The sequence below is a fragment of the Scophthalmus maximus genome, chromosome 1 (assembly GCF_022379125.1).
Source record: "Scophthalmus maximus strain ysfricsl-2021 chromosome 1, ASM2237912v1, whole genome shotgun sequence".
Taxonomy (NCBI): domain Eukaryota; kingdom Metazoa; phylum Chordata; class Actinopteri; order Pleuronectiformes; family Scophthalmidae; genus Scophthalmus; species Scophthalmus maximus.
This window is the reverse complement of record NC_061515.1, coordinates 19,263,455-19,407,633: the sequence shown is the minus strand read 5'-3', so window position 1 is coordinate 19,407,633 and position 144,179 is coordinate 19,263,455. Positions and strand designations below refer to the sequence as shown.

The following is a 144,179-nucleotide window of genomic DNA, read 5'->3' as shown; positions in this document are numbered from 1 at the left end:
ATACTGTGTCAAAACTAGCGTAACTCAATGAGAAAACGCTAGTTTTGACACAATAGGTGATACTGTGTCAAAACCAACGTAACTCAATGAGAAAACGCTGGTTTTGACACAATAGGTTCAAAACTGTGATACTGTGTCAAAACTAGCGTAACTCAATGAGAAAACGCTAGTTTTGACACAATAGGTGATACTGTGTCAAAACCAGCGTAACTCAATGAGAAAACGCTAGTTTTGACACAATAGGTGATACTGTGTCAAAACTAGCGTAACTCAATGAGAAAACGCTAGTTTTGACACAATAGGTTCAAAACTGTGATACTGTGTCAAAACTAGCGTAACTCAATGAGAAAACGCTAGTTTTGACACAATAGGTGATACTGTGTCAAAACTAGCGTAACTCAATGAGAAAACGCTAGTTTTGACACAATAGGTGATACTGTGTCAAAACCAACGTAACTCAATGAGAAAACGCTGGTTTTGACACAATAGGTTCAAACTGTGATACTGTGTCAAAACTAGCGTAACTCAATGAGAAAACGCTAGTTTTGACACAATAGGTGATACTGTGTCAAAACCAGCGTAACTCAATGAGAAAACGCTGGTTTTGACACAATAGGTTCAAACTGTGATACTGTGTCAAAACTAGCGTAACTCAATGAGAAAACGCTAGTTTTGACACAATAGGTGATACTGTGTCAAAACCAGCGTAACTCAATGAGAAAACGCTGGTTTTGACACAATAGGTTCAAAACTGTGATACTGTGTCAAAACTAGCGTAACTCAATGAGAAAACGCTAGTTTTGACACAATAGGTGATACTGTGTCAAAACCAACGTAACTCAATGAGAAAACGCTGGTTTTGACACAATAGGTGATACTGTGTCAAAACTGTCGTATTTCAATGAGAAAACGCTAGTTTTGACACAATAGGTGATACTGTGTCAAAACGAGCGTAACTCAATGAGAAAACGCTAGTTTTGACACAATAGGTGATACTGTGTCAAAACCAACGTAACTCAATGAGAAAACGCTGGTTTTGACACAATAGCTTCAAACTGTGATACTGTGTCAAAACGAGCGTAACTCAATGAGAAAACGCTAGTTTTGACACAATAGGTGATACTGTGTCAAAACCAACGTAACTCAATGAGAAAACGCTGGTTTTGACACAATAGGTTCAAAACTGTGATACTGTGTCAAAACTAGCGTAACTCAATGAGAAAACGCTAGTTTTGACACAATAGGTGATACTGTGTCAAAACTAGCGTAACTCAATGAGAAAACGCTGGTTTTGACACAATAGGTTCAAAACTGTGATACTGTGTCAAAACTAGCGTAACTCAATGAGAAAACGCTAGTTTTGACACAATAGGTGATACTGTGTCAAAACGAGCGTAACTCAATGAGAAAACGCTAGTTTTGACACAATAGGTTCAAACTGTGATACTGTGTCAAAACTAGCGTAACTCAATGAGAAAACGCTAGTTTTGACACAATAGGTGATACTGTGTCAAAACCAGCGTAACTCAATGAGAAAACGCTGGTTTTGACACAATAGGTTCAAACTGTGATACTGTGTCAAAACTAGCGTAACTCAATGAGAAAACGCTAGTTTTGACACAATAGGTGATACTGTGTCAAAACTAGCGTAACTCAATGAGAAAACGCTGGTTTTGACACAATAGGTTCAAAACTGTGATACTGTGTCAAAACTAGCGTAACTCAATGAGAAAACGCTAGTTTTGACACAATAGGTGATACTGTGTCAAAACCAACGTAACTCAATGAGAAAACGCTGGTTTTGACACAATAGGTTCAAACTGTGATACTGTGTCAAAACTAGCGTAACTCAATGAGAAAACGCTAGTTTTGACACAATAGGTGATACTGTGTCAAAACCAACGTAACTCAATGAGAAAACGCTGGTTTTGACACAATAGGTTCAAAACTGTGATACTGTGTCAAAACTAGCGTAACTCAATGAGAAAACGCTAGTTTTGACACAATAGGTGATACTGTGTCAAAACTAGCGTAACTCAATGAGAAAACGCTAGTTTTGACACAATAGGTGATACTGTGTCAAAACGAGCGTAACTCAATGAGAAAACGCTGGTTTTGACACAATAGGTTCAAATCTGTGATACTGTGTCAAAACAAGCGTAACTCAATGAGAAAACGCTAGTTTTGACACAATAGGTGATACTGTGTCAAAACTAGCGTAACTCAATGAGAAAACGCTAGTTTTGACACAATAGGTCAAACGTGATACTGTGTCAAAACTAGCGTAACTCAATGAGAAAACGCTAGTTTTGACACAATAGGTGATACTGTGTCAAAACCAACGTAACTCAATGAGAAAACGCTGGTTTTGACACAATAGGTTCAAACTGTGATACTGTGTCAAAACTAGCGTAACTCAATGAGAAAACGCTAGTTTTGACACAATAGGTGATACTGTGTCAAAACAGCGTAACTCAATGAGAAAACGCTGGTTTTGACACAATAGGTTCAAAACTGTGATACTGTGTCAAAACTAGCGTAACTCAATGAGAAAACGCTAGTTTTGACACAATAGGTGATACTGTGTCAAAACAAGCGTAACTCAATGAGAAAACGCTGGTTTTGACACAATAGGTTCAAAACTGTGATACTGTGTCAAAACTAGCGTAACTCAATGAGAAAACGCTAGTTTTGACACAATAGGTGATACTGTGTCAAAACCAGCGTAACTCAATGAGAAAACGCTAGTTTTGACACAATAGGTTCAAACTGTGATACTGTGTCAAAACTAGCGTAACTCAATGAGAAAACGCTAGTTTTGACACAATAGGTGATACTGTGTCAAAACAGCGTAACTCAATGAGAAAACGCTAGTTTTGACACAATAGCTGTGATACTGTGTCAAAACAGCGTAACTCAATGAGAAAACGCTAGTTTTGACACAATAGGTGATACTGTGTCAAAACTAGCGTAACTCAATGAGAAAACGCTAGTTTTGACACAATAGGTGATACTGTGTCAAAACTAGCGTAACTCAATGAGAAAACGCTAGTTTTGACACAATAGGTTCAAACTGTGATACTGTGTCAAAACTAGCGTAACTCAATGAGAAAACGCTAGTTTTGACACAATAGGTGATACTGTGTCAAAACAAGCGTAACTCAATGAGAAAACGCTAGTTTTGACACAATAGGTTCAATGTGATACTGTGTCAAAACTAGCGTAACTCAATGAGAAAACGCTAGTTTTGACACAATAGGTGATACTGTGTCAAAACCAGCGTAACTCAATGAGAAAACGCTGGTTTTGACACAATAGGTTCAAATGTGATACTGTGTCAAAACTAGCGTAACTCAATGAGAAAACGCTAGTTTTGACACAATAGGTGATACTGTGTCAAAACCAGCGTAACTCAATGAGAAAACGCTAGTTTTGACACAATAGGTTCAAACTGTGATACTGTGTCAAAACTAGCGTAACTCAATGAGAAAACGCTAGTTTTGACACAATAGGTGATACTGTGTCAAAACTAGCGTAACTCAATGAGAAAACGCTGGTTTTGACACAATAGGTTCAAACTGTGATACTGTGTCAAAACTAGCGTAACTCAATGAGAAAACGCTAGTTTTGACACAATAGGTGATACTGTGTCAAAACTAGCGTAACTCAATGAGAAAACGCTAGTTTTGACACAATAGGTGATACTGTGTCAAAACGAGCGTAACTCAATGAGAAAACGCTGGTTTTGACACAATAGGTTCAAAACTGTGATACTGTGTCAAAACTAGCGTAACTCAATGAGAAAACGCTAGTTTTGACACAATAGGTGATACTGTGTCAAAACTAGCGTAACTCAATGAGAAAACGCTAGTTTTGACACAATAGGTGATACTGTGTCAAAACAGCGTAACTCAATGAGAAAACGCTGGTTTTGACACAATAGGTGATACTGTGTCAAAACTAGCGTAACTCAATGAGAAAACGCTAGTTTTGACACAATAGGTGATACTGTGTCAAAACCAGCGTAACTCAATGAGAAAACGCTAGTTTTGACACAATAGGTGATACTGTGTCAAAACTGCGTAACTCAATGAGAAAACGCTAGTTTTGACACAATAGGTGATACTGTGTCAAAACAGCGTAACTCAATGAGAAAACGCTAGTTTTGACACAATAGGTTCAAATGATACTGTGTCAAAACTAGCGTAACTCAATGAGAAAACGCTAGTTTTGACACAATAGGTGATACTGTGTCAAAACCAGCGTAACTCAATGAGAAAACGCTGGTTTTGACACAATAGGTTCAAACTGTGATACTGTGTCAAAACTAGCGTAACTCAATGAGAAAACGCTAGTTTTGACACAATAGGTGATACTGTGTCAAAACCAGCGTAACTCAATGAGAAAACGCTAGTTTTGACACAATAGGTTCAAAACTGTGATACTGTGTCAAAACTAGCGTAACTCAATGAGAAAACGCTAGTTTTGACACAATAGGTGATACTGTGTCAAAACTAGCGTAACTCAATGAGAAAACGCTAGTTTTGACACAATAGGTGATACTGTGTCAAAACCAGCGTAACTCAATGAGAAAACGCTGGTTTTGACACAATAGGTTCAAAACTGTGATACTGTGTCAAAACTAGCGTAACTCAATGAGAAAACGCTAGTTTTGACACAATAGGTGATACTGTGTCAAAACAGCGTAACTCAATGAGAAAACGCTAGTTTTGACACAATAGGTGATACTGTGTCAAAACAGCGTAACTCAATGAGAAAACGCTAGTTTTGACACAATAGGTGATACTGTGTCAAAACCAGCGTAACTCAATGAGAAAACGCTAGTTTTGACACAATAGGTCAATGTGATACTGTGTCAAAACTAGCGTAACTCAATGAGAAAACGCTAGTTTTGACACAATAGGTGATACTGTGTCAAAACCAACGTAACTCAATGAGAAAACGCTAGTTTTGACACAATAGGTTCAAACTGTGATACTGTGTCAAAACTAGCGTAACTCAATGAGAAAACGCTAGTTTTGACACAATAGGTGATACTGTGTCAAAACAGCGTAACTCAATGAGAAAACGCTGGTTTTGACACAATAGGTTCAAACTGTGATACTGTGTCGAAAACTAGCGTAACTCATTGAAAAAACGCTGGTTTTGACACAATAGGTGATACTGTGTAAAAACCAGCGTAACTCAATGAGAAAACGCTGGTTTTGACACAATAGGTTCAAAACTGTGATACTGTGTCAAAACTAGCGTAACTCAATGAGAAAACGCTAGTTTTGACACAATAGGTGATACTGTGTCAAAACTAGCGTAACTCAATGAGAAAACGCTAGTTTTGACACAATAGGTGATACTGTGTCAAAACCAGCGTAACTCAATGAGAAAACGCTAGTTTTGACACAATAGGTTCAAACTGTGATACTGTGTCAAAACTAGCGTAACTCAATGAGAAAACGCTAGTTTTGACACAATAGGTGATACTGTGTCAAAACTAGCGTAACTCAATGAGAAAACGCTAGTTTTGACACAATAGGTTCAAACTGTGATACTGTGTCAAAACTAGCGTAACTCAATGAGAAAACGCTAGTTTTGACACAATAGGTGATACTGTGTCAAAACCAGCGTAACTCAATGAGAAAACGCTAGTTTTGACACAATAGGTTCAAACTGTGATACTGTGTCAAAACTAGCGTAACTCAATGAGAAAACGCTAGTTTTGACACAATAGGTGATACTGTGTCAAAACCAGCGTAACTCAATGAGAAAACGCTGGTTTTGACACAATAGGTTCAAACTGTGATACTGTGTCAAAACTAGCGTAACTCAATGAGAAAACGCTAGTTTTGACACAATAGGTGATACTGTGTCAAAACTAGCGTAACTCAATGAGAAAACGCTAGTTTTGACACAATAGGTGATACTGTGTCAAAACAGCGTAACTCAATGAGAAAACGCTAGTTTTGACACAATAGGTGATACTGTGTCAAAACAAGCGTAACTCAATGAGAAAACGCTAGTTTTGACACAATAGGTTCAAAACTGTGATACTGTGTCAAAACTAGCGTAACTCAATGAGAAAACGCTAGTTTTGACACAATAGGTGATACTGTGTCAAAACCAGCGTAACTCAATGAGAAAACGCTGGTTTTGACACAATAGTGATACTTTGTCAAAACTGTCATATTCAATGAGAAAACGCTAGTTTTGAAACAGTAGGTGATACTGTGTCAAAACCAACGTAACTCAATGAGAAAACGCTGGTTTTGACACAATAGGTTCAAAACTGTGATACTGTGTCAAAACTAGCGTAACTCAATGAGAAAACGCTGGTTTGACACAATAGGTCAAAACTGTGATACTGTGTCAAAACTAGCGTAACTCAATGAAAAACGCTAGTTTTGACACAATAGGTGATACTGTGTAAACAAGAGCGTAACTCAATGAGAAAACGCTGGTTTTGACACAATAGGTCAAATGTGATACTGTGTCAAAACAAGCGTAACTCAATGAGAAAACGCTAGTTTTGACACAATAGGTTCAAAATTGTGATACTGTGTCAAAACGAGCGTAACTCAATGAGAAAACGCTAGTTTTGACACAATAGGTCAAATGTGATACTGTGTCAAAACTGACGTATTTCAATGAGAAAACGCTAGTTTTGACACAATAGGTGATACTGTGTCAAAACAAGCGTAACTCAATGAGAAAACGCTAGTTTTGACACAATAGGTTCAAAATGTGATACTGTGTCAAAACGAGCGTAACTCAATGAGAAAACGCTAGTTTTGACACAATAGGTGATACTGTGTCAAAACGAGCGTAACTCAATGAGAAAACGCTAGTTTTGACACAATAGGTTCAAACCTGTGATACTGTGTCAAAACGAGCGTAACTCAATGAGAAAACGCTAGTTTTGACACAATAGGTGATACTGTGTCAAAACAGCGTAACTCAATGAGAAAACGCTAGTTTTGACACAATAGGTCAAATGTGATACTGTGTCAAAACGAGCGTAACTCAATGAGAAAACGCTAGTTTTGACACAATAGGTTCAAATGTGATACTGTGTCAAAACGAGCGTAACTCAATGAGAAAACGCTAGTTTTGACACAATAGGTCAAAGTGATACTGTGTCAAAACTAGCGTAACTCAATGAGAAAACGCTAGTTTTGACACAATAGGTTCAAATGTGATACTGTGTCAAAACGAGCGTAACTCAATGAGAAAACGCTAGTTTTGACACAATAGGTTCAAAATTGTGATACTGTGTCAAAACGAGCGTAACTCAATGAGAAAACGCTAGTTTTGACACAATAGGTGATACTGTGTCAAAACAGCGTAACTCAATGAGAAAACGCTAGTTTTGACACAATAGGTCAAATGTGATACTGTGTCAAAACAGCGTAACTCAATGAGAAAACGCTAGTTTTGACACAATAGGTTCAAATGTGATACTGTGTCAAAACGAGCGTAACTCAATGAGAAAACGCTAGTTTTGACACAATAGCAAATGTGATACTGTGTCAAAACAGCGTAACTCAATGAGAAAACGCTAGTTTTGACACAATAGGTCAAATGTGATACTGTGTCAAAACGAGCGTAACTCAATGAGAAAACGCTAGTTTTGACACAATAGGTGATACTGTGTCAAAACAAGCGTAACTCAATGAGAAAACGCTAGTTTTGACACAATAGGTCAAATGTGATACTGTGTCAAAACGAGCGTAACTCAATGAGAAAACGCTAGTTTTGACACAATAGGTCAAATGTGATACTGTGTCAAAACGAGCGTAACTCAATGAGAAAACGCTAGTTTTGACACAATAGGTGATACTGTGTCAAAACAGCGTAACTCAATGAGAAAACGCTAGTTTTGACACAATAGGTTCAAATGTGATACTGTGTCAAAACGAGCGTAACTCAATGAGAAAACGCTAGTTTTGACACAATAGGTAAATGTGATACTGTGTCAAAACGAGCGTAACTCAATGAGAAAACGCTAGTTTTGACACAATAGGTCAATGATACTGTGTCAAAACGAGCGTAACTCAATGAGAAAACGCTAGTTTTGACACAATAGGTCAAATGTGATACTGTGTCAAAACAGCGTAACTCAATGAGAAAACGCTAGTTTTGACACAATAGGTTCAAATGTGATACTGTGTCAAAACGAGCGTAACTCAATGAGAAAACGCTAGTTTTGACACAATAGGTGATACTGTGTCAAAACAAGCGTAACTCAATGAGAAAACGCTAGTTTTGACACAATAGGTTCAAACTGTGATACTGTGTCAAAACGAGCGTAACTCAATGAGAAAACGCTAGTTTTGACACAATAGGTTCAAATGTGATACTGTGTCAAAACGAGCGTAACTCAATGAGAAAACGCTAGTTTTGACACAATAGGTCAAATTGATACTGTGTCAAAACGAGCGTAACTCAATGAGAAAACGCTAGTTTTGACACAATAGGTTCAAATGTGATACTGTGTCAAAACGAGCGTAACTCAATGAGAAAACGCTAGTTTTGACACAATAGGTGATACTGTGTCAAAACAAGCGTAACTCAATGAGAAAACGCTAGTTTTGACACAATAGGTCAAATGTGATACTGTGTCAAAACGAGCGTAACTCAATGAGAAAACGCTAGTTTTGACACAATAGGTGATACTGTGTCAAAACCAACGTAACTCAATGAGAAAACGCTAGTTTTGACACAATAGGTGATACTGTGTCAAAACGAGCGTAACTCAATGAGAAAACGCTAGTTTTGACACAATAGGTGATACTGTGTCAAAACAGCGTAACTCAATGAGAAAACGCTAGTTTTGACACAATAGGTCAAATTGATACTGTGTCAAAACGAGCGTAACTCAATGAGAAAACGCTAGTTTTGACACAATAGGTGATACTGTGTCAAAACGAGCGTAACTCAATGAGAAAACGCTAGTTTTGACACAATAGGTCAATGTGATACTGTGTCAAAACGAGCGTAACTCAATGAGAAAACGCTAGTTTTGACACAATAGGTCAAAGTGATACTGTGTCAAAACGAGCGTAACTCAATGAGAAAACGCTAGTTTTGACACAATAGGTGATACTGTGTCAAAACGAGCGTAACTCAATGAGAAAACGCTAGTTTTGACACAATAGGTGATACTGTGTCAAAACAGCGTAACTCAATGAGAAAACGCTAGTTTTGTCACAATAGGTTCAAAATTGTGATACTGTGTCAAAACGAGCGTAACTCAATGAGAAAACGCTAGTTTTGACACAATAGGTGATACTGTGTCAAAACGAGCGTAACTCAATGAGAAAACGCTAGTTTTGACACAATAGGTGATACTGTGTCAAAACAGCGTAACTCAATGAGAAAACGCTAGTTTTGTCACAATAGGTTCAAATTGTGATACTGTGTCAAAACGAGCGTAACTCAATGAGAAAACGCTAGTTTTGACACAATAGGTTCAAATGTGATACTGTGTCAAAACGAGCGTAACTCAATGAGAAAACGCTAGTTTTGACACAATAGGTGATACTGTGTCAAAACAGCGTAACTCAATGAGAAAACGCTAGTTTTGACACAATAGGTCAAACTGTGATACTGTGTCAAAACAGCGTAACTCAATGAGAAAACGCTAGTTTTGACACAATAGGTTCAAATGTGATACTGTGTCAAAACGAGCGTAACTCAATGAGAAAACGCTAGTTTTGACACAATAGTATGTGATACTGTGTCAAAACGAGCGTAACTCAATGAGAAAACGCTAGTTTTGACACAATAGGTGATACTGTGTCAAAACAGCGTAACTCAATGAGAAAACGCTAGTTTTGACACAATAGGTTCAAATGTGATACTGTGTCAAAACGAGCGTAACTCAATGAGAAAACGCTAGTTTTGACACAATAGGTGATACTGTGTCAAAACAGCGTAACTCAATGAGAAAACGCTAGTTTTGACACAATAGGTGATACTGTGTCAAAACGACGTAACTCAATGAGAAAACGCTAGTTTTGACACAATAGGTTCAAATGTGATACTGTGTCAAAACGAGCGTAACTCAATGAGAAAACGCTAGTTTTGACACAATAGGTGATACTGTGTCAAAACGAGCGTAACTCAATGAGAAAACGCTAGTTTTGACACAATAGGTGATACTGTGTCAAAACAGCGTAACTCAATGAGAAAACGCTAGTTTTGACACAATAGGTCAAAGTGATACTGTGTCAAAACGAGCGTAACTCAATGAGAAAACGCTAGTTTTGACACAATAGGTGATACTGTGTCAAAACGAGCGTAACTCAATGAGAAAACGCTAGTTTTGACACAATAGGTTCAAATGTGATACTGTGTCAAAACGAGCGTAACTCAATGAGAAAACGCTAGTTTTGACACAATAGGTCAAATGGATACTGTGTCAAAACGACGTAACTCAATGAGAAAACGCTAGTTTTGACACAATAGGTCAAATGTGATACTGTGTCAAAACGAGCGTAACTCAATGAGAAAACGCTAGTTTTGACACAATAGGTGATACTGTGTCAAAACGAGCGTAACTCAATGAGAAAACGCTAGTTTTGACACAATAGGTCAAATGTGATACTGTGTCAAAACAGCGTAACTCAATGAGAAAACGCTAGTTTTGACACAATAGGTTCAAATGTGATACTGTGTCAAAACGAGCGTAACTCAATGAGAAAACGCTAGTTTTGACACAATAGGTGATACTGTGTCAAAACGACGTAACTCAATGAGAAAACGCTAGTTTTGACACAATAGGTTCAAATGTGATACTGTGTCAAAACGAGCGTAACTCAATGAGAAAACGCTAGTTTTGACACAATAGGTGATACTGTGTCAAAACAGCGTAACTCAATGAGAAAACGCTAGTTTTGACACAATAGGTAGATACTGTGTCAAAACGAGCGTAACTCAATGAGAAAACGCTAGTTTTGACACAATAGGTCAAATTGATACTGTGTCAAAACGACGTAACTCAATGAGAAAACGCTAGTTTTGACACAATAGGTGATACTGTGTCAAAACGAGCGTAACTCAATGAGAAAACGCTAGTTTTGACACAATAGGTGATACTGTGTCAAAACGAGCGTAACTCAATGAGAAAACGCTAGTTTTGACACAATAGGTTCAAACTGTGATACTGTGTCAAAACGAGCGTAACTCAATGAGAAAACGCTAGTTTTGACACAATAGGTGATACTGTGTCAAAACAGCGTAACTCAATGAGAAAACGCTAGTTTTGACACAATAGGTGATACTGTGTCAAAACTAGCGTAACTCAATGAGAAAACGCTAGTTTTGACACAATAGGTTCAAAACTGTGATACTGTGTCAAAACGAGCGTAACTCAATGAGAAAACGCTAGTTTTGACACAATAGGTGATACTGTGTCAAAACGACGTAACTCAATGAGAAAACGCTAGTTTTGACACAATAGGTGATACTGTGTCAAAACGAGCGTAACTCAATGAGAAAACGCTAGTTTTGACACAATAGGTGATACTGTGTCAAAACGAGCGTAACTCAATGAGAAAACGCTAGTTTTGACACAATAGGTGATACTGTGTCAAAACTGACGTAACTCAATGAGAAAACGCTAGTTTTGACACAATAGGTTCAAACTGTGATACTGTGTCAAAACGAGCGTAACTCAATGAGAAAACGCTAGTTTTGACACAATAGGTGATACTGTGTCAAAACTAGCGTAACTCAATGAGAAAACGCTAGTTTTGACACAATAGGTGATACTGTGTCAAAACGAGCGTAACTCAATGAGAAAACGCTAGTTTTGACACAATAGGTGATACTGTGTCAAAACGAGCGTAACTCAATGAGAAAACGCTAGTTTTGACACAATAGGTCAAATGTGATACTGTGTCAAAACGACGTAACTCAATGAGAAAACGCTAGTTTTGACACAATAGGTGATACTGTGTCAAAACAGCGTAACTCAATGAGAAAACGCTAGTTTTGACACAATAGGTGATACTGTGTCAAAACGACGTAACTCAATGAGAAAACGCTAGTTTTGACACAATAGGTTCAAAACTGTGATACTGTGTCAAAACTGACGTAACTCAATGAGAAAACGCTAGTTTTGACACAATAGGTTCAAAATTTTGATACTGTGTCAAAACGAGCGTAACTCAATGAGAAAACGCTAGTTTTGACACAATAGGTGATACTGTGTCAAAACTGACGTATTTCAATGAGAAAACGCTAGTTTTGACACAATAGCAAATGTGATACTGTGTCAAAACTGACGTAACTCAATGAGAAAACGCTAGTTTTGACACAATAGGTCAAGTATACTGTGTCAAAACTGACGTAACTCAATGAGAAAACGCTAGTTTTGACACAATAGGTTCAAATGTGATACTGTGTCAAAACGAGCGTAACTCAATGAGAAAACGCTAGTTTTGACACAATAGGTAAATGATACTGTGTCAAAACGACGTAACTCAATGAGAAAACGCTAGTTTTGACACAAGTTAAGATGTGATACTGTGTCAAAACCAACGTAACTCAATGAGAAAACGCTAGTTTTGACACAATAGGTGATACTGTGTCAAAACGAGCGTAACTCAATGAGAAAACGCTAGTTTTGACACAATAGGTGATACTCTGTCAAAACGACGTAACTCAATGAGAAAACGCTAGTTTTGACACAATAGGTCAAATTGATACTGTGTCAAAACGACGTAACTCAATGAGAAAACGCTAGTTTTGACACAATAGGTTCAAAACTGTGATACTGTGTCAAAACTAGCGTAACTCAATGAGAAAACGCTAGTTTTGACACAATAGTAAATGTGATACTGTGTCAAAACTGACGTAACTCAATGAGAAAACGCTAGTTTTGACACAATAGGTCAAATGTGATACTGTGTCAAAACGAGCGTAACTCAATGAGAAAACGCTAGTTTTGACACAATAGGTGATACTGTGTCAAAACTGACGTAACTCAATGAGAAAACGCTAGTTTTGACACAATAGGTGATACTGTGTCAAAACGAGCGTAACTCAATGAGAAAACGCTAGTTTTGACACAATAGGTTCAAACTTGATACTGTGTCAAAACTGACGTATTTCAATGAGAAAACGCTAGTTTTGACACAATAGGTTCAAAATTGTGATACTGTGTCAAAACGAGCGTAACTCAATGAGAAAACGCTAGTTTTGACACAATAGGTGATACTGTGTCAAAACTAGCGTAACTCAATGAGAAAACGCTAGTTTTGACACAATAGGTCAAACTTGATACTGTGTCAAAACGAGCGTAACTCAATGAGAAAACGCTAGTTTTGACACAATAGGTGATACTGTGTCAAAACGAGCGTAACTCAATGAGAAAACGCTAGTTTTGACACAATAGGTGATACTGTGTCAAAACTGACGTAACTCAATGAGAAAACGCTAGTTTTGACACAATAGGCAAGTGATACTGTGTCAAAACGAGCGTAACTCAATGAGAAAACGCTAGTTTTGACACAATAGGTTCAAACCTGTGATACTGTGTCAAAACTGACGTATTTCAATGAGAAAACGCTAGTTTTGACACAATAGGTGATACTGTGTCAAAACGAGCGTAACTCAATGAGAAAACGCTAGTTTTGACACAATAGGCAAACTTGATACTGTGTCAAAACTGACGTAACTCAATGAGAAAACGCTAGTTTTGACACAATAGTTCAAATGTGATACTGTGTCAAAACTGACGTAACTCAATGAGAAAACGCTAGTTTTGACACAATAGGTTCAAAACTGTGATACTGTGTCAAAACTGACGTAACTCAATGAGAAAACGCTAGTTTTGACACAATAGGTGATACTGTGTCAAAACTGACGTATTTCAATGAGAAAACGCTAGTTTTGACACAATAGGTGATACTGTGTCAAAACGAGCGTAACTCAATGAGAAAACGCTAGTTTTGACACAATAGGTAGATACTGTGTCAAAACTGACGTAACTCAATGAGAAAACGCTAGTTTTGACACAATAGGTTCAAAACTGTGATACTGTGTCAAAACTGATCGTAACTCAATGAGAAAACGCTAGTTTTGACACAATAGGCAACTTGATACTGTGTCAAAACTGACGTATTTCAATGAGAAAACGCTAGTTTTGACACAATAGGTTAAATTGATACTGTGTCAAAACTGACGTAACTCAATGAGAAAACGCTAGTTTTGACACAATAGGTGAATACTGTGTCAAAACTGTGTCAAAACGTAGTACTCAATGAGAAAACGCTAGTTTTGACACAATAGTTCAAATGTGATACTGTGTCAAAACTGACGTAACTCAATGAGAAAACGCTAGTTTTGACACAAGGTTCAAACTGTGATACTGTGTCAAAACTGACGTATTTCAATGAGAAAACGCTAGTTTTGACACAATAGGTGATACTGTGTCAAAACCGACGTAACTCAATGAGAAAACGCTAGTTTTGACACAATAGGTGATACTGTGTCAAAACTGACGTAACTCAATGAGAAAACGCTAGTTTTGACACAATAGGTTCAAACTGTGATACTGTGTCAAAACTGACGTATTTCAATGAGAAAACGCTAGGTTTTGACACAATAGGTAAGAAATGACTGTGTCAAAACTGTGTCAAAACGACGTAACTCAATGAGAAAACGCTAGTTTTGACACAATAGGTAGATACTGTGTCAAAACTGACGTATATCAATGAGAAAACGCTAGTTTTGACACAATAGGTTGAAAACTTGAACTGTGTCAAAACTGACGTATTTCAATGAGAAAACGCTAGTTTTGACACAATAGGAAAACTGATACTGTGTCAAAACTGACGTATTTCAATGAGAAAACGCTGGTTTTGACACAATAGGTTCAAAATGTGATACTGTGTCAAAACTGACGTAACTCAATGAGAAAACGCTAGTTTTGACACAATAGGTAAACTTGATACTGTGTCAAAACTGACGTATTTCAATGAGAAAACGCTAGTTTTGACACAATAGGTGATACTGTGTCAAAACTGACGTAACTCAATGAGAAAACGCTAGTTTTGACACAATAGGTTCAAACCTTTGATACTGTGTCAAAACTGACGTATTTCAATGAGAAAACGCTGGTTTTGACACAATAGGTTCAAACCTGTGATACTGTGTCAAAACTGACGTATTTCAATGAGAAAACGCTGGTTTTGACACAATAGGTTAAAACTTGATACTGTGTCAAAACTGACGTATTTCAATGAGAAAACGCTAGTTTTGACACAATAGTAAAGTGATACTGTGTCAAAACTGACGTATTTCAATGAGAAAACGCTAGGTTTTGACACAATAGGTTAAAATTGATACTGTGTCAAAACTGACGTAACTCAATGAGAAAACGCTAGTTTTGACACAATAGGCAATGATACTGTGTCAAAACTGACGTATTTCAATGAGAAAACGCTAGTTTTGACACAATAGGTTAAGACTATACTGTGTCAAAACTGACGTATTTCAATGAGAAAACGCTGGTTTTGACACAATAGGTTCAAAATGATCTCTGTAAGAACTGTGTTCAAGAACTGTGTCAAAACTGTTATTTCAATGAGAAAACGCTAGTTTTGACACAATAGGCAAGTGATACTGTGTCAAAACTGACGTAACTCAATGAGAAAACGCTAGTTTTGACACAATAAGCGTGATACTGTGTCAAAACTGACGTATTTCAATGAGAAAACGCTGGTTTTGACACAATAGGTTAGCAAAACTGTGATACTGTGTCAAAACTGATGTATTTCAATGAGAAAACGCTAGTTTTGACACATAGTCAAGATGTGATACTGTGTCAAAACTGACGTATTTCAATGAGAAAACGCTAGTTTTGACACAATAGGTTCAAACTTGATACTGTGTCAAAACGGACGTATTTCAATGAGAAAACGCTGGTTTTGACACAATAGGTTAAAATTTGATACTGTGTCAAAACTGACGTATTTCAATGAGAAAACGCTGGTTTTGACACAATCCGTTGCAAGAACTGTGTAAGAACTGTGTCAAAACTGATGTATTTCAATGAGAAAACGCTGTTTTTGACACAATAGGCAAGCTTGATACTGTGTCAAAACTGATGCGTATTTCAATGAGAAAACGCTGGTTTTGACACAATAGGTTAAAACTTGATACTGTGTCAAAACTGACGTATTTCAATGAGAAAACGCTGGTTTTGACACAATAGGTTAAGAACTAAGAACTGTGTAGAATGTGTCAAAACTGATGCGTATTTCAATGAGAAAACGCTAGTTTTGACACAATAGCAAGACTTAATACTGTGTCAAAACTGACGTATTTCAATGAGAAAACGCTGGTTTTGACACAATAGGTTCAAACTATGATACTCTGTCAAAACTGACGTATTTCAATGAGAAAACGCTGGTTTTGACACAATAGGTTAAGAACTAAGAACTGTGTTAAGAACTGTGTCAAAACTGATGTATTTCAATGAGAAAACGCTAGTTTTGACACAATAGGTGCAAACTTGAACTGTCAAAACTGACGTATTTCAATGAGAAAACGCTGTTTTTCACACAATAAGTTCAAAACTTGATACTGTGTCAAAACGGACGTATTTCAATGAGAAAACGCTGGTTTTGACACAATAGGTTAAAATTTGATACTGTGTCAAAACTGACGTATTTCAATGAGAAAACGCTGGTTTTGACACCGTAAGATAAGAACTGTGTTAAGAACTGTGTCAAAACTGATGTATTTCAATGAGAAAACGCTGTTTTTGACACAATAGTGCAAGGCTATGATACTGTGTCAAAACTGAGCGTATTTCAATGAGAAAACGCTGGTTTTGACACAATAGGTTAAAACTTGATACTGTGTCAAAACTGACGTATTTCAATGAGAAAACGCTGGTTTTGACACAATAGGTTGCAAGAACTGTGTGAAGTGTGTCAAAACTGAGTGTATTTCAATGAGAAAACGCTGTTTTGACACAATATGCAAGACTTAATACTGTGTCAAAACTGACGTATTTCAATGAGAAAACGCTAGGTTTTGACACAATAGGTTAAAACTTGATACTGTGTCAAAACTGACGTATTTCAATGAGAAAACGCTGGTTTTGACACAATCGGTTAAGAATATGATACTGTGTCAAAACTGACGTATTTCAATGAGAAAACGCTAGTTTTGACACAATACGTGATACTGTGTCAAAACTCGTATCAATGAGAAAACGCTAGTTTTGACACAATAGTTCAAACTGTGATACTGTGTCAAAACTGACGTATTTCAATGAGAAAACGCAGGTTTTGACAAAATCAGTTAAGAAATAAGAACTGTGTTAAGAACTGTGTCAAAACTGATCGTATTTCAATGAGAAAACGCTGGTTTTGACACAATAGGTTCAAAACTATGAACCTGTCAAAACTGACGTATTTCAATGAGAAAACGCTGTTTTGCACACAATAGTTGAAAACTATGAAACTGTGTCAAAACTGACGTATTTCAATGAGAAAACGCTAGTTTTGACACATAGCTGAACCAATGATACTGTGTCAAAACTGACGTATTTCAATGAGAAAACGCTGGTTTTGACACAATCGGTTAAGAACTATGATACTGTGTAGAAAACTGACGTATTTCAATGAGAAAACGCTGGTTTTGACACAATCGGTGAAGAACTATGATACTGTGTAAAAACTGACGTATTTCAATGAAAAAACGCTGGTGTAAAAACTGACGTATTTCAATGAGAAAACGCTGGTTTTGACGCAATATGTTCCAAACTATGATACTCTGTCAAAACTGACGTATTTCAATGAGAAAACGCTGGTTTTGACATAATAAGTTCAAAACTATGAAACTGTGCCAAAACTGACGTATTTCAATGAGAAAACGCTGGTTTTCAAGCAATAAGTTAAAAACTATGAAACTGTGTCAAAACTGACGTATTTCAATGAGAAAACGCTGGTTTTGACACAATAGGAAAAACATGATACTGTGTCAAAACTGACGTATTTCAATGAGAAAACGCTAGGTTTTGACACAATAGGTTAAGAACTATGATACTGTGTCAAAACTTACGTATTTCAATGAGAAAACGCTGTGTTTGCCACATGAGTTGAACCAACTGATACTGTGTCAAAACTGACGCATTTCTATGAGAAAACGCTGGTTTTGTTACAATAGGTTAAGAACTATACTGTGTAAAAACTGACGTATTTCAATGAGAAAACGCTGGTTTTGACACAATATGTTCCAAACTATGATCCTCTGTAAGAACTGTGTTAAGAACTGTGTCAAAACTGATTTATTTTTATGAGAAAACGCTGTTTTTACACAATAAGTGCAAGACTAAGATTCTGTGTCAAAACTGACTTATTTCAATGTGAAAACGCTGTTTTTTACACAATAAGTGCAAGACTATGATACTGTGTCAAAACTGACGCATTTCTATGAGAAAACGCTGGTTTTGACACAATCGGTTAAGAACTAAGAACTGTGTTAAGAACTGTGTCAAAACTGATGTATTTTCATGAGAAAACGCTGTTTTTACACAATAAGTGCAAGACTATGATTCTGTGTCAAAACTGACGTATTTCAATGAGAAAACGCAGGTTTTGACACAATCGGTTAAGAACTATGATACAGTGTCAAAACTGACGTATTTCAATGAGAAAACACTGGTTTTGACACAATAGTTCAAGCTATATACTGTGTCAAAACTGACGTATTTCAATGAGAAAACGCTGGTTTTGTCACAATCGGTTAAGAACTATGATACTGTGTAAAAACTGACGTATTTCAATGAGAAAACGCTGGTTTTGACACAATATATTCCAAACTATGATACTCTGTCAAAACTGACGTATTTCAATGAGAAAACGCTGGTTTTGACACAATCGGTTAAGAACTAAGAACTGTGTTAAGAACTGTGTCAAAACTGATGTATTTTTAATGAGAAAATGCTGTTTTTTACACAATAAGTGCAAAACTATGATACTGTGTCAAAACTGACGTATTTCAATGAGAAAACGCTGGTTTTGTCACAATCGGTTAAGAACTATGATACTGTGTAAAAACTGACGTATTTCAATGAGAAAACGCAGTTTTTTACACAATAAGTGCAAGACTATGATACTATGTCAAAACTGACGTATTTCAATGAGAAAATGCTAGTTTTCAAACAATAAGTTCAAAACTATGAAACTGTGTCAAAATTGACGTATTTCAATGAGAAAACGCTGGTTTTGACAAAATAAGTTAAAAAAAAAATTATACTGTGTCGAAACTTACGTATTTCAATGAGAATACAGCTGCTGGTTGCCACATGAGTTGAACCAACTTATACTGTGTCAAAACTGACGTATTTCAATGAGAAAACGCTGGTTTTGACACCATATGTTCCAAACTATGATACTCTGTCAAAACTGACGTATTTCAATGAGAAAACGCTGGTTTTGACACAATCGGTTAAGAACTAAGAACTGTGTTAAGAACTGTGTCAAAACTGATGTATTTTTATGAGAAAACGCTGTTTTTACACAATAAGTGCAAGACTATGATACTGTGTCAAAACTGACGTATTTCAATGAGAAAACGCTGGTTTTGACACAATCGGTTAAGAACTATGATACAGTGTCAAAACTGACGTATTTCAATGAGAAAACGCTGGTTTTGACACAATACGTTCAACACTATGATACTGTGACAAAACTGACGTATTTCAATGAGAAAACGCTGGTTTTGACACAATACGTTCAAAACTATGAACCTGTCTAAAGACTGACGTATTTCAAAGAGAAAATGCTGTTTTTCAAACAATAAGTTCAAAACTATGAAACTGTGTCAAAACTGACGTATTTCAATGAGAAAACGCAGGTTTTGACACAATCAGTTAAGAACTATGATACAGTGTCAAAACTGACGTATTTCAATGAGAAAACACTGGTTTTGACACAATACCTTCAAAACTATAATACTGTGTAGAAAACTGACGTATTTCAATGAGAAAACGCTGGTTTTGACACAATCGGTTAAGAACTATGATACTGTGTAAAAAACTGACGTATTTCAATGAGAAAACGCTGGTGTAAAAACTGACGTATTTCAATGAGAAAACGCTGGTTTTGACACAATATGTTCCAAACTATGATACTCTGTCAAAACTGACGTATTTCAATGAGAAAACGCTGGTTTTGACACAATATGTTAAAAACTATGAACTTGTCTCAAGACTGACGTATTTCAAAGAGAAAATGCTGTTTTTCAAACAATAAGTTCAAAACTATGAAACTGTGCCAAAACTGACGTATTTCAATGAGAAAACGCTGGTTTTCAAGCAATAACTAAAAAACTATGAAACTGTGTCAAAATTGACGTATTTCAATGAGAAAACACTGGTTTTGACAAAATAAGTAAGAAAAAACATGATATTGTGTCGAAACTGACGTATTTCAATGAGAAACCCCAGGTTTTGACACAATCGGTTAAGAACTATGATACAGTGTCAAAACTGACGTATTTCAATGAGAATACAGCTGCTGGTTGCCACATGAGTTGACCCAACTGATACTGTGTCAAAACTGACGCATTTCTATGAGAAAACGCTGGTTTTGTCACAATAGGTTAAGAACTATACTGTGTAAAAACTGACATATTTCAATGAGAAAACGCTGGTTTTGACACAATATGTTCCAAACTATGATACTCTGTCAAAACTGACGTATTTCAATGAGAAAATGCTGGTTTTGACACAATCGGTTAAGAACTAAGAACTGTGTTAAGAACTGTGTCAAAACTGATGTATTTTTATGAGAAAACGCTGTTTTTTACACAATAAGTTCAAGACTATGATTCTGTGTCAAAACTGACGTATTTCAATAAGAAAACGCAGGTTTTGACAAAATCGGTTAAGAACTATGATACTGTGTAAAAACTGACGTATTTCAATGAGAAAATGCTGGTTTTGACACAATCGGTTAAGAACTAAGAACTGTGTTAAGAACTGTGTCAAAACTGATGTATTTTTATGAGAAAACGCTGTTTTTACACAATAAGCGCAAGACTATGATTCTGTGTCAAAACTGACGTATTTCAATGAGAAAACGCAGGTTTTGACACAATCAGTTAAGAACTATGATACAGTGTCAAAACTGACGTATTTCAATGAGAAAACACTGGTTTTGACACTATACGTTCAAAACTACAATACTTTGTAGAAAACTGACGTATTCCAATGAGAAAACGCTGGTTTTGACACAATCGGTTAAGAACTATGATACTGTGTAAAAACTGATGTATTTCAATGAGAAAACGCTGGTGTAAAAACTGACGTATTTCAATGAGAAAACGCAGGTTTTGACACAATCAGTTAAGAACTATGATACTCTGTAAAAACTGACGTATTTCAATGAGAAAACGCTGGTTTTGACACAATATGTTCCAAACTATGATACTCTTTCAAAACTGACGTATTTCAATGAGAAAACGCTGGTTTTGACACAATCGGTTAAGAAATAAGAACTGTGTTAAGAACTGTGTCAAAACTGATGTATTTTTATGAGAAAATGCTGTTTTTTACACAATAAGTGCAAGACTATGATAATATGTCAAAACTGACGTATTTCAATGAGAAAACGCTGTTTTTCAAACAATAAGTTCAATACTATGAAACTGTGTCAAAATTGACGTATTTCAATGAGAAAACGCTGGTTTTGACAAAATAAGTTAAAAAAAACATGATATTGTGTCGAAACTGACGTATTTCAATGAGAATACAGCTGCTTGTTACCATATGAGTTGAACCAACTCATACTGTGTCAAAACTGACGCATTTCTATGAGAAAACGCTGGTTTTGTCACAATCGGTTAAGAACTATGATACTGTGTAAAAACTGACATATTTCAATGAGAAAACGCTGGTTTTGACACAATATGTTCCAAACTATGATACTCTGTCAAAACTGACGTATTTCAATGAGAAAATGCTGGTTTTGACACAATCGGTTAAGAACTAAGAACTGTGTTAAGAACTGTGTCAAAACTGATGTATTTTCATGAGAAAACGCTGTTTTTACACAATAAGCGCAAGACTATGATTCTGTGTCAAAACTGACGTATTTCAATGAGAAAACGCAGGTTTTGACACAATCAGTTAAGAACTATGATACAGTGTCAAAACTGACGTATTTCAATGAGAAAACACTGGTTTTGACACAATACGTTCAAAACTACAATACTTTGTAGAAAACTGACGTATTTCAATGAGAAAACGCTGGTTTTGACACAATCGGTGAAGAACTATGATACTGTGTAAAAACTGATGTATTTCAATGAGAAAACGCTGGTGTAAAAACTGACGTATTTCAATGAGAAAACGCAGGTTTTGACACAATCAGTTAAGAACTATGATACAGTGTCAAAACTGACGTATTTCAATGAGAAAACACTGGTTTTGACACAATACGTTCAAAACTATAATACTGTGTAGAAAACTGACGTATTTCAATGAGAAAACGCTGGTTTTGACACAATCGGTTAAGAACTATGATACTGTGTAAAAAACTAACGTATTTCAATGAGAAAACGCTGGTGTAAAAACTGACGTATTTCAATGAGAAAACTCTGGTTTTGACACAATATGTTCCAAACTATGATACTCTGTCAATACTGACGTATTTCAAAGAGAAAATGCTGGTTTTCAAGCAATAAGTTAAAAACTATGAAACTGTGTCAAAATTGACGTATTTCAATGAGAAAACCCAGGTTTTGACACAATAAGTGCAAGACTATGATACTATGTCAAAACTGACGTATTTCAATGAGAAAACGCTAGTTTTCAAACAATAAGTTCAAAACTATGAAACTGTGTCAAAATTTATGCATTTCTATGAGAAAACGCTGGTTTTGACAAAATAAGTTTAAAAAAAACATGATACTGTGTCAAAACTGACGCATTTCTATGAGAAAACGCTGGTTTTGTCACAACCGGTTAAGAACTATGATACTGTGTAAAAACTGACGTATTTCAATGAGAAAACGCTGGTTTTGACACAATATGTTCCAAACTATGATACTCTGTCAAAACTGACGTATTTCAATGAGAAAACGCTGGTTTTGACACAATCGGTTAAGAACTAAGAACTGTGTTAAGAACTGTGTCAAAACTGATGTATTTTTATGAGAAAATGCTGTTTTTTACACAATAAGTGCAAGACTATGATACTATGTCAAAACTGACGTATTTCAATGAGAAAATGCTAGTTTTCAAACAATAAGTTCAAAACTATGAAACTGTGTCAAAATTGACGTATTTCAATGAGAAAACGCTGGTTTTGACAAAATAAGTTAAAAAAAAAATTATATTGTGTCGAAACTTACGTATTTCAATGAGAATACAGCTGCTGGTTGCCACATGAGTTGAACCAACTTATACTGTGTCAAAACTGACGCATTTCTATGAGAAAACGCTGGTTTTGACACCATATGTTCCAAACTATGATACTCTGTCAAAACTGACGTATTTCAATGAGAAAACGCCGGTTTTGACACAATCGGTTAAGAACTAAGAACTGTGTTAAGAACTGTGTCAAAACTGATTTATTTTTATGAGAAAACGCTGTTTTTACACAATAAGTGCAAGACTAAGATTCTGTGTCAAAACTGACGTATTTCAATGAGAAAACGCTGGTTTTGACACAATCGGTTAAGAATTATGATACAGTGTCAAAACTGACGTATTTCAATGAGAAAACGCTGGTTTTGACACAATACGTTCAACACTATGATACTGTGACAAAACTGACGTATTTCAATGAGAAAACGCTGGTTTTGACACAATACGTTCAAAACTATGAACCTGTCTAAAGACTGACGTATTCCAAAGAGAAAATGCTGTTTTTCAAACAATAAGTTCAAAACTATGAAACTGTGTCAAAACTGACGTATTTCAATGAGAAAACGCAGGTTTTGACACAATCAGTTAAGAACTATGATACAGTGTCAAAACTGACGTATTTCAATGAGAAAACACTGGTTTTGACACAATACCTTCAAAACTATAATACTGTGTAGAAAACTGACGTATTTCAATGAGAAAACGCTGGTTTTGACACAATCGGTTAAGAACTATGATACTGTGTAAAAAACTGACGTATTTCAATGAGAAAACGCTGGTGTAAAAACTGACGTATTTCAATGAGAAAACGCTGGTTTTGACACAATATGTTCCAAACTATGATACTCTGTCAAAACTGACGTATTTCAATGAGAAAACGCTGGTTTTGACACAATATGTTAAAAACTATGAACTTGTCTCAAGACTGACGTATTTCAAAGAGAAAATGCTGTTTTTCAAACAATAAGTTCAAAACTATGAAACTGTGCCAAAACTGACGTATTTCAATGAGAAAACGCTGGTTTTCAAGCAATAACTAAAAAACTATGAAACTGTGTCAAAATTGACGTATTTCAATGAGAAAACACTGGTTTTGACAAAATAAGTAAGAAAAAACATGATATTGTGTCGAAACTGACGTATTTCAATGAGAAACCCCAGGTTTTGACACAATCGGTTAAGAACTATGATACAGTGTCAAAACTGACGTATTTCAATGAGAATACAGCTGCTGGTTGCCACATGAGTTGACCCAACTGATACTGTGTCAAAACTGACGCATTTCTATGAGAAAACGCTGGTTTTGTCACAATAGGTTAAGAACTATACTGTGTAAAAACTGACGTATTTCAATGAGAAAACGCTGGTTTTGACACAATCGGTTAAGAACTATGATACTCTGTCAAAACTGACGTATTTCAATGAGAAAACGCTGGTTTTGACACAACCGGTTAAGAACTAAGAACTGTGTTAAGAACTGTGTCAAAACTGATTTATTTTTATGAGAAAAAGCTGTTTTTACACAATACGTTCAAAACTATGAACCTGTCTAAAGACTGACGTATTTCAAAGAGAAAATGCTGTTTTTCAAACAATAAGTTCAATACTATGAAACTTTGTCAAAATTGACGTATTTCAATGAGAAAACGCTGGTTTTGACAAAATAAGTTAAAAAAAACATGATATTGTGTCAAAACTGATGTATTTCAATGAGAATACAGCTGCTTGTTGCCACATGAGTTGAACCAACTGATACTGTGTCAAAACTGACGCATTTCAATGAGAAAACGCAGGTTTTGACACAATCAGTTAAGAACTATGATACAGTGTCAAAACTGACGTATTTCAATGAGAAAACACTGGTTTTGACACAATACGTTCAAAACTATAATACTGTGTAGAAAACTGACGTATTTCAATGAGAAAACGCTGGTTTTGACACAATACGTTCAAAACTATGAACCTGTCTAAAGACTGACGTATTTCAAAGAGAAAATGCTGTTTTTCAAACAATAAGTTCAAAACTATGAAACTGTGTCAAAATTGACTTATTTCAATGAGAAAACGCTGGTTTTGACAAAATAAGTTAAAAAAAAACATGATATTGTGTCGAAACTGACGTATTTCAATGAGAATACAGCTGCTTGTTGCCACATGAATTGAACCAACTGATACTGTGTCAAAACTGACGCATTTCTATGAGAAAATGCAGATTTTGACAAAATCGGTTAAGAACTATGATACTCTGTAAAAACTGACGTATTTCCATGAGAAAACGCTGGTTTTGACACAATATGTTCCAAACTATGATACTCTTTCAAAACTGACGTATTTCAATGAGAAAACGCTGGTTTTGACACAATCGGTTAAGAACTAAGAACTGTGTTAAGAACTGTGTCAAAACTGATGTATTTTTATGAGAAAATGCTGTTTTTTACACAATAAGTGCAAGACTATGATAATATGTCAAAACTGACGTATTTCAATGAGAAAACGCTGTTTTTCAAACAATAAGTTCAATACTATGAAACTGTGTCAAAATTGACGTATTTCAATGAGAAAACGCTGGTTTTGACAAAATAAGTTAAAAAAAACATGATATTGTGTCGAAACTGACGTATTTCAATGAGAATACAGCTGCTTGTTACCATATGAGTTGAACCAACTCATACTGTGTCAAAACTGACGCATTTCTATGAGAAAACGCTGGTTTTGTCACAATCGGTTAAGAACTATGATACTGTGTAAAAACTGACATATTTCAATGAGAAAACGCTGGTTTTGACACAATATGTTCCAAACTATTATACTCTGTCAAAACTGACGTATTTCAATGAGAAAATGCTGGTTTTGACACAATCGGTTAAGAACTAAGAACTGTGTTAAGAACTGTGTCAAAACTGATGTATTTTTATGAGAAAACGCTGTTTTTTACACAATAAGTTCAAGACTATGATTCTGTGTCAAAACTGACGTATTTCAATAAGAAAACGCAGGTTTTGACAAAATCGGTTAAGAACTACGATACTGTGTAAAAACTGACGTATTTCAATGAGAAAACACTGGTTTTGACACTATACGTTCAAAACTACAATACTTTGTAGAAAACTGACGTATTCCAATGAGAAAACGCTGGTTTTGACACAATCGGTTAAGAACTATGATACTGTGTAAAAACTGATGTATTTCAATGAGAAAACGCTGGTGTAAAAACTGACGTATTTCAATGAGAAAACGCAGGTTTTGACACAATCAGTTAAGAACTATGATACTCTGTAAAAACTGACGTATTTCAATGAGAAAACGCTGGTTTTGACACAATATGTTCCAAACTATGATACTCTTTCAAAACTGACGTATTTCAATGAGAAAACGCTGGTTTTGACACAATCGGTTAAGAAATAAGAACTGTGTTAAGAACTGTGTCAAAACTGATGTATTTTTATGAGAAAATGCTGTTTTTTACACAATAAGTGCAAGACTATGATAATATGTCAAAACTGACGTATTTCAATGAGAAAACGCTGTTTTTCAAACAATAAGTTCAATACTATGAAACTGTGTCAAAATTGACGTATTTCAATGAGAAAACGCTGGTTTTGACAAAATAAGTTAAAAAAAACATGATATTGTGTCGAAACTGACGTATTTCAATGAGAATACAGCTGCTTGTTACCATATGAGTTGAACCAACTCATACTGTGTCAAAACTGACGCATTTCTATGAGAAAACGCTGGTTTTGTCACAATCGGTTAAGAACTATGATACTGTGTAAAAACTGACATATTTCAATGAGAAAACGCTGGTTTTGACACAATATGTTCCAAACTATGATACTCTGTCAAAACTGACGTATTTCAATGAGAAAATGCTGGTTTTGACACAATCGGTTAAGAACTAAGAACTGTGTTAAGAACTGTGTCAAAACTGATGTATTTTTATGAGAAAACGCTGTTTTTTACACAATAAGTTCAAGACTATGATTCTGTGTCAAAACTGACGTATTTCAATAAGAAAACGCAGGTTTTGACAAAATCGGTTAAGAACTATGATACTGTGTAAAAACTGACGTATTTCAATGAGAAAATGCTGGTTTTGACACAATCGGTTAAGAACTAAGAACTGTGTTAAGAACTGTGTCAAAACTGATGTATTTTTATGAGAAAACGCTGTTTTTACACAATAAGCGCAAGACTATGATTCTGTGTCAAAACTGACGTATTTCAATGAGAAAACGCAGGTTTTGACACAATCAGTTAAGAACTATGATACAGTGTCAAAACTGACGTATTTCAATGAGAAAACACTGGTTTTGACACTATACGTTCAAAACTACAATACTTTGTAGAAAACTGACGTATTCCAATGAGAAAACGCTGGTTTTGACACAATCGGTTAAGAACTATGATACTGTGTAAAAACTGATGTATTTCAATGAGAAAACGCTGGTGTAAAAACTGACGTATTTCAATGAGAAAACGCAGGTTTTGACACAATCAGTTAAGAACTATGATACTCTGTAAAAACTGACGTATTTCAATGAGAAAACGCTGGTTTTGACACAATATGTTCCAAACTATGATACTCTTTCAAAACTGACGTATTTCAATGAGAAAACGCTGGTTTTGACACAATCGGTTAAGAAATAAGAACTGTGTTAAGAACTGTGTCAAAACTGATGTATTTTTATGAGAAAATGCTGTTTTTTACACAATAAGTGCAAGACTATGATAATATGTCAAAACTGACGTATTTCAATGAGAAAACGCTGTTTTTCAAACAATAAGTTCAATACTATGAAACTGTGTCAAAATTGACGTATTTCAATGAGAAAACGCTGGTTTTGACAAAATAAGTTAAAAAAAACATGATATTGTGTCGAAACTGACGTATTTCAATGAGAATACAGCTGCTTGTTACCATATGAGTTGAACCAACTCATACTGTGTCAAAACTGACGCATTTCTATGAGAAAACGCTGGTTTTGTCACAATCGGTTAAGAACTATGATACTGTGTAAAAACTGACATATTTCAATGAGAAAACGCTGGTTTTGACACAATATGTTCCAAACTATGATACTCTGTCAAAACTGACGTATTTCAATGAGAAAATGCTGGTTTTGACACAATCGGTTAAGAACTAAGAACTGTGTTAAGAACTGTGTCAAAACTGATGTATTTTTATGAGAAAACGCTGTTTTTTACACAATAAGTTCAAGACTATGATTCTGTGTCAAAACTGACGTATTTCAATAAGAAAACGCAGGTTTTGACACAATCGGTTAAGAACTACGATACTGTGTAAAAACTGACGTATTTCAATGAGAAAATGCTGGTTTTGACACAATCGGTTAAGAACTAAGAACTGTGTTAAGAACTGTGTCAAAACTGATGTATTTTTATGAGAAAACGCTGTTTTTACACAATAAGCGCAAGACTATGATTCTGTGTCAAAACTGACGTATTTCAATGAGAAAACGCAGGTTTTGACACAATCAGTTAAGAACTATGATACAGTGTCAAAACTGACGTATTTCAATGAGAAAACACTGGTTTTGACACAATACGTTCAAAACTACAATACTTTGTAGAAAACTGACGTATTTCAATGAGAAAACGCTGGTTTTGACACAATCGGTGAAGAACTATGATACTGTGTAAAAACTGATGTATTTCAATGAGAAAACGCTGGTGTAAAAACTGACGTATTTCAATGAGAAAACGCAGGTTTTGACACAATCAGTTAAGAACTATGATACAGTGTCAAAACTGACGTATTTCAATGAGAAAACACTGGTTTTGACACAATACGTTCAAAACTATAATACTGTGTAGAAAACTGACGTATTTCAATGAGAAAACGCTGGTTTTGACACAATCGGTTAAGAACTATGATACTGTGTAAAAAACTAACGTATTTCAATGAGAAAACGCTGGTGTAAAAACTGACGTATTTCAATGAGAAAACTCTGGTTTTGACACAATATGTTCCAAACTATGATACTCTGTCAATACTGACGTATTTCAAAGAGAAAATGCTGGTTTTCAAGCAATAAGTTAAAAACTATGAAACTGTGTCAAAATTGACGTATTTCAATGAGAAAACCCAGGTTTTGACACAATAAGTGCAAGACTATGATACTATGTCAAAACTGACGTATTTCAATGAGAAAACGCTAGTTTTCAAACAATAAGTTCAAAACTATGAAACTGTGTCAAAATTTATGCATTTCTATGAGAAAACGCTGGTTTTGACAAAATAAGTTTAAAAAAAACATGATACTGTGTCAAAACTGACGCATTTCTATGAGAAAACGCTGGTTTTGTCACAACCGGTTAAGAACTATGATACTGTGTAAAAACTGACGTATTTCAATGAGAAAACGCTGGTTTTGACACAATATGTTCCAAACTATGATACTCTGTCAAAACTGACGTATTTCAATGAGAAAACGCTGGTTTTGACACAATCGGTTAAGAACTAAGAACTGTGTTAAGAACTGTGTCAAAACTGATGTATTTTTATGAGAAAATGCTGTTTTTTACACAATAAGTGCAAGACTATGATAATATGTCAAAACTGACGTATTTCAAAGAGAAAATGCTGTTTTTCAAACAATAAGTTCAATACTATGAAACTGTGTCAAAATTGACGTATATCAATGAGAAAACGCTGGTTTTGACAAAATAAGTTTAAAAAAAAACATGATATTGTGTCGAAACTGACGTATTTCAATGAGAATACAGCTGCTTGTTGCCACATGAGTTGAACCAACTGATACTGTGTCAAAACTGACGCATTTCTATGAGAAAACGCTGGTTTGGTCACAATCGGTTAAGAACTATGATACTGTGTAAAAACTGACGTATTTCAATGAGAAAACGCTGGTTTTGACAAAATCATTAAGAACTAAGAACTGTGTTAAGAACTGTGTTAAAACTGATGTATTTCAATGAGAAAACGCAGGTTTTGACACAATCAGTTAAGAACTATGATACAGTGTCAAAACTGACGTATTTCAATGAGAAAACACTGGTTTTGACACAATACGTTCAAAACTATAATACTGTGTAGAAAACTGACGTATTTCAATGAGAAAACGCTGGTTTTGACACAATAAGTGCAAGACTATGATTGTATGTCAAAACTGATGTATTTCAATGAGAAAACGCAGGTTTTGACACAATCAGTTAAGAACTATGATACAGTGTCAAAACTGACGTATTTCAATGAGAAAACACTGGTGTAAAAACTGACGTATTTCAATGAGAAAACGCTGGTTTTGACACAATATGTTCCAAACTATGATACTCTGTCAAAACTGACGTATTTCAATGAGAAAACGCTGGTTTTGACACAATATGTTAAAAACTATGAACTTGTCTCAAGACTGACGTATTTCAAAGAGAAATTGCTGTTTTTCAAACAATAAGTTCAAAACTATGAAACTGTGCCAAAACTGACGTATTTCAATGAGAAAACGCTGGTTTTCAAGCAATAAGTTAAAAACTATGAAACTGTGTCAAAATTGACGTATTTCAATGAGAAAACGCTGGTTTTGACAAAATAAGTTTAAAAAAAACATGATATTGTGTCGAAACTGACGTATTTCAATGAGAATACAGCTGCTTGTTGCCACATGAGTTGAACCAACTGATACTGTGTCAAAACTGACGCATTTCTATGAGAAAACGCTGTTTTTACACAATAAGTGCAAGACTATGATTGTGTGTCAAAACTGATGTATTTCAATGAGAAAACGCAGGTTTTGACACAATCAGTTAAGAACTATGATACAGTGTCAAAACTGACGTATTTCAATGAGAAAACACTGGTTTTGACACAATACGTTCAAAACTATAATAGTGTGTAGAAAACTGACGTATTTCAATGAGAAAACGCTGGTTTTGACACAATCGGTTAAGAACTATGATACAGTGTCAAAACTGACGTATTTCAAAGAGAAAATGCTGGTTTTGACAAAATAAGTTAAAAAAAAACATGATACTGTGTCAAAACTGACGCATTTCACTGAGAAAACGCTGGTTTTGACACAATATGTTCCAAACTATGATACTCTGTCAAAACTGACGTATTTAAATGAGAAAACGCTGGTTTTGACACAATCGGTTAAGAACTAAGAACTGTGTTAAGAACTGTGTCAAAACTGATGTATTTTTATGAGAAAATGCTGTTTTTTACACAATGAGTGCAAGACTATGATAATATGTCAAAACTGACGTATTTCAATGAGAAAACGCTGGTTTTGACACAATACGTTCAAAACTATGAACCTGTCTAAAGACTGACGTATTTCAAAGAGAAAATGCTGTTTTTCAAACAATAAGTTCAATACTCTGAAACTGTGTCAAAATTGACGTATTTCAATGAGAAAACGCTGGTTTTGACAAAATAAGTTAAAAAAAAACATGATATTGTGTCGAAACTGACGTATTTCAATGAGAAAACGCTGGTTTTGACAAAATCATTAAGAACTAAGAACTGTGTTAAGAACTGTGTTAAAACTGATGTATTTCAATGAGAAAACGCAGGTTTTGACACAATCAGTTAAGAACTATGATACAGTGTCAAAACTGACGTATTTCAATGAGAAAACACTGGTTTTGACACAATACGTTCAAAACTATAATACTGTGTAGAAAACTGACGTATTTCAATGAGAAAACGCTGGTTTTGACACAATAAGTGCAAGACTATGATTGTATGTCAAAACTGATGTATTTCAATGAGAAAACGCAGGTTTTGACACAATCAGTTAAGAACTATGATACAGTGTCAAAACTGACGTATTTCAATGAGAAAACACTGGTGTAAAAACTGACGTATTTCAATGAGAAAACGCTGGTTTTGACACAATATGTTCCAAACTATGATACTCTGTCAAAACTGACGTATTTCAATGAGAAAACGCTGGTTTTGACACAATATGTTAAAAACTATGAACTTGTCTCAAGACTGACGTATTTCAAAGAGAAATTGCTGTTTTTCAAACAATAAGTTCAAAACTATGAAACTGTGCCAAAACTGACGTATTTCAATGAGAAAACGCTGGTTTTCAAGCAATAAGTTAAAAACTATGAAACTGTGTCAAAATTGACGTATTTCAATGAGAAAACGCTGGTTTTGACAAAATAAGTTAAAAAAAAACATGATATTGTGTCGAAACTGACGTATTTCAATGAGAATACAGCTGCTTGTTGCCACATGAGTTGAACCAACTGATACTGTGTCAAAACTGACGCATTTCTATGAGAAAACGCTGTTTTTACACAATAAGTGCAAGACTATGATTGTGTGTCAAAACTGATGTATTTCAATGAGAAAACGCAGGTTTTGACACAATCAGTTAAGAACTATGATACAGTGTCAAAACTGACGTATTTCAATGAGAAAACACTGGTTTTGACACAATACGTTCAAAACTATAATAGTGTGTAGAAAACTGACGTATTTCAATGAGAAAACGCTGGTTTTGACACAATCGGTTAAGAACTATGATACAGTGTCAAAACTGACGTATTTCAAAGAGAAAATGCTGGTTTTGACAAAATAAGTTAAAAAAAAACATGATACTGTGTCAAAACTGACGCATTTCACTGAGAAAACGCTGGTTTTGACACAATATGTTCCAAACTATGATACTCTGTCAAAACTGACGTATTTAAATGAGAAAACGCTGGTTTTGACACAATCGGTTAAGAACTAAGAACTGTGTTAAGAACTGTGTCAAAACTGATGTATTTTTATGAGAAAATGCTGTTTTTTACACAATGAGTGCAAGACTATGATAATATGTCAAAACTGACGTATTTCAATGAGAAAACGCTGGTTTTGACACAATACGTTCAAAACTATGAACCTGTCTAAAGACTGACGTATTTCAAAGAGAAAATGCTGTTTTTCAAACAATAAGTTCAATACTCTGAAACTGTGTCAAAATTGACGTATTTCAATGAGAAAACGCTGGTTTTGACAAAATAAGTTAAAAAAAAACATGATATTGTGTCGAAACTGACGTATTTCAATGAGAATACAGCTGCTTGTTGCCACATGAGTTGAACCAACTGATACTGTGTCAAAACTGACGTATTTCAATGAGAAAATGCTGGTTTTGACACAATCGGTTAAGAACTATGATACTGTGTAAAAACTGACGTATTTCAATGAGAAAACGCTGGTGTAAAAACTGACGTATTTCAATGAGAAAACGCTGGTTTTGACACAATATGTTCCAAACTATGATACTCTGTCAAAACTGACGTATTTCAATGAGAAAACGCTGGTTTTGACACAATATGTTAAAAACTATGAACTTGTCTAAAGACTGACGTATTTCAAAGAGAAAATGCTGTTTTTCAAACAATATGTTCCAAACTATGATACTCTGTTAAAACTGACGTATTTCAATGAGAAAACGCTGGTTTTGACACAATCGGTTAAGAACTAAGAACTGTGTTAAGAACTGTGTCAAAACTGATTTATTTTTATGAGAAAACGCGGTTTTTACACAAAAAGTGCAAGACTATGAAACTGTGTCAAAACTGACGTATTTCAATGAGAAAACGCAGGTTTTGACACAATCGGTTAAGAATTATGATACAGTGTCAAAACTGACGTATTTCAATGAGAAAATGCAGGTTTTGACACAATCAGTTAAGAACTATGATACAGTGTCAAAACTGACGTATTTCAATGAGAAAACACTGGTTTTGACACAATACGTTCAAAACTATAATACTGTGTAGAAAACTGATGTATTTCAATGAGAAAACGCTGGTTTTGACACAATCGGTTAAGAACTATGATACTGTGTAAAAACTGACGTATTTCAATGAGAAAACGCTGGTGTAAAAACTGACGTATTTCAATGAGAAAACGCTGGTTTTGACACAATATGTTCCAAACTATGATATTCTGTCAAAACTGACGTATTTCAATGAGAAAATGCTGGTTTTGACACAATATGTTAAAAACTATGAACTTGTCTCAAGACTGACGTATTTCAAAGAGAAAATGCTGTTTTTCAAACAATAAGTTCAAAACTATGAAACTGTGCCAAAACTGACGTATTTCAATGAGAAAACGCTGGTTTTCAAGCAATAAGTTAAAAACTATGAAACTGTGTCAAAATTGACGTATTTCAATGAGAAAACACTGGTTTTGACAAAATAAGTAAAAAAAAACATGATATTGTGTCAAAACTGACGCATTTCTATGAGAAAACGCTGGTTTTGTCACAATAGGTTAAGAACTATACTGTGTAAAAACTGACGTATTTCAATGAGAAAATGCTGGTTTTGACACAATATGTTCCAAACTATGATACTCTGTCAAAACTGACGTATTTCAATGAGAAAACGCTGGTTTTGACACAACCGGTTAAGAACTAAGAACTGTGTTAAGAACTGTGTCAAAACTGATTTATTTTTATGAGAAAATGCTGTTTTTACACAATAAGTGCAAGACTAAGATTCTGTGTCAAAACTGACGTATTTCATTGAGAAAACGCAGGTTTTGACACAATCGGTTAAGAATTATGATACAGTGTCAAAACTGACGTATTTCAAAGAGAAAATGCTGTTTTTCAAACAATAAGTTCAAAACTATGAAACTGTGTCAAAATTGACTTATTTCAATGAGAAAACGCTGGTTTTGACAAAATAAGTTAAAAAAAAAACATGATATTGTGTCGAAACTGACGTATTTCAATGAGAATACAGCTGCTTGTTGCCACATGAGTTGAACCAACTGATACTGTGTCAAAACTGACGCATTTCTATGAGAAAACGCTGGTTTTGACACAATATGTTCCAAACTATGATACTCTGTCAAAACTGACGTATTTCAATGAGAAAATGCTGGTTTTGACACAATCGGTTAAGAACTAAGAACTGTGTTAAGAACTGTGTCAAAACTGATGTATTTTTATGGGAAAACGCTGTTTTTTACACAATAAGTTCAAGACTATGATTCTGTGTCAAAACTGACGCATTTCTATGAGAAAATGCAGATTTTGACACAATCGGTTAAGCACTATGATACTGTATAAAAACTGACGTATTTCAATGAGAAAACGCAGATTTTGACACAATCAGTTAAGAACTATGATACAGTGTCAAAACTGACGTATTTCAATGAGAAAACACTGGTTTTGACGAAATAAGTAAAAAAAAACATGATATTGTGTCGAAACTGACGTATTTCAATGAGAAAACCCAGGTTTTGACACAATCAGTTAAGAACTATGATACAGTGTCAAAACTGACGTATTTCAATGAGAAAACGCTGGTTTTGACAAAATAAGTTAAAAAAAAACATGATATTGTGTCGAAACTGACGTATTTCAATGAGAATACAGCTGCTGGTTGCCACATGAGTTGAACCAACTGATAATGTTTCAAAACTGACGCATTTCTATGAGAAAACGCTGGTTTTGTCACAATAGGTTAAGAACTATACTGTGTAAAAACTGACGTATTTCAATGAGAAAACGCTGGTTTTGACACAATATGTTCCAAACTATGATACTCTGTCAAAACTTACGTATTTCAATGAGAAAACGCTGGTTTTGACACAATCGGTTAAGAACTATGAACTTGTCTCAAGACTGACGTATTTCAAAGAGAAAATGCTGGTTTTGACACAATATGTTCCAAACTATGAAACTGTGCCAAAACTGACGTATTTCAATGAGAAAACGCTGGTTTTCAAGCAATAAGTTAAAAACTATGAAACTGTGTCAAAATTGACGTATTTCAATGAGAAAACACTGGTTTTGACAAAATAAGTAAAAAAAAACATGATATTGTGTCGAAACTGACGTATTTCAATGAAAAAACCCAGGTTTTGACACAATCGGTTAAGAACTATGATACAGTGTCAAAACTGACGTATTTCAATGAGAATACAGCTGCTGGTTGCCACATGAGTTGAACCAACTGATACTGTGTCAAAACTGACGCATTTCTATGAGAAAACGCTGGTTTTGTCACAATCGGTTAAGAACTAGGATACTGTGTAAAAACTGACGTATTTCAATGAGAAAACGCTGGTTTTGACACAATATGTTCCAAACTATGATACTCTGTCAAAACTGACGTATTTCAATGAGAAAATGCTGGTTTTGACACAATCGGTTAAGAACTAAGAACTGTGTTAAGAACTGTGTCAAAACTGATGTATTTTTATGGGAAAATGCAGATTTTGACACAATCGGTTAAGCACTATGATACTGTGTAAAAACTGACGTATTTCAATGAGAAAACGCAGGTTTTGACACAATCAGTTAAGAACTATGATACAGTGTCAAAACTGACGTATTTCAATGAGAAAACACTGGTTTTGACACAATACGTTCAAAACTATAATACTGTGTAGAAAACTGACGTATTTCAATGAGAAAACGCTGGTGTAAAAACTGACGTATTTCAATGAGAAAACGCTGGTTTTGACACAATATGTTCCAAACTATGATACTCTGTCAAAACTGACGTATTTCAATGAGAAAACGCTGGTTTTGACACAATATGTTAAAAACTATGAACTTGTCTCAAGACTGACGTATTTCAAAGAGAAAATGCTGTTTTTCAAACAATAAGTTCAAAACTATGAAACTGTGCCAAAACTGACGTATTTCAATGAGAAAACGCTGGTTTTCAAGCAATAAGTTCAAAACTATAATACTGTGTAGAAAACTGACGTATTTCAATGAGAAAACGCTGGTTTTGACACAATCGGTTAAGAACTATGATACTGTGTAAAAACTGACGTATTTCAATGAGAAAACGCTGGTGTAAAAACTGACGTATTTCAATGAGAAAACGCTGGTTTTGACACAATATGTTCCAAACTATGATACTCTGTCAAAACTGACGTATTTCAATGAGAAAACGCTGGTTTTGACACAATATGTTAAAAACTATGAACTTGTCTCAAGACTGACGTATTTCAAAGAGAAAATGCTGTTTTTCAAACAATAAGTTCAAAACTATGAAACTGTGCCAAAACTGACGTATTTCAATGAGAAAATGCTGGTTTTGACAAAATCAGTTAAGAACTAAGAACTGTGTTAAGAACTGTGTCAAAACTGATGTATTTTTATGGGAAAACGCTGTTTTTTACACAATAAGTTCAAGACTATGATTCTGTGTCAAAACTGACGCATTTCTATGAGAAAATGCAGATTTTGACACAATTGGTTAAGCACTATGATACTGTGTAAAAACTGACGTATTTCAATGAGAAAACGCAGGTTTTGACACAATCAGTTAAGAACTATGATACATTGTCAAAACTGACGTATTTCAATGAGAAAACACTGGTTTTGACACAATACGTTCAAAACTATAATACTGTGTAGAAAACTGACGTATTTCAATGAGAAAACGCTGGTTTTGACACAATCGGTTAAGAACTATGATACTGTGTAAAAACTGACGTATTTCAATGAGAAAACGCTGGTGTAAAAACTGACGTATTTCAATGAGAAAACGCTGGTTTTGACACAATATGTTCCAAACTATGATACTCTGTCAAAACTGACGTATTTCAATGAGAAAACGCTGGTTTTGACACAATATGTTAAAAACTATGAACTTGTCTCAAGACTGACGTATTTCAAAGAGAAAATGCTGTTTTTCAAACAATAAGTTCAAAACTATGAAACTGTGCCAAAACTGACGTATTTCAATGAGAAAACGCTGGTTTTCAAGCAATAAGTTAAAAACTATGAAACTGTGTCAAAATTGACGTATTTCAATGAGAAAACACTGGTTTTGACAAAATAAGTAAAAAAAAACATGATATTGTGTCGAAACTGACGTATTTCAATGAGAAAACCCAGGTTTTGACACAATCGGTTAAGAACTATGATACAGTGTCAAAACTGACGTATTTCAATGAAAAAACACTGGTTTTGACACAACACGTTCAAAACTATAATACTGTGTAGAAAACGCTGTTTTTTACACAATAAGTGCAAGACTATGATACTATGTTAAAACTGACGTATTTCAATGAGAAAACGCTAGTTTTCAAACAGTAAGTTCAAAACTATTAAACTTTGTCAAAATTGACGTATTTCAATGAGAAAACGCTGGTTTTGACAAAATAAGTTAAAAAAAAACATGATATTGTGTCGAAACTGACGTATTTCAATTAGAATACAGCTGCTGGTTGCCACATGAGTTGAACCAACTGATACTGTGTCAAAACTGACGCATTTCTATGAGAAAACGCTGGTTTTGTCACAATAGGTTAAGAACTATACTGTGTAAAAACTGACGTATTTCAATTAGAAAACACTGGTTTTGACACAATATGTTCCAAACTATGATACTCTGTCAAAACTGACGTATTTCAATGAGAAAACGCTGGTTTTGACACAATCGGTTAAGAACTAAGAACTGTGTTAAGAACTGTGTCAAAACTGATGTATTTTTATGAGAAAATGCTTTTTTACACAATAAGTGCAAGACTATGATACTGTGTCAAAACTGACGTATGTCAATGAGAAAACGCTGGTTTTGACACAATACGTTCAAAACTATGATTCTGTCTCAAAACTGACGTCTTTCAAAGAGATAATGCTGTTTTTCAAACAATCATTTCAAAACTATTAAACTCTGTCAAAATTGACATATTTCAATGACAAAACGCTGGTTTTGACAAACATACGTTAAAAAAAAACATGATATTGTGTCGAAACTGACTTATTTCAATGAAAATACAGCTGCTTGTTGCCACATGAGTTGAACCAACTGATACTGTGTCAAAACTGATGCATTTCTATGAGAAAACGCTGGTTTTTACACAATAAGTGCAAGACTATGATACTGTGTCAAAACTGACGTATTTCAATGAGAAAACGCTGGTTTTTACACAATCGGTTAAGAACTATGATACTGTGTAAAAACTGACGTATTTCAATGAGAAAACGCTGGTTTTGACACAATACGTTCAAAACTATGAACCTGTCTAAAGACTGACGTATTTCAAAGAGATAATGCTGTTTTTCAAACAATAATTTCAAAACTATGAAACTGTGTCAAAATTGACGTATTTCAATGAGAAAACGCTGGTTTTGACATAATCGGTTAAGAACTCTGATACTGTGTCAAAACTGACGCATTTCTATGAGAAAACGCTGGTTTTGACACAATCGGTTAAGAACTAAGAACTGTGTTAAGAACTGTGTCAAAACTGATGTATTTTTTGAGAAAACGCTGTTTTTTACACAATAAGTGCAAGACTGATACTGTGTCAAAACTGACGTATTTCAATGAGAAAACGCTGGTTTTGACACAATCGCTTAAGAACTAAGAACTGTGTAAAAACTGACGTATTTCAATGAGAAAACGCTGGTTTTGACCCAATAGTTGAAGAACGATGATACTGTGTCAAAACTGATGTATTTCAGTGAGAAAACGCAGGTTTTTACACAATAAGTTCAAAACTGTGATACCATTTCAAAACTGACGTATTTCGCTAAGAAAACGATGGTTTTCAAACAATAACTTCAAAACTATGATACCGTGTCAAAACTGACGTATTTCAATGAGAAAACGCTGGTTTTGATACAATCGGTTAAGAACTATGATACTGTGTCAGAACTGTGGTATTTCAATGAAAAATGCTGGTTTTACACAATAGTTTAAGAACTATGATACTCTGTCAAAACTGACGTTTTTCAATGAGAATACAGCTGTTTGGTGCGACAATGAGTTGGACCAACTGATACTGCGTCAAAACTGACTAATTTCACTTAGAAATAGTGGGTTTTGACACAATACATTCAAAACAATGATACTGTGTCAAAACTGACGTATTTCTATGAAAAAACGCTGGTTTTGGCACAGTAAGTTAAAAAATATGATACTGTGTCAAACTAACTTATTTCATTGAGAGAACGCTGGTTTTGACACAATCGGTTAAGAACTATGATAATGTGTCAAAACTGACGTATTTTGTTGAGAAATTTTATGTTTTCTCCCAAAATTAATTAAAGCGACTGATACTGTGTCAAAACTGACGTTTTGTGATAAATCAACTAATTTCTCTCCAAAATACGTCAGTTTTGACACAATAAAAGTGTTTTTAATGCATTGTGTGAAAACTAGCATTTTCTCTGCAAAATATGTCAGTTTTAACACATTATCATAGTTTTTCAACGTAGTGTGTCAAAACCAGCGTTCACTCAGCGAAAACGTCATTTTTGACACAGCATCAGTGTGTTCAACTCATTTTGCCAAAAAACAACTGTTTTCTTAACAAAATACGTCAGTTTTGACACAATATCAGAGTTTTAAACCCTTTATCAAAACTGTTATCATGTCAAAACCTTTGTTCTTTCAGCGAATATGGGATACTTCCGGTAAGAATTTAAAGTTGATACTTACCTATTTTAACATGAAGTACAATACCTATGATTAAACTCATTATTTAAAAGAAAAGACTTGCTTTCTGTTGTGTGTGTGTGTGTGTGTGTGTGTGTGTCTCTCTCTTTGGGGTGGTTTGTCCGAATCGTGGGTTGGGATCAGGGAAGCCCCGACCCCGGGGCTCCGGGGCGGTTTGTCCGACCCGGGGGTTGGGGTCAGAGAAGCCCCGACCCCGAGGCTCCGGGTCGGTTTGTCCGACTCGTGGGTTGGGATCAGGGAAGCCACGACCCCGAGGCTCCGGGTCGGTTTGTCCGACTCGTGGGTTGGGATCAGGGAAGCCCAGAGGCTCCGGGGGTGTCCGGGGGTCCGAGAGACCCAGAGGCCCTCTGAAAATTACACGCGTGGCGGGAGGGTTATGATGCTTGAGAAATTTGGGAGGGATCGGACCAGGCATGTGTGATTACGAGCCACTTCCTGTTGGCAGCAGGTGGCGCTGTGACGTGTGGTCAATATTGACATGTAGATGTGTTGAGGCTGGGCCTATTGTGATGCTTGAGAATTTTGGGACAGATCAGACCTAGTAGTGTAGAGCATGCCACTTCCTGTTTCCAGCAGGTGGCGCTGTGACGTTTGGTCAATATTGACTTGTAGGTGGCTTGAGGGCCGCACTAGTATCATGCTTGAGAAATTTGGGACAAATCGGACCTAGTAGTGTAAAGCATGCTACTTCCTGTTGCCAGCAGGTGGCGCTGTTGCTTGTGGTCAATAATGACATGTAGCTGTGTTGAGGCCGGGCCTATTATGATGCTTGAGAAATTTGGGACATATTGGACCATGCCTGTATGATTACGAGCCACTTCCTGTTGGCAGCAGGTGGCGCTGTGACGTGTGGTCAATATTGACATGTAGCTGTGTTGAGGCCGGGCCTATTATGATGCTTGAGAATTTTGGGATCGATCGGACCATGCATGTGTGATTACGAGCCACTTCCTGTTGCCAGCAGGTGGCGCTGTGACGTGTGGTCAATATTGACATGTAACTGTGTTGAGGCCGGGCCTATTATGATGCTTGAGAATTTTCGGACAGATCGGACGGTCAGGTGTGTGCTTGAGATGTTTGTGTCTCATTGATTGATAAGCAGCGTAACCGCTGAGGTTTTGAGTGAAAAAGTATAATTACTGTATGTTATAAAGGACTAATGATGTATGTGACACAGATGAGGTACAGGTAATTATGAATATATATGTATTAATGTGTGTGAACATAATTGTACAAGGCTTGTTTGAGTTGCAAGTACACAAAAAACAGGAGGTACGTATGTGGATTGTAGGCTAAGCTATTTCAATATTGTTACATTATAAAAATAACTGTACTGGTCAGTTTATTAGGTACACCTGGATAAAGCTGAACTAACACAGCAGTCCTGGAATGAATGGTCAGCCAGTTATAAATATTATGCTTTATTTGATCTGTTTTTGAGTGTTGGCTGTCCATCCCATATGAATGATTATAGACCAAATATTACAAACAACCATCAGTAAAAATCAGTACAGTTCAATGGCAGTGATTTTGTTGTTGTAGCTGATGGGATGCATATAGTGTAATACACTGTATATACACATGTGAATATACAATATTAAACTGCATTTGTTTTATCTTTGTGTACCAAATGAACTGTTAAGCCTATATAGGTGTACTCATATTGTTAACCTGCATATTGATTAGCCATTCTAAACGCATCCTGGCTGGTCTTCACGATTCACTCGTCAGTTGAGCCATCTCTTCCTCTGGGTCAGCGGACACCATGTACGCTGCTGTTCCATTGCACAATGACCGTACTGCGTCCTTTGCCTCATCAGAATCATGGCATTATGTCGTGTTTCCACATAACAGAATGTGGTATGTTAACTGCAGCTTCAACAATATTAGTGTTGTGGGATTTACTGTATATATTCATAGTTCAAGATCAGAAAACAAACAGAATATGTAGATTTTTTTTCATACCACAGTTGAATGTGTAAAGTAATTAATTTAAATATAAAGTAACTTAAAATTGTTACTCACACTCTGTACTAAGAAAGAGATGTAATATCAAGAAAATATAATATGGTTTTTATCACCTGTAGTAGTTTTTGTCTCTGGCCCTTGAAGTAATTTGTAGAAATGAGAAAGATCCATTAGTTTATTTTATAATTATTTTCACTTAGAACGTAATGTTCCAAATGATTGTATTTTTAATTGAAAATCATATAGTGTCTTTGAACGCCACAGAGTCAAGCCAGACAAGGAGGCGTGATCTCTCCATTACAGTGCCCTGATTGATTGAAATTGAAAACAGCCTCTTCTATTTGTTAACAAGTAGCAAGGGACATCAATCACGCACAACAGAGAGATTTGAGAATTTTCTTGAGACTTCCAAAAGATTTTCCAAGGATTATCCAAGGATTTCCAAAGGATTTCATTCAAGGACTTATTCATTCTTCTCAGGACTTGTTCGCTACACACGGTAAGTGGCTCAGTGGACATAATTTAGTGACAGGCCACTACCATGCTAGTGCTAGTTTTTATCAGCTAATGTCGAGAGACGAGCTAACTGCTAACACAAAGCAAGCAGGTGTTAATTGAAAGCGTTGCTACTTTTAGAAGGGGGCAGTAAGGCCAAGGTACCAGGTCTGCTGAGCGTTTTTTTTTTTTGTTTTTTTTTTAGCAGAGTTTAAAAGCAGATGAGTAGTTGTGTATGAGATCACATGCCTTCGCATCAATTTATTCCCTTTTTTTTAGTATAGTTTGACTCAATGCAATTGCTGGCAATGATTGTGTGTGTGCGTGGGCGGCCGCGCCCATGTCAGGGTGTGGTGCACAGAGGTAGCTATAAGTTGTGTGTTAGTTTGTGTGCGTGTGTCTTAGTAGCTGCAGCCCTACTGTAGATTTCTGGTGTGTGTGTTTGGGGGGGTCCTTTTGTATTACTGGTGATTGTAGAGTAAATAAATGTTAATTGGAAGCATTGCTATTTTTAGAAGGGGGCAGTAAGGCCAAGGTACCAGGTCTGCTGAGCGTGTATTAAGAAGAAGCAGTGAAGCGCTAATGTGCTAGCCGTTAGCAGCTAATGGCTAACTGTGGGAGGGTTGTTTTTTTGTATTGTTTTTTTTTTAGCAGAGTTTAAAAGCAGATGAGTAGTGGTGTATGAGATCACTTGCCTTCCCACGAATTAATTGCCTTTACTTTAGTGGAGTTTAACACAATGCTGCAATGCAATTGTTGGTAATGATTGTGTGTTTGCGTGGGCGGTCGCGCCCATGTCAGGGCGTGGTGCACTGAGGTAGCTATAAGTTGTGTGTTAGTTTGTGTGCGTGTGTTAGAACTGAGTGAAAGGCGAGCTTCATTCATGATATGTTTGTCTTACTCACACACACACACACACACCATAATGCCCTGTCATGTTTTGCAATTATTGGATTTTAGAGGAGTTTGAGGCAATGCTGCAATGCAATTGTTGGCGATGATTGTGTGTGTGAATGGGCGGCCGCGCCCATGTCGGGGCATGGTGCACTGAGGTAGCTAGAAGTTGTGTGTTAGTTTGTGTTCATGTGTGAGAACTGAGTGAAAGGCGAGCTTCATTCATGATATGTTTGTTTTACTCACACACACACACCATAATGGCTTGTCATATTTTGCAATTCTTGGATTCTAGAGGAGTTTGAGGCAATGCTGCAATGCAATTGTCGGCGATGATTGTGTGTGTGCGTGGGCGGCCGCGCCCATGTCGGGGCGTGGTGCAATGAGGTAGCTATAAGTTGTGTGTTAGTTTGTGTTTAGTGTGTTAGTAGCTGCAGCCCATTACTGGTGTGTGTGTGTGTGTGTGGGGGGGGGGGTCCTTTTGAATTACTGGTGATTGAAGAGCAATGTATTTGCTTAAGTATATGATATGGTTAGTTATTCGTCTATTTTTATTTTTGTGACACCAGATGCTCACTTGTTTCGTATTGTTTGACTCGTTAAGTTTGGTGTGAGTAAATTCTTGATTCAGTTATAGATGTTTATATATAAATGTAACTGTCCAACTACTGTAGACTAGAAGCATATAGTAATAGAAATGATTAATCACTTGTGCCAACATATACTTACAGATGCCTCGGGGCAAGTCCTCTCGTCGTTCCCAGGCCGCTTGGAGGAGAATGGTGGAGCGGCAGCCGCTGAACGTCGATACTGCACCGCCTGCTACTCCTGAACGTATGTAGCAACCATTTATTTCATCAAATGTTGTCCTTAAATATGTTTTTGATTTGAGTCAACTTACTTGGAAATCTGCCATTTTGTTGTGCGTGAGCTAATTTTGGAGTCGACCATTTTGATTTGAGGAAATCTGCCATTTTGTTGCGAGTGAGCAAATTTAGGAATCAGCAGCTGGTCTTACCTGCTGAGTCACCCGCAGGGAATAAGGTACTGCACATTTAGAATTGATGAACAACTTTTTTGATCTAGGGGAAAATGGATGAATTCCTTTTCAAAAAATGAGTAAATCATAATCCTTTGTGTCGTTTCAGTTTGTTCTTGTGGTCAGGGACTCCCATCTACGAAGCCTCGTAGATGGATTTGTCAAGATGCCAGAGGGACGGCTGTCCTTTGGCTTCATGTCAACACCGGGGGCCTCTGCGGCTGAGTTGAGGACGGAGTTAGTGAATGGTACTGTAACTCCGACACCCAACCTGGTCTGCCTGTTGGCCCCTAGCAACAACCTGACTGCCAGCAGGACCTTTGGCGAGGCAGGTGTGGACTTTGCCAAGCTTTTGCGCAGTGCGTGCAACCTCTTCCCTGAGGTAAGTTCTTCTCCAAATATTTAATGATGATTATGTTTGGTACTACAAATTTGTGTGTTTGTGTGGCTGTGTGTGCATGCAGGTGATTTTTGAGAACTTTAGAAGATAACAATTACTGTTTTGTACAGGTTGTGGTCCTGGACTTTCCTCCACGCTTGACTGCTGATGCAGATCATCAGAAGTTGATGCGGGAGGAGTTCCATCGTGTGGCAGCTCGAATGGGTATGTTTAGAAAAAAGTGTGGTTTAAGTGTAGTTGCATATATGGAAAGGATTATTTTTTCTTAAGTCAACGGATAATATATGTGTTGAGAGTAAAATGTGTATTGTGTAAATTCATTTTTTACTGCAGGTACACTTGAGTGACAGTCTTGGGATAACGATCCTGTCTCAGTTGTTCTGGCACGCAGCCTATGTGCAACTGGAGGCAACAGCGCCAATGGAAGCAGTGCCTCCCAGGGTCTCTCCTAGGACTTCACCGCCACGATTCTGTCCACGAATCGTTGTGAAGGGGGAGGTCATCGTGCCTCGTCGCTCCAACCCCTTCGAGTGGACAGTTGTGGGACAGGGCAAGAAGGTAACGGGTTGCACACTGTAATTGTGTATTTGAGAGTCTTTTTCTACAAAAGTCATATTCCCTAAGCATCATGGTCATAGGAGCACTATTAGTGAAATTGAAATATTTGTCGTTACAGACACACCAGCCGGAGGAGGTTGAGCAGGAGTGTTCCATCCCGATAAAACCCAGTCTGGTTTAGCAGTGCCGTGATGGATGCGATGGATGCAGTTGTTCCATCACATCTGTCCAGCCTTGTGAAGAGCAGTGATGCAAAACGCACTAAGGTAATTTTATTACAAAGTGTCTTCTTTGTGTAGACAGTCTTTAAGGGGAAAAACAATGTTGACAGCTGTAACATTTGCCTGAAATTTGTTTTTCTGCCACTAGACATCAGTTTTGTGACATCGGTCGAGAGCAGCTGCTTCTAAACCGAGACGACTTCCTAAGCAGCAGGTTAGTACTTAAAAATTGTCTTTTGTGCTTGTAGCGCTAAAAGCAATATTGGATTCATGTGGAGTTGTGTTACTGTACAGTTTGAGTAGATGCGTAGCAACAAGTGTTTCTGGGGTGATTTTATAATACTACAGGGGGGAAAATATTTTGTTTCTCTTAAATAGTGTTTTTTCTTATGTTATTTCTTTCAAGGCAGAGGTCACACCAACCGTTGGGTCTCCACAGCCATCACCTGACGGTGCTGTGGAAGTGGTCGAGGAGGGGGGGCTTCCTGCGCAGCGCACGCCGAGACCCGTCAAAGGTGATATCGCTGCTGACGAGACGTGCGTTTGCTCTGTTTCACTGCCTTTGCCTGCTGTTGCCGGTCGTGATGTCAGATGTGAATCGGTGGCATCTGAAGTACAGGCGTCAATGGCATGTAGTGTTGTGGCTGCAATCAAACACGCGATGGCTCCGGTGTGTACTTGGCAAAAGGCGGATATCTGAACGATATGTGCAGAGGGGAAGAAATTGGTGCCATTTGTAGCAGAGGAAATCGGGAAGAGCGATTCAAAATGTGTTATGCAGCTCAATGTGTTTGGCAGGAAGTGGAGCGTAGAAGTGGGTCGGCCAATGTACACAGACGTGGATTTCTTGGAAGACGACAGTGAAGTGTACGAGAAGATGCAGGAACATCTGTTGTGGGGTGGAATGTGTCTGGCGTACCTTCAAGGGTCCATTTGTGCCATTATTGATCATGGAGAATATTATGCGTTTGTTGATAGTGGCACACGTAGCGCATCAGGGTTAGCAGCAGGCATTGGCTCACCTGTGGCTGTGTTTAACACATGCCTCAATGACCTGATGCTTCACATCAGGAATTTGAAGAAGTCGTTGAATGTCAATTGGATTGGCATTGGTTACATGTCTGTGAAGGAGATGGCTGATGGTGCTTCAAAGGAGGTCGCAGAAGAACAAGGTGGCAGAGTACCAGTTGAGAGTTGTAATTTGGAATCTGCGCAAGTTACAGCTGAGACTAGTGGTTGTCAGAAAGTTGGGAAGACTGTGAGAGGATCGTTTCACCAGGGGGATGATCGGTTTCATTACATGGGTTTGCAATGTATGGCGATAGGTTTGGTAAGTCTAGCAAGGCACACAGTTCATAGTATGTTTTCATGGCAGACAGAAGATCTGGACCAAGCACTCGTGTTAGGTGACAAGTTGTACACAGGTTTGCGTGTCAATGAGATGATCGGCGCGTCGTCAGAGATGTTGTGTGTTCCAGAGCTGCCTGAACAGACAGTTATAGGGGGTCAGAGCTTCAGTTTGAATATGGAGGTTTTGCCAGTGGTGACATCAATATGGTAGATGGTGATCATATTGAGAAGGGGACTGTCAGTTTAGCAAATGGACTGGAAAAGATTTTTATGCAGTACAGTTCATGTCTCCTGACAATGTGTGGTACTACATGTGCAATTGTTTTGGAAAATGGACAGTACGCACTTGTTGACTCCCATGCACGCAGTGTTAATGGCATGGTTGATGGAAATGGAACAAGTGTTGTGGTGTATTTTGATTCACTTGGTGATGTGTTCAATCACAATCATGTACCAGTCTCTGCGCATGTTGATTTGTTAGGTGTACCGTGCAAAAATGAGAGCATAGTGGCTGACGGTAACTGTTTCTTTCGTGCCATCTCTCAATCTGTAAGTGGAGCACAAAAATATCATAGAAAAATAAGACTTGCTGTTGTCAAGCATTTAGAAAGTAATGCTGTCAAGTATGAAAATATTTTGAGAAGTGAGTATTGTTCAATGGCAGATTACATTAGCAAATCGAAAATGCGTAATATGCACAGCTGGGCTACAGAGGTGGAAATACAAGCCACTGCTGATTGTTTAGGAGTCAATGTTTTTACATTTTATGATGGTCGTTGGCTTAAATACAGTTGCAACAGTAAGCTATTGTCGCAACACGGTATTTATTTAGAAAATTGCTCTGGAAATCACTATGAGACTGTGGTGTGTGTTCATGGGCCAGAGCTGCAGAGTTGTTATGGCAATTGTGAAATTGGTACACCTTATGTCAAAGGGTACAGTACTAGATTTCACCATAAAGATCAGTTGGTTCAGCATCAGAGTGAAGTAAAAACCATCGCGAATGATGCATGTTGTGCAGCTGCAAAACTATTGGATACTGATGTAGAAGTTGTGGATAGTTCTGTAGTTGAACTTGTAGAGGATTGTGATGATCATGTTGTGGATGATTCTTTGTTTGAAGTTGTGGATCATTTGGATGTTGAAATTCTGGCTGATACAAGTAAAAACACATTCCAATTTAGCCCTCTATCGAATATAGTTGCACAGACATTATGCAGTCAATTCAATTTGGAATTTGAAAGACAGAATGTACAAGTTCACACTAAATATGGGTGTTTAGGTAGTGTGTGTGTAAAACCGAAAAAATACTAGAGGATGGTAATAGTTTTTTTAGAGCTGTATCTCAGGTGATATGTGGTTCTCAGAAAGGTCACCTTTAAAATTAGACGTGCTGTTGTTAAGTATATGGAGAGTCACAGTGAAAGTCACATGGAGTTAGTGGGAAAAGGACATGGTTCAATGTCAGAGTATATTGAGAAGTCACAGATGAAGAAAGTAGGATATTGTGCTTCAGATGTAGAATTTCATGCTACAGCAAATGCTATTGGAGTGGACATATTTGCATACAGGGGTGATACATCGCTGAAATACAGTTGCACAAGTAGATTGTTGACTAATGAGGGCATTTACTTGAAGTGTTGTGAGGATAATAATTTTGAAGCAGTTGTTTGTGTTGAACATCTTGATGAAGATTATTGCTTTGATTTGTGCAAATTGGGTAATCTATCTGAGCCACTGTACATGTGCACAAGGAAATCAAAAGAAGAGGCAGTGATTATTGCAACTGCAACTATCAGTAGTCAGCAAGTATCAAACATTGATTATATTGTTTCAAAGTATGTGAAAAGGAGCAAAGATTTAAAAAAGAAGATGAAATATTTGGGAAATAAATTGTATATGGAGAAAGTAAAGGAAGAGAGAGTAGGACAATATAATAAAAAACATTTGTACAGGTCAAAACTGAAGAAAAGGAGTATAGCTAAATATCATGATAATGATTTGTTTAGGTCAAAAGTGAAAAAAATGAGCATAGGAAAGTACCGAGAGGATGCTTTGCATAGGGCGAAAGTGAAAAAAATGAGCATAGGAAAATACCAGGAGGATGCTCGGCATATGGCGAAAGTGAAAAAAGTGAGCATAAGAAAATACCGGGTGGATGCTTTGCATATGGCGAAAGTGAAAAAAATGAGCATAGGAAAATACTGGGAAGATGTTTTACACAGAGAAAAATTAAAGAAAATGAGTAAAAGCAAATACCGTCGAAATAAAATACATAAACAAAATGTAAAGTCCATGAGTAGAAGGAAGTATCTTGTAAATCCAGAGCAAAGAAAGCGTGTAACAGAAGGTAACAAAATGAGGAGGAAACAAATGAGAGAAAGGGGACAGAAGTTTAATGTGGTTATGCAGCGTTTTTTGGAGAAAGTAAGGAATGGGCCAGAGTTTGTGTGTTGTGTTTGCCATCGATTGCTGTTTAGTCATCAGGTTTTGCAGTGTAAAAGAGATCATTATAACAAGAGGAATGATGTAGCTTTGATAGCAGATAAATGTATTACGGAAGACTATTTACACAAGTGTAATGCGGACTGTGTAATGCCTTGTCAGTGGTTGGTTACAGCTAGAGGTCAGCTGTGGGTATGTTACACATGCCATTATAAAATAAAAAAAGGAGAAATGCCAGCAGAAAGTGTAAAGAACAACTTAGGAGTAGATGTCATTCCAGAAGAATTGGCATGTTTGAATAGCTTAGAGCAACATTTGATAGCTTTACATATTCCTTTCATGAAGATGTTAGCGTTACCTAGAGGCAGACAGAATGGAGTACATGGACCGGTGACCTGTGTTCCAGCGAATATTGTACAGACCAACAATGTGCTACCTCGGTCCAATATGGAGGGGTCATTGTTGCCTGTAAAGTTGAAGCGTAAATTGACGTATAAAGGGGATTATGAATATCAGTACGTTGACAGTATGCACGTAAGGCAAGCGTTGCAATTTTTAAAAGAGACAAATGTGCATTATGGAGATATAGAGTGTAATGAAGCCTGGCTGAATGAGTTTTTTTAGGGAAGAAGATGATGAGGTTGAAGAAGACGGGACTGATGGTAGGATAGAAAGTGGTGAAGCATCTGCAGATGTTGTTGAAGATGAGGTTGTAGTAAACCAGGTAAATGAGGATGTAGACGGTGGTGAAGATGAGCTGTTGCATGACAGACAGCAACATTGTATGTTCCAGAACACTTGTCTTATGCCGGTTGATATTGGTCAGGAAGCCATGGACCAATTTTTTGATGATATTTTGAATGTGGCACCAGCAGAAGGAAATAATCCTGTTCAGTTGCTTATTGATCACGATAACGAAGCTAAATGCTTCCCGGTGTTGTTTCCTAAGGGGAGGTTTGCATTCTATGAAAGTAGACCGTATTGTTTGACGTTGTCACGTTATTTGAATAACAGGATCCTGCATGCTGATGGGAGGTTTGCCCATAATGTAGAGTATATCTTTTTGGTCAGTACATGTCAGAGATTCAGCAGGTTGTTTCGAGTGTATCGATAGCATTGCGAAAAGGAAAAGGAGGTAGTGTGTCACGTGAGGTGAATAGTAATTTGTTGACAGATGGGGAGTCTCTGAAGCAGTTGTTGGAGTTTGATGATGGGTATCGGTTCCTAAAACCCATTAGAGGTACCCCAGCTTTTTGGCAAGGGGCACAGCGTGACCTGCTAGCGTGTGTTCGTCAGCTTGGTGTCCCTACGTGGTTTTGTTCTTTTTCTTCGGCTGGTTTGCATTGGACTAATCTCCTTGAGAGTATTTTGAAACAGGAAGGTAGAAGTGAGACAGTAGAGGATTTAGAGTGGGCAGAGAGGTGTGAGCTGTTGCGGCGTAATCCTGTAACTGCAGCAAGGATGTTTGATTTCCGTTGGCATTGTTTTTTGAGGGAGGTGCTGATGTCCCCATCACACCCAATTGGCAAAATTAAGGACTACTTTTATCGAGTGGAATTCCAGCAGAGGGGTTCACCCCACGTGCATTGCCTGTTTTGGATCGAGAATGCCCCGTTAATTGGTAAAAACACAGACGAAGAGGTAGTGGAATTTATCGATCGATATGTAACATGCGAGTTACCAGCAGATGATGAGTCATTATTGGACATTGTCTCATCTGTGCAGCAGCATTCGAAGCGACATTCAAAATCGTGTAAAAAGAACAACACAACTTGTCGTTTCAATTTTCCCAGGCCAGCGTCAGCAAATACATTCATATGCCGAAACAGATTTGAAGAAGAGGAAGAAAAGAGGAAAAAGGCAGAAAAGGCACGTGCGGCCTCTATGGAGGTAGACGATGCCGAAATGTGTGCATGTGTTGATCAGGTTGAGCAGGGTGCTGATGTGGTTGATGATGGAAAACCACTGTGTCCAGGGTAAAGAGAGTTTGTGAAAGAGCTTTTAGGGCAAGGTGAGAAAAGAGAGGAAGCAGCTGCTCTTTTATATGGACTTAAGAAGGCTCTGTCTGATGAGAGCAGGACATATGAAAGTTTGGACGAGTTGTTCAAGGAGTTTCATATAGATCAAGCACAGTTTGAGGCTGCATATAAACTGGTTAGTCGTAAGAAACACATTGTGTTGAAAAGGGAAGTGAATGAAATCTGGGGGAATCAGTACAACAAAGAACTTTTAAAATGTTGGAATGCTAATATGGACATCCAGTACGTTGTTGATGCATATGCATGCGTAGTTTACATCATTTCATATATTTCAAAGTCTGAAAGAGAGATGGGATTGTTGCTCGGGAATGCCAAAAGAGAAGCCGCTAAAGACGGAAATGTCAGTGCAAAGGAGGCATTGAAGAGTCTAGGGAGTGTTTATCTCCACAACAGAGATGTTTGTGCTCAGGAAGCAGTGTATAGGTTGTCAAATATGCATCTGAAGGAGTGTTCTAGGAAAGTTGTATTTATACCAACGGGGGACAACATTGTGAAAATGAGTTTACCCTTAAGGGAGTTGAGGCAAAAGGCAGCATCACGTGATCTTACAACGGAAGACATGTGGATGACTAATTTAGTTGATCGGTATAAGAGTAGGCCAGAGGATGGCACATTTAATGACATGTGTATTGCAACGTTTGCAATACCGTGTCCTCTCAAAATCCGAGAACTGCAAGAAGGCGATTCAGTTAGGAAATGATTGTGGTTTTGTGACAAAACGAACACGAACACAGCCTGCAGTTGTTCGTTATGCTCGCTTTTCAGAGGATAAATATCCAGAAGCCTTTTGCCAGAGTATTTTGCAGTTGTTTCTTCCTTATCGTGTGGATGAGCAGCTTAGACCTCCGAGCTTTGAGAAATTTCAGCAGTTTTACGAGAACGGTCACGTCAGGCTTAGTGATGGATCAATGCATTCCGTCAAGGATGTAGTTGATGTAAATAGAGTGTTGTTTGAAATAGAAGCCGATGAATTGGATAAGATCCAGGACATTATTGATTCAGAGGGCTTATTTGAAGATGCCTGGTGTGAGTTGTGTCCAGAGAAAGAGTTGGAGCGTTTAGAGTGCGCAGAGGAATTGAAAGATAGGCAGCTGGTGGAAGAACAGGAGGTAAACCCTCCAGGTGAGGGAAACGTTCAAGATTTAGCAGCTGTTGGCGAACCAGTTGCACAGGTTGCAAATTTAGAAAAAAAAGAACAACATGTGTAGAAGTGACGGTTTGGCTTTAATTAGGTCTTTGAACGAGATCCAGTTGTCTGTTTTTTTATCAGGTCCGGCAATGGTGTTTGGAGAAGGTAGCGGGTAAAAAACCTGATGCGTTGCACGTGTTTCTAACAGGTGGTGCAGGCACAGGAAAGAGTCATTTAATTAAGGCTATTCAGTATGAAGCCACAAGGTTATTGTCAACAATGTGTCGTAATCCTTACAACATTTGTGTAGAGTTAACGGCTCCTACGGGGATTGCTGCATACAATTTGCATGCAGCAACCATTCACAACACATTCGGCATAGGGATAGATGTCCGGTTATCGTACACCCCATTGGGTGAAGAAAGGCTGAGTACTTTGCGTTCGAAATATAGTGATCAACAGCTTGTGATAATTGATGAAATATCCATGGTTGATCACAAGCTGTTGGCGTACGTTCACGGTAGACTGAGACAGATTAAACAGGTTGGTGACTTCTCCCCATTTGGAAATGTGAGTGTAATTGCTGTGGGAGATTTTTTCCAATTGTCTCCATTGAAAGGCAAGGCAGTGTATGTGGAAGATGAATGCTGGAACTTGTGGTCTAGTCTGTTTAAGGTTGTCGAACTAAAGGAAATTGTTAGGCAAAAGGATAGTGTTTGCAGACCTGTTGAACAGGTTAAGAAGTCGATCGAAAGGGACCCCAATGTTAGACAGGGACGTGGAAATGTTGAAAAGTTGCGAAACAGGTGAAGTGAGCTTGGCTTTACACATTTATCCTACAAATAAACAGGTAAACAAGCACAATTTGGAGCGGCTCTTTGAGACGTGTCCTGACCATGTGGCGATAGATGCCCAGGATTTTGTTAATAATAAGAATACAGGGAAACTGGAATTAAAAAGTGGACAGCATGCCAAAGCGGATAGGACAAGTTTGGCAGAGCGGCTATTGTTGGGTAAAAATGCTTGTGTCATGTTGTGCAAGAACGTGGACGTGAAAGATGGACTGGTGAATGGGGTATGTGGCACAGTGACCCATATAGTTGTTTCAGAAAATAAGGTTTTTCCGGAAAAAGTGTACGTTAGGTTCGATGACGATCGGGTAGGCGCGCAGAGGAGGAAACATTGTGCCAGTGTTTGTGCAGATGCAGAGGGTTGTGTTGCTATTGAACCAGAGGAAGAAAGGGCCACAAAGAAAGGTGGAATGCAACGGCAATTTCCCCTTAAGCTGGCTTGGGCTTGTACTGTGCATAAAGTACAAGGCATTAGTGTAGATAGGGCTATGGTCTGTCTGAAAAAGACGTTTTCAGCAGGACAGGCGTACGTTGCACTAAGTCGCGTGAGAAGTTTGGCTGGATTGGTGATTGAAGAATTCGAGGAAGAAACTATCTATTGTAATGACCAAATTAAGGATGCCCTTCAGTGTATGCCCCCGTTGTTGATGCAAAATATAACGAGGCCCAAATTGAATACACATAGCTTTAATTTGTATTTGATGAATGTCCAAAGTCTGACTAGACATGTAGCAGATTTGGCATTGTGTACACAGCAATAGCAGCTTAACTGTATTGCTGTTACAGAGACATGGCTACCAGACAGTTCCTCATTGGAAACCGTAGAGATGGATGGGTATATTTTTCACAGTAGTCCACGTAGTTTATCATACAGTAGCAACCACCCAGCATTGTTAACATTACAAGGGCAACAACATGGTGGAGTTGGTTTGTATATTGCTGATAATGTGGCATATGATATTATGAAAGTACCAAATTTGAATTTAGAGTGTTTGATTTGCAACTGCGTGACCCCTAAAATATTAGTAGCAGTTGTTTATCATCCACCATCTTATTCAATGTCTCTGTTTAGAGAAAATCTTTGTTATCATGGGAGATTTTAATGACGACATTTTGAAATCATCTACAATCGGCAAACTTTTCACAGACAAAGGTTATGTTCAAAATGTAACAACTGCAACTACAGAGAAGGGAACATTAATTGACCATGTGTACGTTAAAACGACACAGTATGACGTAGAGCCAATAGTGGTGCCAACCTATTTTAGTGATCACGAGGGAATTGTATGTAGTCTGACGGTTCATGACGGAGATGAACAATAATTGGTTACCCTCAGCATTGAAGTTAGGACTTGTTGTGATGTGACGATGTGATAAATGACGTGTGTGTGTGTGTGTTTGTATTAGTCAATGCTTGAGAATATGTTGTGCTTTATTGACCCTTTTTCCCCCAGTTTGAGTTGCAGGTGGTGGCTGCTGATTCAAATGGACACTGATGGCACCTCCTCGAAGCGTTAGTTTTAATAGGGGCATATATAATTAGAGCAGGATATATAATATAAGTTATTTATAGCTGTGTATGATCATGTATTGACAACGTGTTCATTTATTTATAGCTTTGTACAATCATGTATTGACCACTTGTTAATTTATGTATAGCTGTGTAGAACGATGTATTGACAACTTGGTAAGTTATTTATAGCAGTGTAGAATCGTGTATTGAGAACTTGGCAAGTTATTTATAGCAGTGTAGAAAATGGTTTCTTTACCTGCATTAGAAACAGCTTTTATCCGGGTTATGTTTTGCCAAAATGTATAAATGTTGAACATACATAGCAGTTGATTAGAACTGCAAGTTTCGGCATAATATAAATACGTCCCACTCGTAAGCTGTTGCTAATGGAGGTCTTGCTTTTTCCAAGTAGCCGCAAAAAGCAAAGGCACTGGTAATGGCTACTCCTGGTTTTACCAAGGATGGGGTTTGATTCCCTGCGGTGCCCTGCTGATTGTTTGGCGTTTAAATGAAAGAGGTTTTTTATTTCACTGAATGAATTGTCTGTAACAATGGTCACTAACTTCCCAAATTTGGTGAGACTAGTAGATATAATGGATTATGCTGAAAATAAACAATTTGTAACCTTCAGCATTGAACTTAGTTACATGTTGGGTACATGTTAAGACCCTGATTCAGAGTGCGTTTTTATATTTGTCTATGCTATTAAAAGTTCTTGTGTGGTTTTTCCTCAGTGCCTGAGGGCAGTGCTGTTCACCCTATTGACCTGAGTATTTTTTTCCCAGTATGTTGAGTTGCAGGTGGTGGCTTGTGATTCAACTGGAGACTCTTACTCTTCAAAATGGAAGCTTTAGCTTTATTTAGGGGCATATTTCTATGGAAACAGGTATGGACCAACTGTCATAGACAAAGCATGTATAGACAACGACTAATGTTATACATGGCACTGTAGATGTCACAACTTGAACAGTGATGACATGTATAGCTGTACATCATCACTAAACCGCTAGTTGTCGAGGTGGTGTCCAGATAACAATGTGGGCTTCATAGATAACTGGCGCACCTTTTGGAGAATTCCTGGTCTGATGCGGAGAGACGGCATTCATCCAACTTTGGATGGTGCAGCTCTCATTTGTAGAAACCTGACTCGGTTACCTAGACGGTCAAACCCGTGACTTTTCAGAGTTGGGACCAGGAAGCAGAGTTGCAGTCTTACACGCTTCTCTGCGCTTCTATTACAGCAGTCACCCCCACAAAACCCCATAGAAACTGTTTCTGCCCCACGACCACTTCAACTATCTAATCCAAAGGGAAATAAAAGAGGTGTAATTCACACAAATCTCATAAAGATCAACACAAAGCCTATAAATGAACCTAAGAATAGAACAATAAAATGTGGATTATTTAATATTAGGTCACTCCCATCTAAATCTTTGTTAGTGAATAACTGATAAGCACGTTGATTTATTCTGTATGACTGAAACCTGGCTACAGCCAAAAGAATATGTTAGTTTAAATGAATCAACACCTCCCTCTTATAATAATACTCATATTCCTCGGACCACAGGCCGAGGAGGAGGAGTAGCAGCAATCTACCAAGCAGACTTATTGCTTAACGCTCGACTTAACCATAGTTTTAACTCATTTGAAAGCCTAAATCTTAGCCTCCTTCACCCTAGCTGGAATTGTCAAAAACAAGTTATTGTAGTCGTTGTTTATCAACCACCAGGCCCTTACTCTGAATTTTTATCTGAATTTTCAGACTTTTTATCTGAGTTGGTGCTTAGCACAGATAAAGTTATTATAGTGGGTGACTTCAACATTCATGTGGATGTTGCCAACGACAGTCTTAGTTCTGCCTTTAATTCGCTCATAGACTCAATTGGTTTTACTCAACATGTAAACAAACCCACTCACTGTTTTAATCACACCCTCGACCTCGTTCTGACCTATGGCATAGACATTGACAATCTAATAGTATTTCCTCAAAACCCTCTGTCCGATCACTACTTAGTTACATTTGAATTCTCCATTATTAACTTTACTGAATTTGGAGAAAAGTTCTATTACAGCAGATGTCTATCAGAAAACTCTGTTAGTAAATTCAAAGAAACAGTTCCTTCGTTATTTACTCTACTGCCATGTGTCGATACAGTGCAGGATCGTTATCAAAACTTTACTCCCATACAAATTGATGATGTTGTTGATAGTGCAGCAGCCTCACTACGTTCCACACTTGACACTGTCGCCCCTCTGAAAAATAAGAAAGTCAAACAGAGGAGGATAGCTCCATGGTTTAATGCACAGACACGCGCTTTAAAACAGACGTCACGTAGGTTAGAAAGGAAGTGGCGTTCCAATAGTCTAGATGATTCTCACCTAGACTGGAAAAATTGTTTAATTACATGTAAGAAAGCCCTCCGAAATGCCAGAACCAATTATTTTTCTTCACTAATAGAGGAAAATAAAAACAACCCCAGGTTCCTCTTCAGCACTGTAGCCAGGCTGACAGAGAGTAAAAGCTCTACTGAACAGTCTATTCCTCCAACTCTAAGTAGCAATGATTTCATGAGTTTCTTTACTAATAAGATTATTACCATCAGAGAAAAAATTTACCAGCTTCTTCCCACTAATGGCACAGACACACTGTCCAGTACTGTAGGTTCTGAACCAATAGTATCGCCTAATTTTTATTTACAATGCTTCTCCCCTATAGATCTGGCTGAGCTGACTTCACTTGTCAATTCATCCAAGTCATCAACCTGTCTTTTAGATCCTATTCCATCAAGGCTATTTGAGGATGTATTACCTTTAATTAATAATTCCATATTAGATCAGATCAATTTATCTATATTGACAGGCTATGTACCAAAGGCCTTTAAGGTGGCAGTAGTTAAACCTCTGCTCAAAAAACCGACTCTGGACCCAGATATCTTAGCTAACTATAGACCCATATCAAACCTCCCCTTTATCTCTAAAATCCTTGAAAAAACTGTTGCTCACCAGTTATGTGACTATTTACACAGGAATAGTCTGCTTGAAGACTTTCAGTCAGGTTTTAGAAAACATCATAGTACAGAAACAGAACTACTGAAGGTTACCAACGACCTTCTCATGGCCTCAGACAGTGGATATGTTTCTATTCTCGTCCTTTTAGATCTTAGTGCTGCATTTGATACCATCGATCACAAAATTCTGTTACAGAGACTAGAACACATTGGGATTAAAGGAACAGCACTAGAATGGTTTAAGTCCTACTTATCTGATAGATTTCAGTTTGTTAACATTAATAACAAATCTTCCATTCATACAAAAGTGAGACATGGAGTACCACAAGGTTCTGTACTGGGACCGATACTTTTCACTCTATATATGCTTCCTTTAGGCAATATTATAAGAAAACACCACATCAATTTCCATTGCTACGCTGATGACACCCAGCTGTATTTATCTATAAAGCCAGATGAAACTAATCAGGTAGACAAACTTCTGGATTGTCTTGAAGACATAAAGGCCTGGATGACTTATAATTTTTTACTTCTAAATTCAGAAAAAACTGAGGTCATTATACTCGGCCCTAAACACCTCAGAGAAACATTATCTGATCATATAGTTACTTTGGATGGCATTACCTTGGCCTCCAGCTCTACTGTGAGAAACCTTGGAGTTACCTTTGACCAGGACATGTCCTTTTGACCCACACATAAAACAAGTCTCTAGGACAGCCTTCTTTCACCTGCGTAATATCAAGAACATTAGAAACATCCTCTCTCAAAAGGATGCTGAAAAACTAGTCCATGCTTTTGTTACTTCTAGACTGGACTACTGTAATTCATTACTGCTAGGATGCCCCCAATAAGTCTGTGAAAAGCCTCCAGCTAATCCAAAATGCCGCAGCTCGAGTTCTGACAGGAACTAGAAAAAGAGATCATATTTCTCCAGTGTTAGAATCTCTGCATTGGCTTCCTATAAAATTCAGAATAGAATTCAAAATACTGCTCCTAACCTACAAAGCCCTTAATAATCAAGCTCCATCATATCTTACAGAGCTCCTAGTTTCATTTTATCCCAACAGATCATTTCGCTCTGTAAATGCAGGATTACTTGTGGTTCCAAGTGTCTGTAAAAGTAGAATGGGAGGCAGAGCCTTCAGCCACCAGGCTCCTCTCATCTGGAACCAGCTCCCAGTTTGTGTCAGGGATGCAGATACCCTGTCTACATTTAAAGTTAAACTTAAAACCTTCCTTTTTGATAAAGCTTATAGTTAGAACTGCTCAGGTGTTTAATAAACCATTTCTTTATTATGCTGTTATAGGCCTAGACTGCTGGGGGAACTTATATCATGAGCATCTTTCTCCCTCTCCCGTTCTCTCCTTCTCCCTCTTTCTCTCCCTTTATATCTCTCTCCTTCTCCCACCTTTTTCAATCTCTCTCTCTCTCTCCTAGTAGATCTGACCCCAGAGCTGCAGGATCCAAACCCGTCATTATTATTATTACTATCATTATTAATAACATCATTGTATTTATAAGTATCAGTTTTCACTAATTATAAGTATCAGTCTGGTAGAAATTAAAGCAACTGTTATACTACCCCCCCATCCCCCGATATGTTTACAGTACATGTCACTAACCCTGTTTGTGTTTTCTATCTTTCCTAGTGTATCTCTGACCCCAGAGCTGCAGGACCCAAACCTGTCATTATTATTGCTATTATTAATATTAATATTAATATCATCACTAATAATAACAACAACATAATTGTATTTTTTAATTATAAGTATCAGTCTGGTAGAGATTACAGCGGCGGTTGTACAACTGTCCTCTCTCTCTTCTCTCCTACTGTCTCGCCTCCCACCCTCTTTCTGCCCACCTCTCCTCTCTTCCTCCTCTCTCTCCTCACCCCAACCGGTCGAGACAGATGACCGCCCACAACTGAGTCTGGTTCTGTCAGAGATTTCTTCCTGTTAAAAGGGAGTTTTTTCTCTCCACCGTCGCCAAGTGCTTTGCTCATTGTGGGATTTGTTGGGTTTTCCCTGTAATATTGTAATATTGACCTCACTATGTAAAGTGCCTTGAGACAATGTATGTTGTGATATGGCGCTATACAAATAAAATTGAATTGAATTGAATTGAATTTTGGTGCCTGACTCTGTTGCACCCTTGCCGCTTACACAGGAGGCTCTCATTATAGCACAGAGAAAGGATCCCTCGTTCCTTGTAGGAATTCAGTTGTCAAAAAGGCAGAGTGTACTGGAAAACTGCCATTCTTTGTGGAGAATGGTGTGTTGATGCGTAGGTGGGTCTCACGGTCAAGGTGGGTGGCGACCGATTCAGAGGAGGATTGGGGGTAATTATTCAGGTAGTGATCCCTGTTGACTGTCAGCAGCATGTCTTGGCGCTGGCTCATGAGCACTTATGCTCAGGTCACTTGGGCATCAGCAAAACCTATGATCGTGTTCTAAAACAGTTCTTTTGGCCAGGAATGAAGGCAGATGTAGTGCGTTTTTGTAAAACTTGCAGTACTTGCAGCCCTTTGAGCACGTTCTTGTCGACTGTGTGGGTCCATTGCCCAAAGCCAAGTCTGGGAATCAGTTTCTGCTCACCATGATGTGTATTTCTACCCGCTTTCCTGAAGCCATTCCTTTGCGCCAGACGGTCACTAAAGCGTTGATTAAGTTTTTTACGACTTACGATCTGCCAAAGACTGTACAGACTGATCAGGGAACAAACTTCCAGTCCAGGGTTTTTTAGCAAACTCTCCAGTCTCTCTGTATCTCACACTCGGTGTCTAGTGATTACCAGTGGCACCAGACCTTGAAGTCGATGCTGAAGAAGTACTGTTACGAGACTGGGATGAGGGTGTGCCTTTTGTTCTTTTTGCTATCCGTGATGCAAAGCAGGAGTCTCTAGGATTTAGCCCAGCCGAGCTAGTGTTCGGTCACAATGTGGGCGGCCCATTGAAAGTGTTGAAGGAGAAGCTAGTGGGTGATAACTCTCCTAACAATAATGTGTTTGATTTTGTGTCCCACTGTAGAGAGCGTCTGCACCATGCTACATGGTTGGCCAAGGAGTCACTCTCTTCATCTCAAGTCAACATGAAGAGACGCTTTGACAAGAATGCAGTCGGCGACAGTTTGAAGCAGGTGATAAAGTGCTGGTCTTGCTGCCCACACCTGGCTCTGCTCTCGCCGTCCGGTTCTCAGGTCTGTACGTGGTGGAATGTAAAGTTTCAGACACCGATTATGTCATACGTACGCCTGAGCGTAGACGGAAGACACGTTTGTCAACCCAGAGGAGCTGACCTGAGAGGGCCAGAGAAGACCTCAGACATTGCTGTGGTAGGGGTTTCTTCCCTTGTCAGTATTCAGCCTGAGTTGGAGGTTGACTTGTTGACGCCCTGTGAGGGTCATCTGTGTGGTAGGCTAGCTAACTCTTAGTTCTTGTCTTCGATAGACCAGCAGCTGTCCTATCTCCCCGTGCTTCACAAACAGGATGTGATTAGCTTGCTTGACAGGTACACTAGTATTTTAAAAGATGTACCATCCCGCACAAGTGTGCTAGAGCACGACATTAATGTGGGCGATGCCGCTCCCATTAAACAGCATGCATATCACTGTCCGCTCGCTAAGAGGGAGGCCATGAGGAAAGAGATTAGCTATCTAGTAGAAAATGGTCTTGCCAAGCCCATCTATAGTCCCTGGAGTTCTCCGTGCTTGTTGGCGCCTAAGTCTGACGGTAGTCCCCGCTTCTGTACAGAAGAACGCGGCTGCCACTTTTTAGCGCCTTATGCAGCATGTATTAAGAGATGTACCTAACTGCAGTGTGTACCTTGACCACATGGTGGTCTACTCCAGTGAGTAGGAGAGTCACATGTCCAGTTTGGAAACTGTACTCCAGCAGCTGGCGGATGCCTTTCTTACCCTTAACTTGGCCAAGTGTGAGTTTGGTAAGGCCACTGTTACCATGGTAAGCGGGTTGGCCAGGGGCAGGTCCGGCCAGTGGATGCTAAGGTGGCTGCGGTTGTTTCGCTGCCAGTGCCCGGCACCAGGCGTGAACTTAGGTGTTTCTTAGGCATGGCATGTTACTATCGCTGCTTCTGTAAGAACTTCTCGGTAGTAGTCGCTCCTCTTACCAGGTTGTGTAGTCCTGTGATTCCTTTTGTGTGGAATTCTGAGTACGACCATGCTTTTAACTCTGCCAAGTCTCTTCTCTGAAGTGCTCCTGTGCTGGCCGCGCCCGACCTCGCTCGACCTTTCCAGCTTGAGTTGGATGCCAGTGCCACTGGTGCGGTGTTGTTGCAGGACAGTGATGGGGATGTGTGTCATCCCGTTTGTTTCCTTTCCACCAAGTTCAAACGTCATCAGCTGAACTACTCCACCATCGAGAAAGAAACCTCAGCCATGCTCCTTGCCCTACAGCACTTTGAAGTGTATGTAGGATGCAGTTCATTTCCAGTCACTGTCTATACTGACCATAACCCGCTTGTCTTTTTAGCCCAGACGCACAACAGCAATCAGCGCTTGATGCACTGGGCACTCCTGGCCCAGGGTTACAGGGGAGCCGACAACATTGTGGCCGACGCGCTGTCCCGTGGGTGAGACGACACTAACTTGAGATTCTGGTCAGACTGGTGGGTTAGTGGTGGTGACGTGGGATGGATGTGGTGAACCTTATAAGTGATGTATTTGTATGTAATTTGTGATGACGTTGCATAGCGTGAAGATGGAGGAGGGGTTTCCTCTTATGGGAGGGGGTGTTACGTGCCGTGTTTTGTTTGTGTGTTTTCGATTATGTGCTGCTCTCTCCAGGTGCGCGTTGCATCACTCCCGCAGCTGACGCCCATCAGCACCCATTAGGAGAGGCATTATAGCTGTGCAGAGCTATAATGTTCATGGCATTTCGTGGCATTTCATTGTCTTCCTTTTGAAGACTGTCTTGTGTTTATTTTAGAGAGTTGGGCTAATGAATACTTTACGTTAACTTGGACGTGTTTCCGCCTTGCCTTTGTCCTTCTCCCGGTTCTATTATTGACTTGTTTGCGTCCTACACCCCTTGGCACAATAGGGACGTAATTGAAGTTCACTATTGGGAAATATTGTCTGTGTGTAACACCTCGGTGGAAACCAGCATTGTTTGGTGAAAACCACGGTGTATTTCTCTTACGTTAATTAAATTAGTGTAGAGAAAAATAAATAAAGGAAAGGCCGTACCTGCTTCCGCATCTCCTGGATGGAAACTGGCATGTTCGGTGGAAACCAAAGTGTATTTATCTTCAAGTTTTTAGTACATCACTGTAGAAAACAAATTAATAATAAATAAGTACACAATGTGGACGGGTTTCAGTGTCTGAGTGGTGGAATCTAGTGTTGTTTGATGTGAAAACCACAGTGTAATTCCCTCCACATTTTACACACAAGTTTGGAGAAAATAAATGAAAGTGCATTATAAAGACATATCGCGTGGCTGTGCCCGCTTCTGTGTCTGAGTGGAGGAATCCACCATTGTTCGGTGGAAAATCTCAATGTCCTTCTCTCCACATTTTCACACATTTTGAGAGAGCAAACAAATGAGCTATCCGGCTCCCCATGTATGGAGGCTTTTTTCGTCCTCCTGCAGCGGCCACAGGTTTGATTCGATGTCGGCCCAGAAATAAATAAAATAAAAACAGATTGAACATCAACGACCAGTTTGATCACCTAGTGTGCGTGTGAGAAATAAAGTAAAGAGAAGAGATGGAGATAGCAGAGGCTCACTCGTGTGTAGGCTGGGGGGTGTGCTTGCCTGCAGAAAATAAGCAATGTGTGGTTTGCCTTGGCTGTAGCCACACCATGGTAGCTAGTTAAGATCTGTCCTCTTGCAAGAATAGCTTTATCACACCAGCTTGAACAAGGGAGGCAATGTGCCTTTCATTTAAAGGAAAATGGAAAACCATATCCACTGAAGGAAAGCCAGGCATTCAGCAGGTAAAACGTCCCCTGGGGTGGGGCTTAGAGAGCTGGGCTCAATAATTTGATCATGCCCCACCCCAACCCCTCCATCCGTCAGGTTAAGCAGGGCAGGGATGGCAGCCAGGCTACACCCCCTGGCTGCCGACATAGAGGAAGAGGATACCGATGTTGAATCCTGGTTTCTGGATACAAATGGGTACTCCCCTCTGGTCAGCCATTGGCAGTGGAAGAAAGCAGTGAGCGCAGCGCACAATAGAGCTACTTCACTTGGTTCTAGTGGATAGGGCTCTAGAGGGTGGTATCAACCTCTCAGCTCTGCCCCCTCCCTCTTTGATGAGACTGGGGGGTGGGGGGGGCTGCAGCAGGAAGCCTGAACCTGTCTGATTAAGCTTCCAACAGAGCCTATTCCTTGTTGCAACAAGCGCAGGAGGCCCGCAGTTGCGCTCCAGAGGCGTCCAGCACTTGTGGCCCCCGTAGAGGTGGCCATGAGTCATCAGTGGCTCAGGTAGAAGGCCCTCAGCAACCCCCAGTGGACCTGAGGTCCTATTTGGAGGCTTCCATATGAGGTATTTGGAGACACATAGGCTGGCATAATGGAAGAACGTGTGCCACAACCATTCCTCCTGGATGCAGCAAGAACAAAGAGCCAGCCTGATGCTGCATTGCCTCAGACGTTGTCTGGCCTGGGCAGCTCTATGTGCAGACCTGCATTACAAAAGGCAAAAGGTCCCATGGTGAGGCAGGCAATCCATGCAGGCTTTGGTTTGCAAAGATCTGGGTCTCAGCCAAGTAGCCAAGCCCCTCATAAACATTCAGGGCCTAGGCCTCCATCTGAACCCTGAAAAGAACAGGTGGAAAAAGCAAGTGACAGTGTCTGGAAACGACACTGGGTCTCTTACCTAGAAAAGAAAAGGAAGAGGATATTCCAAATAGCTCCACTAATCCTTCTCTATAAGCATCCAGTACAGAGGTGTCTTCTCAGCCTGGGAACACACCCACAGAAACAGCTGGTGTGCGGCACTCACTGGCTGCCACACACGGTGGTACAGACCCTTCAAGGGGAACATGCTTAGTATACGAGAAAGGCATACTTGTATGGGAATAGGGGGTGGGCCAAACTAAGCAAACCCACTCACATGTGGGTTTCAGGATATCCAAATTTGTCTGCCGGATCAGTTGGACACAGCTTTGACGACCCTCAAATGTATAGTGGCTGCCATCAAGGCGCCCGTTGGGGGGAGGACATCCCAGTCCTCAGTCGAAAGGGCTGAGGACTCATGTGCCCTCGTTGCAAAAGTAAGCCAACTTCTAAAGGGTGGCTGCAGGCACAGAGCTCGTGATAGAGCCCCTGCAGATTCACCTTGGGATCTGGAGTTGGTCCTGGAGACCCGGCAGCACAACCCTTTTAAACCCCAGAAAATTGAGTCGGTGAGCCTGAACTTGCTGGCACTTAGGACAGTTTCTCAAGTGGCAGTGATATCTGCTAGGAGAGTAGGAGAGATGCATGCCCTGTCAGTCGACAGGGTGATTTGCAGGATGATGGGAGAGTAGTGGTCTGTCCCAATCCAAGCCTTTTTCCCAAAGATTCTCTCTGATCTGCAACTCAATCTGGCAATTGAGCTCCATCCCTTCTTCTGCCAGCCACTCTGCCCGGTTGCAGCGGTACACCATCCATTTGTGTGCTTAAAACAGGAGTGTCTGGTTGGACCACTGTCAAAAGCGAGGGAAAGAAGAGTAAATTGTCCCACGGGATCAGAGGAAGTGCTCAAGGAAGTGATCCAGGTGGCATACAAGTGGGCAGGAGTCCCAGGGCTGACCGGAGTGCAGGCGCAATCCACCCATGAAGTTGCAACCTCCGGGGTACTATGGACAGCAGCATCTCTAGCATAGATCTGCGCAGCGACTATTTGGTTGACTCCGTCTTTATTCACTGAATTCTACCGACTGAAGGTGGCTGCATCCACTCCCTTTCAGGAGTCAGTCTTGCACGCTACTCAGCAGTAGATGTCTTCAAGGCTCCCTAACAGATGGACCGGCCTGTGTTAAGGTGCCTCTAACAGAAGTCAGTTGGCCTTGCATCTCATACACTAGCCTAGGCGGCCTTCACTACTGTGTTCACTGGTCTTGGTGCCTTGCAGAGCCAGTGAAGCTCTAGGTACCGCTTTGCACCGAGGCATATGGCAACAGTAGTCAGTGCCGGGCCGTCCTGGGGGGGTTTGTAAATATTCTATGATAAAAAATTCTTTGCGAGGTGTCTTAAAGAATACCACATACATATGGAGTACGTATCTCTCCACCTTTTCTTCGCTCAGAATCTGGTGTCGATCCATAAAAGCCAGAGCAATCACGCACACCTGTGCCTTATATACCCATGCATGCCAGTACTGGTGTGTCTTAAAAATGATCCATGATTGTGAATTTCTTTCATCGGAATATTCACAACCCCCCAAATCCTCATTAGTGTCAGAGATGGGAGTTTCCACAGTGGGGGGAGGTAAACCCTGTTTGGTTTTTGGTTTTGTGAACACTTTTTAAAGAGGAAGATGAGCAAAGGGAAAAATGGGGGGAAATTTAACACTGGAAGGATAAAGGAAAAAGCTGAATAATAAAAGAAGGGCAGAGATTTTGTTCGTCCGCACTCTTCTGAAATTAAACACAAATCATTCTTCTCCTGTCAACCAGCAGCGCAACACTTAAACATCCTTTTAATGCTCTTTACCAACCATTAACACTCTATTTTCTTTATATTTTACTTCAATTTCTTATTTCTTCACCCACCATCTTCTCTGGAGTGATCTTTGTCGCCCCCAGTCCTCAGTATCCTCCTTCACCCTCCCTCCCCCCTCTCTCATTGTAGCCCCACGTCCCCACCCCTCAGCTATAGTGATTAATGCGATTTTTAATTGTCATGCTCACTTTTATGCTCATTAAATTGTATTATGCAGCAGTTAGGGTATTAAAGTTCAGTGAGAAATTTCATGCATAATGATGAGAATGCAAATGAGCCCAGTGTGTGTGTGTGTGTGTGTCTGATTATCCCCAGGAGTACGCATTCATTGTCATTATCACCCGTGCTAGCCATCTTAACAGAGCAGAATTTAAAAGCATTCTTTATGACAGAATACCTGAATTGTATATAATATAATGATGCTCTGTGCTGCAAGCAATACTGCATGCGCTTTAGTCAGTATAACAAAACAAAACAAAACAAAAAAATTAAAAATGCTTAAATTGAAATGGAAGGTTTAGCTTGGATATCTGCAGGAAGGTTTGTCGGCATATAATTTACAGTGTGTGAACAAAGACAGAGAAAGCATGTCAATGAGTTTTAGAAAGCAGCTACAGCTTGAATGAGGTGAAGATTGTCAAGATGGCGGATAATCAATCTAACATCTCATGTATTTTCTTTGATTTGACACTTTTTTCAGCATTTAAATGCTGCATTTCACTTCACTCAGGTTTGGGTCAGGGTCAGGGTTCGTTGTCATTGCAGACTAAAGTGAACATCAAAGGACAACTTTTTTATAGCCTATCAAAATAAAGAATATATTAGTCTCAAAAACAAATAATCACTACATATTTCGTTCATTTATTTTTTATTGAAATGATGTTGGCACTGTACACAGTGACCCTCTGACTTTTGGGGCCACTAGTTGCCCAATTTTCTCAGTTAGTAATCCAGCATTACTTTTGGTGAGTCATTTAAACAAGACTGAAAATCTACAGCCATGCTCGCAGCTCTGAGGCTGTACTTTGACATGTCCAAAGTGATGATGCTTAGCAGATATAATGTTGTATAGTGCAAAAAAAAAGGGGGAAACAACATTAAATCTATTGTAATATATTTTCATATATATTTATGTGAAGTGTAAATGCATGGTTCATCTTTAGCAGGTTTTTAAAGGATTTGCAGCATATTTTCATTTTAACTTCAATTTATCCATGATTATTGTTGATAAACCTTAGTGTCGTCTGTCAACGTGCTGTAAAACTGATGTGTTCCCTGAGCCTTAGCTGGTTTGATAACAAAAGAATCATCAAATTAAAAGTTACATCCAGGCCTTTTGAAAATCATGAGCAGTAACAATAGGTTCTTAGGTGTATTTTCATAATGCTCTTATAAGAACTCACATTAAACTTAGTTAGTTAAAAACAGCGGCCTGGCTGTTAGTGCATAGAAATGGATTTGGACATTATTTTTATTATTTTATTTTTGCATATATATATATAACTGTTCAAGAAATGTTGAAAGTTGATCCATTTCATCCTGCAAGGGAAATTAATCTTTGTACTAAATTTCATTTCATCCACTGAGAACCACAACGTCAGCATGGACTTTGGTGCCCGTCCTTTTTACCTCGGAAGTCAGAGCTGGATATGACGTCACACCCGAGTAGAATGTGTAGACTTGGATTTGCTGAATCAGGTTAGTCTTTGTTAGCAATTCCAGATGATATCAACATGTTATGGTATTTTGCGTATATTATCACCATGGCAACATGTACACAGGTAGATATTGGACAGTTCTGTCTGTATGACTGTTAAACACTATTCAAAAGTGTGCAGGGCAGCCATCTTGGATTTTGAGGTTCGGGCTTGTGAGGGTACTTCTGACTTTCCGAGTCAGAAATCTGATTTAGGCAGTTGACCGAGCTGAACTTCCCAACAGGGAACTAGCAAATTCAGACTTCCAGTTCAAACTGAGACTGCAGCTACATCATGGTATATTAATGAGTGTCTTGATGAAATGCATGAAGCCTCAGTGAAAAAGAAGATAAGAAGCATTAGAATTTTAAATGTAATACAGTGAAAGTGAAATGCCTGAAATGCCTGTTGGTAGAAGATGGTTCTATCTTATTCAGACAGTGTGTTGTGTGTGCATGTTGTTGTCTTCCTCTCTCAGCCCTCCTACTGTTACAACCACTCTGAATGAATAGGCTCAGTCATTACTTCGCTTCTGCTGCGCTGTCTGCAGGGTAAAATGAGACAATAGTAAAGATTTTCAACTGGGGGCCTAAATCATTTACACAGCATGCAGTGAGAGTGCTGAAATGGGACTACTGGTAGCACTGTCCTGCAGGAACAGCAGGTGGCACTGTAACTGGGAAATAATGGTAAGAAAAAGAGACAGAAAAACTCATTACAGTGCCAAACTGTTTATGCATGAATAAAATTGTTTAAAGTCAGGTCTGAAACGTTCCCCTGGTGCTGATCAAAAGGAGATATCAGAGATCATTTCCAGATGTAGCTGCTGGGACTCTGAGTTTGTTTCTTAACTGAACTGAATGCATTCCAGTTTGTATTCTAGCTATTGTCGGCGGATCAGTGTAAGTTGTAGTAGTAATACCACAGGGTAGAAATACTCTGTTTCAAGTAAAAGTACTGCATTCAAAATTTTGTATGAGTAAAAGTACATACTGTATGAATATAAATACTCCTCATGAAGATTTGCCCATTTCAGAATAGTACATCATAACAATTGATTGGAACTACTGGATGGCTTATAGTTGTTATAACACTAGTTTTTTCATATTGTGTATCAATGATTTGAATCCGCAAGGTAGCTAAAGCTGTCAAATACATGTAGTGGATTAAAAGTGGAAAATCTTGAGTAATTTACAGGCACCTCAAATTGTATTTGAGTGAATATTCTTTCCACTAGTGACTTTCTTGCAGAGAGACTTCACTGACTGCTTTGTGTTGCTGTGAAAATACTGCACTTCAAACAATGAGCATACTGTTTTTTGAAAGAGGCTATTTGCACATAGTAATAAATTTGGACACAGCATTTCAAACAGAAAAAACTGAAAAACTTTTTACGACGAACCTATTGTTTCAACCAAAGCCATCTATCTGCGCACTGGTTTACACCTATAGGACTCCAGGTGAAAATACAGTTATGCTGATAAAACTGAAATCCAACAAAACAATGTTGTTTTCACCCAAACATCTGGGTGAAAACAACATTGTCAATGGCTATGTTGCAAAACCAAAACCACTCAAACCCCTGTATGATGATTATTAGTCCAGAATACAGTTAGCTTTAGCATAAAGACTAGACATGTGGAAACAGCTTCTTCCAAAGTTTCAAAACCCAAAGTGTCCCAAGGGTTTAGCCTATATGTCGGCTCTGAGCAGCTGCCAGTGGAGAAATTATCATTCTTTCAAGTAAAAGATTTAAAAAAAATAACTTACAAACAAAAGTCCTGCATGCTAAATCTTACTTAAGTAAAACTGCAAGTAATCTCATTACAGTGTATTTAAAAGTATAACATGAGTTTAGCTTTTTGGGCCTCAAGTAGTTGTCTAAATGGAACTATTTGAGATATTTAGAGGGAAAGTGTCTTTTTTTTCTTTCACAGTGTATTTCTAAGGAAATAATATTTTTTTTTCTTAGAAGAGTAATTCACCTGTAAAAAGTAACATTGGACTCTTTAATGAGCAGAAGTATTAATAATACGTAATACCTCAAATAATGAGGGCATATTTCAAAATTTTATGACCTTTCATATGTTGAACAAGTATACACAATACTTCTACTATGGAAGAAAACAACCTTGAACAAGGTATTTTCCTAGTGTTTAAATACATTAGAGTCACTCTTTAGGGTGTGAGCGACGTTTTCCGCTTTTCCACTGTAGATGTCCTGGTGATGTACACATGCACACGAACACAGCGGTTCTTTGATTATGTTCCCGATAATAAAATGTGTTTTCTTCAAATGGACCCAAACGTTACACGGGGCGGAGATGCATTCACTACCCCCTCCCCCAAAACCACGAGGCTCCGGTGTTGACAGGCCGATCACCGCCCCCTCCCCTCCAGAAACCCAGCGCTCAGTTCAGCCCTACTTCACCATTCCACCGTCGGACAAAGCGTCGTCTCTCCGTCTGTAATACGGCACCGCTGGAAAAAAACACCGGCTGGGAGAAGAGACGGTCGTTTTTACAGCGACCCTCCTCCCGCGGTTGTGACGCTTTTTTGTTACGGTCTGAAGTGTGGCTCACAAAGGATTAGCAGCCGTGCGGGAATACCGCCCTCAGCGAGCTAACCGGACAGACCCCGCCTCTTCTTAATTTGTCAACAAAGGGGTTTGACAAGTTCGGAGAAGCCCTGCCTCCATTTTCCCTTAAAAGGATGATTTGGCCATACACGGCCAACCACCGCGCCGCGGGTAGCCGTTTTCCCTTCCACATCCCTGTTCATATGGTGCGTTGACTTCCTCCGTCGCCGTTTAAGCGGAGCTATCATGGCAGAGCGCGTACAGCTGCCCCATGCCAAGCGGCTCTGCTGTAGACCGGGCTACAGTTCGACATGTAGGCAAGGCCAGCGGGCCGCGTGGGCGCCGTGCGGCGTCTCGGGAGCCACTCAGGGCGAGTCGAGCAAAACCCAGAGCCCGGAGACTCTGCTTGACACCGCGGCGAGGAGAGTCGCGGAGAAGTGGCCGTTCCAGCGGGTAGAGGAGCGCTTCGAGCGGATCCCGGAGCCCGTCCAGCGACGGATCGTGTACTGGTCCTTTCCGAGGAGCGAGCAGGAGATCTGCATGTACTCGTCGTTCAACGCGGGCGGGGAGGAGATCGCGAGTAGCGGGGAGAGCGGCGACGACACGCGGCTACCGTTCCGACGGGGCATCGGTCTGCTGGAGAGCGGCTGCGTGGACAACGTACTGCAAGTCGGTGAGTGATGCAACGGGACCGGGCTTGTCGAGTCCGAATACAACCGAACGCGGCAGCGAATCGGCCAGAAAACCACTGCACGGGCTTGAGTTCAATACAATGACTGAACGAATGGAATAAGTCAGGTAGATGAAGTGACAGGCTCTGACAACAAAGGGTGAAGCGGTCAGGCGGACGACACAGAGCGGCTACAATAGGGGTTTAAATCTGCTGGGTGCGTGAATGGTAATAAGTGCTTGGGGCATTTAAATCCTTTACGTGTTTTGCTCGAGGGCAGTTTGAATGTGAAATGCTAGGGGCAGCTACAAATCCTCAAAATCCACTAATTGCGTAGAAAAAGCAGCTTGTGTCTTTAACAAAACAGTGATCCCCACCGCAAATCCACCGAGATCCCCTTAAAGCGAGAGGACCAATGCCCACAGCTACTGTCCAGTGCTGCTGCTGTGGAGGCAAAAATGTGGAATACAACCACGTCAGTTTGTGACTCCCGCAGATTTCTGTAGCTGGTTTGGGGTCAGTTCACAGGACGGGCAAAAGCTGATGAAGCATAGAACTATTGAGTAATAAGGGAAGTGCCCAGTGTTGGGCTGGGTCTCAACTGACACATTTTGAATGGTTGCACGGTTTACCTATATACTGCTGAATAATAATTGTATGGGCACATTGTGTGTTTGTCAGCCAGCATGCGATTTGATTGGCGTTTGCGTTGTGCCCCACTGTACTGCAACGTGTAGCCGATAAATGTGATGTACTGAATTGGAGAGAGGTCAAATAGGCAAGTCTCGCACTATTCGTGTTATATATTATATAGATTTTTTTTTGCAGAATAAGCATTATAGTGTGAGAACGAGCATCAGAGTTTGCGTATATCTGCCTGTTTACAACCAACTGAAGGGAGGCGTGGGATTTTCCTTAGTGAAACAGGAACAGGCACCTGTGTCCTAAGTTGACAGTTCAACTTTTTTTTCAACAAGAATCAGTGAATCCGAGACATTAGATTTTATGTCATTTAGCTGCCCCCTCCGGTTTTTCTGTGCTTAAAAGCCCTCTTTGAGGTTATAATCTCTCTGCACACATATCAAATACCCAGCATTCCTATTGTGAGTTTGGCACTTTATTCCTATTTTCATGTTGATTTGTATCTTTCAAGCTTCCTGTTGCTTCCGAAAAGGAATGCAAACAAAAGCACTTTTTTGTCGCTTGTTAAGTAGAGGAGATTTGGAGTTCTTTTAAATGGGCCAGGATTCACACCAGTCTACAGCCAACTGTTTTTTTATGTGTGTGTGTGCGTATGTGTGTATATATATGATGAAAAAAACAAAAAACAACAGACAACAGAATGTGTTTGGCAGTGAGGGAAGCAGATCTGGTGTTGAATTGAAGAGATGGCTCACTTTAATGAAGACAGTCTTCAGCTTGCAGCCTTTATCGCTGCATGTTCAGCCAGGAGTCTTTGAGCGTGTTGCAGTGTGACACACACACATACACGCACACACACACACACACACACACAACCACACACACAAGCCTCTGTCCTGCCAAAGTAAAAGGCCGTTAATACATTCACACATATTTGGTAATGTTTCTGTTAGGAACTAACTGAATTTGGGTTGTGAGGAGAGGTGGGCATGCTTACAAAGAGGAATAGGAGTACACACACAAACACACACGGGGAGGGTTTCTTGGCTGATTGCACTTCAGCCTGGTCTGCAGAAAAAAAAATAGTGCCAAGAAGTGATAAATAAAAGATGTAATGTCTCCACGTGTGGGCTGTACTGGAGCAGGGAGGTTTTTCTCGCAGCAGACCTTGAGGAAATGAATTGGCACACCTTTGCCGTGTGGACCGTCCACAGCAAACCCTCACTGTTCATCAGCGCAAAGACGACAGAAACTATTTTTTTTCCTCTTTCAAGACAAAATGCTGCCGCTTCTTGAGTTGAGACTCAAGCCAGTGTTGTAGTTTGCGGTGATGTAATTGAACCTGGAGGCTGGATGAAGCTGTCCCAGCGAAACCAAAGAAATAACCAAAGTGTGCTGCTCCTGCTTCTGAATACACTTATGGCTGTCGGCACTTTAAAACCAAAAAATAACAGAAGTCTCTCACTGCACCCACTAGTCATTTTCGAACCATTCTGTTTCCAGCACCTTAAATGTGAGAATTAGCTTCTTTTCTTTTTCTTTCGTGGAGGTAAAGTGAATATTTGAACTTTTGCTCAGACATAAAAGCCATTTGAAGACATCTCATTTTTCAGTTTCCACTGTTGCTGCAGTGGTAAAACTGTCATTATTCCTGGTCATAAATTGTTGCTACACTTGCCATCAGTGGTTAAATTGGCTTTAACATTTAATTGAGCTACTAATTAAAAGTGGGAAGGTCAAAGTCAAGGCACTTGCACATCAAATTTGAAGACTTTTACTGAATACTGTATAAAGTTTAGAGATTAGTGTTTTTTGTTTTTAGTTTGTATATGCAATCAAAGCTCATGTCGTAAAATATTCTTAGCAGATTAAAAAACCAAGTGAAGAAAAATGTTTGTGCAATCAAATTAGGGAAAGTTTACAAACCAAACTCGGTCTTCACCGACTGAAAACACCTTAGTGGAACTGATTCTACCTGGTCCCCGGTCTTTTTAAATTCCTTTAGAGAAAGATCGGCTCCTCTGGTGTGAAATTCACGCAGAGTAGTAGCTTTCGTCAAGTCATTTTGCACTCAGGGGTGTGAAAGCAGAGAAACTCCCCCGTTTGCAGAACCAGTGACCAGTGCTAAAATTCCTCAAGATGTTACAGGAAAAATTTTATAAAATTCCAATATTATGAAGCTTCAAGGGAAAAAAGAAACAGAGGATATTTTTATTATCTTGATACAATAATAACAGCATATAGCTTTTAACCACCATGACTGTGATTTAAGAAAACCTTCAGCCAGAGTAAAATGTGACATCCGCTTAAATGTACCCACCGCTTTCACTAAATATTCTTGATTAACATGTTGAATATAGGGACTACCATTGTAGATATGTGATAGTCTCTGTGCCTTTTGGTGCAGTATAAGATTTAATTTATCACATTTACTTACATATGTTTTTAATTGAAAATACCATCAGCACTGTACATTGGTTTTGGTGTTGGTTGGTTGGTGTTTGTTTATCAGCAGGATTACAAAAACATTACTGAACCCATATCCAATACCCATACCCATTAAAATGTCTGGATGTAGTCATAAGAATTTCCTAAAGACAGAGTTGTTGTCTGGAAATAGCTTATCTTTTTCCTTCCATTCAGCAGTCCAGGGCCTCCCAAATGATTGCTTTACTGTCACATATGTTAAGGAAATGGAACATTCTTAAAAAAAGAAGCTATAACTAGACATTGTTTGAAATTTTATTTGGTTTGTCTGGGCGTTCAGCAGTTGTGCCGTCATGAACATCTCTGAAATTGTACTTAAAGGCCAAGAACTACTGTCGCTGCAGCCAGAAAGAGTTTGTGTATCGGCACTTGATAATGGCAGACCTTCTCCATCACTGCTCATCAGTGCATTTGGATGTTGACATGTAGCTTTGAGCTGAAGTATAGGCTGCGGTGTTTATGTTCAAAACAACTTCATAATAGAAATGTACAACAATGAAATGTATGGTTTCTATACGTGGTGGGAAACTTATGCTGTAATTTGTTTGTAACCCATGCTACCCAATTATCAGGTCACATTTAACCTGCTTGCACTTTATGAGTTCAAGTTCAACCTTTTACACACTTCAGAGGCCTTCCCCTCGTTGTCTGCTGTAATTCAATCTGCTGTATGAGGTTAAAAGTCATTGGAACAACAAGGTTAGTATTCTTTGTTTGTTGTCTATGTGAAATTGGGAATCCTCCCTCCACCTTTCCTCTCCCAACTGCCAGGACTAAAGGCGCCTCAAGATATGAAGGACATAAAGGCTGCAACTAAGCATTATTTTCATTATCGCTAATCTGCTCATTATTGTCTCGATTAGTGGATCAATTTTTGGTTTAAAAAAAGTCAAACACTAGTAAAAAATGTCTGTCACAGTTTCCCCGGGTGGAAGGTGATGTCTTCAGATGTTCAGTTTATTATTGTGGAAGAGTAACCAGCAAGTTTGGAGTAGAGCTGGCCCAAACCATTATTTTTCAAACGATTAATATACTGATTATTTTTTCGATTAATCGACTAATCTAACGATTTATTTTTTTGTCCGGTCGTGCGCCCGGAGCTTCGCGGGGCCGGGATCCCTCCTGAGCAGGCGCGCGCCGGCCCCCACTTTCATTGCGCCATGGGGTTTTGAGTAGCGAGCCCTCTGACTCGCGCGTGCGTTAGACTCCTTGGTGGGGCTGGGCGATATATCGAGTTTTTAATATATATCGATATATTTTCAAACACGATATAGGATAAGACAATATCGTGTATATCGAGATTAATGTTGCGTTAAAATAACGTTATAAGTCTGTTTCGCGGAGCCGCCAGTTAGTCTGTTTCTCCTCTCCCTGTCTGTCCCTCGCACACAACTTCGCCTGGCCCCGCCCCTCTTCCTCTCTGAGCCCCTCCCCTACCCACTCAGTCACACACACACACAAGTCCTTCATACAGCAGCAACTCGGAAACAGACACAAACGAGAGGAAAGCAGCCGAAGATAATTACAAATACTGGCTCGATCATTTGGAGATGGATTCCAAGTTTCAGAGAATCCCGCAAACAGGTTGCAACTAACAATTCGAGCATGACGAATCTCTGTCACCATTTACAACAGCGACATAAACCGCAGTACGAGGAGTGTGTAAAAACGCCGTGCCTGCAACCCAACGCTTGAAGCCTTCGCAGCCTTCTGCACCGAAACAAACGGACTGGAGTATGGGACAAGAGTTAATCTAGTTGTTTGGGGCGACTCATCGACGCAAATTATTTGAGTCGACGAATTTTTGTAGTCGACTACGTCGAGGAGTCGTCCCAGCCCTAATTTGGAGCCATAACAGAGGCCAGTTGACAAAAAGAAACTATAACTATTAATCAATTTTAAAAATAGTTGCCATTTCAGCTCTTATGTAAATTAACATTTTCACAATACAGCAATTTTTCACAATGACCTAAGAACATTTAGATCCATTAAGGGCTGCGGAAGATTAATTATAGATTAATCTGATGATCAATTTTCTAGTTTATGAAATTTGAAACAAAACTTAATTCCTTGCTATCCCACGAACAGACCAAAACCCAAAGATATTTTTTTGCTTGGAATGATTAAATTGAGAAAAGCAGACAATTTTAAGGTGAAGTATTTGTGAAAAAATGTTAATTGTTATTATTTATCAATATACACGCATTGTAGTTTATAACTCCAAAGTGCACAGGCTTTTATGCCGCTTTAAAATCCCATATAATCGGTCATATCTGACCAAACAGACATATTGGATATATTCTTAGACGTTGAGTGATCTAAACTCACTGATTATAATATTATCTCCAATGTTCACCATGAAACACAATTGACAAATCTGCTAAGAAGTCCAGCAAAAAAACAAAGTCATCACATAATTCCAGAAGGAGGGTCCGGTTTGCCAGAAATAAACAAATATAGGCAAAAAACTGTGCTTTAGAAATGACTTTGCATCAATATTACTTTGTGTTTGTAAACTTAAGCGCAGAATTTGAGACCATGTCCTCAGGGGCCTATTCCAGGAAGAAAGTTTAAAAAACGTTGAACTTAAACCTGAACTCTGACTTGATCTACTCTCAGATGGAAAAACTCAGAGTTTTCTGTTCCAGAAAAGCAGTTCTAAGTTAGTTAGATCAACTCTGATTATTTTCACACAGAGTTACACGTGTGCCCGGCGAATATAAAAAGCCATCATCAATGGAGCTCCAATACTACGAGTCACCATGGCAACTGAGGCGAAACCAGGTCCTCTTACGTCACGGCGTTAGAGTTGGAGATACGGCTTTGTGCTTATGGAGAAAATAAGATAATTATGAGAAAGAAGAGCATCACAGCTGTAGCTGATGAGGCGAGACAGTTGATGTGTGAGACAGTTACTGCCCGAGTCAACATGTCAGACTGAATAAAATGATCAAATGATTTAAAGCGATCTGATATTTTCTCTACAAGATGCTGGTATAATGGTTAGTGACACTGTCAGGCCGTGGTTCGATCCTTGTTGCTCACGTCTGAAAGACGTGTGATGTTATTGAACTATTTTTAATTTAGTTTCAATCCCACTGGCACAAAAATAACGTGGCTGCAGCTGAAAATGAATTATAAGAACATAGTGCAGATAGGTAAGGTATATGGTTTTAATCAGATTCCACAAAAAAACAACAGTGGTTATTTTAACTTGTTGTACAGAAAACTCCCGTTCGAAAAAAATATGTAAGGGAAAAGACTTTGATCTGGTCGGAGCATGTCCGCGACATTCAAATGCTGGAATAAGGTCGGAGAATATTGTCCAGATATGTGATAGATTGTGAGAGAAACGGTAAATTCCTTCTACTAAGTAGTCATCAGGGAATGAAAGCATCAGGTCTGAACATCCTCGCTGATGTGAAGCGACTGAATTAATCTTGCTTCCATATCGATCGGGTTGACGAGGAAAGGACACGTCATTTTTTGACAGCTAGATCAGGTCCAGGAAAAGGGAGGAGTTAAGGAGAAACTCTGCGTTTTTTTCAAGAAAAACCTGCCAGCGAGAAGGTTAGGTTCACAGCGTAAGTTACCATGGTAACTGACCTACAGTTTAAGTTCACTCGCTTTCTGGAACGGAAAACCTAGAGTTTCCCTCGTTTCAGGTTTAAAATACTATAGTTTTAGCAAAACCTGCTTCCTGGAACAGGCCCCAGGTCTGTCACCGGCTGTTTGCGTCTACACAGTGGGCTGAGAGTGAGCCGTCTGCAGCTCGTCCACCAACATCTTATGTATCTGTAGTTTACCTCACATCTCCTCATTTGATATTTAAGAGGTGCTCTGCTCAGTCTCTGTTGTAAGACGTTAGGTTAAGTTTGCCGGGATGCACTGCATAGTTTCACCACACAGTGAAATCTCACTGGGCCTCTCTGCTGCATTTTTGTCTTCACTGGAACGAAACCAACCAAAAGTTCCAGCAAATCTTCACCTGTTGTGCTCCGTTACATGACGTTCTGGCTCAGCAATCGTCCAATTAGGTGCTGCGACCTGAGACGAGTGTTAACCCCCTCTGCAGTCAGCATTACTAACCTCCTGATTCCTCCACTCAAAATCTGTCTTTTGTCAAAGTGAGACAAAGTGAACATAAAGTATCAAAAGTAAAAGTACTCGTCTTGTGGCAAAATTTTGATATTATATTTGACATTATGAGATACTCAGGTATCAGTGTGTAAGCAGCATTTTACTGTTGTAGTTGCCAGGTGGAGGTAGTATTAACTACTTTATACAGGTCAGTTTGTCAGTACACTGATTCCCAACCTAGGGGTCGGGGCCGTCAAAAGTGTCACCAGATAAATCTGCGGGGTCGTGATATGATTAACATTAGACAAGTTCTCTATTTTTGGTGCAACTCATAGATGCCTCAACAGAGCCCTGAAGGCAAAAAGATTAGGAAATACTGGTTTTAGCTTTATTAGTGCATTGCATTTTTTAATCATATATTTTTGGGATGTAACATTTAAATCTGAAAAGTAAATCCAGCTGGCAGAGCACAAGTACTTCAAAGTTGTACTTAAGTACAGTATGTGACTAAATGTTCCTTCCACCAGTGCTGATTTGTGGCCAGTTTCAGCTCTTGACGTCAGAGTCAAGTAAAAGAAGTTAGTGGTGTTTTGAGTCTGTTGTGGAGACAGGTTTTGATGCAAGTCATAATTTGCGAAGTACGGTTTTCTGGTCCGTGTCAGACTTTTCTTACTCAAACCACACCTATGTAACAGAAGTAGCTGTGTTAGGTACGATTTTTCAAGCTAAAATGCAGAACTTTCTCTGATTCCTTCTTTCAGGAAACATTGCTAGTCGTTGGTTTTCATGAATTTTAAATTGATTATCTTTGGGTTTTGGACTGTTGGTCAGAAAAAGAACAAGCACTTTAAAGAAGCCAATTTGGGCTCTGGAAAATTCAAATGTGTTTTTTTGACTATTTTGTGACAATGTGTGGACAAATTGATAATCAATCAATCACCAGAATTACTGGAAGATGAATCAATGATGAAACTAGTTAGTTGCAGCCCCAATCTCTGAAACAACTAATCTAATATTCATTTCTAAAAATCGATCAAGCATAAATCCTTTTCCAGGCAAAACCCCCAAATTCTCTAGTCTCAGCTTCTCAAATGTGAGGGTTTGCTCATATCATTGCAAAGTGAATATGTTTGGGTTGGAGACAGTGTCCAGTCGGACAACACTAAAAATGGAAAGACATCACATTGGGCATTAGGAACATGATCTTGATTCAACATCACAATTCTGTGAGAAACAAACTTTAAAATCCTCTGTAAATTCAACTGTTTCATATGGGCTGCTTGTACTGGATTTGTAAGCATATCAAAGCACTAATTTGTGCTTTCTCCCTGTATCTCTCTCTCTCTCTCACACACACACACACACACACACACACACACACACACACACACACACACACACACACACACACACACACTGATGCTCACATGAACCCTGGGGCGTCTTGATTAGTGCCGGCTAGCTCTCTCGTCTGCAATTTTATGAGGAATCAATGAATCGGTAGGAGGAATGCAGGGATGCTGACGGGGAGTGTGCTGTGCACATGCACATATTGACACATACGCCGTGCTCAGGCTTTAAGGTTGTTGTTCAGCAATGGTGTATGGAGAGCACCTCAACATGCTTCTGCTCTGCAAGATCGATTTTTATTGCAGCAACATCGGGCGCATGCTTTGAAGCCAGTGTCTGTGTGACCCGGCCCCTGGCAAACCCTGCCACTTTGAAGTATGGTTTCACACTACATTCATAATATTTGTTTAAAATTAAAGAGGAAAAAAAGAATCACACAGATTGTAACTGAGGCAGTGGATGTTTCTGTCCCACAAAGTCGGTTTTCCTGTTGTTGTTGTTGTTGCTGGTTGAAGTCTTGGAGTTCTGCCCAGGTATTTTCCAGGTCAGTGACACCACAAGGAATTTGGCTGATCTCTTTTTGTTGTTTTTTTTTTCCTTCATTCGGGATGGAGAAAACACACACACACACTCACACTCACACTCACACTCACACTCACTCACACTCACACTAGACTTTTGATTGATAAAGCATCTGTTTTTCTATATTTTTTTCATGTAATCCTTTTCTGACTTAACTAACCTCTCTGTGGCACGTTTATTCCTACCGTTTAATGACCCAAACGGGAGTAAATGGAACATTTTCTGGGGCCTTTTTTCTGGGAACTATTTTCTGGGAACCATTTCCTGAGACAGAGTTTGTGTCCATGATGATTACAGCTTAAACAAGTATGTGATATACAGAAAATACAATTTCTTTGTCTATCTGATAATGTGTTGATGGCCTTTGGGTTTGCACTAGTTGGTGCATCATTGAAGCTCTATGGCACTGAGGAATAACACTTACCAGACTTTGCGACACAGAGGACCTGTTAGTTGATCACATTTAGGTTTTGACAATAACAAAAAGAAACCAAGGACCAAGCTTCTATCCATTAAAGGGTCGTCTTGTAGTCTCCCACCACAGCTGCTCCCGAATGGTTTCTCTGGTTCCACATCCATCCACGTCTCCCTGATCTGTATTCCTCTGCCGCGTCCCTTATCATTAACCTTCAACGGGAGGGAGAGGGGAGGCAGTGGAGGGGAGAGGTGGATGTAGGAGGGGAGGAGCTAGTTTACCTCCGCCCCCCGTAATCGGCTAGATAAATCCTGTTTTGTTGTCAGTGGCACACTGCTTGTCCAACACGTCCACCTGTCCATATAATGTTATTGATAGCATGAACAATCCCCTTGATTTAATTGTCAATCAGTCTACTAATTATTTTCTTAATGCAGAACATTTCCTTGTTCCAGCTTCTCAGCTGAGAGAGATTTGGTGCTCTTCTTTGTCTTATGTTAGTTTAAACTGAATGTCTCTGGGTGGTCGGAAAAACAAGAAATATGAAGACATGAAATTGAACATTAGCAAGTCAGAATGACAGGCGTTGTGCTATTTCATGATTTTTAAGTAGCAAATGATCGATAGGGTTCTCCAATGATCAAGCACTTTACTAATAAAGGTAGGGGACTACCAAGGGATATGTTCAAAGAAAAATAGTAAAAGTCAATTGTTTGTTCCAAATGATCATTATGGTTTCAGGCGCCATCGTCAAATTTCTAACAAATTCCAAAAGACAAAATATTCAGGTTAGGAGCGCCAATAAATTGTCATTTAATCGATCAATAGACATCTATAACATTTTTGATAGTTTTATTCACATTTCAAGGACAAATGCCAAACATTTACTGGTTTAAACCTGTGAAGAATTGTTTCTTTTTTTTGTTGTGTTTGACACAGTAAACGGAGGCTACAACCATTTTAAAACACATTGCTCATGCTGCCTTGACCCCTGCGGTCCACACTACTCTGGATCGCGGCTCGCGCTAAACACAGAAGTTGTTCCCGTTTTATTTTGAAAACTCTGGGGCTGTGTTGTAGTGTGGACGAGCAGAAACTAAGACTTTAAGAAACTATGACGCAGTCATCCGCATTCACGTCCTGATTGGTTCGGATCGGTTTCCGACTAACAGAGGTATTAGTTCCACCTCGTCGTCAGTCCAGGAAAAGAAATCCCTCGTCTTACTTTTCATGATTGTTGTTTCTCGTTCTCAGGATTTTCTGTAAGTAAGCAACTCTGCAGTAGGCAACTTCCTGTTTACACCGGCACGTGCATGATCAGTGCATGTGAATGGTCACGAGATACACATTTTCAGGATAACACTGATGCAGAGCTAAAATGCTTGTCTGGATGGAGATTTTTGATTTTAATTTTAAAACTGTTTTAAAATGAAAATGTAACAGTAAGGATGTTGCCTGAATCAAACTGGTTTTGAACTGTTGCTGGAAAATAAAACAAGCTATTTGAATACATCACTGAGGGGAGGGACATAATAACAGTATGTTTTTCACTATTACTACAAGTTATCACTCAATATAATTGGCAATTTAACTGATAATGACAATAATTGTCCGTTGCAGGCGTATTCAGGTTTACAAAGAAAAGCAGCAACTCCCCACAACTGAGAGGCTAGATTTGGGGAATGTTGGAAAATGACAGGATTGATTCATCAATTATAAAGTTAGTTGCTGTTGAACAACAAATTGATTCATTGACTACTCCTCTCAGCTCTAAATACGCCTTGGCTTCTCAAGTGTTTGTAGAAACAGTCTCTTCTCTTGGAGGCATTCGGGGCGTTTTATTAAAGCCCGGGCTGCCTAAACAAGTCAAAGCCTGCCCCGGTCCTCCCCTCACTGGGAACCCTGGGACTCACTGGGTGGCCTCTGAAGAGGAGAGGCCGTAGACCTTTGCAAACAGAGCACCTCAGTTAACATGTGGAGTGCTGCTAGCATTTAAGCAATTCATAATGCAACATATTGGCACTACTCACAATTTTCTAAGGTCATCATCGCCAAATGCTGTTCTTGATTCTGTTTTTTCTTTATCATTCTCATGAAAAAGAGGCTGTAGACACAAAAGGAGGAAGAGGAAATAATAATAATAAGTGTTTGCTGAAGGGTTTGTGCTGAGTGGTGCAGTCTGAAAAGAGAAGCACACGCTCTGGTGTTTGTGCTGCCTTTGGAAGAGTGCCTTGAAGTTTCAATGGGCACAGCTTGTTAAAATTTAGACAACTAAAACCAGGCTTGAAGTCACGTCCTGAAACTGTTGATTATGTGTCCATTTTCCAAAACTGTTGCACAACTCTGTTGCTTCTTGTGAAAAATTCCTCAATTTCCCTATGACCTCATGGTCTCATCTGTGATTGTCGATAGAGCTTATAGTGTTATTTGACTGTTTTATAGACCAAAGGTCATCTCTATCATAAAGACGGGGGGCTTGCAAGGGACAAATAAAAGAAATCGTTAAAATGTGGCAGAGGCAGGGAGAGCATCACAGTTAATACAAGTCAAACGCGCTGGATCCTACATTTCTCATAATGCAACACTGCAGCAAATTTCATGGAGTTGGTCCCGAAATTCTTTTCTCAATACTTACTGAAATTTAGTAGTTAAGTAGTTAATAAATACTGAAATTTATCGATATCCTCAATACGATGCAAGTTTAGGACGGAAACCAATGATTTTTTTCTTGGATTAATCTCCAGATTATTACCTTGATTTATCGTGTACACTCGTGATAAAACATCAGAAGACAAAAACAAAATCGCCATCACAATTTTGCAAAGCACACAATCGTGTCATCAAATGTGTTGTTTTGTGCGATTGACAGTTAATAAAAATAAAATAAAAATTATTATGATGCCAAAATTAGCATATTCTCACTTTTTAGAAACTCGGATGAAAAGAGTCATTTTTACTTAAAATTACTTAACTGATAAATACATTTTAGTTGCAAGTAGTTGCAGATTATTTTTAAGGCAATTCACTGATCATATAATGAAACTACAAGTTGTTGCATCTCAACACAAACAACACAGGACCATCCTGGATAATGTAACACTCATTTAGGTTTATGTTATGACAGTCAGACATGTGAGTGGATTTAAAATGCTTTGTCACTGCAGTTTATAAACAACTGATATGGGATCCAGATTAATTAATTCAAGCTTTATTAATTTTAAAATCTGTTTCCTCCACACCGTTTCTTGCTGTAAATTGGGAGTTGCATTTAAATTCCGCTCATGTACACAGGCTTCTTGACCTTGATTCATCCCACAGAAGAGCTCTAATGGATGTAACTTTAGAGAAAAAAATCCAACCTCACTTTCCACGGCCACTGACTGTTTCACATTTTCTCTATGGGTGAAATTGGCTGAGTGCCCCCTTTTTTTAATAAAGAAAATAGTGAGCAGATGATTTGATAATGAAAACAATGACAGCCATGCATTATTTTGCTTAACTATCAGTTTCTTTCAAAGAACCAGTTGCTCTACAAAGCACACATGCCCTCTCATAGGTGACACAAGCTCTCACAAGCCCTGCAAACTCATCGGGTACGTTCCTGCATATACGGGGCATGCCTGGCATGTGGCTACAAGTTGAGTCATTGTTTTCATCTGTTGAACGATGTCGGTACAGGATGCAAACTGAGTAGAGTATCGACGGGGCTTTAATGCAGTATAAAGAAGTGAGGTGGCGGTGCGAGCAGGGTTGAGGATTGGATGAATGTGTAAGTGGAGGGCAGTAGAAAACATGGAGAATGGAGGAGGTTTCAAGCCCTTCGTTTAAAATAAAAGTTCTAATCCTGCAGAGTATATCATAAACTAATCCCAGTAATGCTCCTTTACTTTGACATGTCAGTGGTTAGTGTGTTCACTGTCTTAAGGGTGTTTCATGAAGGCTTGATATTAGCTGGGTGACTGGTCCAGGATATGGCTGAGGTGTGGGACATGCGGTAGACTCGAAACAAAAGAATACAAAGGTGACAAAGGGAAAGTTGTCTTATTCAAATGTCCTGTGTTCTGGGCAGTAGTGGCAGATGTGAACTACAGACACGTGTATATTCTGTATACACAAGGTGTATAAGACTGGTGAATTCAATTACAAATCACATCATACATTGTCATTGTGGAAAATCTTTTGTGTATGGGGCTGGAATAAAGATTCTTTGAACAAAGTGGATTTTGTCTAAGTATTTTATTCCGTCTCGAGCAGAAGGCAAACAGGTTTCACAGGGCAGTCTGAAAAAGTGTTGCGCTGAGGATTGTCTTCAGCAGAGCTTTATAGTGATAAGACATAAAGGGAGTTCACAGTGATCAAAGAGTTCTGCCCACATGCAATGCAATGTTGCACCAATTAGAAGGGCAAAAGGATATGTGGCAGGGGATGGGAGGAGGTCAAGGTAAGGGAAGAATGTGGGGCAGGGGATGGGAGTATGACAGGGAATGGGAGCAGGGGGTAGGTAATGGAGGAATGTGAAGGGAGGCATAAGCTATCAGGTCACAGAACAGTGCACGCGATATAGAACTACGAATCACACAGTATAAAGTATATGTAACACAGTATATAGAATATTTTCTATTACAACACTTTACATAGTGAGGTCAATATTACAATATTAGAGAGAAAAAAAACAACAAACAAATCCCACTTTGAGCAAGCACTTGGCGACTGTGGAGAGAAAAACTCCCTTTTAACAGGAAGAAAATCTCTGGCAGAACCAGACTCAGTTGTGGGCGGCCATCTGCCTCGACCGATTGGGTTGAGGAAAAAAATGGGGGAGAGAGGAAAAGTGGCCAGAAAGACGGGGAGAGAAGAAGGAGAGAGGACAGTTGAACAACCGCCGCTAATCTCAACCATACTGATACTTATAATAACAAAATTAATACTGACGCTTATAAATGCAATGATGTGGTTGTTATTATTAGAAATAATTAAAAAAATAATAATGACGGATTTGGGTCCTGCAGCCCTGGAGTCAGAGATACACTAGGAGAGAGAGAAAACACAAACAGTTAGTGACATGTAATTTAAACATATCGGGGGGGAGAGGAGTTGTATAACAGTTGTTTTAATCTCTACCAGACTGATACTTATAATACCAAAAATAGTACTAATAGTAGGGTGAGAGAGAGAGAAGAGGTAGGCAGGAAAAGGGGTAGTGAAGAGAGAGGGGGGACAGGAAAAGTGAAAGAGGAGATGGAGAGAGAGTTGGAGATTGTTTAACTGAGTTTGTAAGTTTTGGACATATTCCTGGAGACCTGTGTGCAGTGACTGAGGCAAGGCTAGCCTCCAAACTGGACGGCTGCTGCTTGGTAAACTGCAGCATGCATGTATCAAGGATTGGCACATTTTTCAGAGCAAAGAGGAAATCAAATTAACAAGTACTGTAATGCAGTACTAAGTCATTGATTATAGTTTCCAACTAAGTTCACAATTTTTCTTCCCAGACTAGGAGTCAGGCCCTTCCCTTCGTAGGATAAATCTAATGGGACATGACATGATTAATGGGGGAGAAGGGCTTTGAGGCTTTTCTCTAATCTTTGCTTTTTTTGTGAAATATTGGAACATTTAAACGCATTTGGGCACAAAAGGTTATTTAAATGAAACCATCTGTGAAGTGTAGAGGGGGAAATCTCTCTTTGGTGAAACTGCTAACAGAGTAAGGGGTCACAAGTTTGGGAGCCACTGGTTTAATGTTCAGCAATCCATTGTGTTTGGTGTGCTTAAAATACAAATCTGTTTTTTAAATGCAAAATCATAATCCAAATAAGGACTGCAACCAAATATTTTTCAGATTAATCATTTGAGTCTATTAAACTTTCAGATTCAGATCACATTGTCTAAAAGTATTTCTGTGTGAGTAAGTACATTTTTATGTTTGTGTTGAACAACTAATCCATCAACATACCTACAACTTGTCTTTGTCTGTGTATGACCGTTTAACTGTTGGCGAGACATCGTGCCCATGAGAGGACAGAATATTTTCCTACCGCGTCACTGAGGAGGAGGGGCCCCTCACTGTCAAAACAGGATGCAGGTCACACCTTATCTTGGCAGGGCATCATACCAGATTTACACACCCTCAACCTCTTTTCTGTTTAGGCTAAACAGACAATACAGCTTGCTCAACATTTCTGGGGGAGGACCGGCTCTTCCTAAACAGCAGGTCTGACTGGACTGGAAGATGAACAATACTACAGTTGTGATAAACTTTTCCTCTCAAAGCACTCTGCTGGTTCTTCGTCGGGACACTCGGTAACTTTGGTTTCTGTTGCCCCACATTATATCTGTCCATTCCTGTTCAAACCAACCTGCTCTTCTCCCTGCATCTCATTCCCCAGTTGGAAGTGCTTTCCTGTTCAGCAGTGATGTGATTCGTCACCTCACGGTTTCTGTGCTTCTTCACCATAACTGCATGCCTCACACACTCAAAACACAAGTTCCAGTCAATTCTGGAAAGCAATTATTTGGATTGACTACATTGCTGTACTCGCTTTGAAGATCAGGACCCTGATCTAAATGATTCACTCAGATCCTCTGAACCTTCATTTCAGTTCATGAGTCTCACTCCATGACATTGTCTCACTCATATTTATACTTAAACCTATATTTATGTTTGTAAATGTGTTCTGTGAATGGCGAGATATGATAGTGTACATGGTGGTTTTATACTGTCATCTACATAAAATATCTAACTACTTCTTCTACCATGGGTAGTAGATGAAACTGCGTTTAACCCTAAGTGGCAACCCACCGCTGGTTTGTGAGAGCTTGTCCACTGCGCCCACCTACACCCGCAACCATGCACCGATTCGACGGGCAGCTGTCAGTCACGCTGTATTCATGCTACGGTGCTTTATCGTCTATTTTACTCTAAATGAGACCACAGTTTATAAAATAAACATCATGCTGTATTGAAGAAGACTTGAAACTAGAGATTGAGACCGTAAACTCCTCAGGAAATGTTTACTGACGTTATTAATCAAGTGAAAAGTAGAGTAATTTTCTCACAGACTTCTATAGAAACCTACTTCTTTTTGCACCTAGTTCAGTCGCCCTTTGCTGGCAATTCCGAAGAATACAGGCTTCAAGCACCTCTGCATTGGCTTAATTTTCTGGACTCCATTTTTATATAAATTCTATGGCTTACCCATAACTCACTGCAAAGATGAGTGTAATCTGTAGGACTAAGTGCATTAAATTGCCGCAGTGAGACTGTGGCAGCATACAGACTGTAATCACAGGAGATAGTGGTCCAGTGGAGGGAATTGTGACATTAAAGAGAAAACAAAATGGAGAAAACAGCTGGAGCTGCACCACCACACTCCCACTGGAGCCGAAGGATCATACAGGTTACTACCAATTTAACTGCATCCACTCGGGGACTCCGAGGCTTCCCAACGCATTTGTTCCCACAGTGAGCTTCTCCCATCGGCCTTTTGTTGGCCTGCTTCACCAATATGCTGCCTGTTCCCACATGCTTTTTTTTCTTTGTCTTTTATCCTTTCTTGTTATTTTGGTCAGTATCTTATATGATGTGATCAAAGACATGATGTAAATAATTTAGAGGACTGAGCTTACCTCTATCTGCGTTTAATGTTTTATTCAGATCCTGTTGCTGCCAACTTTATCATTTCCATTTTCTTGCTGAGAATTGGACAAGAACATTGAAAACACTTCAATGTCTGTCTGTCAATATGCAGCTTGAACCCTGAGATAGTTAGCTTAGCATAAATACTGTTTTTTACACTTTGACCTTTTGTTTGGATTAAACAAATTTGATGAATTGTGTTGACTAGCACCTCTAAATCTCAATAGTTTAGCTAAGCTATCCAGCTAGTGGTCATAGTTTCTTAATAGTTATTAATTTCCCATTTTCTAGTTCAGATTTTAATTTTCCTTTGATTTTAAATGTGACTATAAATGACTGCTTTGCTCTCGTATCTTTATTTTTAAATGGAACTACAGCAAATAGCCAGCTAGCTTAGCTTAGCTTATTTTAGCATGAAGACTGCTCTGCTCTGTTTGTAAGTAGTCAATTTGACTGTTTGTCTCTTGTATGGATTTAAAAAAAATGGATATAATTAGTTAGATAGTGAGCTTTAGAGGTGCTGGTTGGTGTTTTCCCGTTTCCAGTCTTTATGCTACACTAAACTAACGCCCTCCTGGTGGCAAAATGTTGAACTATTCACCACCACAGCTCTGTACTTTAAAAAGTTTCAAGGAGAAAAAATTTGAAAATGTACATTGGCGTACATAACTTGGAAAAAGAAAAATATTTAGTCACCTATAGTCAGATCAACATCTAAGCAAGAACTTAAAACCTTTAATTAGATTTTTATTTGACTTCATGGGATTCCTGGGCTCATTAGCTGCAGCAGTGTAGCTCAGGCAGGATGTCTGTGGAGACACTGTGGTGTATGTCAGGAGTGGAAACAAATGCATTTGCAGAGGAGAGGCACTGGCTGGCCTGCTGATGGTCCTCAGAGGCTTAACAAGTGACTTTCACTGAGCACATCGGGAACAGGCAGCACTCAAACAAATGCTCTTAACTGGGAGGACAGACGAGGGGGGTTAAATCCTCTTCGGTCCCTTTTAGAAGCTTGTTGGCAAACCTCCGTTGGCCGTTATAAGTCTCAGCAAAGACACAATGACGTAAAAATGTTGTGTGATTGCTTGTGTTAGCCTGTCTATGTTTCCCCACGGACGAGCCGGTTTGATCAGGGAGCTGTATGCAAAGTCTTGTGGTTAGTCTTCTGATTTATTCCAAACATTTGAGCTCAGTTTGAAATCAAGTGAGCTAATTTATTAACATGCACTTCGCCCTGTGCATGCATGCACACCTGCAGTGCTAACTTAACTTTTGAATTACAAATTCCGGAACATTTGCTGGTTACTGCTTATTGAGTGTGAGTATCTGATGCTTTTCTCTTATTTATGTCATTGTTTGGTTTTGGACTCAAACAATCTGAATGTGTCACTTCAGATGCTCAAGATTATCAAATGTGATGATTTTATGCTTTTGTTTTGTTGGTCAGACAAAACAAGACATTTAACAACTTTTGTGGGGCATTTTATAGACCAAGCAATTAATCCAGTAACCACATTTCATTTATGAAATCAGCAGTCCTCAACTTGCATTGTAATCAGAATATATGTCACATGCTCACTCTTCCCTTTTCACTTGTCCAACGTGACCTCATGTGACACCTGCCTTCACAATGCTCATGTTATATAACTAGCATGTCGCGGCGAGTACCGCATCTCTGAGTGCATTGGTAGTTGTTTTTTTGTATCGATTCATGCGCTGCTGCCACTTTCTGCTTTGATACAAACCACTGAGATGTTTCCACTGGAGTGCTCGCTGTTAAAAGGCCCATCTCTCTTGCTCGCTCTTCCTCCCTCTCCTCTCACTAGCAGATTCTCTCATAGAAGTGAAGGGACCAGTTTCCTCCCGGTGCTCACTACAGGCCAGACAGGCCTTCTCAGCAGATATTAAAAGACCCTGTAAAACCGCAGCTTTCACTGTGTCCGCCATAGGAGTCGTTTGCTTGTCTGAGTGATGAGGCCATTCACAACCTAATGCGTTGTAAAAGACGGCCCCTTGTTTTTCTGACGGAGCTGAGGAATCTCGAGCTCACTTGGTTGGAGGGGCCTCCTTCCTCCTTGTAGTATTTCAGTGCAGTTTGCTATTTCTAGAGTTTGGTTTCAAAAGCAGGAGACTTAGTTTTGAAGAAGAAGCAGATGAATGACTGAATTATGTAGAAGAAATATTTGAGACAATAAGAAGCCAATAGAGTAATTTTGTTTGATAAAAAGTTTACAGAATAATGGAGATTGTTGGTTAGTATGGTCATACTATAAGGAGCTTAAGGGACACCGATTGACCCAGCTACCTCAAATCCTCATTGACCCTATTCTGCGCTTGCATGGAGGTGTATCCCCCCCCCCCCCCCCATAGCACATTACCACATCAGCAGCGCCTCTCAAACCCATTTGAGCGTTTGCTAAGCCAAACAACCCCCTTTAGTTTACAGTGATAACAGATGCAGATTTACCACTGAGAATCGACCCCCATCTTTGAAAATAATTCAGACAGAATTAGACAAAATCAGACTTCTCATGTTGAGGTCCCTGCTGTTAAATTTTCTAGTTAAAATTTCTGCCGGCATTGGCGGTAACTAGCTATGTTAATCGAGCTGAAGTTCACTTCATGATTTCTTTGTCCACTATGGCCCACTATTTGTTATTTCAAGGAGCACTGTTTTCAAATGGAAACACTTCACAAGAGCCATAAATGCAATAAGCCAATGATGGCTACATTCATGACGTGTCATGCTAAACCACAGGAGCTGAAGTGACCGAAAAGTTCGTCCACATCAGCAGTTGACTCGTGGAGAAGACGAGGAAACAGATGCTGTCAAACTGGGTCGTGTTTATCGTATTCATTAGAACGCACCGTGGTGCATTAACAGTCGTTCTTAAAAAGTCTCAAACTCGATGTGGGAAAACACAGCCGAAACCCTGTTTTACATAATTGATATCCGTTCCCATGGCGATGAATGAGTCAATCAACAGCCGGAAATATGTTTCCGTTTGGCAAGTTTTGTCCATTTTGATACGAGATTCATGTAAAACCGTAAAAAATGGGAAGCTCATCCGAGGCCTGTCATTAAGAACAGATGGTAAGCAGTGCACAGTGACTATTGATTGGTTGTTTACTTCGCCCTCCTGCAGCCCCAGAGGTGCCCCTGCATCTCCACGGGTGAGAGTTTAGGTTCCCTATTGTCATCAATAGTACACACAACACACACGCACAAAACACTCACATATACCTTGCTTGAGAGGCTCTCACTTACGCCTGAGTGGCCAGCTTTGGATGCCGAACTGTGAATGGCAGACGTGTGTGTGTGTGTGTGTGTGTGTGTGTGTGTGATGTAGGGAGGAGGGGGATGGAGTGGGGCTCTATCTGCCTTGTGCTGGTAGTCCTGTTAAATGAAGGCTTTGGCCACATAGTTGAGAATGACACCCTGTAGCCACAGTTTGTCAGTGCTCAATGTGGCACACAGCCTCTGGCATGAAGGTCTCCTCAGGCCGATCTCTGTAGGGAGCTGAGCCACTGCTCTTTCACAGGCTAATATCCCAGCCCCCGGCGTTGTCCCCCCATTCTCCTTGCTGAACCCTATGGAGCCGGCTTATGTCACCTACCTCGGGCTTAACTGGGGAGAAGTGTTAAACCTTGGTTTCCAGGTGAGTGTATAATCAGGCGATCTGCAGGGCTTGCAAAGGTCGACAAAGCATTGAATGGAATGTATAGTGTCCTAAACAAAACCAAAAGACCCCAGAAAGTGTTAAAGGTCTTGAATTGAATTCACAGAAGTCTTTTCACTTTTCTCTTTCCTGCTGTAGGCAGTCATGTTAACTATGAAAAGGTTTCTGATTTACAGGTTGCCAGGAGACATTATATAATTCAAAACAGCAATGATAAGTGGATTAATAGGTTAGTTCTTCGACAGAAAAGATATGAGGAACTATTACGATGTAATTCTGATCTTTCATTTTTTTCTTTTGAAATGCCAAACATTTGCTCTATCCAGCTTCTGAAATGTGATGATTTAATGCTTGTCTTTGCCACATATGAGTTTAAACTGAATATCCTTGGGTTCTAGATTGCTGCTCAGACGAAACAGTTGAACTTTAAGATATTGCCTTTGGATGAGGGAAATTATGATGCTGTTTTTGGCTATTTTTTGTCCATTTATAGACAAAGCAACAAATCTCTGACCATACTTTTACTTTAGATAAGATAGATAAGATACACTGTGGTGGTGATACTTTTGCTGTTGTTGTTTCTTTTGAATGTAAGATTTTATTTGTGGTGGAGTTTTTTTTTACACTGTTTTATTGGTATTTTTACTTAAAGACTTTGAGTATTGTACTGCACCACTTCTGTTTAAGATATACAAGAGGATCATCTGTCAAACTTCTTATTCAGCCAGCAGTAACATTCAAAATGTCAAGTTCCTGCTAAAAAGTTGTGGAAGAAGTGCATTGAAAATGCATTGTGCTTAAAAAGTACAAAAGTATGAGCACCAAAACATAATGAAAATACCAAAACTAAAATTCATTAGATAATGTACCTTTTTTAATTTGATTATATTTATTGATGAATTAATGTGTGAGAATCACTCTAAATGTTGCAGCTACTAAAGGTGGAGATAATTTTGACTACAATGAAAAAACTCCATTTATACTGCTGGATAGCTTTTCCTCTAATAACACATCATAATTAAATTATTATTTATATTTTATATAAATAATCTTAATCTGCTAAATAAGTACTTTGTAAGATGCCAAATAAATGTAGTTGAGGCACAGTATTTATCTGCTGCTTTAGCGGCTACATTTCATATTAAAGTAGAGTACATGAGTAAATGTACTTGGTGAATTGCCCTGCCTGAAATGATGCTGCGTTGGGAGGGAAGGAGTTAAGTTTGGTTGCTATGCAGTGCACAGAGAGCTGTATTATGCAAGCTGTGAAGCGCAGACACATGTGCACATGCGCGCAGTCACACACACATGCACACGCAGCCATGCATACACACACATACACAGACACAGACAGAGAGGAAGTACATTACAGAATGCTGAGCTCAGGGCTTAGGCTAGCTGCCAAGCATACTCTCCTGCATGTGCTCACACTCAGCTGAGGGCATACAGATTTTTCCAGCCCCCTCCTCGAGTCACCCTCTCTCTTTCTGTTACGTCAGTAGTTCAGCTGTGGGCCAGGCATGACTGGGGCAGAGAGAGAGAGAGAGTGAGAGAGAGAGAGAGAGAGAGAGAGAGTGAGAGAGAGTGAGAGAGAGAGAGTGAGAGAGAGAGAGAGAGATTTGTAAAACACAATGTTTATTAAGATTTACCAGAGAACATCACAGTCCTCTACAAATGAAATGAAAAAAAACCCACACACAACAACAACACAAAACAAAAACAAAAAACTGAAAAAAACAGAATAAATCAGGTCATAAAAACAGAGTGAAAGATGAGAGAGAGAGATTTTTTTGATTTTTAAAACACAATTTTTATTAAGATTTACCAGAGAGAATCACGGTCCTCTACAAATGAAATTGGAAAAAAAACACACACAACAACAACACAAAACAAAAAATAACTGAAAAAAACTGAATAAATCAGGTCATAAAAACAGAGTGAAAGATGAGCTCTCCCTCATTCACTGAACACACACCCCTGGTGAAACACCACTGTTTTAAAAACTCTTGTATGTCGTTCATCAGAGAGTGGAACCTGAAATCCACTCAGAGAGAGAGAGAGAGAGAGCTCTCCCTCCTTCACTGAACACACAGCCGTGAAACACCACCGGTTTAAAAACTCTTGTATGTCGTTCATCAGAGAGTGGAACCTGAAATCCACTCTCACCCTGGCTCTCACCAGAGACACAAACATTTTTGTCAGCCTGTGTCTGGACACATTCCCTATCTTGTCTTTCCTGCTTTTATAAATCGACAGTTTGGCCTGACCAACCATAAAATTCAGCAACTGCCACTTTTTAGCATCTTGTTTTCTGTAGCCAGCACCAAAAATAAAAACAGTCTCCGTAAACATTTCCCCACAGTCGAAAAACACAGTTTTTAAAATGTTAAAAAGAGGTTTCAGTCTGTGACAGTCCAGATAACAGTGAATGATGGTCTCTGTGTGTGGACAGAATGGACATGTAGAGGACACGGCGGGATTTCAACCAGCGTCTTCCTGTGAGTTGCCAGAACACAGTTTCTGTACAAACCTTTTCCAGTTTGCATGTGGAAATCAGCAGCAGTGTCCGGTGAGTCAGCATGATGTATTAAAAAAACAAGGTTTGGAAAAGGGTCCCCCGAGTCGGGGGCTCCGGTTCCGTTAAAATAGTCCCGCAGCATCTCCTTCTCCTCACTGTCCAGTCTGTTGTTCCACTCGTTCAGAATGGTCCTGGTGTGGCGGACCGACCGCAGGGCCAGCAGGGAGGCCACTGCCTCCGTGTTTTGGAAACCAGGACCAGCAGCCTCCACGATTCCCTACCGTTTCGTCACTCCAGCTCCCGTTAGTCTCTCGGTGAGTCTGGGTCTGCTGCCATTGGGGAGATCCAGCCGGGCCCCCCACACCAGAGCCAGAACAGAGATGCTGCAGGTTCCAGTCTATTCCATCTAAAAAGTTTCCATGCTTTAAAAAGAGATTTTTGAAAACAACTTTTATTAAAAAATTCACCAGAAACATCAGGGTCAAATGCACAACCCCCCCCCCCCCCCCCCCCCAAAAAAAATCAAAGAATGCATTAAATTAAAAAAAAGTCATCAAAACACAGAGTGAAAGATGAGCTCAATTTTCGGAAAGAGTCTCCCGAAATCAAGGGTTCCGGTCCCATGAAAATAGTCCCGCAGCATCCCTCTTTCTTCACTGTCCAGTCGCTTGTTCCACTTATTCAGAATGGTCCTGGTGTGGTGGGCCCAGCAGAGAGGCTGCTGCCTCCGTGTTCTGGAGACCAGGACCAGCAGCATCCACGATCCCCTAGACTAGAGAGAGAGAGAGAGATTTTTTTTGATTTTATTAAAAACAACTTTTATTAAAATTTACCAGAGAACATCACGGTCCTCTACAAATGAATTGAAAAACAAAAGACAAAAATTCAATAAATTAATGTACTGAATAAATCAAAACATAAAAACACAGAGTGAAAGATGAGCTCTTCCTCCTACACTGAACACACAGCCGTGGTGAAACACCACTGGTTCAAAAACTCCTGTATGTCCTTCATCAGAGAGTGGAATCTGAAATCCACTCTCACTCTGGCTCTTACCAGAGACACGTACATTTGTGTCAACTCTTGTCCGTCTTTAAAATGCTAAAAAGAGGTTTCAGTCTGTGACAGTCCAGATAACAGTGAATGATGGTTTCTGTGTGTGGACAGAATGGACATGTGGTAGACATTTATAAGAACCAGATTAAAAAGCTCATACTGGGCTCTGACTACGAAAAGTACAGTGTGGGACTCTGGCAGGATTTTTTTTGCAAACAGGAGAGCTACTCCTCTGCTGGCGCTGCTAAGATGACTTAAAACCACTTCCCCATCCCACTCCCTCCTCCAGTCTATCCCGTTTAAAGCGTCGCTGTGCGTTTCTTGTAACATTGCTATCTTTATTCCTTTAAGCTTTAAATACTCAAAGAGGCAAGCCCTCTACCTCACATCTCTGCCACCATTTATATTAACAGTGGAGATTTTAAAAGTACTCATAAGATCAGTCGTGAGGAGAGATACACACATTAAAAACGATACAAAAGTAAAGACCGACAGCAGACGGACTGTCTTACATGTCCTCATTGTCCTCAACATTTAAAAGCTCAAGTTTGATCCTCCGAACCAGATTCTTCAATCTGTAGAACTCCTGGTCCGTGAAGCCTCCTTCACCTCTAAGGTTCATCTGAGCTCGCATTGAGGTTAACAACACCATCTTGTCCCCAAAATGGTCTTCAAACTTCACATTTTTGCAGTGTTTCATTTTCTGAAGGAACTGTTTTATCTGTTGTACCTTGTACATTTCTTCCTGCACCGAACCAACAGTGACCTGCGAGTCAGTAAGAGGCTGACTGACTGCAGTACAGTCCCCCTCTTCCTCATCCTCCATGTCCATCCCTTTGTCCTCATCCTCATCCTCCCCCACCCCTTTTACCTCCACCTCCTGCCCTACCTCTTCCTCCCCCACTGCCACTTTTTTGGCCTGAGAATCGTCCTCGCTCGTCTGTTTTCTTTTCCTCACCGCCATTATGAGATAGGCTGACTGATGCCAGTACAGTCCTTCGCCTCCCCTTCCCCCATCCCTGTATCCTCCTCTTTTTCGTTTCCCACCCCTTCCACCTCCCCTCCATCCACCTTCTTGTCCTCCTCCACCACCTCCTCCCCCACTGCCACTGTGTTGACCTGAGAACCACTCTTCTTGTTTTTCTGTTTTCTCTTCCTCGCAGACACTTTGAGAACATTCCCATTTTCGCCCAACACAACCTCAGTATTTCTCACTGTGTCCACCGCTGTGACTGCAGGGACAACAGTTGGCCCATCTTCAGCTGATTTTCCACTGTCGTTGAGGGTCTGTCCTTCAGTATGACTGTGAGGCCTGTCTACTGACTTGTCCCCAGCCACCTGTTCAGTCCGATGTTTAGTCTCCGCATCCTCAGACTGAACCTGACTTTCACCTGTTCCTGACGGCATCTGTTTTTCAGTCTGACCTGGTGGATCTTTGTCCACGCCAGATTCAGCTGCTGTCTGCTTGTTCCCAGGGTAGGCTATCACTACACACCCCACCATTCCACAGCCAAAACACTTCTCTCTTAATCCCCCACTTTGAGTCTGAACACTAGATCCAGCTCTTCGTCCTTCTCATTGAGGATCATCAACACTTGTCTCCTGTGAGAGACGACATGTCTCAGCAGAGTAACCCAACAGTCAGACACTAGTCCGGAGACACTAGTTTACCGTATTTCCACAGCTCCCTCCGCAGAACTTCATCCTCGATGAACGGGGGGATGTTGGAGACTGTGACTCTAGTAGCCGGTGTCACTAGCGAAGTCACGGAAACAAACGCGTCCTTAATGACAATCCCCGACTCCACCACCGTGTTCGCCTTCTCCACGCTATCCACAAACATTACGACCCAACCGTTCATCCGGGCGGCCGACTTGATGTTGCCATGGCCGATTAAATCCCCCACTGCCAGGCCGCAGTCGTCCACCGAGCACGGGAAACTCGAATACACTTTGAACCCCTAGCGCGCGAGTCAGGATGGTGAAGTCCATGCTGTTGGCTTTGATGTGTGATGACACCAACCACACACGCACCAACAACCCTCCCCAAACACGCACCAAACCCCCCAACAAAGACGCAATAAAAACAACTCCACCACACACACTTACACCATAGAGCACTAAGTATCAGTTTGACCAGAAAAAACGGGTTTAAACACTTGCCGAGATCACTTCAGAGAGAGCCTCCGTGAGCGCGCCTTCCCACAGAGAGAGGGACAGAGAGAGAGAAATTTAGATTTTTTAAAAACAACTTTTATTAAAATTTAGCAGAGAACATCACGTTCCTCTACAAATGAATTGAAAAACAAAAAACAAAAATTAAGAGAGAGAGAGAGAGAGAGAGACAGGATGTGGACTAGTGGTTGAGCGAAGTGTGCCGTCTCTGCTGAACTGAACACAGTTTTCTGTATTTCTAACCAAAGTTTCGCTCTCAGATTTAGTCTCGTTGCCGTTCCCACCTCTTTTGTTTTTACTCAGTCTGGCGGTATCTCTTTGCCCCCACCACATTTCCAAAAAAAAAATCCTACTCTGTTTACAACGTTGTTGCACTCAGCAGGGGTACGTGTGTCAGATTTGTGTTGTGTGTACAATGTGAGGACAACTGAGAAAGTGGAAAGGAAATCTCCAAGATAATGTTCCAGGGTTAATAGCTCTGCTTCTACTTTTTGCACACGTTTGTGCACTTTTCCAGGTATTGAACTGTTTGTCAGACTTGAATGACACGATTAAATGTCACGTGCCAGTTTATTAGAAAACACCAAGCTCGAACTGATGCAGTCCAGTGCAACAGCAACAGATTTCACTGAAAGAGACACTCACCTGCTCCATGTGAAGACAGAGGATGGCAGAATGAATGAGTCGGTGTACTTAAAAAAATTTTTTTATGGAAACAATGCTCGTTGCCAAAATTAAAAAATAGAAAGAGAGAGCACACTTGCCTGTGGGTTTACTTCCATGTCCCTAACCCCAAACACAGAGGATTGCAGAAATTGGAGATAAAGAAGTATAGTTTAAGGTCACATCGACTCTCCTCAGCCTGTCCCAACACACACAGAGACATGCAGGTCTTTTAGCCTGTAAGAGGGCCATAGGTTCACAATACAATAGCAGCTCTCTGTCTGCAGTGAAATTATCCCGTTGGCCCTGAGAGCGGGAGGAGGCGTTCAGTGAAAGGTAAGCACCAGAGGTGTTGTGGAAGGGAAATGAACAGGAAATGAGAATATTTTGGTCTGTGTGCTCTCTGCCTTCCCTGCCCTCTCCCAGTCTGGGTCTCGCTTTTACAGTTTTAAGCCCCCCTGCTCTTTACTGGCATTATGAAGGTTAGGTTGAACCACATTGGTACTGATTATCTGGGTTCATCTTTCTTGAAGAGGACAACGATCAGAAAATTATGCAAAGATAGAAAAGTTTATGTAGAAGTTCCACAAGTCCCTTGATTTTTTTGGGGGGGCATTTATATGCTGCTTTGGTCAAATAAAGTGACCAATGAAGATTTTATCAACTGCAGCTGATTAATGTTAATACTGTAACAGCCTCACTGAAACATCAGTCTGTCTGAGACTGGTAAAGACCAAAAACAGAGCCAAAAGGGCTTGAATACTGGACTTTCACACACACACACATGACTCTAAATAAATGGTCATGATGTTCTGTACGTGCTTGTTTGTGTAAATGAACAACAATATGTTCACCAAATCTACATAAAAGGTAATAATACGTGAGCATTTGCTTTGTTTAATTCGATTTAATATAAGTTGGTTCTTCGTATTTATTTTTTTCTTCTGAAGGATGAATTGTAGATGATTAACCAGTTTCTGGACACCCCTATTTTGTGCACAAGCCTAAGAATAATGTACTCAAAATTAAAAGGTAACTGTTCTTCAACACTTTTTAAAGGGTTTTAAATTCATGATCAAAAAGTCAGAATGAGTGTAAGAGATACTGAACCAAAGTTAAAGAACCATTAACATGGTAGAAATATAATGATTATTTTCTTTGTGTTATTTGAATGTTTTCTGGCAAAAAAAGGAATTCAAGGCCACAAGTCTGCACCAGTTCTCTGCCATCAGCTGTCACGATGATACGTGGATCCTAAAATGCTTCGTACAGATAAAATCAGGACAATTGGAGATTTCGAACAATGAATAATTCGTCAAGGTTGTGTGAGTCGAGCACAGATCTAAAGTAGTGCTCTGAGTCCAAGGTGTACCATGCGTTGGACAGTGTATCATGAAACTAATATTTTTTTCTGTTTCTCTGCAGGTTTTCACCTCAGCGGCACAGTGAGGGATCCTGCCACATCTTTGGAGCCCGAGCAAGTGTGCAATGTGAGCGTCAGCTTCGACCGTTGCAAAATCACGGCGGTAACATGCAGCTGTGGCAACAAGGACATCTTCTACTGCGCCCACGTTGTGGCGCTCTCGCTGTACCGAATACGGAAGCCTGAGCAGGTCAAACTGCACCTGCCCATCTCCGAGACTCTTTTCCAAATGAACAGAGATCAGCTGCAGAAGTTTGTGCAGTACCTGATCACGGTGCATCACACGGAGGTGCTGCCGACAGCGCAGAAGCTAGCAGACGAAATACTGTCGCAGAACTCAGAGATCAACCAGATTCACGGTGAGTGGAGGGTCTGGGGTCAACGGTTGTTATTCATGATGTCGGTGGAAGAAACAAGCTGAGCTATCCCATTAATGTGTTTGAAGCACAGGCAAAAAACACTCACAATCAAAGGCAGGTACCTGCGTTAGATTTTCCAGCTTAAGGCGGTGGTCCTGGGAGAAGACGGAGGAAAAACAAGCTATTTAGGAGATCAGGGGGGAAACACTTTGAGGCACACACACACACACACACACACACACACACACACACAATTGTCTTTGTACACGTGTGAGGACCCTCGTAGACATAATGCATTAAAGAGACCCTAATTCTAACTTTAAACTTAAGCCTGACCTTAACCTTAAAACCAAATCTTAGCCTTCAGACAGGCCTTTGAAGTAGTGATGCCCGTTTTTGTGCTGTCTTCACAGCATAAAAATGTCCTCACTGTGAGTAATACAAGCCTACAACAAACACTCTTGAATCAGGTCAAGTTTGACTTTAATGAATTGCAAGAACGTATGAAGCATGGAAGCGGACAAAGCTTGTTATGTTTCAACCACTGTTTTTTGGGGGGTTTTACATGAATATTAAGTACCACAAAGTACACACAGTGTGTTGCACATTGTATCCCAAAGACTAGAAACAAATTAATCACTCAAAGAGTGATGTGTACTGTATGTAAACACAGCAGTGTATCGCTATGCTGAAAGTACAAGGTGCACCTTTTGGTACTCTGTGTTCTACAAAAGAATACATCACATACACTGTGGGAATCATCACAGGCTTCTGAATGAGTTACTCAGTGGTGCTTTGTTGTTTATTGTTGCACAATTTGTAGTACTTTTGTTTTTCTTGTCCTGCCCACTGGTTAACACTAACTCACTAATGATAGTTTGAGCTGGTTTATGCACATCTCTGTGACTTGAAGGTAATTTCTGGTAGTTGCTAATATACTTATGTATATTTTTAATTTTAACCATTACTGCTTCAACAGATGCTTATGGGTTAATCTGCTAATTATTATATCAGTTCATCAATCAATCATTTTGTCTATAAAGGATAAAAATTGGCATTGTAATTTTCCACATTTCAAAACCTCCCAAGTTTTCTAGGTATAGGTAAAACATGGTGAATAAATATCTGAGAAACTGGGACCAGTGATTGTATATTGTAGATTAAAATATGACTAACAGAGTTAAGTGATAATTCAGATATTTGCTGGGGAACTCTCTTTATATCGACTCACTGTCTCAGCTCTACAGAACAGGGTAGATATTTTATGATACTTTTTGATACAGTCTGTGTTTCTTTGGGTACATGTTGTAGTACACTTTGCTGTGTTTTGTGTACTGTGGCAAAATATACAGGTAATGTAGTAAACAGTAGTATATTTTCAAATATGTTTTATAGTTTTGCTCGATTTTCTTTTGATCCTTGGTACAATGCAGCACCTTGTGTGTTATGATGCACGTTGTGTTACAGAACCTGTAATATTCCTCATTCCAGTTTGTTTACACATACACACTTTTCATGCAGTACAGTAACATGCAGTAGTAATACAGCAGTGCAATACTGCATACATATACATTTTATGTCTGTCTGAAGATGGTTGTCCTTGCAGCCTCTTTGCGTTTGTACACTCTTGCCTTAGGTTGCAGTTTGGCAGTTTTCTCTTGACTGCTTTTATGTACACTGGCAAATATTAGAAGCTATTTTTTCTGAAGTCTTATGGATTGTATCCTCCACGGTGACACAGTGTTCAAATTGAAGGATGTATTGTTCACTCCTATATGCTGGTTACTGTTGCAGAGTTTATGGTGTTGATCAGTGTTTGAGCTCAATCAGCGCTGCATTGAATCATTAGTGCATTAGAATTAAATCAGTGCAGACATAGTCATGTCTGGACTTCCAAGAAAAGACTATATACAAACTTTAGTTTATTTTATTTATTATATTTATATTTAAATGTCTGTTACTTCCTAACAGTTTAAATGATCAGTGGTGCAAAGTAACTAAGTACATTGTAAAGTACAAGTTTGAAATACTTTTCTGCTTCTTTATATCCTCCTACTCCACTACATTAATTTGAGAACTTCAGCTACTAGTTGCTTTGTGGCCTACATTCTGATTAATAACAGATTATAATCAGCATATAAATTATGATGCGTTGTTAGAAGTTAAAACTATATACCTTTCCAATTTCCACAGGAACATTGACAGGCTACCCAGCAGTTTATGAAATATTAATTTAGCCAAATAAACTGCACCATTAGCGTTATAAACATATGATCCATATGCATCAATACTTTTTAATCCAAATACATTGGAAAATATACTGAAATCAGACCGTTCTGCATGAGTAGTTTAGGTAAAATAAGAAAAGATAGTTTAGAACTATTAATTAGTATTTACATGATGGTAGAAACTATTTTACATGATATTTTTTATGTGCATCACATATTCATAACAAGATCTTCATCATCAATTAAAAAAAATAACATAGTCATGTATACAAAAGACTTAAGCTGTATATAAATTGTCATTCTTATTCATAGCCTTGACTCAATTGAGAGTTTTTACAGCTTCTGTTCTCGATATGTAATTATATTTTATGTACTGTATTTCATCTTGTGAAGTTTCACTCTGAGGTCATGTCACCAAATTTCTCAGGGATTTTTATGATAATAAACAACTCTGCCTCTTTTGAATGCAGGACTTGCTACTGCTCATTTTTACTTAAGCAAAAGATAGGAGTGGTTCTTCTGCACCTGAATGTAGACCTAATGTGATGAATCAGATCATTTGATTTTGATGCCATCTGGTTATGCGTTGCCAACTGATTTCTGTCACTCATTGCAGGAGCTCCAGATCCGACGGCGGGGGCCAGTGTGGATGATGAGAACTGCTGGCATCTGGACGAGGAGCAGGTGCAGGAACAGGTGAAGCTCTTTCTCTCGCAGGGTGGGTACCACGGCTCTGGGAAGCAGCTCAACTTACTGTTCAGCAAGGTAACATATGACCACGCACAATCCTCAGCCCGGCAAGCATCACACACTGTACTGTGGCACGTGTACGCCAGCCTTTACCCACAATGCCTCCCACCCACCCCCCACCACCCGTCTGTGCAGGTGAGGGAGATGCTGAAGATGAGGGATTCCAACGGCGCTCGCATGTTAACGCTGATCACAGAGCAGTTCATGGGCGACCCCAGACTGGTGCTGTGGAGGCAACAGGGAACCACCATGACTGACAAGTATAGACAGCTGTGGGATGAACTAGGTATAGTGTGACACACACACACACACACACACACACACACAGATTGAGAGTGTCAACTTGTCAACCCTTGAGTACCAGATTCAATCTTCAAACTCATTCTGTATCTAGTTTAATCTTCAACAATTTGCTGTATTTCATAAGTTCATCATTTGTTTTGAATGTAAAATGTTATTTTGTATGTAATCAAAGCTATCAGATAAATATAGTTTTAAGTAAAATATTAAATGTAGTGCAGTATAAGTAGAAACCCATGAAAAGGGTTACAAGATAAACCAGAGGGTTCGGGAGATGGTTAATATGACTATTTACAGTAATTATTTTGGATATATATTCAAACTATCTGAGGAGAATACCTTTTTTTGTTCGCAGTGCTAAAAACTCTAACTGCAAAAATGTAAAAACGTTAATATGAAGAGAACTAGTAACCAGGTCGTCTGCATGCTGCTCATTAACATTTAAATTCATAATAAAAACTGTTGTATGAAATGCTCAATCACAAATCTTCTACTTAATAAATCATGAATTAGCCTGCAGGTTTAAACCCCCACCCCCCCAGATTGTTGCTCTGCATTTAGTTTTCCCTCGTCGTCGTCCTCGGTTCAGCCTTAACAAAGAAACGGAGGATATAGCCTCTCTCCTCCTGTCCCCTTCCCCCACTCCTCAGCCTCCCTACCCTTTCACTTCCTCCTCTGTCTTCCCTTTCCCCCCCATCACTTCACCTCCTTTTCTTTTCTTCTCCTGTTTCATGTTGTCATCTGCCGTCCTTTATTTATCCCTTTATCTTCCATTCTTCACCCAGTGTCCTCATGTGTTCAGCAGGCAACGCAGGTAGTATCGGCAACAATTAGTCAACTCATTCATCAGTTGATGATGATTATGGTAATTGATAAATTCATTGATTTACTTCTCAAGTTAAAGTAACAAAAGAAAAAGGTTTAAAAATCAGCAAATTATTTCCTATATTTAATGGCTGTGAGAATTTGGTGCTTTTTCTTGTCTTATAATATACAAATTGTACGTTTCTTGGTTTTTGATGTCTGCTCGGACACTCAAAATGCAACTGACGAACATTTTTGACTTAATTCTTTTTTTCTAAAGTGCATTGCAAAAAATAAAAAAAGTGACTAATGGTGAAAATACCGGCAGATGAATCAATAGTGACAAACCATCATTAGTTGTAGACGTGCAAATTGCTTCTGCATCATGCAGCTGCATCATGCAGCTCTTCTTTACATCAGGTGGATGGAAAGGTTTCAGTTGTATCTGTGCTGCCAACGTCATCGATAACTCCTCTGGAAAAGATCGGAGAATTATGGCGACGGTGGATTTTTCTTTTCATCTTATGCATACGCATGTTTATTTGGGTCAGTCAAATGGACAAGAACTAACTGTGCTGTTAGTGGGGTTCACACTTGAAGCTGCTGCCATCAGGAGTGTGTGTCAGACAAGCAGACGGGAGGTGGACTTGTGCATAGACTGATACATTTTGACATCTGCTTTTTAGCATATGTGCCTAATATTACAGTATTAATAATACAAGAATGGCATGCAGTAAAGCAGTCCCCTCAAATCCAATCAAGCCGCACCAATTTCACACACTCATAGACGTCTGTCCTCTAAACGTTTCCTTAAAAATGATAAATCCCGACATTTCAGCACGTTGTTCTGTTTGTCAGGTTGTTTTTGTCTGTAAATGAATTGTCTTTGTGTACTTTTGTTTGCCTTAGATTGCTCCTTGTATCTAGTTTTGATAAAAACCCAAACTGGAATAATATTTTCACAATAATCAATAGCACAGGTCTTCCGCTGCAGGACAACAGCAGTTTTTGTCTAACTGTGTGCTTGTGTGTCTCTGCAGGGGCTCTGTGGATGTGCATCGTGTTGAACCCCCACTGTAAACCCGAGCAGAAAGGTTTCTGGCTTCGACAGCTTCGCAGGTGGAACAGGATAGACGTCTGCCCCTTGGAGGATGGTAACCATGGCAGCGAGCTGACCAATCTGACCAACGCGCTGCCCCAGGGTCCCCCCGGCAACCCAGGTGAGATGGTACCTGGCTGAAGCCGAAACGCTGTCTCTTTTTTATTTTATTTTCCCCCCCAAATCCTCTCCCACATCACATATGTGGCTCAGGACGTAGAGCCGTTTGTCCACCAACCCGAAGGTTGGCGGTTCGATCCCAACTCTCGCCAGTACACATGCCGTTGTGTCCTTGGGCAAGACACTTAACCCTAACTTGCCTCTGACGGCTCTTCCGACAGTGCATGAATGAGTATGAATGTGACAGAAAAATGCGTGGTAAATAGCAGCGCTGTATGGATATGTGTGAATGGGTGAATGTGACTTTCCTGTAAAGCGCTTTGAGTGGTCTATATGACTAGAAAAGCGCTATATAAATACAGTCCATTTTACCATATTTTCTCATCAGAACATTCCTCTCTGTGTCTCCTCCTACCTCCTCCTCCGTTCCGTTGTTGTATGAATGCTGGAGAGTCTTCTTTCTCCCCCTCCCCTCTGTTTTAATCAAGTCTCCTTCTATCAATCTCGTGCCTGCAAGTGGTATTACCTTTGTAGTGCACGGCTAATGGAACGAGCCTAATAACATGTTTTTTCTGGGCCTGTATTCCTGTGTCTGCTTCCACTGTTGGTTTGTTCCACAGAGTGAAGAACCAGACACCCGAGCATTTCTATTTGTGTGTAATAAAGATGTTCAGAACGAGCAGTGTTACTATGACTGCTCTTTCTCTGTAACGGCTCTTGTGGTGTTATTAACATTTTCAATTCTGCTACGACAGCGGTTTTGTAAGTCAGTGACATTCTAATATTAATAGATTTTGTCACTCCTATTATAATTCTTTGGCTTGTATTTTCTTGTTTTTTAAAGCTTAAATTCCAATTATGATCATAAACATTGGCATTTTGTTGTTTTTTTAACTTTTATATTTTTTCATTATTTTGTAAAAAAATTAATTGAAGTATTCTGAATTACATATTAGCAGTTACTGTTTGTTATTCACCACTGACAATGAGGATTACGATGCTATGCAGTTAGAGTTATAGAGTTATGACTTGGAGGAGGAGCATGGTTTTCACCTGCATGCACCTGTCCCTATCTCCTCAGACAATGCTAGTCCCGCCCCCGTGCCCCTCACAGTCTGAAAAGCTCTGTGCTGCCATGTTTGCATAAAAACTTCCTGACATTCTGTTGTTCCACTCTCTCAGACTCACTCACTCGGCCTCACCGGACCGTGTTCACGCGGGCAATCGAGGCCTGCGACCTGCACTGGCAGGACCCCCACCTGCAACACATTCTCATGGAGGACCACTACACCCACTACTGTTACCATGACAACCTAGACAGCTCCCTCTTCGACGGCCGAGGGTGGCCCCTGTGGCACGGTGAGAGAGCGGGGACACTCTGTGGTTCAAGGTGTGAGCAAGTTCAATCAATAAAAAGTCTTGAAATGTCTTTTCTTCTTCTTCTTCCATCCGGCAGAGCATGTCCCCACTGCCTGCGCCCGAGTGGATGCCCTGAGATCACACGGTTACCCCAAGGAGGCGCTCAGGCTGGCCATCGCCATAGTCAACACACTGAGGAGGCAACAGCAGAAACAACTGGAGTTCTTCCGCACTCATAAAAAAGGTCAGTTAAACCTCCATCAGGAGGAAGAGGATGAGCCTCTGTTGCTCTTCATCAGGTCTCCTTCCTTTATTTTCCCCCATTGAAGGGTTTTGGGGAGAGTTTCTACCTGATTGAATGCTCAGTACTGTTCAGTACGTTGAGACAACTGTGTGTTATTTGGCAAAATTAATATAACTGATGAAAATCAAATGATGCCATTCACATATATAAGTTCTGTATTTAGGCCCATAACCCCTCCAGTCACAAGTATATAAAAATAATCTGCTATGCCTAATAATTAGATTATTTTGGGGGTAAATAACATTATTTACCCCCAAAAAAAGTAATTTAAAAAACCCCTCTGAAATGGGGTTGGAAACCACCCACTCTTTTTCCCTCATTGAGGAATTATGAGACTATGAATATTCATGATATGCAAATAACATAGGTTTGTGCGCTCCGCCCACCACAGCTGCTCACGCTAGGTTGACCGGTGGAAGAATGTGCGCAACAAGATGGCTAGCTGCAACATCGGCAAGATTCAGCCATAAAACTTTCACAAACTGCTAATGATTACTGATGTTCAATATTTGCATATTGAACATCGATTGGTTTTCTGTATTTGTTGACGTACCAAATCTAGCTTGCCAGGATTCAAATTGCAGAGAAGTGCAGAGAAATCTCCTACTCCAAGAGAGGAATGTGAAAACACCTCTATAGTGACAAAAAATTGTCCCTATAGTCAACGTCAGACATTTTAGAGGATGGAAACAGAAGAAAAACACTTTTTTGAGTGGAGGAGGACTTTAAGTATTATTAATAATAAAGAAGATGTATCCTGTGTGGCATATATAAGACTTTGTGCCCCTTGAGAAACACCACACTTAAGCATGATTTAGGTTTTTAAACTTTCTCGCCCATTCATAAACTACATTGTACTGGTCCTCAGAAATCATCACTGAGACTCCACCAGCCATGTTTTGCACAGAAACATTTAATATTAGGCTATTAGCTTTCATATATTCATAATTTCATATTAAGTGGTAGCAGGAGCCTCTACTCACCAATAATACATTAAAACCATCATTATTTATATGATGAGTTAGAAATCCGTTTTAGCTTAAAATGTCTGTATTTTAATATTTGTGCTAAAAGCTACATGACCATTAAAAGCAATAAAAGACATTAAGTGAAGACTCAAACCTTGTGGGGGGTCCCATGCTTGCTTTAAAACACTAAAAATATGTTTTCTGATTCATAAAACCTTCACTGATCTATTATATTATATCAGTCGCTTTAAAAAAATCTGCTCCAGACGCGTTTGAAGACACAAATATTCTGCTTGGAATCATGTCTGATCTGGTCCTTTTACAGAGTCTATGAATAATGCAAATTTTTTTCACTTCAAAAGTTTAACAGCTGGACACAAGATGTCTCCGACTTCCCTGGAAAGTCTCTTCTCAGTGTTACAGTATGTGCACTGGAGGTTTCAAGTTTCTATACTTCTCTCTCATGCAAGTTGCATATTGGACCAGGATTTGGCTTCCAGATTAGTGATAATCTCACAATCTCGCTGCTGCCTCCACATCTTAAACTTTGTAAGACAAGCGGAGAAACTTTCCTCCCTTTCAGCACATGGATGTGAATACCAGTGAAGCAACAACAAAGAAGGAAATCAAATCAAAGTTTGCTTTGCCGCTTTGTGCCCAGTCTCCTTATACTCATCAGAGTCACACCACAGTGTGTAAATGGTTAAGTGTGTGTGTGTGTGTGTGTGTGTGTGTGTGTGTGTGTGTGTGTGTGTGTGTGTGTGTGTGTGTGTGTGTGTGTGTGTGTGTGTGTGTGTGTGTGTGTGTGTGTGTGTGTGTGTGTGTGTGTGCGCGCGTTCGTGTGTGTCTGTGTCACTGCAGAGCTGCTCCATAAAGGCATAACATCAGTTACGAACATGGACGGTTGGGTGGGCCACCCTCTGGACCCCATCGGCACACTGTTCAGCACCCTGATGGAGATGTGGCAGGGCAGTGAGGACAGAGTCCTCGACTTCTCAGGTACATACACAACATGTGAAACAGAGAATGTGTCTCTGTTTCAGTTGACCGTTCGTCAACTAGTGCCACGTGTAGCAAGATGGCCCCAGTCTTTTTGGCGATTCGTCTTCCACGGGCGCTCTGTTTTACGTTTGTTACAGCCCTGTTTTTATGCATCTATCTGGATGTGTCTGCCCTACTGTGCTATGATCGTCAAGCCCTGTTTAACATTCGCGACCGAGATCTCCCTGAGGTTCGGGCAGCTAGACCCGAACCAGGAGATTGGACCAAACCTCCCCCTCCCATGCTGTCAGGTATCCCAGTTTACCTGCGCCGCATGCCCGCGGCCCCTCCTCGCAAGAAGCGCTCCAGGAGACGAGGAAGGAGGGGAGGTCTGCTGGTGAAACTTAAGATCCAACTGCTCCGTCCTGTTGTCGCTGCCTCGCCTGTTACTCCTGCTGAAGCCTTCCTCGACCGTGATGCTGCTAAACTGCCTCGTCCACCGTTGCTTCCAGCCCCTCAAGCTGTCCCGACAACGTTGACCGGACCGTGTCGTACTCAAGTCCCAACTCGACGGCGTTCCCTGCGTAGGTGCAGCCGTGGTGTTGACCACACCAGCCTACGCCTGTTGAAGCTCACCGGACCATCGGCTGGCGACGAGCTAACCCTCCAGATGGCCTTTATAAACGTGCGGTCCCTGGCGAGCAAAACTTTCATACTTAACGACTTTTACATCTCCTGGGAGCTGGACTTTCTGTTTCTGTGTGAGACCTCGGTCTCTACCGGCGAAAACACGCCGTTCTCTGAACTCCTTCCACCGGACTGTAACTTTTTTAATTCCCCCCGAGCGACTGGGAGGGGTGGAGGTGTGGCCTCTGTTTACAAGTCGTTATTTCACTGTCGCTGGTTTTGCTAGCTTTGAACTGCAACTGTTTGAAATAATTCTGTCTTCCCCCGTCTTGTGTGCAGTGGTGTACCGCCCACCTAAATTCAACAAAGACTTCATCCATGACTTTGCTGATTTTTTATCTGGGCTTATGGTAAAATATGATCACATAACAATAAGTGGTGATTTTAATGTCCATGTTTGTTGTGAGTCACAGTCTCTGACCCAGGACTTTTTGAACCTCCTGGACTCATTCAATCTTAAGCAAGCTGTCACCGGCCCAACTCACGAAAAGGGTCACACACTAGATCTCGTGTTATCCTATGGTGTTTCTGTCTCTGTAAACGAAATCTGTGCCATGTCTTTCTCCGATCACTCCCCAATTCTGTTCACCGTGTCAGTCCCATGCTCAGGTAGTACCCCAAGTGTCTCCAAACGGGTCTCGCGCATGCTTAACTCCTCGACTGCTGGGCAATTTTCAGCCGCTTTCAATGACTCCCCCTTGAGTAGTAGGCCGTCACTGGGCTTTAGCTCTGAGTATACTGCTGATGAGCTTCTTGCTATGTTCTCATTAGCTTGCACTGGCATTCTGGATTCCGTTGCCCCTTTCAAGCCCAAACGCACTAAAGCACAGTCAACACCATGGCTCAACAATGCAACGCGCGACCTCAGACGCACCTGTAGGCAGTCTGAGCGCAAGTGGCAGAAGGACCGCCTTCACGTGTCCCTCCAAATCCTCCGAAGTTGCTTGGCGGATTACCACCGAGCCATTAAAACCGCCAAATCAAAGTACATTTCCTCCCTGGTCTCCAGAAACAGTCACAAACCCCAGATCAAAAAGATTGCAGCACTCAGGCCTTCTGATACCTCTGCGACCCCACTTCCCGCCCCTCCCCCCTCCCCCAGCTAGCTGTTCTCGAGCAGTTTGAGCCTATTACCCTATCCTCCCTCTTTGATGCAGTCAGACATCTGCAGCCCTCCAACTGCCCCTCTGACTGTCAACCCTCCCGTCTACTCAAGGATGCTACAGTTTTCGACACAGTTGCCCCCTTCCTTCTACTGTTGATCAACATCATCCTCTCCTCTGGTTGCGTCCTGGCTGCCTTCAAGCATACCATGGTGCAGCCACTACTAAAGAAGCCAAACCTTGACCCCTCTATCCTCTCAAACTTCAGGCCTATCTCCAAACTACCCTTCCTGTCTAAAGTCCTTGAGCGAGAAGTTTATGTCCAGCTGAAATCCTTTTTAACTAACAACAACATTTATGAGAAATTCCAGTCTGGCTTTAGAACAGCCCACAGCACAGAGACTGCTCTCCTGAGAGTCCTTAACGACCTGCTCCTAGCTGCCGACTCAGGTAGCCCTGTGATCCTGGTGCTTTTAGATCTTACAGCAGCCTTCTACACGGTGGATCACAGGATCTTGCTGTCTCGACTCGAGCAGCACGTAGGCATCAAAGGCACAGCCCTGAAGTTCTTTCAGCTCTACCTGGCCGACAGGACCTTCTCTGTCCAGCTTGGAGATTCCACCTCTTCTGTTGCCCCCCTCACCTGCGGGGTCCCTCAAGGCTCAATACTAGGTCCCATTCTATTTCTGTTATACATCTTACCCCTAGGGGAAATCCTGGTCAAACACAACATCTCCTTCCACTGCTTTGCTGACGACATCCAGCTGTATCTCCCCCTAAGGGTTGATGGGCAGGCTGCACTCCATCCATTGCTTGACTGTCTGGCTGACATCAAGGCATGGATTGGTGCAAACTTCCTCAACCTCAATGACAGTAAGACAGAGATCATTGTTTTTGGCAAATCATCTCCGGCCTTCTCCACCGATGCCCTGGGCCCTCTCGCCTCTAACATCAGGCCTTCTGTCAGAAATCTTGGCGTGATTTCTGACAGTGCCTTCAAGCTCAAGCAGCAGGTCAGTGCAGTAGTTAGGAAAAGCTTTTTCCACCTGAGAACCCTAGCTAAGATCAAATCCTATCTGCCCCAGAGTGATCTAGAGAGAGTCATCCATGCCTTCATAACATCTCAACTGGACTACTGTAACGCTCTATACACCGGCATTGATCAATCACAGCTCCGCTGCCTGCAGTTGGTTCAGAACTGAGCTGCCCGACTCCTCACCTGCACAAAAAAACGCGAACATATCACCCCGGTCCCCGCATCACTCCACTGCCTCCCCATCCGCTACCGCATTGATTTTAAACTTTTACTGACTGTTTACAAATCCCTCCATGGTCTGGCCCCCACGTACCTGGCTGATCTTCTCCACCACCACATCCCCTCCAGAGCACTACGGTCAGCTGACCAACTGTTGTTGGAAGTGCCCAGGTCCAGGCTAAAAACCAGGGGGGACAGAGCCTTTGCAGTAGCGGCCCCCAGACTCTGGAACTGCCTCCCCCTGCACATCCGTGCAGCCCAGTCTCTGAATATTTTTAAGTCCCATTTAAAGACCCACCTCTTTTCACTAGCCTTCGATTAGTGTCTCCTTTTTTTAAGTGCCAGTGCATAGTGTTCCCCGGTTACCTTTTAAATTTTCTTTTTGCTTTACTTTACCTATTGTATTATTCTTTGTTTATTGCACTTAAGCACTTTCTTGTGAAGCACTTTGGTGCGGCTCAGCCGTCTGTAAATGCGCTATAGAAATAAAATTGGCTTGACTTGACACATGCACAGGAACATGTACACACCCATTATGTAGGCAAGGCAAGTTTATTTATGTAGCATGGAAAAATTGCAACATTGAAATACAAAGTAAAATAATTAGAAGCCTTTATGGTGAAGGAAATCACAGGGTAGGAGGCCAAGATGGTTTGTGTGGATCTTAGGTTCAGCCAAAGGCTGTGCAGAGCATGAGAGTTTTTGGTTAGTTTAAAGTAAAAGTCTTGCTTTCAAGATTGTACTTCAGCATAATTGGTTAAATGTACAAAAATATTAAAGTAAAAGTATCTGACAGGTGCCTCGTTTTTGCTTGTCGCTTCTGAATGTTTAGTTTGAACTACATCTCAAACAACTGTATTTTGAAACCATGGAATTGGGAGATGATTGACACTAGTTAGTTTTTTTCCTACCTGGTTGGGTCTCAACTGGTTATTGAAATGAAGCTGTGACAAACTAAGAGAGGAATTGTTTAACTACTCTCCGACATCTGTCATGTGACAGGGAGCTTAATTTTTTTTAAAGGAGTCACAAGCCAAACAGGTTGGGGACACTGATGTAGTCATTAATAATACACTGTATTGTGTAAAAGTAACTGAAGTGACTGGGTCATCCTGTGCTAGCTGAAGGGCCCGTCAGGCACCAATCAGCAGTGATGACACAGACGTGCTGATTAGCCGACAGTCATCCTCCAAAAAACAACACTCCAATTAAAATGCATATATTATGCAGGGAGCTGAGCTCGACCAATCACAACACACTGCAGCCAGTAAGGGCATGGTCACGTCAGATAGACTCTTATTTTCTCTTGTCAAGTAGGTGAACAACATGTCAGTCACCGTGTGACTTTTCAATTAAGTCTTTTCTATTTATATCTGATAGAGGGAGAGAGAGCATGTCTGTGTGCGTATTTATTAGGGAGCGTTAACCCTCCTGAGATGAACTGTGAGGTCTGCCAAGACAAACCATTAAAACACACAGTTACCATCCCCAGGAGAATACACACTCTGGGAAAAAAAGGAGCACCAGAATGAACAAATAGATCAATAGATCTATCAGTGCTCTGCTCAGTCCATAGCCCAAAGGGAACATTCTCTTCCCCAAGCCATCTCTCACACTAGGGGATGGGGGTGTATATTTGATAAAATATTTTCTTTTTGTTCTTTACCAATGCCCATGGTGTCAGAAAAAACACTAAAGAGATAAAATGAATGTATTTCACCAACTCTGATCCAGATCTGCCCCCCTCTCTGCTGCACCCCCAGGCTCGCTAGGACCAGGGAAGATTATGGAGCATCCTGTTTTCCAGACGCAGCATTTCCTGGAAGATGGAGAGTCGTTTGTGTCGCTGGCTGTGGAGACGGCCCTGATTGGTTTGGGGCAGCAGAGGGTGATGCCGGACGGCCTCTACGCCCAGGAGAAAGTGTGTCGCAACGAAGAACAGCTATTGGCCAAGCTCCAGGAGGTCGACTTAGACGACTTGTTGGTGAAAATCTTCCAGAAGCAAGCCGTTTTCCTGCTAGAGGGTGAGTGAGACTGAAGCACCTGCTGCTTCTTTTCTTTGTCTTTTCATGGTAGTAAACCAAACATTGTGGGGTTTGCAGACAAAAGCCTCTGTTCCTTTTTGGTGGTTGACAAACGTGATATTAAAGATAAAGTTATATTCATTCTGATACACAGCCGAGTTGTGCTGTTCAGATCGGTGTGCGTTTGTTAAATCAGTGGTATCATGCAGGGAAATATCTGGCACCCACGGTCACAGTTCAGTCACGTGAGCTATGGTGCTGTGATCGTTGATTTTACATTGATCTCACCCCAAATTGACTCTGTACAGACCGAACTGATCCTTGTACCATGTTTTTCCTCCAGCTGGTCCTTACAGTGGTCTGGGAGAATTACTCTACAGAGAGAGCGTGCCCATGCACACCTTTGCCAAGTATCTCTTCACCTCGCTACTACCTCATGACGTCGAACTGGCATACACAATTGCACTGAGGTCCATGAGGTGAGTAATCTGGACTGAGGCCTGAAACGGAGTGAAAAAGACGTGTTTACTCTGGAACATCTCAGCGGCGTTTTTAACAGCGACAGGCCAAAATGCCCCTGGATGCAATTAGATAGACTTACAACCAATCACAGCAACGCAACAGCAATTTGTTCCAAATCCTGTTGGCACGATGGTAAACACATGTTTCTTATTCATAAACGCTGTGCTGCGCCTGTTCTGCTTCTAGAGTCTGTTTAATATAATCACATTAGCGACAGCCATCTTGGTTGTCAATGGTAATGCTTCGGCGGTGCTCCTCTCAGTCATTGTATCAAATGTGCCTTGTTTAGATAAATGGATGGAAATCTATCTGAAAGAGGGAAAATGGGGAGGGGGGAGCAGATAAATATGGTCTGGCTGATTGGTATGGTTCCAGGCTGAGATGATACAGATGTGAAGAAGGCAAATTCAGGAGCTATCTGGGGCACTGTTTAATGACAAAACCTCCTTTTGCTGGAATATTCACTTATAATAATAATAATATTACATTTTATTTATAGAGCTTTTCATTGCTAAAAGCAATCTCAAAGTGCTAAATAATACAACACTGCTGAAAACAAGTTTTATAAAAATGTGTGAATAAAAAATACTCACTGTTTCCTCCCTGACCACCACTTGAAAACTTTATTTCCTCTCACCAAAATTAGACCCCTTGGATTTTTAGACTGTTAATCTTTATATATATAAACTCTTTGTATCAGAGCAGCTCTAGCTGGATATAAGTGTGTTGGGAGGAAAAAGAAACTGAGCTGTAATTTTTGAACCTTCCCTATTATGGCCTGAGGCAAAGATCCAGATGAGTTTATTTGTGCAGACACAAAAAAGGAAAACTATTGATTGATTCTGTAACCGGAGCTTTGTTCTCTCATAACTTCTTTACCCCTATGAAATGTTCTGCTCTGAGTGGACAGATCAGCTCCTGTGCGATGATGTCTCTCGATCTGTGTCTAATTAAGTTCTCTGTGCTCAGATTGCCAGTCCTGGAGTCCACGGCCCCGTCTGGTGACCTGTCCCGGCCTCACCATATAGTGTCGGTGGTGCCCAACCGCTACCCACGCTGGTTCACTCTCAGCCACATAGAGACCCAACAGTGTGACCTGGCGTCCACCATGCTCACTGCTGCTAAAGGTACAAACAAACAGAACTGTTATGTCAGTGGCAATGTCCGTTTGTATGGCATAGACAAATCTCTTGTTATAAGAAGAATCTTTTTTTGTCGTAATGACCTACACTCACTTTGCATTTTCTTTGGCACACCCCTCGTTAAAACTGATGCTTTCTACTACAATGTTCGGTTTAACTGTTTGAGATGTGTTGAATCAACTTCGTTCTCGTTTTAGAGGCTGTAGAGTTTGATGCTGTTGAAGTATATTGCATTTTAAAGAGAGGGCGTCTTTTCTTTAGCCAAGAAACAAAATAATTCACCAGCACAGGCACCTTCCAAACTGATAATATACACTGCGTGCACAATTATTAGGCAAGTGAGTATTTTGACCATATCATAATTTTTATGCATATATTCCAACTCCAACCTGTATAAACTTGAGTGCTTAATGGATTTGAGCATATCAGGTGGTATTTGTGTAATAAGGGAGGGTGTGCCCTAAGGAGATCAACATCCTATATCAAGGTGTGCATAATTATTAGGCAGCTTCTTTTCCCTAGGCAAAATAGGCCCAAAAAGAGATTTGACTGACTCTGAAAAGTCAACAATTGTAAAAATCTTTCAGAGGGATTCAGCACGCTTGACATTGCAAAGATATTGGGGCATGATGACAGAACTATCAAACGTTTTGTTGCAAAAAGTCAACAGGGTCGAAAGAAACGTGTAGAGAAAAAAAGACGCAAACTAACTGCCAAAGATTTACGAAGAGTCAAGCGTGAAGCTACTAGGAACCCATTGTCCTCCAGTGCTGGCATATTCCGGAACTGTAACCTACCTGGAGTACCCAGAAGTACAAGGTGTTCAGTGCTCAGAGACATGGCCACGGTAAGGAAGGCTGAAAAACGACCACCATTGAACAAGACACATAAGTTGAAACGTCAAGACTGGGCCAAGAAATACCTGAAGACAGATTTTTCAAAGGTTTTATGGCGGATGAAATGAGAGTGACTCTTGATGGACCAGATGGATGGGCCTGTGGCTGGATCAGTAATGGGCACAAAGCTCCACTTCAATTCAGACGCCAGCAAGGTGGAGGTGGGGTTCTGGTATGGGCTGGTATCATTAAAGATGAGCTAGTTGGACCTTTTTGGGTTGAAGATGGACTAAAAATCAACTCACAGAACTACCGCCAGTTTTAGAGGATACTTTCTCCACACAGTGGTACAGAAAAAAGCCTGCATCTTTCAAGAAGACCATGATTTTTGTGCAGGACAATGCTCCATCACATGCATCAAAGTACTCCACTGCATGGCTTGCCAGTAAAGGCCTTAAAGATGACAGGAAAATGACATGCCCCCCTTCCTCACCTGACTTAAACCCTATTGAGAACTTGTGGGCTCTTATTAAACAGGAGATTTACCATGAAGGAAAACAGTACACCTCTCTGAACAGTGTCTGGGCGGCTGTGGTTGCTCCTGCACGAAAAGTTGATCGTCAACAGATAAAGAAATTGACAGACTCCATGGATGGAAGGCTTGTGACGGTTATTGAAAAGAAGGGTGGCTATATTAGTCACTGATTTTTTTTTGGGAAATGTTTATTTGTATATTTAGAGTTGTTTGTTCATTATTTTCACTTTAACAGATGAAAATAAACAAGCGAGATGGGAAAATATAAATTTTTCATTTAGTTGCCTAATAATTCTGTGCACCAATATTTGCCTAATAATTCTGCACACCGAGATATTCTCTTAAGTAAGACAAAACTTCACTTTTACTTTCTTAAATATTCATGTTTGAGCTTTATTAACATTTGGATTGAGCGAGAGCGCTGTAGTTGTTAGATAATAAAATTAATCCTCAAAAATACAACTTGCCTAATAATTGTGCATGCAGTGTATTTAAAGTCCTCCTCCACTCAAATAAGTGTTTTTCTTGTCTTCTGTTTCTGTCCTCTAAAATGTCTGACATTGACTATAGGGACTTGTATCTGAGCAAATTCTGTCAGTATAGAGGTGTTTTCACATTCCTCTCCTGGATGTGACTTGAATCAACACCTCAAACTGTTGAAACACAAACTCAATAATCAAATATCATATCACTGGCTGTGTTTTGTGTTTACAGGCGATTCTCGTAAGCTCCAAACAGTGTTAGAGTCCATACAGAAGAACATCCATTCCTCATCCCACATCTTTAAACTGGCCCAGGATGCCTTCAAAATTGCCACCCTCATGGACAGCCTGCCAGATATTATACTGCTCAAAGTCTCCCTGGAGCTGGGCCTTCAGGTAAAACGTGTGTGCGCACGCACACACACACACACACACACACTCTTCATACCATGCAGACTCTGAGCTAATCCCATGTTTCTCACAGGTGATGAGAATGACCCTGTCTACCTTGAACTGGCGGAGGAGGGAAATGGTGCGATGGCTCGTCACTTGTGCTACTGAAGTTGGTTAGTTTGTTTTTTCCCCCAAAAAAATCCATTAACTCTCACACGGCACATGTGCAGACTACGGCAATAACGGTGGCAGCAGGGGTGGGGCCTTAGCTAAAATCTGATCGGCCCCTGAAGTCGCTTGACTCTTAAACCTCACATACTGGGGCACTTCAGTATTTTATGTGTTATACAGTTATACTTACTGTATGCATTTAGTTTTCTTTGTTGTTGAGTTAGGGGGACAGATTCGTAGCAGACACTACTACATTATTTTTATTGTTTGGAATGAAAACCTCCAGCTGAATTTTTTATGTCTTAAATGTGCACTTAATGGCTTCACACATGATATTCAGCATGATGTATGCATTTCGTTTTCTTTGTTGTTGAGTTAGGGGGACAGATTCGTAGCAGACACTACTACATTATTTTTATTGTTTGGAATGAAAACCTCCAGCTGAATTTTTTATGTCTTAAATATGCACTTAATGGCTTCACACATGATATTCAGCACCCTCAGCTGCTGGCGAAACAGTTAGAAGACTAATGAGCAGCATTGTTCCTTGGTTGCTGTGTGTAGCTGGTTAGTCCAAGTATTCTGTTCTAACACAAACTATAGCAAAACATATTCTACAAGCAAAACAAGTTTGATTTTTGCTCTGTTGTTCATATTTTCAAACAAGACTGAAGGCTTTTAGATGAAGAGTTGTAACGTTTACTCAGATAACGTGTTTGGCTGGTGCCAATTGTAACTGAATTTCCAGAAAAAAGATACAAAAATGTACGTCCATCCACTATTGTTATTTAAATATTTGGAGTTTGTTTGAGATGAATGCAATTTTGCTGAAATAAATAAAACATTCTTTGTGATATTCCAGGTTCTAATTAGGAACATAATAGGTGGATAGAAACACATTAGACACCGTCTAATCCATTTGATATACTTTTGGGGAAAGGTGATATAAAGAAAAAACAAGACCTTCTTGAGTTTCTGAAAATGTGTCTTTCAACAGCTCCTGGCTTCAATATGCAGGGAAATCCAAAGCTTGACAGGACTACTGTACGTAGCTTTGCTTTGGGGAGTGGATCAGCATAGGTCAATTACAAATAACTTAGAACTTAGACTTTTGTAGAGATGTGAGAGATTTTTTGAGAAACACCAGGTCAGTAAGACCTAAAAGTGGATTTCGAAAGCCCCTCAGCAGGGGGAAGGAATGACTGGCAGAGTAGTAATTATGGAAGATTATGGGGGTGATTAAGTGGGCCTTATGTTTTGACTCGAATATTGAAATCCAGCAGCTGATTTCCCTGAAGTGGACAGGAAGCGGGGTCCAGAGGGGAAAACCCCTCCTCCCAGAGGATTTCTTGTGAATGTAGGGGAGTGACAAGGGGTCCCTGTTTCTCTGAGCAGAGTTTGAATGGATTCATTGAGAGCATGCCAGTTGGTGATGTAGAGTGGGGCCAGGCCTTTTAATGTCACTTCATTAGAAATGAAAATCAAATTAGGAGGTAAAAAGCCATTGTAAGACCAGTATTTTTTACCTTAAAAAAAAAAAAAAATATCCGTTCAATTGTATGCTTAAGGATGTATTTTTACACTGCTTTAGTTTGCCGCCAGATAGCCATTTAAGTTTGCACTTTTTTTTTCAAGCTTACTTCGGCCACGTATTAGTGGGCCAACTCGCTAGCTTTGAGTGGAACAGCTGATTGGCTGAGTGATACTCTGCTGCTCTGCACCGGCGCTAGTTGGTGCAGTAATAAGGTAACATTTTAAATATGCATAAGTAACTCATACAACTCCACGTCAAAATCGCTTAACTATCCCTTTAAAAAGAGGTACTCGATACTTCAGATGGAGTTGTTCCATTTGGTGTAAAGCCGTTTGTTTTCTCTTTGAGGCTGTGGATATTAACTGAGGGACATAGCAGGAGTGCAAGGTGGACATTTTGCCATTAGACAATACAGTATATACTCAGTGTAAAACTCTTACTCTCCCACTTTCATACATATAACGGGAAACGCACAAACTTACACGAATTGACAGTTCTCAGCTTCTGCAGACATAATAGTTTTATACACATCAATACCATGTGTTGCTTTCAGGATATACAGTCTTTTGTTGGAATTCTGGAAATATTTCTTGGTACCATTCAGTGAAAGAAAGGATTAAGTCTTGAATAATTATATCTGTGATGCTTCTGTTAACAAAAAAGGATGCTGTTTTAGATATCAGTCAAGCAAATAGAGGTTCCGGTTGAAAATAAGGATTTTTAGTAATATGACCTGTGCATTCAGGGTGGAAGTTATATTTGAATGTCCTCAGGGACTAAAAGGAACATTGTAAAAGCAGTAAAGAATTTACATTAATAATTAAAAAGCTGGTTACATTATCTAATTGTCAACGATACCAACGTCAACGTCTGTTGCACTCTGCAAAAGCTCTTTGGTTCCCAATGAAATCTAAATCTTTATATGGCTTACATATATAGAGATAATTTCATAAAAAAGTAAGTACTCTGTGTTTGAGTTTAGTAGAAACAAAAGTAATTGTGCATTTGTTGGGGACTACTTTTATTGGTGTGTATGTGTGACAGCATAACCATTAGTCATCCAACATGACAGAAACAAGACCCCCGTATAGTGGGTGCGACACACTCACTGCCTGTCACATTACAGCTCATACAGGAGATGGTTCCCTGAAATGTCCATATATTAAGCTGATAGATATCTGGAAACTTCGGCGAGGCCTCAGTGAGTCACTTTGACCTTGATGGTTTTATTGGAAATCTGTAGTTCACAGGAGAGAATCTGTGCTCAAAGTTAAAAAGATGCTATTAAACAATAGTATCTGAATTTAAATACTTCCTTTGTGTAGATTCTACATTGATTCCATTATTTACATTTAAATATTCATTATTACAAACTTCAGTCTGAAGAAAAAAATGCAATTAGTTTATTTTTTAATCAATAAATAAATAAATGTGTTTAATTAATTAATTAAAAACAATTGTTAGTTGTATGGGTTTTGTTGAAAAATACACAACCAAATGGTAATGGTAAGCATGTCAAATTAAAAAGGTAGACGACCTAAAATTGTACCTTGGTGTATACCATAATGAAATTTAAACAGGGTAGAAGACTTCAATACAAATTTGATTCTTTACTAAGATTTGTTTGCTTTTCTGTCTAGGTGTGTTTGCACTCGACAGTATCATGCAGAGCTGGCTCAACCTCTTCACCCCCACTGAAGCCACCAGTGTTGTGGCTAGCACGGTCATGTCCAACAGCACCATCGTCCGCCTGCATTTGGATTGCCATCAGCAGGAGAACCTGGCCAACTCTGCTCGCACCCTGGCCCTGCAGTGTGCCATGAAGGACCCCCAAAACTGTGCCCTGTCAGCTCTGACACTTTGTGAGAAGGATCATATTGCCTTCGAGACAGCCTACCAGATTGTACTAGACGCAGCCGCTACAGGAATGAACTACACACAGCTGTTTACAATAGCACGTTACATGGAGCACCGTGGTTATCCTATGAGAGCGTACAAACTAGCAACATTAGCCATGACTCATCTGAACCTCAGCTACAACCAAGACACACACCCAGCCATCAACGACGTGCTCTGGGCATGTGCACTCAGCCATTCGCTGGGGAAAAACGAACTGGCAGCTGTCATCCCCCTGGTGGTGAAGAGTGTGAAATGTGCCACCGTCTTGTCGGACATTTTGCGGCGGTGCACATTAACGACACCAGGCATGGTGGCACTACACAGTCGAAGGAACTCTGGGAAGCTGATGTCTCTGGACAAGGCTCCACTCAGGCAGCTACTGGATGCCACTATCGGGGCCTACATCAACACGACTCACTCTCGGCTGACGCACATCAGCCCACGCCACTACAGCGAGTTCATCGAGTTCCTCAGTAAAGCCAGAGAGACGTTTCTCATGGCACAAGACGGACACATCCAGTTCACTCAGTTCATAGACAACCTGAAACAGATATACAAGGGCAAGAAGAAACTGATGATGCTCGTTCGAGAAAGATTTGGTTGAAAGACGATCAAAAGACCATATTGCCCTTTTTTACTTGACTCCTTTTTTATCCTTTCTAACTTGAAGTGAAGATCCACTTAAAACAACATTCACATATCTTATTCCTATGATTTGGGACTGCTGGGTCTAATGTGATAATGGACTACAGGAATGTGATTATATGCACATCACGTAAAGGTGCAAGGCTGTGTAAAAAGCTGCATCGATGAGAAAAGGTAACTGCTGAACACAGACTACAAACCACAACATTTATTGAAAAAAAGAAAAGAAAAACTTTTTATCTTTGTCAGGTCAAAATGCTTAAATGGATAACACACCCATATACATATAACAAAGAACATGGTATGATATATCAAAGGTATTTCAAAGCAGTTAATAATGCAAAACATTGAAAATGTTAACATTGATTAAAAGAGGAAGACATGTCTCATAAATAAATAGTACGCTTGGGTAATGTATATTTTTTCATTTCCTTACGCCCTCCCAAAATTTTGCCACCATGAAATTTTATATTTCATGATTTGTTGACGATATTAATAATGAATTAATTTTGAAGTAGTCATTGTCCAGTTACTTGGATACATCTTCCTGGGATTAAGGGTGTTAGGCCTATTTCATGTTTTAGCACTGTGGATAAAGATAAATACACAATAGCCAAAAACTTGCCAACCATTTCTACCTCTACCTCTAAATATTGTTGGCCATTGTAAATCCCTTTTTGCAAGGAAATTTATTTCAACTTTAAACTACCTTTTTCATCAATACTACACAAAATGTATCTTTCACATTACTCAATATTTTATTGCCAAACACATGAAATAGAAGTAGGATATATCAATAAAAATATCCCAATATCACCCAAGCCTTGCAAACATATGCATTGTACTTTAGAGTGGATGGTTGAGGACATGACAAGAAGAAGTTATACCCTGACCAAATCGAAATTTGAAGAGTTTTGACCTGACACATTTTTAGACGAGGATGGAAACGTATGCATAAAGGTTGTGACTTGGAGTAAATGTGCAGTGTCTTTCTAATCTAACATGATAATTAACAATTTCCTGAAGGGAGATAATTAGACTGTATCAAGCGTCAGCATTAGCACAGACAGGTCTTAGTGTGGGAAGACTAATCAGACAGACCAAAATCATAGGATTGAAATATTAAATATGCTTTAAGGGTACATTTTCTCAAAAAAATTAATAAGTTGGAAATGAAGGGGGAAAAAGTCTGTAGACCCTGAAGCAACACATGGTATTGATGTGTATAAACTATTATGTCTGCAGAAGCTGAGAACTGTCAATTTGTGTAAGTTTGTGCGTTTCCCTTTATATGTATGAAAGTGGGAGAGTAAGAGTTTTACACTGAGTATATACTGTATTGTCTAATGGCAAATTGTCCACCTTGCACTACTCCTATGTCCCTCAGTTAATATCCACAGCCTCAAAGAGAAAACAAACGGCTTTAAACCAAATGGAACAACTCCATCTGAAGTATCAAGTACCTCTTTTTAGAGGGATAGTTAAGTGATTTTGAAGTGGAGTTGTATGAGTTACTTATGCATATTTAAAATGTTACCTTATTACTGCGCCAACTAGCGCCAGTGCAGAGCAGCAGAGTATCACTCAGCCAATCAGCTGTTCCACACAAAGCTAGCGAGTTGGCCCACTAATACATGGCCGAAGTAAGCTTGAAAAAAAAAGTGCATACTTAAACGGCTGTCTGGCGGCAAACTAAAGCAGTGTAAAAGTACATCCTTTAGCATACAATTGAACAGATATTATTATTTTATTTTTTTAAAGGTAAAAATATGTTTTTCGGCGGTCCCCTCTGCAACAGTGGGACTCAGACTTTCGCTACTTCCACTTCTCTTCCTAACTCCGTAAAATGACATTGCTGATCACCATCTCCATAAGGTAACATTATCTATGCATAAGTAACTCATACAACCCCACACTGAAGTATACCTTTAAGGACCCAGCTTTACCCAAGCCTCAACCATCTGCTCAATAAGGTGATAGAAAAAATCTAAATAGATGATAAAAATTCATTAACTGGGTCGATGTGTTCCTGCCCTCTTCAGGCTGATTATTTTGGCTTTTCAGTGTTGTCTCAAACGTTCAATATGCTTCATTTACAGACCATTTGCGTTAAGCAAACAACAACAAACTGTCAAAGTGCTTGCCCCTGTTGAAACTTTTCAACTGTCAACAGCATTCTCAGGGATTTCTGTAAAAACAAAAAAAAAGAAGACAAAAAAAGAGAACAAAAGCATTTTAATGTGCTGTATATATGAAAGTATACGTCTGAATATTGAAAAAAAAATGATATGTTAACTAATTTATGACAGAATATTCTATGTGGGGCACAATTCTTGAAGCTGCAGTACTTTTGGTTTTTGAAACAAGAAAAAAAAATATATCAGAAGGACTTCAACATGTCCGCCTTGCATCGCATCAGGGGCCAGTGGAAACAGAAGACACACAAAGTACATGCTGCCAAGTTTTACTCTGCAGACATGTTAAGATCTGCAGCAAACTAGCCACAAAGAAGACGGGAAGCGGACATGCTCAATGTGTTTTCTTCTGAATACAGAAGTGTATTGAGGGTGGTCAGAGAGAGGACTGTGGCGCCAGCAGCTGCTGCGACACTCCAGTTGACAGAAAGCTGCCCTCATGTCTCCTCCTGCAGTGTCCATGCCTCCTCTACTGACATCTAAACATATTCAGGACAGAAAAATGAGTCCTGTATTCTGCAACTAATTTTACCGAAGACTAGCAGTAAATTACAACTATGTTTTAAAGAAATGACCACACGTTTTGGCTAATTTGTCGCGCTTTATTAGGGTCTGCAAATTCCAATTTATTTCCAGATAACGTCTTGGTAAGATTCCTAGAAGAACCATTTAATTTGCTGGTAATTATGGGTAAAATAGAGAGTCAAGTAGTGAAAACTTTCCCAATTTCAACACCTTTTTTGAAATGATTCGCAATTTTTTTTTAGGTAATTACTAGGAAAGCTTCCCTGGAAACTAGCTGTTAAATACAGAGCCCCTAAAAAAACCATTACAGAAAGTTGCTTTATACTGTAGGCTTTGACTGTTCCACTTTTTTTCTTTTTTCTATTTCTCCTCTTAAATTGTTTTAATTTCTCTTTAGAATTCGTCACACAAGAGCCTTCTTTATTGCCTTGGCTTAATGCTTTAAAATAACCAAATGGGAGTTTGAACTACCAAAACTTTTTCATAGGTCAGCTGACTTTTGGTTACAACTTTTTATTGTCTTTTCATTTTTAGTTTGACTGTATTCTGTGCTTAAAAAGCTTGTGTTGTCTCTTAGAGGTCTATTGGTAGCTCCTATGTTTAAAAGCGAATTATACTCCCTTTTATTTATTACGTTAGGTAAAGGATTGTACAACCCTGTCGACATGCTCATGAAGTTGAAACTAAGATTTGATACACTGATCGATTTATTTATGTAACTAAATCACTGTTTTATAAACTTGTTAATGAATCAACATTTTGTTTGGATTAAATTAGTTTTTTTACAACAGGGGCCACGTCCGTCTAATTTCTTATTTAAGTTCTTGTTTGTGTCTTTCAGCGGCTTTGGTTTTTCTTTGTGAGAAGTTGCCACCTTTGAGTTGACAATTTTGAATTATAAGTTAATAGATTCTGAAACATTACTTCTATTTCTAAAGGAATTTCTTTTGATTAATGTATTAATTACAGGATTTTAGGATTGTGAAATATTTTCATCCCATCATCCATGGGTAACAGATATATGTTACTTAAATAATGATGCCTCATTATTACGGTAGATACAGAAAAGTCATTAACAGATCCTCTGAATGTCTATTATGAAGGAAAAACTTAAAAAGACATGAGGCATTCCTGAAATGGAAGACATGATTACTACTTTCTAAATAAAAAAATTTTTTTTAAATGCGGCGCACACATTCAGGAACAAGTTTACAATGCAACTATTATTACATTGTAATTATTTTATGACATTGGTGATTGTTTTTGTCTTTTCTGGAGTCTGAGGTTTTTTTGGGAGTAGGGGTTCTCAAGAAAGACCAAAACATCACTCTTCTTCATGTGTAGAAAAAGATGGAACTACTCATGAGAAAATCACACTTTTTATGTGCTGCTGCTGGTTAAAAGCTTGATATGAAATGTATTTCACCATCGCTGTCCATGTCTGAATCCCATCCAAGCCTTCTGACACCACAGATCATTGGACTGTGGAAAATATTACTGGAAACCATCTGGAAAAATTGTGCTAATGATAATAAACATCTCAAGTGATGAAATTGCTTCTCTAGCTCTCGGTATTTGCGTTACTGTTGGGATGTTTGAGTACTTAGCGTTGCTATTTATTACTGAGACCTTAGTACTGCATTTCGTTCTTTCATGTTTCATGGGCAGAATGACAAAGAAAGTTGAAATACCCCTCATCCCTCCCTCGGTAATGGGGCTGCATATTTAAAAACCTGATTGTGACCGGGGGTCTCATTTATAAACGTAGCATATGCACAAAACGGGGCTGGAAATGTAAACGAAAGTAAACACTTAAATGCAATGATGTTATTATTATTATTATTATTATTATATAAATAATAATTATAATAAAAAAATATTATATTAATAATAATAATAATAATAATAATTAAAGCTGCGAGCAGCGATGATCGGGCCCTCGCACTCTCGCCGTCGGGGACACGCCGGCAGCCGCGCCGGCAGCCGCGCCGGCAGCCGCGCCGGCAGCCGGTCTCCACGCGTCTGCCGAGTCTCACGACTCCAAGTTTCGTGAGACACAAATCATCCCAAGTGCTTCAAACATGTATTCGTATTTGATGGCGAACAGGGCGTCACCATGGCAACAGCTTTTGACACATGGTCAAAAATTTCACAGTACAATATCAGCCATGTCTCACAACTAGGCTGACCAAATTTGAGGTTGCACCAGTGAACCTGCGAGGCAGAGGACGTAAAAGAAGAATTTCAAACTTCCTATTACCATTAGGTGGCGCTATGTTTTATGTCCAATATTGACATGCAGATGTGTTTAGGGCAGAACTGTTATCATGCCTGAGAAGGTTGGATCAGATTAGACCATGTACCTTTGATTTGGAGCAACTTCCTGTTCGTGGCGAATCACGCTTCACCGCGGCCACGCCTTTCGATGTGGACTAATTCTTTTGATATTGTTTGATCAGGGAGGGCTCCTCTACGCGTTGCTAAAGTTTGAGGCGGATCCGATGAACCGCCTAGGAGGAGTTCGCAAAAGTACGAAGCCTTCCGTTTGCCGCTTACGCCAAGGTAAAATCAAAATGTCTGACTTCCGGTTGGGCGGAGCTAAGTGCTCCCAGAGGCTTTTTCGTAGGTCGGCGAGAGATACATGAGCCGACCGAATTTGGTTCTTCTACGTAAAATTTAAAGGTGGGATAATTGACTTTTAAGTGTTGTAGGGGGCGCTATGGAGGCATTTTGACACAATTGGACAAAATACACATATCGGACATCAAAATTTACCACTCTGAACATGTGTGCCAAGTTTTGTGAGATGCAAATCCTCATAAGTGCCTCAAATATGTATTCGTATTTGATGGCGAACAAGGCGTCACCATGGCGACAGCGTTTGACATATGGTCACAAATTTCATAGTACCACGTCAGCAACTTCTTACAACTTAGCTGACCAAATTTGACGTTGATGTGGTCAACCTATAAGACAGAGGGCGTAAAAGTGTAAACACATGTTACTTCCTGTTGCCAGTAGGTGGCGCTATGACCTATGTCCAATATTGACATGGTAATCTGTTCAGGGCGAGACTGTTATCATGCCTGAGAAGTTTGGGTCTGATCGGAGCATGTACCTTCGATTACGAGCGACTTCCATTTGCATGCAATGCCCCAGGTCCGCGCACCTCGGTGCTCGGGCCCTAATAATAATGATTTTGGGTTTTGATCCTGCAGTTCTGGAGTCAGAGATAAACTAGGAGAGAGAGAGATAAACAGAGTTAGTGACATGTAGTGTAATGGGAGAGAGGGAGAGAGATTCTCATGATATAAGTTCCTCCAGCAGTCTCGGCCTATAGCAGCATAACAAAGAAATGGTTTAGTAAACACCTGAGCACCTCTAACTATAAGCTTTGCCAAAGAGGAAGGCTTTAAGTCTGTGTCATCTGCCTCCCTGGTTCCAGAGGAGAGGAGCCTGGTGGCTGAAGACTCTGCCTCCCATTCTACTTTTACAGACTCACCGTAATGACAAACAGTGGCCCAATATAGATGCCATGTAGAGTTGAAGTAGAAGTAGAAGAAATCATCAGCCACTAAATCAAACTGAAAAACATGAATGATGTAATTTCTAATTTCAGGAAGTCCACCTGAATGTATGTGAAAAACAGTCAATGGGTGCAGCGATATCTTAAACTGTCACAAACTTTATAGTAATGAACACTGTCTGTAGTCTGAAATGTACCACCTGAAGTGGCCTTTGACACACACACACACACATACACACACACACACACAGGTGGGCGGATTGGCGTGTTTGATTTCAGTTTGAGATCAAGGTTCAAAGGTCAGATTTTCCAAGCAGGAGCCACGTAGAAGCTTCAAACTGACATATGTTCTTCTTTCAGACTGAGACCATTCCAACGATGTATTTGGTTTAGCTCTACAACAAATAAAAACAAAAAGCTGTATTTTTGTACAAAGTGTTCTCTGGAAATACACCTGACACAGCTTGTGTCCAAGAAATGAGAAAATTTAAACGTTGTTGTAAAGTGTTTACTAAACCATTTCTTTGTTATGCTGCTATAGGCTGAGACCACTGGAGGAACTTACAGTATATCATGAGCATCTCTCTCCCTCTCTCTCTCGCCCTGTTTTTCTCTCTCTCCTAGTGTTTCTCTGACTCAAGTGCTGCAGGATCCAAACCCGTCATTATTATTATTATTATTATTGTTAACATCATTGCATTTATTAAGTGTCATTATTATTTCTGTGATCAAAGGTCCCTGACCGAGCGTCGGGTTTTGATGCGCTGAGAGTTAGACTGTGTTGATGCGTACGGCATACAGACATTCTGGAGACAAAGGGGAATAGGCGACAGATGGTTAGGCAGTGAACTGAAGTCAGATTGTAAAAAGTAAATGTGGGAAGAACAAAGTATTGATGCCTCACACACAGCGCTCGCACCTTTTTCTCGCTCCGGTGAGCAACTCGATCAGGATCATAAAGAAAAGGAGGAAGTATACAAGTACGTGGAGAGGAAAACGCATTGACATGTATGAGAGGATGAGAAGCAGAAGTTTATATGTTTAAGTTTTTGTGAGGACAGAGACTCCACAGAAGATGATGGCTCTCATTGTGTTGTTGTTGTTGAGCTGTAGCTCCCTTGGCGTCCCGCCTCCAATGTGCTTGTTTCAGATGTCAACAGTAAGTTTACTGATCAAATGGGGAAAGTTTCTGCACAGAATTTTTTTGATGCAAGAGAGAAGAATGGTCCACCTCACGTCAAACTCAATCTGACAGTTTAATTACCCCCCAATAACCCCCCCCCCCACTCCCCCTCCAAGTGTGAAGACAGAGTAGACGCTAGAGCCGTGCCCATATGACAAAATAGAACCAAGTGTTTGGAAATGAGTTTAGATTTTATGCTGAGACCTTGTGAGAGTAGCTCTCAACAGAGCTGAACCCTAAATGAAGTGTTCATTATCGGTATACAGGCTTCTTCACAAGACTCTGTAAGCTTTTACCTACATTGTTTTTGGAAATGAGAAGTGAGAAAAGTCTACCCTCTCTCTTATCACACACACACACACACACACACACACACACACACACACACACACCAGCGATCTCTGTTGGCTACGATGATCAGCAAGATCTGTCTGCTTAACCTCTTCATGCGAATTCCTTACACAACAAACAACAAAGTGTTATAGTAACTTAGTGTTTCCTATCTCATGAAATTGTCAAAGCTTCTTATCAGCTCTATGTTTCATTCTCGTAATGGAAGAAGGGGGATAGCATACAGATGCGGTTTCCTGTGTGTTGCCTCTTTGATACAAAGAAACAACTCTGACCAAAAGAGTCTGGGAACAGTAATATCCAACACCTTCCAAATCTTCTGAAGCGAGAGTCGTTCTCGTAGTGGAAGAAGGGGGATAGCATTAAGATGGGTGTCCTGCGTGTTGCCTCTTTGATACAAAGAAACAACTCTGACCATAAGAGTCTGCGAACAGTAATATCCAACACCTTCCAAATCTTCTGAAGAGAGAGTAGTTCTCGTAGTGGAAGAAGGGGGATAGCATACAGATGAGGTTTCCTGTGTGTTGCCTCTTTGATACAAAGAAACAACTCTGACCAAAAGAGTCTGCGAATAGTAATATCCAACACCTACCAAATCTTTTGAAGAGAGAGTCGTTCACGTAATAAAGGATGAAGACAGTCAAACTCAAGGTGCGACCATAGACATTAAGGATTTCCCGAGCCCGGGAATCACACACGCACACACACACACACACACACACACACACACACACACACACACAAACACACACACACACACATTTACAACTCTGACCAGAGAGGTTGGAGGATATAAGGATGAGCTTGGAAACACTCATCTCTATCACTTTCCAAATCTTCTGAAGAGAGAGAGAGATCGAAAGACCAAGAACCCTCTATGGAAAACGCTGGTATGTAAACCCTTTTGCGAGTACTTTCAATTTCTTTAGGATATTTGATGTTTACAGAGATCTGAACATTAATCTAAATATTTTTCTACAGAGCACAACATGATTACCTTTGGTACCGAATTTGACCTCGTAGACACCGACTGTGAGTATATTGTTATACTATATATTTTAACAAGGACTTATCCGTAATCATTCACCAGTCTTCCCTTTCTCTTTTTTAGATTCAGCGTCCGAGTTGTGGGAAATTGACGAATTTGCCCGCCAGCAGCTAGATCTGGAGCAAGTACAAGCGCAGCCGCAGACATACTCGGCTACATCCAGTCCCATCAACCTTTTATCCCCGGACCCGGACGAGAACCCTGAGGTGTACGGGTTGAACCAGCAGCAGCAGCAGCAGCAGCCGGAGCAGGAGCAGGACGGGCCTATCATTACAGAGGCGGATCAGCAGAGGGACCAAACCACCGCGCCAGTGGTTGTCGTGTTTCCCCAGCCGACAGACCAGGCAGCCGTAGGCCCTCCGTCACCTTCAGTTGCCCCAGCCCTCCCCTCATCACCAACACCCGTCTCTGGAGAGACAACAAGCGGTCAAGAAGTGGAGGATCTTACTCACCACTCAGGGGTCGAGGGCTCATCTGACTGCAGAGTTCCGAGGGTTCGACGCAGACGACGATTTGATCCGAGTAAGTTTATAGTTTTATTCTTTATTTTATGGTTAAAAAACTCTACACAGAATTATGTAATTGAGGACAAAACTAGGGTATGAAAAACTAATTTTACCTCTCTGTCTTTTTACGTAGGAGGAGGCTCACAGCAGAGGACAAACTACTGTCCTAACTGCGCTTTAAGCGCAGAGAGGGAGCTTCTGAACCAGCAGAGGATCGAAGAGGTGCGATTGCTTAATCAACAAAGGCACGAAGAGGCACTTATTCAACACCAAAGGTTGTATGAAGTGACTGCCTCTTTACTGCGATTCATGCAGCGGGCAAGACTTGAGTAAATGCTGTACAGGGTGCTGTAAAAAGAAGTGTTGTGTTTTGATTGATTGATTTTTTTTTTTGTTATTCTTTTGTGTTGTATACATTTGTTTTTCCGCATCTGTTAATACAATGGACCTAAACATACCTGACGTGTGTGACCCGTTTTTAGCCATCAACCGTGCTATTGCTCAGATTGAAGCAAATCAACATGAGCAACCAGTTAATCTGATAAATCCTAGTAATGAACCCATAATTGCTAATAACATCGGCGATGTACAACCTCTAGATTTCTTTGGAGATTTAAACAATGCTTTAAATAATCTAAGGAATCAACAAGGTACAGGAAACCCCGATCCTCAACCCCCAGACTCTGCTACTGTAAATGATCAGGAAACAGCGCAACCCAGCTGTTCTACTCATAATGCAGTTGATGCAGCTGACCATGAGCCATCAACAACAACAACAACTAGACGCGAGAGATTTAACAACGTCGAAATTATTCAGCCTCTGGACGTTGTTAGGCGTGTAGACGAGCTTAATTATGCCGAATATTATTGTAGGGTGACGGGTATGTTGGAGACTGCTGCCGAAAGAGCCTTTCAACAGGCGGGTCGACAAGACGTGGTGCAATTTGAGCTGAGAAGTGATAATCCGAATCATAACGCCTCTGTCATCTTGAGAGGGGAGGAGGGTGACCGCGATTTGCTCAATTCTTTTATTGACCGCGTTGTGCAATCAAACATGACCGTCAGCGTCGACAGTAATCTGCATGTAGTAGCGCAAATCATAAGAAACCCTCATGGTGCCGGTAAAAGACTTTTAGCAGAAACATTAGACAGCGAAATCTTGAAAAAGAAGAGACGTTTTCTTTATGTTGTCAATAATGAGCACAACAGTCTGTGTTTTGCTATGAATTTAGCTCATCTGCTCAACCCTAACATCACAGATAATGAAGCGCTAACGATTGGTAAAAGCATGCAAAATAGCGCGGGAATGAGCGATGTCACGGCTGTAACTCTGAGTGATATACAGAAATTGTTGTGTTATTCAGGACCGATGCTAAACGCACTCTTTCTAAATTTGTAACCGACAGCCCTAGGAAAGACAATACTCTGTTCATGTTTCTGCATGAAAACCACTATTACGGCATCATCAGCGCAAAAGCCTTTCTCGGCTGTAAAAATGTGTGTAATTATTGTTACGAGGGGTATAACAATCCGGCAACGCACAAATGTCCGGGTCATTGTAGCGTGTGTTTACACCCGAGTTGCACCGATCATGCCATACGTGCCTTAGTCTGTCCTGACTGTAATAGAACGTGTCGCTCACCTTTGTGTTTTAACAACCATAAAGAGCCAAAAGACAGACCCCTGGTTCAGAAACGCGTCAGTCAATGCGAAATCTTTAAAAAATGCCTAAATTGCAACTGGTGTTACTACATCCCCCTGACCGGTCAAATTAAACCGCACGAGTGTTCGAAGCTAAAATGTAAAATTTGTGGCTGCACTGTTGAATGCGAGACCCACCGTTGTTACATACAGCCGTTGAAACCGGAAACAGAGTACAGCGAGAAATTTATATTTTACGATTTTGAGACGTTTCTAGACGCGAAGGGTGTGCACGTCCCTTTTCTGGTATGTACAAAAACGCTGGACGGTAAAATTTGGAACGCTTATGGGGAAGATTGTGCCGTACGCTTCATCCTGCATTTCAGGAGGCCCCTGTTCAAAAACTCTGTTTTCATCGCGCACAACTCCCGAGGCTTCGACAGTTACCTACTCATCAAAGCTATGCTAACGTTAAACATGCTTCCTGGTCTCACCATGCAAGGTAGTAAAGTAATTTGTTTCACAGACGATGATTACAAACACAAGTATGTGGATTCGCTCAGCTTCCTCACCATGCGTCTAGCTGACATGCCAAAAGCACTGGGGTTTGAAGATGCCGTCAAGGGCTTTTTTCCACACGGGTTTAGCTCTGCAAACACGCTAAACTACGTGGGTCCCCATCCTCCTCCTCAAACATATGGGCTAGAGCGAATGAGTGGCGACGGTAAGAGGGAATTTGAAACATGGTACGAGACAGTGCGTCACGGTACGTTTCATTTTAAAAATGAGGCCGTTCGTTACTGTCAAAACGATGTGGATATTCTCTTTGAAGCCTGCTGCATTTTCAGAAAGGGTTACATCGGCGAGACAGGTGTAGACCCTTTCAGCTGCGTCACCATCGCATCCGCCTGCATGAAAGTGTTCCGCACAAATTTCTTAGTGGCAAACACGCTCGCCATCCCATCACCAGACAACTATCGTAGACAGTTCAAGTCATTTTCAAACGTCAGCATCCAGTGGTTAGAGTGGGTAGCGTTCAGCGAGAACATTTACATTCAGCACGCGCAGAACCAGGGGGAGAAGGCCGTAGACAAATACTTTGTAGATGGCTACGCAGAGATGGGGGGTGTGAAATGTGCATGGGAGTTTCTGGGCTGTTTTTATCACGGTTGTCCCTCATGTTTCCAGCCTCACGAGACCTGTCCTCTGACCAGTAAGCCGTTTGAGGAGTTGCATGCACTCTGCGAGGAGAAATTGCAGACACTGCGCTCGGTCCACGGCCTGCGAGTCTTTGTCATGAGAGAACATGAGTGGCTTCAGATGAAAAAATCAAACCCGGCGGTTCAGGACTTCCTGAAACGTTACAACCCTCCGCAGCCTCTCTCCCCGCGTGATGCTCTCTACGGGGGAAGAACTAGTCCTGTCAAACTCAGATACACAGCAGCTGCTAATGAAACTGTACAGTATGTAGACGTGACTTCCCTGTACCCTTATGTTAACTGCACGTTTCCGTACCCCCTAGGACACCCAGAAATCATCTACAACGATTTCAAAGAGCCTCAAAGCTACTTTGGTATCATCAAGGCTGTTGTTTATCCTCCGCGTGAGCTCTTTTTCCCTATATTACCCTACAGAACACCCGGGGGTAAGCTGGTGTTTACGCTCTGTCGCACCTGCGCAGATCTGAATTACCAGGGAGGCGCGTGTGTGCATGACGACGAAGCCAGGGCTTTGACGGGTGTTTGGGTGACTCCTGAATTTAACAAAGCTCTGGAGCTGGGTTATCGTCTAGGTAAGATCACTGAAGTGTGGCATTTTGAGCGGAGCAGTGATTCTGTCTTTGTAGACTATATGCACACTTTCCTGAAGGGAAAACAGGAAGCCTCAGGTTACCCCGCCGATGCCGTAGATGAGGAAAGTAGAGCCCAATACATCAGGGACTACGAGGCCAATCAGGGTATTTTGTTGGACGCTGACAAAATAAGTCCGAACGCTGCTAAAAGACAGTTGTCAAAGCTGTGTTTAAACAGTTTCTGGGGTAAATTTGCGCAGAGAAGTAATCTGAACCAGACGGTTCTAGTCAGCGAACCCGAGGAATTCTTTGGTTACATGTTTTCAGAGAAATACAATGTAAAATACTTTGCGTTCATCAACGACGAAACGGCTCTGATTCAGTGGAGTCACGGTAGTCGTTACATTGCCCCACCAAACAAGACAGATAACGTGTTTATTGCCGCATTCACCACTGCCTACGGTCGTCTAACTCTGTACAGTTATCTTCAGCAGCTGCAGGATCGAGTGCTGTACTTTGACACAGACAGTCTAATCTACGTCAGTAAAGAGGGTGAGGCTCAACTCAAACTGGGCAATTATCTGGGGGACCTTACCGACGAGCTGAAAGGGGACAGTATCGTTGAATTTGCGGCAGCGGGGCCTAAAAGTTATGCCTACAAAACAAAAAACAATCTGGTCTCCATGCGTGTAAATGGCATTACACAGACGCACGAATGCGCTGAACGCATTAATTTTGACAGCGTCAAAGAGCTGGTGGAGGGGTTTGTACAAAACAACGCCTCAGAAGCTGTACTTGAAACCCCTCAGCACAACATTAAATGCGATAAAAAGGGTTTTCTTCTGAAGAATTCGTCATTTCAGAAGAAGATACGCGTTGTGTTTGACAAGAGACGCTTGCTCTCCTCGGGTGAAACTTTACCATTTGTCTACTAAACAAAAGAAACGATAAAATGTCACATGCCCCTGAAGAAATTGATTTTGATCCCCGATTGCAGATGCCTTTTTCATGTCAGATTGTGGGTCCTAGCGGATGTGGAAAAACTTTTTTTGTAAAAAATGTTTTGGAGAATTGCAAAGATGTTTTTTCTCAAGTGCCTGAAAATATTGTATGGATATATACATCGTTTCAACCTCTGTATGCCGAGCTGCAGAAAAAGAATAAAAAGATTAAATTTGTGAAAGGATTGCCTGATTCTTTTGAAGACGAAAACCTGTTTCCCTCTGATCAGAAACACTTGATTATCCTGGATGACCTAATTTTCCAATCTTCAGAACACCCGGAGGTGGTCAGAATTTTTACTCAGTACCGACACCACAGGAATATGAGCGTCATGATGCTCACTCAAAATGTTTTTCACAAAGGAAAACACAGTCACACCATCAGTTTAAACAGCAGCTACCTGATCTTGTTTAAAAACCCTTGAGACAGATTACAGGTGAATATATTATCGCAGCAAATTTTTCCTTCGCAGAAAAGTTTTTTTTCTGAAAGTTTTGAAGACGCCGTCAGGGAGCCTCACGGGTATTTATTAATCGACTTGACGCCAAAGTGTCCAGAACGATATAGACTGAGGACGGGTTTATTGCCCAGCCAGTGGCCCGTCGTCTATCTCCCTCGATCAAGATCCTGTTAATTCATTCATTATGTCTGCTCGTATAAAAAGGAACGCCCCTTTGCTGCGGACGTTGTACCACGCCACACCTCGGAGACGCAAAGATATTCTCAACAGTTGCTCCACCGACTTTCTTCAGTCTCTGTGTGAACTCTCTCTGAATGTGTTTAAAGGTAATATTCCTCTGACTTCTGCGCAATACAACAAGCTTAAAAAGCAGAAACAGACCCTCAGACTGCTGGCTGCTAAAAGACCGAGTCTCAAACGCAAACGCAGTGCTCTGATGAAACAATCTGGGGGATTCATTTTGCCTCTGCTCGCAGCGGTCGTCCCCATCGTCGGTCAGCTTATAGGAGGCCTTGTTAATAATAACTAAAGAATGTCTCAGAGGTCAAGCCAAAAGATGTTTCTGCTGACGCCTCAGCAGATGAGCCGTATGAGTCAAAACGTCGTGGTGGGTGAGACGCCGTCTGTGAGACGCACGGCGGAAAATGATTTGGATGTGCAAATGAGGACTATACTGAACGAAGCGGGTCAGGATCCATATGAAAAAATGAAAAAATACAATGCCCTGCTACAGAGATTTCTGGCCTTAAACAGACAAGGGGATGAGTTGAGGGTTTCTCCTGAAGGGGGCAGTGGAGGAGGAGGAGGACCTTCTACGCATCGGGTGGACAACGTAGAGGAGGACAAGGGGGAGCAGGATGAAATGAGAAAAGCCGCTGATGAAACGCTCCAGGATGTGTTACTAAACTTGCCTCAGCGCAATCATAAAAATGTTCGGTATATCATGAATAAATTGTCTAAAAGTGAGAATGGTTGGACTTCGACGGGGGAGTTTATTTATCACGGAACAACAATCAAAGGCTCTCACATGATTGATTTGTTTAAGAACTTAGCGGCTCCTTTTAATAAAAAATCCCCAGCCACGCAGCCCAAAGGTTGGGAGCAATTTCTAAATTCGCTATCAACACTCAACATTCCGCTGTCATCGGTGCCAAACCCCCGTGCACGCGAACAATATAGACGTCTTAAAACCCCGGGTATAGTGGAGGAGGAGGAGGAAGACGAAGTCACGCCGGCGAAAAGAAAAAGAAGACGAGTTGTTTTATCCCCACGTTGGTTGGTAATGGAGTGAAATCATAATATTAAATAAAAAAAAAAATAAGCCATGACTTTGATTCAGTTTATTTATTATTTCACTACATTCATTACGTTCACATTCTATGACAATCTTTAAACATTTCCAGCGAACACACGCTGTGTCTGAAACATTCGGTTCTATATTTTCTCGAAAAGCAACTTTGATATTTTTTCACAAATTGAGACACCGCCTCATCATTTCTGGTCACATCATCATGATACATAGATAGTACATTCTCATAAGATAGACCGCTGGCTCGATGACACAAGTAATAAACACAATGTTGTCCGCATACGGTAGACAGGACATCTTGAAGCTGTTTCCTTTGGTAATATATATTTTTTGAACGTTTCTCTAAAAATTGTAATATAGTTTTGGGGTAGTGATTAAAATCTGGAGGAAAACCAAACGAGTCAAAAAAGGTGGCGCTTCCGTCACATTCCAAACTGAGGGCCAGCCAATGTTCCCCGGGCTGGTGAGAGGGGTGGGTGTTGACGATCATGAAAGTGGGTCGTCTGAAGGAGTGCGTCAGCGACTGTAGCTGATCCGAGGCCCACACTCCGCCAAACTTGTCACCCAATAAACGTCTCAAGATACTGTCCAACTGATGGCTGTTCATTTCAGGTCAAATTAGTAATAATCCACCAACACTCTGCGTTTAGAATCAATCTCCAAAATTGAGTGGTAACAAGCGTAAACTAACAGAGTGGTTGTATGAGGCAGCGGTGCCCTGAATCTCATCTCCAGTCTCAAACTGCCGTTGGAAATTGGGGATAAGGCATCAGAATCTTCTCCAGCGTTTAAGTTAAAAACAAACAGTGAATACCCCTGCTCAAATTCTTCTCTGTCGATACTCAGCGGTAAATCTTTCAAGTGTCGTCCTGTGGACGTAAACATGTTATAAAACTCTCGGACTGAGATGCCGTGGTTAAACTGGGGCTGAAACGCTTTTGTAGGGATCTGACGACCATCCTGGCATAAAGCCATATATTCAACATCATTATGAACAAAGTTAAACGGAGACAAATCTCTTCTTCCCGTAAACGCTTCGTGATTAACCATAGCAATAACTATGTACTTTGGCATGGTACCTAGGAAGAGATTCTCTTGATTGCATATTCAGGAATTTTCAGGGATGGAGTATGTTTTAACGTTGACTCGAGATAGAGGATAAAGAGCATTGCACTTTTGCAACGCAGCCGCGTGTCCTAAGCGTACAGTGGGTGAAACTGCGGTCTTCTTGAGAAACAGAGACGCTCCCAGTATTTTTAACTTGTAATTTGTGTTTGCCGGACACATGAGTGCGAAGGCGTCGCTGGCTCTGCTCAGTTTAATTCGCAAATCTACAGAATTCAGCAGAAGCCTCTCGCTGAAGAATATGTCTGCGTGCAGGGGTCCCAGCAGGTGAACTTCTCTAGAGTTGGCAGTGAAGCGAGCTCTGCGCTCAAATCCTCTTTTGGGACCATTAGGAATTACTACAGAGTCTACAGCGCCGGCCGTGTCTTTGTAAAAAAGCCCTGCGCTGAATTGGGTTTTTAACGACTGCTCTGAAAAGTTGAGCAACGTCTCGATCATGGATCTGTAAGGATGAGTGGCGCTGGATTGCGATATCAATCTATCCCCCAGAACAACGTCGCATTGGCTAAAGATTGTATTCAGAGGATAATTGATAAGAGCCACTGGAGCATCGGCTGCCAGGTCTGAACCATCACCGTTGGTAATTTTTACTCTGAGGTGCAGCAGGGTGTCGTTTAAATCCAAATATTTATCCCCATCTCCGGGAATAAAAAACTCAATCGGTCCACTATCAGTCATTGCGGACATGGGTAAAACTTCTGTAAACAGTTTTTCTTCGATAGACAACTGCGTCATCGGAGCTGAAAATAAATCCAACTCAGCCATGCTGCATTCGGAAGATTTATGATGTAAAAGCGCCATGTTTCAAAAAACTTAAAAGATGTCTGTCGATCTTGATCCTGTTGCTGCTCCTGCTGCCTTTGAAGACTTCCTTCCTTTAACTCGGTTTCTGGCGACTGATTTTCTCTTTTCGACGCGACGACGTTTATTACCCCCCTGTAATACACGTTGGCCAGGGGGTCTCTTTATCGCTCTCCTGGCCAAAACCATTATACCTCCGGCTCCCTCTTGGTTGTCGTCAGCCCTGCTAAATTTACCCACGGCACGACTTATTACATCCGATGCAATGTTTTTAGCAGCAGATTTAAGATGAGGCTTAGCCACTGCAAAACCTCTTTTGACAAAAGGGGATACAAATCTGAATAATTTCGCAAATATAGACCCTATACCCCTGCCGTACATGACGGGTGAGCCATAAAAACCGGGGAGAGAGCCTCCAGCCTGGTTCTCATAGTAGCTCACAAAACGATGAGGGTCCTGATGCATCATCTTGTCTGCATCAGTCTGAAATGCAGCTGTACGTTACACTTGCCGTACGTAAACTGCACAGGTTGGTTTTGATCCGTTTTAATCTCGATATGAATGTTTTCTACGTGCTTCTTCGCCACTGGTAGGTAGTAGGCGGGGCTAAAAGTCTGCGTGATAATATCGCCAAACTTGCCTTGTATAGGCACGGTTCTCAGCAGAGGAGCGTACGCGTCACCCACCAACTGATGGCGTACTATGTCGCTGTAACAGTAGAGCTGATAATGTCCGGCTTTTATATCTGCGGGGTACGGAGCTGAATTTGGAGATAAATTTGGAGCTGATTTTGGAGTTGAATTTACCCTCATCTGAAACCATTCAAAAGGTTTCATACCCATCATGTAGGCCAAAGGCTGTAAAAATCTCATTTTGCAATTGGTGGTCGCCGCATAATCAAATCTCTTTTTAACTTTACAGTACTTGAAGGATACGTCCATTCCTAGTTCCCGTGGATAGGAGTTCAACTCGTCCTGAAGCTCGTATAAGTCATCGTAGTAGCCGCCTCTAATTTTTTGCCAATGTTTTTCGCCGTTATCGCGTCTCCATTCAAAACGTGCATCCTCTTCGGGGAGGTTAAACCAGGTGTGAGGATATGTAATCTCCGTCAAAGCGACTTCCCACAGCCCTGCCAAATCAACATGCTGAGCCAGATCCGTCTGATAATTAGAACTGGTATTATTTTTAAATACGCTGAGACTGGCGTTTGAAGGCAGATTGACGTAAAAGCCCTCTCCCTGTGATTGATCCATGACGCTCTGATGCTGAAATTAAACTCTGCGTGTTTTATACATTCATCAGATTATCGGCCGTGACCCAGGAATTAAACTTTTCTGGCCAATTACGCCATTTCACTAATTTCTGTTTCTCCCCTCTGACGACGCGCTCATCCAGCACACGCTCCACCGCGTAAATCTTATCAGGAGCCACATTTACTTTTTGTAACTCTGCTTCATAAAATGCACCTTCAATGGGCTCTCCGTCATAATCTTTGAGTCTGTAGACTGGGGGGACGCGTGGCACACATTCATGCACCGTAAACAACTCTTCGGTGAAGCTCTGTTCGTATTTCTTATCAAACACACCCCTCACTTTGGATATTCGTACCACATCTCCCGGCTTAAAATTCATCTTCAACTTTTCGCTGTAACGTACAGGGACGGCTCCGTACAGGTTTTGAAAAACTTGTAGGGTGTTTTCAACCGTGCATTCAACCTGCATAGGTGCCATTTTTATACTTTTATGATAGCTATGATTATATCCGTGAACCAAATCCTGCAAAACATCCAGGTACCTGCGGGTGTTTTTAGCCATAAAATACCTCCACATTCTAGTTTTTAACGTACGGTTAAATCTTTCAACCACCGAGGCTTTCAGATCACTGCCTGTAGCAAAATGAATAACTCCTCTTTTCTTTAACATGTTCTGAAAAGTCTTGTTGAAGAATTCTTTACCAGCATCTGTTTGTAACTTTTCAGGAGTCCCGCTGTCTTCAAAAATTGAGTCAAACACTCTGGTCACTTCAGTTCCTGTTTTTTTCCTTAAAGACCTCACATACGCCTTTTTGGCAAAAACATCGATGACGGTTAATAAATAATTAAAACCGTCATTATACTCGCTCAAGGCCTGCATGTCGCACAAATCAGCCTGAAATTGATTGAGAGGTCTTGGTACAAAGACTCTGTTTCTAGGAAAATGTATTCTGGCTGGTTCATGCAGCGTATAGGTGTCCTCCTCTGATAGAAAATCTTTGATTCTTGCCTTATCCACTCTTTCTCCAGTCTCATCTTTCAAAGCTCTACAGAGTCGCTCAACTCCACCGAGGCTTCCTGGTTGTGAAGGATCATAATAAACTCTTTTCATGACACGTTTATCAGACATGGTTCCTCTAACCCTCGTAAACAAGCACTGAAAACATCTACGAGAAGCAGGCTTTTTTATCCATTAACATGTTTTATTCAAAAAAGTTAAATACAATTCACCGCAATTATTTTTTTTCATGCTTTTAAAATACGTACAGCCAGCTTCATCGCTGCGGATCCTATCGTCGACCTCCTGTAATAATGGAGTCTTCTCAGTTCATCGAGTACATCTATTGAGTGGTTTATTTGCACGCAATGTTTAACCACATCTACAAACAAAGTGTACACAGTCATCAGATCACCCCCGGTTAATGTCCCCATCTCCTGCATGATTTTATGAAAAACCTCGGCTAATGATGCTTCTGACCTAGTCTCATATCTTAAAACTGTGTATTGCACCAACATATCCCAAGGCATATTCAAGACTGTCATACATGTGCATCGTACACGGTACATCATACGTTCAAAATTAATTATCTTAGCATCAGCGGTACAATTGTTTTTTATAATGTTACACAAAACATCAGTTAACACAGTAACAGCGGCATGTTCATCTATCGGCTGCTCTGATTTTCCGAAAAAATGTCCCATGATTTTATCCCTCGCGCCAGAACTTTGCAGATTTCTGCAAAATCTTGATTTGTCGCCCTTCTCCTCCGGTCAGCTTGAAGAACAGACGCTCTGTTTTTTCCTCAAGGCGTCTCTCGCATCTCAGTTCGTACAGAAAAGCTTCGGTGAGACCGAGGACTCTGCAGTCTGAGACTTTGATCTGATACG

The 144,179-nt window shown here is 40.2% G+C and overlaps 1 protein-coding gene and 1 pseudogene across 2 annotated transcripts; both read left to right on the top strand.

The window, feature by feature from the left end:
- The first annotated feature begins 46,394 nt into the window (after positions 1–46,394).
- LOC118296058 lies at positions 46,395–56,105 on the top strand (annotated as a pseudogene).
- A 15,435-nt stretch (positions 56,106–71,540) lies between these two features.
- On the top strand, positions 71,541–127,085 carry zswim6 (zinc finger, SWIM-type containing 6). Of its 2 annotated transcripts, XM_035629703.2 has the most exons (14): positions 71,541–72,375; positions 101,078–101,434; positions 104,279–104,427; positions 104,548–104,698; positions 106,557–106,736; positions 107,918–108,094; positions 108,192–108,338; positions 110,228–110,365; positions 115,156–115,416; positions 115,760–115,895; positions 116,908–117,065; positions 119,166–119,329; positions 119,418–119,499; positions 122,672–127,085. In XM_035629703.2, exons 1-14 carry the CDS (start codon positions 71,949–71,951, stop codon positions 123,532–123,534), a joined length of 3,390 nt encoding a protein of 1,129 aa, XP_035485596.1. In that variant the 5' UTR covers positions 71,541–71,948; the 3' UTR covers positions 123,535–127,085. The 2 variants fall into 2 exon arrangements, with proteins under 2 accessions (XP_035485596.1, XP_035485597.1); XM_035629704.2 differs by lacking the exon at positions 110,228–110,365.
- The last annotated feature ends 17,094 nt before the right edge of the window (positions 127,086–144,179 follow it).

Bases quoted from the DNA above. Each gene is read 5' to 3' on its own strand.
- zswim6 (XM_035629703.2), top strand. From the start codon at position 71,949: ATGGCAGAGCGCGTACAGCTGCCCCATGCCAAGCGGCTCTGCTGTAGA. The intron at 110,366-115,155 runs GTACATACACAA...CTGCACCCCCAG, and splicing joins CAGAGTCCTCGACTTCTCAG to GCTCGCTAGGACCAGGGAAG. The intron at 115,896-116,907 runs GTGAGTAATCTG...CTCTGTGCTCAG, and splicing joins ATTGCACTGAGGTCCATGAG to ATTGCCAGTCCTGGAGTCCA.